General features: G+C 46.1%; 1 protein-coding gene across 3 annotated transcripts; it reads left to right on the top strand.

Annotated features, from left to right (window-relative positions):
- Positions 1–6,819: 6,819 nt before the first annotated feature.
- On the top strand, positions 6,820–102,829 carry SLC22A23 (solute carrier family 22 member 23; the record flags this gene model as incomplete). Of its 3 annotated transcripts, none has more annotated exons than XM_082015462.1 (9): positions 6,820–6,904; positions 68,861–69,029; positions 74,272–74,399; positions 81,492–81,581; positions 87,219–87,321; positions 91,434–91,666; positions 94,307–94,339; positions 96,145–96,268; positions 102,050–102,829. In XM_082015462.1, the coding sequence occupies 9 exons, from the start codon at positions 6,835–6,837 to the stop codon at positions 102,405–102,407; spliced, it is 1,308 nt and encodes a 435-aa protein (XP_081871588.1). In that variant the 3' UTR covers positions 102,408–102,829. The 3 variants fall into 3 exon arrangements, with proteins under 3 accessions (XP_081871588.1, XP_081871589.1, XP_081871587.1); XM_082015463.1 differs by having other exon boundaries at positions 74,272–74,403; positions 81,499–81,581; XM_082015461.1 differs by lacking the exon at positions 81,492–81,581 and having other exon boundaries at positions 6,835–6,904.
- Between the last annotated feature and the right edge of the window lie 4,343 nt (positions 102,830–107,172).

Below are 107,172 nucleotides of genomic sequence, written 5' to 3'. Positions count from 1 at the left end.
GAGATTAAGTTACATGTCTGAGGGCAGTGAGGATGTTGGGCTAAAGCTGGGAATGCAGCTTGGCTCTCCTGAGGCTCAGCCTAATGCCTCAGAGGAAAAGGTCCTGGAGTTTAGGGAAGCCTCACCAGAAACCTTGCTGTTCCCATCTTTCTCACGGGAATGAAGCAGTGTCCTAATGACGGGGGGGTGCCTGAAATGGTCCATTTTCCCTTCCCTTGGGCAGAAAGGGTAGTTTCAGTATCAGGGATAGCTTTAGAGCGAAAGTTCAGCCCCTGCCTGATCTCTGAACTGTGAAATGTCGCGGTGGGGGCCGCTGTCCCAAGGAGTCGTGCGGCTGCGCTGGGCTTTCCCGCTGCCCTCTCTGGTTCCGTGCCAGGATCTGGCTCTTCAGACTCGGCCTGATGAGCTGTGCTGTTTGTCTTCATCCCCTTCCACCGCCTGGGGAGCTGGGATGGTTTTCTGAAAGAAAGAAAGAAAGAATGTCTCGACGCTTTGTCTATGGGAGCCTGGAGCTAATGGCCATCAGGGGTCTGTGGCAAAGCAGCTGCTGTTCCCAAGCCCTGAGGAGGTCAGTGGGAGAACTCGCTCTTTAGTTGCCAGGTTTGCTGCCGGTGGCCTTCCTGGGGCTCTGGTAGCAGGTGTCTGGGGCTGCTACGGTGAGGTGCTCCGCTACAGCAGTACCGCCAAGGTCAGAGATATGCCTCTCAGTCTAAACTCGTGTGGCCTGGGGACGGGGAGACTTAAGAGTTGGATATTGTCATGTTTTAATTATGGGCCTGATAAAACTCACTGAAGTAAACAAGTCTTTAATTTGCTTCTTGGCATCTGGCTTTTGACTTGAGGGGGAAAGCTTTCCTCTGCCATTTCTGTGCACTCGTGCTAGGACTGAAACTTGGAAGAAGCTCTGTTCCAACATTAGTATGTTTAAACACATCTGAGAATGACTAATTTATTTCAATTTATCTTTCTTTTTTTTTTTTTTTCTTCCAGTGGGATCTTGTTTGTGATTCTGCCTGGAAAGTCCACATTGCTAAATTCTCCCTACTTGTAGGATTAATCTTCGGCCACTTAATAACAGGATGCATAGCAGATTGGTAAGTGAAAAATCTTTCAATGCAACGTAACTTCTGGGGAGACTTTACAGCAGCCTTCCAGCACCTGAAATGGGCCTACAAGCAAGCTGGAGAGGGACTTTTTATAGGGCATGTCATGGTAGCACAAGGGGTAATGTCTTTAAGCTGAAATAAACTGAAAGAGGGTAAATTTAGATTAGATGTAAGCAAGAAATTCTTCATTATGAGGGGGGTGAGGTGCTGGAACAGGTTGCCCAGAGAAGCTGGGGATGCCCCATCCCTGGAAGTGTTCAAGGCCAGGTTGGATGGGGCTGTGAGCAACCTGGTCTAGTGGAAGGTGCCCCTGCCCATGGCAGCAGGGTTGGAACTAGACGATCTTTAAGGTCCCTTCCGACCCAAACCATTCTATGATTCTAACTATAAATAAATAACAATATTAAATATTGTTTAGGTTTTCGCCTATGTTCATGAAGAACCTTTGCGTAATGATTTTGTCACATTCTGAAGAAGCATGATGAATAAACAGTTAAAAACTATTTGTTAATTGCTTGAACTGAGTAACTTATATCAAGGTAAATAACATAAAAATAAGCTATTCGATAGTTGACTTAGTTATTTCCCACTGATGCAATTTATTACAGCTGTAAAGCTCGTACAGAGCTTTCTAATTATGTAAGTGAAGCCTTTAGTTTAGGGTTTTCTTCTCTTTCAACCAAGAGACATGGCCAAAAGAAATTGGAAGGGGCATTGATTTGACTAAATACAGGACTAGCGTAATGTCAACCTTGTGCTTACGCAGTATTTTTCAGGGGGTAGAGGGCTGTTTTTTGCAAACCTTTCCATTGTTCTATTTTTAAAGTTCTTGTTAAGCAAACATTTTGATGTAGTGTTAAGGAATCGCTGACTTATGTGCTGTTGATATTGGGAGTATTAAATTTAAAAGCATAGAGTGCAATTCCTTAAATTGCAGTAGTGAAAACATTATTGGATACCCCAGTTATTCTGAGACTTCAGCTTTTATTTGAAGAAAGGTTCTTGTAGTGCAAAAGAGGAGGGGAAAAAAAAAAATTAAAGGCATGACTCAAGTGATTTCAATGGAAACTTGCAGCATCTGAAACAATAGCTCTGCAATGCTGTCCCAGTCATTTCAGTGGCTTCCAGCACAGTTGCCAATGCTGGTGCTTGAAATGGCCCCAAGTTAACTCTTTTGCCATTCATTAAAACAGGAAAGGAAGAAGAAGAGTTGCCTATTAGGGAAATCTTACAAAGCCTCAGCAACTCACCAGTCAGTTGGGAGAGAAAAGGCCCCCTGCAGCTATGCAGTAATTTGGCTCAAGCATTTATAGCAAAATTACATCTCAATTCTTGAATAGTAACTGAAAGTTTTTTAGGCAAGTGAGGAATCATGACTTTTCAGTGAAGTAGGGAACATGCATGATGAAATACAGTTGAATTTGATTAAAATACCAGTGTAAAACAGGGCTCTAACAGCACGTAGAAAGTATAGTGGGGAAGTGAATGAGGGATCTCGCTCAGTTGCCCTAAAAAGGGATCAATGTGGAGAAAGCAGACTTATTCCCAAGTTAGGAAAATGCTGCTATAATTGACAAATAAGTCACAAATAAGTGAACAACTTGTTGCCTAAGGCACTGGCTTCAAGAGAGAATCGCAGTAAGCAGATTTAATAGTTCTCTGTCACTAAAAGGAACATCCTGCTCTTCCATCCATTTCTGTCCCCAGTGTGTACTTTGTGCTGCCACATGTGCTTGTTGGACCCCTCTGCAAGCTGCTTAGCTGAGCTAATAGAGCATAAAATTACACTGATATAAAAATTAGGTATTTTTCTTTTTTTGCCTAGTGAGTTTGAGAGCTTAAGGAGAATCTGGTTTCTAGCTGTGGTGCAAAGGAGAAAACAGGTAACTTGGTGGCTGGGGGGATTGGTGACCCCCTTGCCTTTTTGTGAGTGACCAGAAAGGTTTGCTGCCGCCAAAGCTGGTCCTCGTGCTCTTCTTCAGCCCCCATCCTTGCCATGTAACTGAGCCAGCAGGGTCCTACACTGGGTAGTCTTTTTGTCATTTAGCAGTAGCGTTTAGGGCTGGTAAAAGATGACCTAAATGGGATTTACTTTGTTATTTAGTCACAGCTTGAGTTTCCACTAAGGCGTGGGGTTGTATGGGGAGAGAGAGAGAGAGATACAAAGTGGATTGTACCTGTAGAAAGAGAACAACAACAATGAAAGGATGTTGGTCCCAAGCTCTCCAAGGGGAGATTAAACAGGGTAATGTAGAAAAGTGTTACAAACTTTCAAAAAACTGTTTTCATTTCACTTATCTAAACTGGACAGGGGTATATAATTAGAAGATGCTTTGGGTTTTTTGTATCACTAGGATTTGGGGCTTTGCTTTTCCTTTTTGAAAGAAAGCTTTTAAAGCTGTACGTGGCAAAGGCGTAGAGTGTATTAAGGTCATTTGCTAAGTAAAATGCGTGGTCTACGTTCAAATGCAGTAGGTGTGCACGCTTGGGTAGCTCTACACTTGGAGAGCTCTGTGTGGAAAATCTGTAGGAAGGTCCGTAAACGTGTTCAGCTGTGTGGAGGCTGACTAAGTTACTTGTTCTGTGGGCAGAGCGTTGCTGGCAGTTTTGCCTGCTCCGAACAGAGGCTGTCAAGGTCTCTGTGGAAGACTTCCTTTTGGAGCAGGCGGGCTTGATGTTCACGTAGCATCAAGACAGCAGGTCTTTGCTTCTCATTGCCCAGTACTGCCCCTGCTTTGTACCTGCTCTGGTGCTTTATGGAGCCTTTGTGCCAGTTCCTGTCCCAAACCCCGCAAAGAACAGCACGGGAAGAGCAATTTGATAGGCAGCAAGAGCAAAGCATGCTCTTCTCAGGGTGGCAAGGTACATGCATAGGACCATGTCCTCAAACTCATTCACTTTCCCCCTGTGGTGCAATCCTGATGTTAGGAGCATCTCTTTGCATCCTCATATCACACTGTGCAGATTGCAGATTCTTCAAAAGCCTGAGGTTGCTTGTATCCCTAGTTATTTACCTGTGCAGGCAGCACTTAGCATTTGATCTAGGTAATAGTTATGCAGGATGAGACTTTTTGTGGCACAGAAATCTCTCTCTGGAATAGTTTGGATGGCAACAGACAGCATCCCGGGGCTGTTTTACCGGGAAGGTAGTGTGCGGTTTAACTTCTCACAAGCATTTCCATGTACTGTTAATCAGATAACTGTCTACACATAAAAGGCTGGCTTTGTATCTTAAGACACTATCCTGTCAAAACACTGCTGGATCGCCAAATATATGGTTGATAGCCGCCCTGGACTTTTGATTTTTGAGAAATGTGCTGCATGCCTTAGGAAGTTTTGTGTCTGGAAGGGAGTGCTGATGATGCCTCTTACCCAAGGGCTTATCTGGCTTCAGTTGGCTTTCACAGGGTCAGGAGGGTCTTGGATTTTCTGATTCTTCATTAGCAGCAACCATTAATTTGCTAACTTGTATAATGTTAGAAGAAATTCTGTGTCCTAATGATGGATAACCTCGGGTAAATGGGGTGGGAGGAGGGGAAGAAGGGAACTGATGTAAGCTAAGCGTGAGGCCTTTTTTTAATCAACATCGTGGAATGGCAGGTCAGGCTTGTGATGAGAATTAAGTTCCTAATTCTGAGTGTTTGCGTAATGCCTTTCATCTATAAAACACTTCCACAAATACTAATTAGTTTGAATTACAGCTTGGCGATTACGAAAATAGGACTGCAGAAGTCTGCGCAGATTGCTGATAACACAAATTTCATAGCTGGTGTTTTTTCTGTATTCAAGGTTTTGTATGAGCTACTTCCCCTCCCTGTCCAAGTGCTTTGTGTTCCATAAATATAAAATGTGAAGCGCACACAGCGGTAACTGCCCCAGTGTCCAGCACGTTCCCAGTGCATATCACCAAGGCAGGGATGTTGTGTTCCCACCCTGAGCTCAACAGCAGCTCATCTTCTGGTGGGCTGGGTTTGTATGTTGACTAAGAGCAGTCTGCTTTGACCTTGCTGTCTTCAGTTTGCACATTGGTACTTTCTGTTTTAAAAACATTGAATAGTTAATGCTGACAAATCTTTGTGGTGCCCCACAAGTGATGCTACAGCTGAAAGAAAAGAGTAAACCTGTCCTCATGCAAGGAGCCATGACATTGCCGCCTTAGATGTGAGTTTGAAAAAGCGTGAAGAGTGACATACGTACTGGTACACTCTTCTAGTTTCCAAAAATGTCAAAAAATATAACCAAGTCTCCTTTTTCAGCCCTTCACCCCGTATTTTATTGATCTTATTCCATTTTAAGTAAAGAAAAATCCAAAGTTTTAATTGTGAATGCATATATACAATATACTTTATAGCTGCTGGTAACAATCTGCTGAGATAATTGAATAGAAACACTTCAGTATGTGGAACTGGACTAAGCTGTGAGGTTTAAATGCTCTTCGTTGTGCTGACATTCAACCTGATGGCTGGCTTGCAGCTGACAGACTACTTTGAATGGGTCTGTGAAAGCTGCCTACGAAAAGCAAGTTCATATATTCTTTGTGGAAATGGCATATGGAGCTGACTAAAAGGGATCCTCAGCTCCACTGGAAAACTTGTGGGAGTCGACAAGTTGAAAAATTTTGCAATGATCCAATTCTTGCTTAAAAATAGCTGTGTGCTCTGGTGCTTCATATCATTCTCCTTGCACAGAAAGAGGGAGGAAAGGGGAATTATAAACACTAAGCATATGAGCAAGAGATGTAAAAGTCTCTTATTCCTTTGACATAAGAGCCAAACTCTGCAGCAAGTGCCCCCCATGGCAGCGTAGTTCTTCCTCCTCGTCGGCGCTGCAGCAGCACGTGCCGCTGCAGGTTGCAGCTGCAAAGCCTGCCTGCAAAGGAGGACTGCAAATCCTCACGCCCATGTTGCCAGTAATCATTTTTGGAGCGGTCTATTCCTAGTCCTCCAGTGGGGCTGGTTTTGCAGATCTCAGCCGCCGCTGTGGGGATGTGAGGTAGAGGGCCTTTGAAGTTCACTGTTCTCCTGTGAGCGTTACTATCAGCTCTCTAAGGCTCAGGGAAGCGACATGAGCCCTGTTTAATGCTTGGTCTGTGTGCGTTAGGCTTGCCCTCAACAACGAGGCCAAGAAAAGTAGTTTTTTCAGCCTGTTCCTCTCACAGATGAGGCCGAGAAGCTCATGTCTGTTGGGAAAAAGGGAGCTCTGCAGTAAGCTCTGTGGCCGTATACTATGGCGAAATAATAATACACCATGCTATGTATAACATGTAATACCGTGTACTCTACTGTGCTACTACAGAAAGCTTTGGGAAGTTGTTTTTAATCTCCAAGGTATTTAGCTTGTGGCCTTACTGTAGTTCCTAGACGTTCCCTTGTTCACCTTTGGTGTTTTGAAAATGATGTTTAAATCAAGCGGTGATACGTCATGTGCTGTCCCCGCTTAAGCCCATGGGAAATGAACTTGTCAATGCAAAGCTGATGAAGGAATCTGGGTTTTAGCAAGCAGAGAAAGATGAGAAGAATGAAGCAAGCATTAAAAATGGATGGTAATATTTGGAACAGATCACATGACTTGTTTCCCCTCTTTGCTAGTTTTTATGTCCATCCTGGCTTTTAACACTATTTCTCCCTACTTCCTTATTTTCAGGGTTGGTCGACGGCCTGTACTGCTCTTCTCCGTCATATTCATTTTGATATTTGGACTGACTGTGGCACTCTCAGTGAACGTGACCATGTTCAGCACACTCAGGTTTTTTGAGGGGTTTTGCCTGGCTGGAATAGTCCTCTCCCTGTATGCACTGCGTGAGTATGCCTTCATCACCCATCCAAACGTGTCTTTATTGAGTATGTGTTTTCCTGTTGTCCTGCTTCCCACTTTTGTCCAAACAGATCAAGTCAGACTCATATGGACTGAAAAATCTTTAGTGTGAGTTTTGGTAAGGAGGTAGGGATTTTGCAGTTGTGTCTTTAGGTTGCTACAGAGCAGTCTGTGAAATTGTTTGAAAGCTCATTTGGAAAGAGTTATAAGGTGTTCTCGGTTTTCTTGTTGTTATTTAAACCTATGTCATCTGTGTCATGGCCATAATGTGTAATGGATTTCATGCAAAGATTTCACCTTGCAGCATTGAGCTCAGTAGGACACTCCCTACTTTTTCTGTCTCCAGAAGCATGGATTCTAGCACTTTTTCAGAAATTCCTGTTACTTGCAGCAAGAGGGCCTGTGTCCCTGCCTCAGGATTGTAAAGTACAGCAAAAACGTGTGATGAGAAGAGCCTAAAGTCCTTTTATCAATAATTTTTGGGGGTTTTGTTATTTTTGTCTGTTTCGTGGGGGGGAGGGGGGAAAACAGAGAAACCTGGGGAAATTTTGTAAGAAATGTCTACATACTGGTGTGTGGGATGACTGGTAAACTTGCAGCCAAAACATCTGAAAACCCCTTTCCAAGGCCTTGCCTTTGGAGAGGACATGAGTGATGCCACCAGCCTAATCTGTGTCCCTTGGATATGCTCCAGAGAGCTCCATCTGTTTGTGCTTCCTTGGCTGTTTATAATTAACAGGTAGTATCACTCCAACCAAGGAAAACGCAAAATTTCCCCCTTTTTATTATGACTGTAGAAGAGTATTATCTAACTGTATTCTGGAAGTTGCTGTACAGATCTTCATAAATTTTTATTTACTTTCTATCATAGATGGTATCTAACCCATCAAGATTCAGCACAATGTCCTTACTCTGCATGGTGGCCTTTGTAGTATTAAGTTCCGCAGCATCTGTTTTGATTTTGGTGCGCACCAAGGGGAAAGGAGCCTGACTAGAGTCTACACGAGTTTATTCTGTATTGTAGTCTTATTATCTTATAGCTGATATGGTACCCAAGATACATACTTTTTTTTTTCCTTCTTTTACTTTTGGTCATATGATGTCTATTGAGAATTTTTCACCAAAAAACAAAGTTACTCCTGAAGACACTAGACTTCTATTGGGAAGCATTTTAACCTGTGTGGTTCCTGTGGGAGGGGGCTTCAGCCATTACCAGTATGACATTCAGCTGGAAACCAGTCGTCTTGGGATTTTTTGCAGCCCAATGCAGCATGTTAGTTTTTCTTGGTTGGTGGTTTGTTGGTTTTGTGGTTGTGGTGGGTTTTTTTGCTTTTAAGGGAGTCATTGCAACTGAAGATTTTCGTGGGGAGATGCCATCTGAGTAAAAGTTTCATTATGGACCTTCTGAGATCAGAGCGAGAGAGTGCATGTGTCACCGTAGATCAAAGAGTAGCTTTCCAGCCAAGGCTTTCATTCATCAAATGGGAGATGCTGGGTAGTTCATGCTCTGCTTGATCCAGAGCAAGGATGTGAGCCTGATTCCCCCCTATAATTCAAGTGTTTGCTATGGCCACTGCATGTCTGTGTCCACTGCAAATGGGTGGCTCTCTGGATAGACAAGGCATGAATAGAGCTAGTAGGTGTTAGGAGAGATCTGTGTGAAATTAACTGCAGCTTGCATGTCAGTGCACTTCTATGGAAGTGAGAAAATGTGAAAGACACAGCACCTGCACCTCTGGTAAGTCTTCTGACCTTCTGGCTGGGGTGGTGAGGGGAGTGGATTTTTCTGTATTAAATATTTTCATGTAAACAGGAAAAAAATAAAGTTGCCATCTTGGAGTAGAGTCGTGGGAGAGGATTAATCACTGAAGTCTTAAGAGAACGGGAGGAACAGGGCTTTTTTGTTTGTTTTGTTGGGTTTGATTTTAGTACCCATAATATGTTAGGCTTCTTCTCAGTTTAGGTTTACCGTCTCTCCCTTTCTGCTACAATCTGTAGCATGCCATTGCACTCCTCTGTGGAGTCATCTTGTGTTTCATAGCCCCTCTTCCCTTTCTCTTAATGGCCTTGATTTCTTCCCGTGGCAGTTTGTTGCCCCTGAATTCCCGGCTGGCTGCCCTGAGCGGAACAATGGAAAGTGGAAAGTTTGATCTGCTAGACGCAGTCATTAGCCGAAGTTTTCAAAGCTGCCGTGCAGAAGCAAACTGTATAGGCTTACGTAGCCTGCAAAGGTAATTAGCTTGCCACCGGGATCCTCTTACACTGCGGTGAGCTTGCTAGTTGTGCTTGGATTTATGGCCTGCCTGAGGGGAATTGTAAATAACAGTCCGGGATGCTTTGAGAGTGGAAAGAGCACCGAAGTGCTGCCTTTAAAACACAGAGCTGCCAAGGTTGAGCTGCCCTCGCCGTCCAAACCGCGCTCTTAATAGCCTGCCGCTGTTTTCCTACCTGTCTGCCCTGAGATGCAGCGTGAGCCCAGGGACAACCTTGCCTTCTGTGGAGAGACAGCACTGAGCCCGGGCCGCCTGCGCTCTGCTGTGGGCTCTCCTCAGTGTCGTAGTGAGCTTGCTTCTCGTGGCCTCCAGCCTCTTGCCTGGAGCTGAGCAGGACTTCACTAAAGAAACCGCTTTTGGGTGTTGATCTGTTAAACTGAAAAGTCTTACTGCAGCTGCTGTGAAGTTTTGTTGGAAAAGGTGTTTCAGGTGAAATTTCTAGTGAACCTGCAGGAAGGGACAGGCTTGGGGGAGGTGATGGTGCTTGCTGCAGAGGAGTGAACTGGGGGCTTTCTCCTCCTGGGTGCTGCAGGTCATTGCGTCATCTAGAAGAATGGAAGGCAGTTAATCTTCTACTGAACAAACACACACACAGCTTTTGAAAGGCTTTTGTTTCATGATGATGTGGAGGGGGGGAGCTTCTACCTTCTTCCAGAAGCAGTTTCCTGCCCGATACCCAACCTTCAATGGGTTCCAGTGCTCCTGAGCAGCTGGCACACGTCTTGTGTGGGGAGGCACCAGCAAGGTTCATGGGAAGCTCTCCCCGTGAGGGCAAAGTGGCTGCCGATATGCCACGCTCAGCAGTCATCTGATGCCAGAGCTGGAGCTGTTTGCTGTGATATGTTGGGTAGGTCCCGCTCTGTTTGCTGAGCAGATTTCTGCAGAAATGGGCTGCTCTTTGCTGGAGGAGGGTGCTGGGAGTGGAGGTAAACTCTCCCCGAGAGAGAAATGATGGAGGGCTGCTAAGGAACAGTCTGGCTACTGTTGCTGGAAGGGGATGTATGGCCTGCCCAGCACTTAAATGTAGAAAAGAGTGTAGACTGAGGGGCTGGAGGAAGACAGATTGTTTAAGAGGAAGTAGGGGAAAAGCTATTTTTTTTTTCCTGAGAGTGTCTTTTGTCCCAGTGTTTGTTGCTGCATGCACGTCCAGGGAGGAAGGACAGGCATCTTGCACCTGCTGGCTCAGCACGGTCGGGAGCACGGGTGCTGTAGCCTGCTGCCCAGCTGAAGACGAGGAAGTTCGAGTTTACCGACTGGGGTGGAAAGCCCCACAGCCAGTCCTGTAAGGAGTTTGGTTTGGCCGAGAGTGAGAGGAAGAGGTGTGGGAGCCCGGGGCGGGGACACATGTGCCTGCGTAATGCCTGGGCCGGCGTCTGTGGACTCGCACAGCAGGCCAGGTGTGCCACTCCTGCTGCAAAGAGCTCTGCTCGCGCCTCGTGGGACAAAGAGCGTTCGTCAAATGTGGGAGTCATGGGAGAAACCAAATCTGACTCTGTGGAGGGTGGGGAGGGTGTTGCTGCTGGGTCACTTTAAGTCCCACTGGGGCATTGCCTCAGCCGTGACCCCGGGCAGCCTTTTCCTGCATGCTTGTGCAGAAGGCCAGATGCTGCGGCTGACTCAGCACTGGTCTTCCTTAGGGCTGGCTCTCACGAGCGTGTGTGAGCTGATGCAAGAGGTCTCATGGCTGAGCGCAGGAGTTCCCTCTCCCCGTTCTTTCCTCTCTTCTCACGTGCTCTGCTGAAGCCATGCTGGCTTCTGCCCGAGCCTTCTGCAGGGGAAGCCATCTGCCTTCCCCCTGGAGAAGACCAAGTGTGCTCTTGTCACCAGTGGCCTCTGGTCTTGTCTTCTCTTCCTCTGGGAGATCTTCTGCTGGGCATCGCGCCCTTGTGCTGCCGGAGCCTGGGGGAGCAGGGCCGGTGAAGTGGGTAAAAGAGAAGCAAGGGTTCCCTTCCAGCTGACAGCTTCCTACGCTGCATCTGTCTCCTCCCCAGTGTCCCTGCTTTTGTCACCTTCTGGAGTCGAAGCTAGGATGGTGATATTAATTAAACTGTTTAAGGGAGAGGGGAGAGGGGGAAGAGTCAACTTTTTCTGGCAAATGCTCCTGATGGGTTTAATGAGCCTCCCGTTAGTGTGCTGTGTGCCATCGCTAAGGCCTACACCTGAGCTCAGGCAGCGCACGCCATGGCGCGCATTTGCACTCAATCGCAGGCTGTTCAAGCAGTCTCATGGGTGACTGAACTGCCCATTACACTGCGAAATTAGAAAGTCTAGACTCGAATGAACCGGTAAACAGGCTCTGGAAATAGCTTTGCTGGAAGGGAGACATCGTCTCATGTTGGAGCAAGGAAGCAGGGGTGCCCCTCCAATGCATAGCTGCAGGATGAGTAGAGCGTGTTTTCCCTTATGCTATTAAGAGAAAAAAAGGTAGAAACACGGTTGGAAAACATAGGTTGTGTTTCAAAAGCCTGGAGAAGCTTGGCAAAGGCTTCTGGACTGGTTAAGATGTCCAGCTGCGATGTATCTTTCTCATTTATAGCTAGGTCAATCTAACCTGCTACTCTTGTAAATCGCACAGGCACTGATCTGAGAGGGGCTAAATGTGGCTTAAGATTTTTATTTTTCTTTAACATGTATCCTGGAAAGCTAGAGGGGAGGGGTGTGAATGACAGCTTGCTCCAGGCTGAAGAATGAGCAAGTGCCAAAAGGGAGCATGGAAGCTTCTGGGTGTTGGGCTGCAGTGATGTCAGATTTGTAAAATAATGTTGCTTCCAGTCAGGTGTCAATATAAAGGGTGGGGTTCATATCTCTTCCCCTCCCCCCTCCTTCCCTTCCCTGCCAGAAGTGTATAGACTCTGATCCTGGAGAATCCCAAGTTTATAGTACCCACCTCTCTTGGAGTTTGTACGGTCTAAACAATATAATTGCTTGATTTATTCTCCATTTTCCTCTCCTGACTCTTCAGTAGCAAGCACAGCCTCAGCTAGGCAAGGCAGGTGAGGCACTGGGAACTGCAGGTGCTGAAGTTATTCTGTGTAATCTGAACCAGCTCAATAAATAACTCTGCAACGCATTCCCAAACCGGACGATGCGGAAAACGTCTGACCGCTTTCCAGTGCGTGGACATGTGCTTCGGCTCTGCAGTAACGTGGGGTTCTCTCCGCTGACTGGTTTGTGATAAGATCAAGGTTGTTAAGCCACTTACTTTCTGTTTACGCAACCAGCGTTCCCTTGCTCAGAGTCACTTGGTGCAGATCTAGTAGGAGTGATCAGAGGGGGACCGGCTGAAGGAAAACCATGCGGGGTCACCCGAGAGTGACCGCTGATTGTTAAATGACAAATCTGTGTGAAAAGAGCAGCCACAGGTTGTTCTAACATTGAGATGGGATGTGAGTTTCTAGGAACAGCATCTCTGTATTTTAACTAGCTTTGTGCGAGAACGGTTAAAAGATAGTATGAAGTAAGAGCTCTCCAGCTGCTCAAAAAAAGGAAAGGACCGTGCATGCCTTTCATCAAATGCCTGGGGGCTCAATTTATGCAAGAGTGGAAAAGGTTATTGGAATTACAGTAGTCTCCTTATAAGTATAAATCTTCCTTGCTCTACATTGCTTCCTTCAGTACAATCAGATTATGACTCCTCATGTAATCTGTTGGCCTCTTTCTCCTCAGTACTTCTTTGAATTTCCTTCCCTTTTCTGATGGTCAGAGTGGGTATGAGCTCTTCTAGGCACACGGTGTCTGCCATTAGAGCATGGGCTGTTGTCCTTATTTTAACTCCTAAAAACTGTATTCTAGAGCAGAGGTTCCCTTGAAGCCCATATGGTCCTTGCCCATATTGTCCCAAATCCTGGAAATACTGTACTGTTTGAGGCAGTCCATTTGAAATTAATTTATACAAACTCTTAAAGTATGCCAGAAGGGAATAAAAGGAGGATCTTCCTAAAGCTCCGTGGGAGGTTAGATGTTTGGTTAACACAGAAATTGCAGCAGGATCTAATTTTAATCAGTTTTTCCATTTCAGTTGCTGAAAATCTTGCGTGTTGTCAATGTGACCAAAAAGCTGATGGAGTTAATTTTATTTGAGGTACTCCTTGTATGACTGGTCAATTGGGAATGCAATTAAGATGCAACACTGCAGTTGTTATAGTTGTGATGATGACAATCAGATGAGTTTAGAGTACACTTGCAATTTCCCCAGGTCAAAACACAGCTTGCATTTATCATTTAAAGTGTCTGTCTTTTAATTGTTCCAAACCAGCTCCAGCAGTTTGGGTATGCTCAGTGTGCAAAAACTAACCTTCTTTCATGCAAATACTTGTAACTGTTCAGGACTGTGATGACACTTTAAGGGATTTTGTGGTTTTTTTTTTTTTACCTGAGCAATGGCAAATAGACTCACAGGTCTGCTCATTCCTGTTGTGCAGCTAAGAGCTCACTGCCCTGAAAGGAAATGGGGGTGGTTCTTCTCTTCCCCTTCCAAATTCCTTTGCATCATCTCAGCTGCTCATACAACCATAGCTTCAAACTACAAGGGGGTGTTTAAGATAGGTGTATAGTTAAATCCAGAAGGTAGCCTTTCAATTGCAGCTCTTTGACTCAGCTGAAGTGGTGTTAGAGCCTTACTGTAGGCATAAATTGTAAAGTGTCTCTTCCCCCTGCTTTTTTATCCTGTTTTTAGACAGCTGCTAAATGGCTCTTCCTTGCTCTGTAGATCCAAGCTAGTGTTCAGCCTTGTGGAGGGTTACTGGTAGCAAAAGCTTCACATAACTTGAGCGCATGCATCCGCGCAAGCCCCGTCCAAAGTGATGGATGCCGCTGTCGGGACGTGGGTCATCTGTATCTTGCAGAGCCCCTCGGCTGCTGTGCACCAGCACAGCACCCCTGCCAGCCTCCCTCCCGAGAGTGAGTCTCAGCGGTACTGCCAAGGAGCCCTCCCGGCAGGAGGGGAGCGCTCCGCCATGGCCATTGGGTCTGCTCCGTCTCACCAGCGGGTTGGGGTCCCCGCTAAGCCCTGCCCAGTGCCTGAGCTCCAACTACTCGGCTTCTTTTGGCTGGGGAGCGGTCATGTACTTCGCAGTTACAAGGGCTTGAGTGTGCAGCAATGTTGTATCGCTGGTGTATGCCTGATGCTGGTGAGGGTTTATGGTTAATCCTATACTTCCATGATCTGAGAGGTATGTTGTGGTTTTTATTCTGAGAAATGCAAGTGGTTTGGAGACAGGGGTGTGGAAGCTCTGCCAGTTGCAGTGACTTTTTTTTTTATAATTTTTTATTTTTTTTCTAGCAGGAGACTGAATTTGTTGCAGAGGGCATCAGAGAGTTGTACATATAAAGCCTGTTTACGAAGTCTGTTGCCTTACTGAGTTTTAGCTCTCCTGTTCCTTGGCTGTGTCCTTACACTTGGCAGAACTTGAAAACTGGTAGAGCAAGTGCTGGAAATGAGATAGGCAGCAAGGAGCTCAGGAGCTGCCCTTAAGGTAGTCAGCATACAAAGTTGGGGTTTTTTTTCCCCAGCTGCTTCTTCCAGTGAGGCACAGGCATATGCACATTTCCCTTGTGTGCACGTGTTAACTTTCTGCTGCAAAAGGAAGCGTGCATAGGTTCATAAATCACCTACAAATGAATAGTGCTTTACTTCCCTTTCCTGCCTGCCCCTACAGGTTTGCTCGTCAGGCAAGTGCAAGCCAAATTATTGTGGCAACAGGATGTGCATAGAGGAAAAACCGTGTGTACGAGGGAGGTGCATTTAGAAGTTTTCTGTAGTGATTTGAATATTCAAGTCCAGCAACAAATGTCAGCACACAAATTCACATAAATATTTATGTGCCTTTTCAAGAGGAACCGTAATTTAACAAGGCTAGCCAAATTTCCATCCCTAGTCATGCAGACGTGACTCCTATTTTCTTGCTTACAAATAACATAACCTCGTGGGATTTTTACTAGTTCAAGTTAATTAAATTTCACTCAAAGCATGAAATTTGCAGGCAGTGCGCGTTGCAGTATTTCTGCAAATGCATATTACTTAGTCAGATACAATAAAAAGTTCACTTTTGTTTTAATTCTTCGTTTTATTTTGTTGCCAGTCTAGAGAATTTAACCATACATGCTGTACCAGTGCTCATATCACTCACTTTTCTTCTTCAAAGAAAACGGTTCGATGTTGCATTGCAGATGAACTTGTTTATAAGCCCTATACATTGCTGTTACTGATGGGCCTAAAAGTATGAGCTATGTTTTGGTCTTTTGAGAACATCTGGTCCCTTCTTAAGTGAGTTGTACATAGACTTACGTAGTCTGTAGAGATAAGCTGAGGCAAAAGTGCTTGGTAGTATCTTGAAAACTTGTTTGCTCACATTCTTTGAATTCTGGTTATGGTATGAATTGTGAGAGAAGAAATCAGTTTACTGAAGGTCTAATGAATGATGTGCAAATCGTTGTGAGCACTACTCCAGTTTTGTATATGTGAACTGTATGTCTGCTTTGGTCACCCATATATTCAGTAAGGAATCTTTCAACTGTAGATAATCTTGAATTTAGTCTTGGTAATAAAACAATATCTTAGAGAAAAAGGATGTTTGAAGAAGGCTCTGTGGCTTGGAAGTGTATTTGTCCCTTGATGAACAGTGTGTGTGCTGAACTGTGGGAGGGAGCATGGTCCAGTATTTGCATCAGAAGTTCTGGATCCATGTTCCTGTGCCTCTGTGGGTGATTTCCCCAGCTCCTGGATGCCCCAGCATCTCTCTCTAACCAGCTTGTGTTTGGAGGAGTTCAGGGCAAACTAAGCATTCTTGTGGCTTCTCCTTCCAGCTTTCTGTCCTGTTCCTGTGGCAGAGGTCACTCTCTTGGAGACCAAGCTAGAGCCTGTAGAGGCTGGTACACTGATGCCTCAGTCCTCTCCCATTCAGTCAGGCATTTAAGTGCAAATACCTCTCCATCAGTGGCTTACCTCACATATTCAATATATGAGGTTAAGGACATGCATTTCATTCTGCTGCTGTTTTACACTTGGAGGAGAATGATCCCTGGCAGAAGCAGCAGCGGGGCACAATGTTTGTGCATGCCTCGGCCAGCCGGGGACGTGAGGAAGAGCCTGGGTGCGGTGGAAGAGGGAAAGCGCTGCTGGAGTGCTGTGTGCTGTAATTAATAATTCTGTTAAATAGGCAGACCAGAAGACCTGTGTGCCCTGGTGCTAAGGCACAGGTAAGTTACTTTATATACCATCTGTTATCCAAACACTTGAGCTAATTCTGTGGAGAAACGAGGAGGGCATTTTCTCCGTGAAGCGTTCAGTTCAATAGACATTTAAGCACATGGAGCAGGGATTGTTGTCTAAAATAAATTAATGAATCCCCAGAGTTTTCTGCTTGATGTGAAACTGCTGTCCAGACAGACCAATATGCCGCTCTGTCATGTCCTCTTTAAGGGCCTTCTTCAGTTCCACTGCTGCTTCCACCCTGATTTCTGCCCTGTACTGACAGGCAGTGTAGCTGCCTCCTGGGTATAGAGTTGTTGCTCCCTTGGAGCACTCGCTTTACAGCTTTATAAGATGTTAGAAGACAGAAAAGTAAGAAAAAACATACAGGAAGCAGAATCAATAATGTGGTGAGGCAAAAAGCAATATAAGGGAAGAAGTGTTTTTCTTATTATAGCAAACAAAAATGGATCGAAGGCAGGGAGGAAAAACAAGAGCAACTTAAAAAGATTGTGTAATAGTAGAAGTAGCTTATGTGGTGAAATTGCAACCAGCATTCCTAATAAAATCTCATTGTGGTTTCATTTATAGCTTTGACTTTGAAAAGGGGATTTTGTCTAGAACTTTACTGACTTGTTTTTCGAGGCACAAAACCAAATCTGTGTTTCTAGGAAGCTTGAAGAAAATTAATTAAAGACCTTTTGAATTATAGATCCATTAAAAATGACTGTGCTTTGAAAGTTAAATAAATAAAGCTGTCAGTGATCATCTATTGGGGGAAAAAATGGCTTCTCTTGTATCTGTACAGTAGAGAAACCCAATTACTGCACTCCAGGGCTTTGGAATTTGGGCAGGAGAAGCTTTGATTATATGAACCTTGACTCTACCCTTACAAGTCTCTGCAGATGTCATGTGTGAGTTTAGAGCTGTGAATCAGCCTGAAGTGTTGTTCTGTCCTTGCTTATTTTTTTTTTTTCTTCAGTGTCTGTGCTAAGTCTGGAAGAAAATATGTAAAGTTCAGTCTGCATCTTGTGAACTTTAAACCTGAAGGACTTGATGTTTTCAGGAGACAAGCTTAATCCTCCTTGACTGAGTGTTGCATTTTAATAAAATAAGTACTCATGCAGCTGCCTTTCCTCTGTTCCTGACTTTTCCTTAATGATGTTCTTTGGCTGAGGGTAGGTGCTTCACGCGGATCTGGGGTCAGTGTGTCAAAACAGAGAACAAGAATAGCCAATGCATGACCCAAAGAGTGAAAATAAAGAAAGTGGAATATATAATATGTACAACAGCTGCCTCTTCTCTCTTGCGTCTGCTGAGAGAACGTGGCAGGTATTTTTCTAAAAGAAAAAATCTGCTCCTATCCAATGAAGAATAATAGCAGCCATTAAAGGTTTTGTACCCAAGTTATTTTGGAAGCTAACCGATGGCCAGACAAAGCAGGCAGTGTGTCATGCTAACTTGTGTGAATCTGAGTACCACTGCTGTCTCGGTGCTGTACTTGCTGGGAACCTGGCTAGGAGTTTTAAGAGCCTGGTGGGACTTGCACTGGAGATACTAGTGCTTTGTCCTGCCAAGACAGCTTTGTGGCTGACTTCTGATTAGGAAATGTTTATTTACCCTCTGTCCCTCCTTCAGGCTACCAATGCATGCCATCATAGAATGGTTTGGGTTGGAAGGGACCTTAAAGATCGTCTAGTTCCAACCCTGCTGCCATGGGCAGGGGCACCTTCCGCTAGACCAGGTTGCTCACAGCCCCATCCAACCTGGCCTTGAACACTTCCAGGGATGGGGCATCCCCAGCTTCTCTGGGCAACCTGTTCCAGCACCTTACCCCCCTCATAGTGAAGAATTTCTTCCTTATATCTAATCTAAATAGACCTTCTTCCAGTTTATTTCATCTTAAAGCCATTACCCCTTGTGCTACCACGACATGCCCTATAAAAAGTCCCTCTCCAGCTTGCTTGTAGGCCCTCTTCAGGTGCTGGAAGGCTGAAATAACATCTCCCTGGAGCCTTCTCTTCTACAGGCTGAACAACCCTAACTCTCTCAGCCTGTCTTCATAGGAGGGGTGCTCCAGCCCTCTGATCATCTCTGTGGCCCTCCTCTGGACCTGCTCCAACAGGTCTATGCCCTTCTTATGGTGGGGACTGGATGCAGTACTCCAGATGGGGTCTTATGAGAGCAGAGTAGAGGGGGAAAATCGCCTCCCTTGGCCTGCCAGTCATGCTTCTTTTGATGCAGCCCAGGATGCAGTTGGCTTTCTGGGCTGTAAGCATGTATTGCCAGCTCGTGTTGAGCTTCTCATCAACCAACACCCCCAAGTCCTCCTTCTCAGGTCTGCTCTCAATTCATTCTCCACCAACCTGTATTTGTGCTTGGGATTGCCTCGACCTGGGTGCAGGACCTTGCACTTGACTTTGTTGAACTTCACGAGGTTCACACGGGCCCACCTCTCAAGCCTGTCAAGGTCCCTCTGCATGGCGTCCCTTACCTCTGGCACCTTGACCACACCATGCAGCTTGGTGTCGTCCTGCTTGCTCGGTGCCACTCAGCTGCAAGCCCACAGCTGCAGCGCGGCTCTGCTCACAGCAACGCAGATGAGAGACCTCGCAGAAGTAGACTGCTTGGAAGAAAGAGCCCGCCTGCCTATCCAAGTGGGAGAGGGCCTTGTATTTATGGGTATAGACAAAAAAGATCCTTTTTGCCCTGATTGCTGGGAGTAGTTAATACCTCAAACTGACAGTGCAGGAACTGGCTGAAGCTTTTTTCCTGCTCTCTGAGGGAAAAATCTGACAGCAGCTCGGGGACAACCTAAGCCAACCTGGTTCTGCCGGCTCCAGGTTCTGCCCATCCTTCCCTGGCTGGTGCTCCCACCTATTGCTGGCCCTACAGTGAACTGAATCAAGGGTGTAAACCAGCAGAAAGCTATTCATTTTGTTCTTTGGTTTGATTTTAAGTCAGTTTTCCCCTTATCTCTTTTCCCCTTAAAAGCTCACCGTAGGGTCGGATGAGCGTGGGCAGATGAAGGAGAGCAGGCATGGGTGACTGGGGAGTCAAAGAGAGAGGAGGGACTGCAGGAGCCACAATACAAATTCAACCTTCCATGGTGCCCTGCTGTAGATGCAGTTTAAAAGCCCTTGTGGCTTGCTAGCAGTGCAGATGAATCAATTCTTGCAAGCTTATTGCAGTAACTTTAGGTCAGGAGATTCTCCTGGTGAAAACAGATTAGGCTGTTAAAAGTCGCCGTGAAGCTTGCCTGTATTTGGTGTGGGTCATTCATGAACGTGGGATTTAAAACTTCTTTCTTACAGGCTTTTTAAAGGTTGGACAGCGTTTAATTGCATCTTGGGAGAGCCAACAGGTCTAATATGTTTAGAAACAAATGCCTTGCACAGGTTGATGTTTACTCCCAGGAGAGCTGTCTGTCTTTGAAACAGTAGCAGATGGAAGTCCTTCCACTTCTAGGCACTAACTTGTCTTGGAGAAGAGTAGATAAACTGACAGCAGAGAAAAGGATTCTTAAAAATAATTGCTAGGGTTCTGTATGGCTTTAACTTTATCTACTTCAGCTCATTGAGTGAGGAATCTGGCTTTGGATTTATTTAAAACTTTGAAACTCACTTGGAGAACCAAATATGATCAGACTATAATATCAGACTATGATACTATATCAGATATGATAAGACTTCCACTTTTCTGGCTGGTTTTTCTTAGCAACATTCAAATTAGCAAATAAATAGAAGCTTCCAGTCTGCTGATGACAACAAATAATCTGTGATTCAGAGTAAAACATCTTGATCATGGACTTGGCAGCCCTAAATCTTCAGGGGCAGAAATGCAGACCATCAATCTGATATTACAGTACTGAAAAGACCCAGTTTCTTTGAAAAGTCAATTTTGTGGCTCTTCCTTCAGTTTTGCTTCAGTAAATTTTACCCTTTAAGGAGACGAGATTTTACTTTTGGTTTTAGGAAAAAAAATAAATTAGGGCTAGAACTGAGGGGCAGAGATTATGTTGTTTGTGTCTAGGATAAAGATGCTGAAAGATACTCTGCACTGAATTGTCTGACCAGCTTGTATGACCTTGATCTTCTACTCGGAGCATTTGAAAAGTCATTGGGATTGTCGTAGTGGGGTTTTTTTAAATTTCTGCTTGCTTGCTTAATTTTTGATTACCACTTAGGTGGCTGCCACAGCATATATGTCTCTATTTTAAAATATTATACTGTGTAAGATAAGGAAAACACAAAGGGATGTTTCTGGATTTATGTGTTAAGACTTCAGCTGTATCTCCTATTTGTATTGTTATAAATGGCAATGCTGAAGAAAGTTTCACTTTCTCAGTGCTGGAAGGCAATAGTGCTTATTCTTTGGAAAAGACATCTATGAGAAAGGTACGCTAGGAATTTACTAAGATTTCTGTGAAAACTAATCTGTCCTGACACTTCTGAATTGGGAATACCGGTCTGCAAAATATTATGCACAATTCTAATTTCAAATAATAGAATTTTAGTGACTTAAATTCAAGATGTTACTGTTACAAGGTTAAATGCCAAACCAAACAATCTCTAAGGGTTTTTTTTCATACTGCATTGCAGTTATACTTGTGCAATGTGTAACAGGTATGAAATAGTGCTGTTGTGATGTAAATCATGAGACGATTTCAAGACAGGCGTTCAGCGTAAAACACATTACATTTAGTTTCAAGCATAAAATTATTACACAGTTGAGAAACCTAAACATACAAACAGTCAAAACTTCATTGCCTCCTTGTTCTGCACGCTGGTGTATCTCCAAAAACAACCTGTCTTCCTGCTGACTGAGGAGCTGTACAGGGCAGGGATGGGACGGGGCTGGCGAAGCCGTCCCGCGTTGTCTGTTCCCGGAGGGGCTGGCCGTGGCGCGTTCTCCGAAACCCTCTCATCCTGCCGCGGCGCGGGTGTGTGCCGAGAGGCGCTGTCGGAGCGGCGCGGGTCTGGGGGCCAGCGGAGCTGCTGCCTACGTGTCCAGTACCCTGTCCTCAGCGTCCCCGTGTTTTCCTGGTGGTCTTTAAGGAAATGTTTTACTGCGTGGGAATGGTGCTGCAGCTCTGATCCCAGTAAGATACTGACGTTTGGTAATGATTGGATCTAGTGTTGCCGTTGCTGTGGTCACCGTGTAGGCGCGCTGCATTCGCACTCTGTAACCGCGTATTAAGTCCCGCTGCCGGGAGGAGCAGCCCTGCTCACCCGCATCCCTCTTGGCAGCTGCTTGCTTTCTGCTGGCTTTGACATTTGTCTTGTCCTCTTCGGCCACTTAATCCAGCCAACAAAACAAACAAAAATTCACTTTTCTTTGCTGAGCTGATTTTCTGCTCTTCTGTTGAAATTTCCAATTAGGGAGCAAACAGCTGCAAATGTCAGAGGTAAATGTCAGGGGAGGCGAGAATGCGGGGAGGTGGACTTAGCTGGTGGAGTGGCAAACTGCATCCTGACCAGCGCCGTCTCCTGCAACTAAATCTGAAAAGAGAGCAGAGGTGTGGCTCCGTGTTACAGCCCTCGAACTGCGCAGCCGGTTTCAGAAGTTTCTGCCACGTTTTGCCGCCTCGTGAATTTTGCTGATTTAGCTGGTTTTGTAACTGCACTCAAAATCAACTGTGCAAGGCGATGTGGCTTAAACAAAAAAATTCAGAACTACCTCTTGAAATATTACTTCCACCCCACCACTGCCGATTGCTCTGCTCTGTTTTTTAACGGATCCACCTTAGGGTTGTTGTGTGATTGCATCAGCAGTGGAATTGGTGCAGGTGAGGGAACCATAACCTGTAGCGCGCTCTTTTCTTCTCACGCCATATCGTCTGTGTGCTTTCAGGATGAACTGTACGTAGATGAGTGTCTCATGTGCCGCAGAGTATACTTCAGATGGAGTAGAATCAAAAGGGAAGAAACCAGAGCATAATAGTGTGAGGAAAACTGAATTCTTGAAGTATAAAGTTTTCTAATGGGAGCATGCAGCCTTGTCTGACATGGCTATGATCTTTGGACCCAGTAAAGGAAGTTAAAGAAACGACGAGTGATGAATGGTGCGACCTTGGAAAGGTCAGGGAGGGGAAGAAACTCGCTTTCAGTCAACTGTGTTTAATGGAAAGTCACAGTCTTTTTTCATTTGGAGTTCTGAAATATTAGCAGCAGACCTAGCAAAGATGGATGTATGAGTGAATGGTGCCAAATGGGTAGAAGGCACATGGTGAAGCACTAAATGGAAAGCATAACATAGCAGGGCATGTGACTTAGAGGAGAGGAAGATTGCCTAAATATATAAAAATTTCTTCTTTGGAAACTATATTGTGTTGAAATAGAAACTTTCTACAGAAAATGCCTGATTTTTCTGGCATCTCCCTGTGCTGGGGAAACTGTAAATATTTTGTTCTGGGTCAAATTTAATTTCTGCGTTCTCTGGAGATAATGTGGTGCTTTCAAATGCTATATGTGTTTTATTCCTCATGCCTGGATTCCTGGGTTGTGTATTTTCACTGCAGTTTCTTTCCTTGTTAAACTAGTCTGTTGTATCATGGGAATCCTTAAGCAACAAGGACAGACTTACACAAAAGCAGGTGTTAAATGTTTTAATTATTAAAATTAAACATTAATTTATTAATATTTTATATATTTATAAATTTTAATATTAAAATTTCTCGTGGGATAGAAACTTCCCATCCCACGCTCACAACACATACAACCTACTGTTGGCATAGTCTCCCATGCGATACCTTAATTTCTCTTCCTCTGTATCAAGTTCTTAATGACCTGAGATTGGCTTACAGAAAATGGTGACTGAGCATAAGCCAGAACGGCCTGAAACATTTGGCGATACTTGTGTGCTGCGTGGGTATGCAGTGGGAGGGGCAGTTGCTCCCCTAATCCGCAGACATTAGTATCACAGTGTTTATTTGCACCTGGTAACCCCATAAGTATTCTTTCTCCTGTTGATTTCAACCGGGATAACTGAGCATGGCAGTCCAAAGTCTTCGGATGGGAAGTAAGAGCCTTTCTTTGGAAGCTCCTGGAAAGCCTGTGAGCTCCAGAGTCAAAGGCAAGAGCTGCCCCACTCCTGCTGTCATGGATACTGCTGGAATCCTCCATTCCAGAGGGAAACAAATTCCCACATGCTGGATTGTGGTTTTTTCTTAATTTCTTTTGTATGCTTTTTGTGGGGCTTGGAAATGTTTTGTCTTTCTGTGTACCTTATTCCAAAGATTGTATGTTGAAGAAGCACAGAAAGATTGGCAGATACAATTTGCAAACTTAGTTATCTGTGCGATGATATTGGTATTGGATCAGGTGCTAGATTTACACGGAGATAACACAGGCTTTTTAATTCTGGTATGCTTGAGTGCTTGACTCTTTGCAATGTTCATACGTTGCATGCGACGGAAGAGGAGACTTCATTTTTGTGTATGTGCGTGATCTCTTAGGGTGTCTTAAGGGCCAGACTCCTCACTGTGGCATTGGGTAGCTTCTCTGTGGACTTGGAGCTTTTGACTGAAACGACAGTAGGTGAGCATTAATGCGTTGGTAGGCTGTTGACTGTCATTTTCATCGCCTGGCTTCTGGTGGGACTAAGCACCCTGACACTGCTCGTGGTGCTGGGGTGAGGGGCAGGGAAGGAACAAACCATGCCTCTGGGAAGACTGGACTTCAAAATAACTGCGGAAAGTGGGCTGGTGCCCCAAAATCATGTGTAAAGCCATCATGAGAGAAAGTACCGCTGCCTCTGTAAGAGGCGATGCTCTGTGCAGTGGCCAGCTGGCAGCTGGTGGGGATGCAGACCTGCTGACGTGCATCTGTGTGACACGGGAGTGTTTCCCTGTAGGATGGACGCAAACTTTCGAAACATGGCTAGAAAGCACTGGGAGGGTGTGGGCAGGTTGTGGAGGTGGTGTTTTGACCCCTGGTCCAGGCTGTGGTCTGTGTTGTGCTTTCCTAAATTAGCATAAATTTTTGTCTTCTGGTTTGTTACGTTAGCAGAGGATCATGTAAAGTGTTTGTGTGTACAGACTTTCTGTCAAAAATTGTAATAAAAAACACAATAGCCAAAGCAAAATAAAAAATTCTGAATTCTTTGTTAATGCAGTTCTTTAATTCCCAAGTTGGAACATAAAATTGGATTACTACTTAACTTAGGAAGCTTCTTGTATTGAAAGAAGAGGAGGAAAAAAAGGTTAAATCCAAAATGGTGCTATTGCCTTTAGGTGTCTCAGTGTAGAAAATTATTACGGGATGCCGTGCAGTCAGCAAATGGCTCTGGATCCAGTGCGGATGCTCTTCACCAGAGCGCAGGCGTGTAACACTCTGTGTGTGCCGCTGCCTTACTATGGACCCTGATTTCCTGGCAGTGCCACTTAATGGCTTTGGTTCGTTTGGAGACAGGCCTGGGCTGGGTTCCCTGGCCACGCCAGTGTGATCTGTCCCTGAAACGTCCTCCGCCCCAGCAGTCCCTACTTTTCCCTGGAGCACCAAGGGTGCCGGTGGCAGCAGCTGCGTTAGCGTTGCTCGCTGCCTTTGGTTTCTTCCTTGACGCAGCTTCTTAATGAAATACCTGATGAGTCAGTGGTAACTAGTCACACTTGGGTGTGTGACTGTTGCCTCCCTGAAGACCAGGGTGAAGTTCTGTTCGTGTCTTGAGGATGCTGTAAACTAAAGAGGTGTCATTTGCATGCTGCTACGGCTTCTTTCTTCATGTAATTTTACAATTCGGTACCTGTAGGGATAGCGAATTGGAAATGAAACTGGCAGAACCAGAAGGAAATGTATGTGTCCCCCGTTCCCCCAGGCAGCACTTTTACATGAGGGACACTTTAGAGATGCATATTGAAATTGATTTCATCTTTCTGCCCCATTAAACAAGCAATTGGTTTTCAACAGCAGTTCACAGATGAATCTGAGTAAAAGCAGGCTGATTAACTGGAGGACAGCCAGCTTGGCAATTGTTTGTTATCTCCTGTTTAATACTCGCAGTGTATAATGATACACACATCAGAGACTTAAAACTTCTCCCCTCAAGAAACAATACAGTAAATTAATCTGTTGAGAAGTTGCTGAGATTCCAGCCTCCCTCCCAACTTTTTCGTTTAACCAAGTTAAATACTGCTAGCTGGAGTTGTTCAACTTAATGACACACAGCCAATGCCGGAAGATTTTTTTTTTTTGCTTTTTTGTATTTTGTATTTATAAATGAGTGGCTTGGAGTTCAGTTGGTGTCGTGGTTTAGCTGAAACCAGGGCAGTTGGGTTGAATCCCAACTTGGGTTTATCCTGGGAACTACAGGCCTGTCAGCCTGAGCTCCGTACCGGGGAAGCTCATGGAGCGGCTCATCTTGAGGGTGCTCATGGGGTATGTGAAGGGCAACCAAGGGATCAGGCCCAGCCAGTAGGGGTTCATGAAAGGCAGGTCCTGCTTGACCAACCTGATTTCCTTCTATGACCAAGTGGCCCACCTAGTGGATGAGGGAAAGGCTGTGGATGTTGTCTACCTGGACTTTTCTAAAGCCTTTGGCAGTGTCTCCCACAGCATTCTCCTGGAGAAACTGGTGGCTCAGGGCTTAGACAGGTGTACTCTTCACTGGCTAAAGAATGGGCTGAACAGCCGAGCCCAGAGAGTTGTAGTGAATGGCATTAAATCCAGCTGGTGGCCGGTCACAAGCGGTGCGCCCCAGGGCTCAGTTTTGGGGCCAGTCTTAAGTTTAGTATCTTTATCAATGATCTGGATGAGGGGATCTAAGTGCTCCCTCAGTAAGTTTGCAGTTGACACCAAGTTGGGTGGGAGTGTTGGTCTGCTGGAGGGTAGGAGGGCTCTGCAGAGGGATCTGGGCAGGCTGGATCGATGACCTGAGGTCAACTGTATGAGGTTTAATGTGACCCAAGTGCAGGACCCGGCACTTGGTCTTAACAACCCCATGCAATGCTACACGCTTGGGGAAGAGTGGCTGGAGAGCTGCCCGGCGGAAAGGGACCTGGGGATGCTGGTTGACAGCCAGCTGAATATGAGCCGGCAGTGTGCCCAGGTGGCCAAGAAGGCCAACAGCGTCCTGACCTGTATCAGAAATAGTGTGGCCAGCGGGACTAGGGAAGTGATTGTGCCCCTGTACTCGGCACTGTTGAGGCCACACCTCAAATCCTGTGTTTGGTTTTGGGCCCCTCACTACAAGAAGGACGTTGAGGTGCTGGAGCATGTCCAGAGAAGGGCAACGAAGCTGGTGAGGGGTCTGGAGCACAAGTCTTATGGGGAGCGGCTGAGGGAACTGGGGTTGTTCAGTCTGGAGAAGAAGAGGCTGAGGGGAGACCTTATCGCTCTCTACAACTACCTGAAAGGGGGTTGAAAGGGGGTTGTGGCAATGAGGGTGTTGGTCTCTTCTCCCAAGTAACTAGTGATAGGACAAGAGGAAATGGCCTCAAGTTGCACCAGGGGAGGTTAGACTGGATATTAGGAAAAATTTCTGTATGGAGAGAATGGTCAAGCATTGGAACAGGCTTCCCAGAAAGGTGGTGGAGTCACCATCTCTGGAAGTATTCAAAAAATATGTGGATGTGGTGCTTCAGGACATGGTTTAGGGGACATGGTGGCATTGGGTTAACAGTTGGACTTGATGATCTTGAAGGTCTTTTCCAACCTTAGTGATTCTGTGAATGCACTAAGGTGAAACTTAATTCCTGTCAGTTAATAACAATGATTCCTCATTCAAGCAGAATATGCTCTGCTTTTACGCACAAAACTAGGATGATCCTTGTGCATGCCTATCGGCAACGGATTTTTTTTTCCCCGAAGTTATGATGTCCTGAGGGCACATATGCCCTTCCCTATTCTGAACATCTGAGTTTGGGGTATTCTAGTGACTAACCTGACTTAGGAAAGGCAAGGGTGCTAAGGAGTGTCTGTTCAAACTCTGACAGTCTTATTTTTAATCTCCCAGTATTTGTCATCCTGATTATTTTAAAGCAAAAATAGATGTATTTAAAAGGTCTTAATCATTGTCATGAGCCCTCTTTGGGTTTGTTGGTGGGTGACACAAACATTCTTTAGTCTTTTGGGAGATGAGGGGTAAAGATGAAAGGAGGGAAGAAGCTGCTACTACTGTGTATAGGGTACCTCTTTAGTTATATTTTCTAATTCACCTCACTCCTACATAGGAAGGTTAATGAAAATGGTGGAGTTTAAATGGGTGTGTTGCTTCCTGCAGGGAGGGGGGAGTGAATCTACAAATTAAAGTACAAGGTTATTGGAACACTTATCTGCCTTTAATATAGCTATATGTCTCTGAACTACTGAATATTTTTATTGCTGCTGCTTTAATAATTAATCTACCCTTTGGAAGCTGCAGGCTTTTTGTCTAGGATTAATGTACTCTTAACACCCCTGTGTCTACCACCTCGTCCTGAAAGCGAGGTGGTAGCACAAGAATCTACTACAGGAGGCTTGTCCCATCTTTGACCGCATCTTTGTACGTCATCTTAGAAAAGCATTTTTAATCCCTCTCTGCTGCAGAGTTCAGACATAAAATTTCCAGTTCTGTTCTGCAAATCTCTTCCACGTTAGCTAGCTGGGCTGGTCTGTTAACAACTAGCGATAGTAAATGGCAGCTTTTTCTGAGCTAGGCTGTGAAAGAAGGCACATGCCTGACTGGAAGGGCTGTTGCATGCCTGTCTCTGGCTAGGAGTGGGGAAACTCTCGCCCTTAAAGGACAGATCTTGCTGCCTAGAGGATGAGCTCTTTCCCCCAAGTGAAAGGCTGAGTCAGGCTCTCTTCAGGGCCTTCCCATGTTTTCTTGAGAGGCCTCACGTAGTGAAGTGTTACTCAGATCTGTCAGCAGGCACTGGAGGTTGTTGGTACCTCTGTGTGTTGTGTTTTTCCTGTTCTGTCTTGTTGGTGTAGAGAGGTGATGAATCAGCACATAATGTCTGCCACAGTGAAAGTGGTGTGAAGCGGGATGCTTGGTTGCTCCCATTTGTTTCCTGAGATCCTGTTAGGTTTCCTGGTGATGTTCTCTGAAATGGGGAGCTCTTGCTTTTTTCAGGTGGGAGAATCAATATTGTGTGCTCTTTGCCCTTTTGGCTTTCCATTAAATACAACTGATGCCTGCCATGGACTGCACGTCGTACAATCTGGCTCCAAGGTGTGGTTGATGAGGAAGACTCTCCACGTTGCACGTCATGCTGGGCAAGATGGGGCGACGGCAAACATCTTTTATGCTTTAAGGCACATTTGGTTGGTGGCTTTCTGGTCCCTATGTTGAAGGGGAGAAGGGAAGCAAGACGGAGATTGGCTAACAGAAGGATGGTGCCAGAGGCAACACGCTCATCTCTCAAGGTAGCTTTTGTGCCTCCAAGGAGGAAGTGTCTTGCTGAAGACAATTACTTTGGGGCAGCCAATTAACGCAAGCCCTCCTAACTATGGATGGAGGGGTACCCCTAGGACAGGCTTTGTGGGAGAGTGGAAGAAGCAGAAGGAATGAAAATGGGATCTGGCAAAGCTGCATCTGTACATTGGGGAGAGGGAAGGACAAGGAGATTTAGGGTAGGAAGGAGTAATAGCAGGATTCTGACTCAATAACTTCTTTCTGAAACCCAAGGAATAGAAAAAGAGAGAGACAAAAAGGTGGAGAGCCCTGCTTTGTGACAAGATTTGTTTCCAACTAGTACATTGAGTGACTTAGTGGCCAATATAAGCTCTTTGAATTGATCCCCTCCCTGCTGTGTTTATATTTAATTTTTTCATATATGCAGAGCTTAAATTCTGAAGGTCACTTCAGTGCTGCCAATGACATCTAAATAGAGTCTTCCTTGGTGGGTGGTGGGTTTTTTCTGTTTGCAGCAGCCCATGTAGTTAAGACCACATGATGTTTGCCTTCATGGCTGAAACAGTGTTTTAACCCAGGTTTCCAGAGGCAAAAGGCCAGGGTAATATTTTTCTGCCTCATCAAATTGTTTTTAATTCAGTTGAGGCGTTCTTCAGGGTCTACAAACAAGGTCATACAGGTTGTCTGGAAGCAATAGAACAGCTTGGTTGTACGGCTGCTGCCCACCCTCGCTGGTGGGAGGGTGTATCTTTCTGAATCAGCAAAGAAAATTGGTTAAAACCAGGTCTGTGCTCCTTTGTTCCCTGTGGTGCTGCTGGTAACTGCACGCACGATGAGTACTGGCTAGAATTGGTGGCTGGTAGAAAAAACTATTATTTTTCAATTTGGTGCTTTTCTTGGTCACTTCTGTCAATTTGCAGCAAAACATCTAACATTAAGGCAAGAGTGCCCCATCAGAACAAAGTGTGCAGTTCCCACAGTGAGCCTAGAAATAGAAGGATCTTCATTTTGTTTTAACTGTGTTTGAACAGACATATTTCTAGGATTGCCGAGGTCTACAATTTAGCTTGTAACACCACTGTAGTGGTGACACTTTGAGTCATCAGAAATGCAGCCTGTTTCTTGTAAAGCCATATGGATTTTAATTTAGAAACAAAATAATTACTAATTTTGTTCTGTAAAATTTAGCTTCCTCTAAGAGATCTTTGTATAAAACCAAAACAAAACCCTAGCAGCTCGGAGTTTAGTTGTGTGAAAAACTGAATTGGATAGCACAGTCCACTGAATTGGATGGCACAAACTTGAGTACTTTTCCTTCCAGAACCTGAAGAGAATGACTTAGGGCCCGGGTTAGACGTAGCCTCTCTTAAGGAGCCATGCTACCATGCACAGATTCACAAGAAGTTTATTTTGACACACACTGTTTTCCCTTACACTGCCCCAGCTGTAGCCCGTCCGCATTGTAGGGGCAATAAGCTGCCTCTCTTGCTTCCCTTTGCGTTACAGAGAATCAGTTTATCCGCTCTCCGTGACCATTCCACATGCACCACCCAGCTGACTATTGTCTGTAATTACTATTTGAGCTGTTCTCAGCTTATAGCTATTTATTTGTCTTGGAAACTGGCCAGTGTTTTCCATGGGATTATTTCTCTTTGTTAAAGTTCTTACAGTCATGATGGTTTAGGTAAAGCAATGGAACTGTTGGTTCTGGGGCACCAAAGGCCAATTCAAGACTATGAGACCTTGATTTCCATCCCAGAAGTGTGGACTGCTCAATGCATGGGAGATAGTAAGTGCTATCTCTTGCTTATAGGTACTTAATGTTTTGCCTTCCTTGACAACATGAGGATTTTTGCTTGTGGAGATCAGCGCTAACAGATCTATCACAATAGATCAGATAACAGAGATGACCTTACTAGTTTTTGGTTAACTGCCAGCAGAACAGAACAAGTTTTTGCTGGGTGGAAGGGCAAAACTAGCATAGGAGGAGGACCCTCAGCAGTCTGGAAATGGCAAACTTGCAGATATGGGACAACATTTTGTCGGTAACGGTGTGGGCAGATCTAATTAAGCAGATCTCAGGGGACAATGTTTGTTTCTCAGCTCACTACAGTGGCTGTCTCAATTAGCTTTCTCAGTTGTATTGAAACTGTCCTAGAGCGCCATGGGTGCAGGTGGCAAACTTTGTTTCTCCTGAGGTAACGGTTTTGCTTCTTTGAGGCCAAAGGAGGCCAGGAAGCCGAGTTAATTTAGTGTAGGCTTCATCTGTGAGGTTTCTGGTGGGTTTTTTCCTTAGCGAAAGCTGGTAGAGTATGGAAAGTAGTCTTGGTGACCTCATAAATGAATAAAATGAGACTGTTAATTACGTTTAGGAGAGTTGCTTAGATTGTCATAAATATTTCTGCTTACATTTAAGCCCCCAGAGTTTCTTTTTTAAGAACAGAAGAATTCAGGGTGGATGTCGCTGCAGTCTATGGACTTTACTCCCTGCTTCTGCTTCTGTGACTTCTGTGTGGTTTGGTAAATCGCTGCTTTGCCTGCCTCGACAGTCGACGGTTCTGGGCAAATGGGGGGTTGTAACTGCCCTATCCCACAAATGAGACTTGAAGGGTTCACCTGATCTTGGTTTCCCTTGCCCCCTGGGCAGGGGTGGGAAGGGACGCTGCCCTTCGGGTGGTGCCTGCCTGTTCCCTGCCCCTGGAGGAGCAGGAGGCCCCAAGGGAGAAGCACCTCAGAGCAGGTGGGACCCTGGGAGCTCCCTTTGCTCTGTTCTGGCTCTGCAGCTTTCCCGTTCCAAAACACGGACGAGGCGAGGAAGATGCTGTGCGTCGTGTGTGCCCGGGTGTTTCACTCTAACCAAGCTGGGGGGAGGCAGCAGCGGGATCCAGGTTTCCTGTCACTTGCTCTCCCTCTTCCGACTCCATTCCTCTGCTTTCCTACCCCCTCATGCATCTCCCTGGCTTCCTGGCAGCCATATCCCAAGGCGTACTCTTTCCACCCCCTTTCACGCCATGCTGGAGCACAAGAGAGCCTTTGCTGTGGCTGGAGCGCCATACCTGCGTGCCGTGAAAAGCATCACGGCAGCCGCCTGTAGTTGAGTCCCTGGGGACACTGCGGACGGGAGCTGTGTGGCCGGCACCCTCTGGGCTGAGCAGCAGAGCTGCAGGGAGGCTTTGGGGGTACGGGAGCGTAACATGGGGTTACGGGAGGTGTGCGTGGAAGCACACTGGTGGTCCCTGCCGCAGGAGCGTTTCTGCAGAGCAACTGTTGCGTGTTGATGTAGCAACGAAGCGAGCCTTGGGATATCTGTAAAAGGGCAGAAACTTCTCTGACTTCAGGCTGGTGGCACGGAGGCCATAGGGAGCAGCCGTAGCGGCTGCAGCGTCGGCTTGGAGAAGGAATACCTCTTCTTGGGGGACCTCTCAGCTCCACGTGTGAGGTGCTCTCCTTCGCTGCGCAGCTCCCAGTCGGCGCTGCGCCCCGCAGCTGGCCCACGGCTCTGTTGCTGTGGCCCAGCGCTCTGTGGCACCAGAAGTCATGGAGGAGGGCTGTCCCGGGGAGGCCGCCGGCACCGCAAGAAGCCCTACCCTGAGTCAGCGTGTTGATGTTGTGCCGCAAGTGCATCTTGTTCAGAGGCTGTACTAATTATAAATCAGTCTTGGGAGATGAGGATAAAAATATCTTTAGTCGGCTCATCTCTGTAAACAACCTGTTTGGAAACACGGCACAGTTTTCGTGTTGCCAGGAGCGCACGTGCTGCGTGTGAAGGACTTTCGCAGCCATGGTGCAGAGCTTCTGTGTGGTCAGGCTGACAAACACAGCGGGGATGGCAAAGTGGGTATTGATGAGATTCTCTTCCATGCAGTTCTGGGAGAAATCAGAGTTTCCCTCCGTATTGGAGAAGGAAGGGTGTTTATTATACCATATTAGTACCTTCTTTTTTAAATAAGAAAACGCCCTTGAAGCACCTTCTCTGTCCTGGCTGTATGAATTTGAGTGGAACCTCTCCTGTGCCTTGCAGGAGAGGATTTGCTTCTGTGTGTGCAAGAAATGAGCTGTTTCGCTGCTAAATCAAATGACAGCATATGCTGTCGTCCGCCAGGTAACGTGCCCTACTGGGACTGGGTGCCAGAGGCAAGAGGAAGAGCTGGGCGCCAGCGACAGATGCTCAGGCAGCACCCATAGCTGGACCCCACAGAAACGACGCTGGGAAAGGCTGCCAGGAAGGCAGCCATCCCCACAGCGGGACTGGTCCGCACGGCTGGAAGCTGCCACAACGCATCAGCAAGAGGAAAGCAGCAGCGAGGCCCTGCAGCCTCTTTCGGCCGGCACAGGGCCCATCCCAGCAGATCTGCCCCTGTGCTCCCAGGAGCTGAGCCCCTGGCGAACCTCCCCAGCCCTCCTGCCCGTGCCTCACGCAAACCTTCCGACGTGTGCCTGGCACTTGGGAAGCTGAATAATGCCGGCGTGCTTTTTAATGAAGCAAAAGCACTTTGCCTTTCCCTTGTTCCTCGGCTCAACCGTGACTTAAGCTAATGTGGTACAATGCATCTTTCTGGTTTCCTTTGGGTAATGCATCTCGCTGCAGGTCACAGACTGACCTATGTTCTGAACTCTGCTTTTACGAAACAGGCAAAATATGAGGGGAGGAGGAGGGAGTGGTCAGTGGCCCCACTTAAGTGCCTTCCAGTTCAATACTTTGGGACTACATTGACAGTCTTGAGGAGAAAATGCCTGAAGTATGCAAAAGGATTTGTCATCCGAACTAAATTATTCATTGGGATATTAAAAGAAGAGTATGCAAAGACATAAACTGAGCACACCCCACTGAGGGTTCTAATGAGCTAAAATACAGGAAGGGCCTTGGTGAAAGACCACAGAGTCTCAATTAGCTCAGAGCTGTTGGCTGCCTGAGTGCGTATCGACACCTTCTGTACAAGGACGATGCCAGGCTTTTGTCACCTTTGTGCTTACTTTTCAGTAGCTTAAATAAAACAGGATTTAGTCTGTATTAGCAATAGATAGCAGCAGTGCCAGTTAATAGGGAGCACTGTAAATCTGGTGAATAAGTAACAGCAATTGGAACCTCTTTGCTCCTCACGTCTTGTAACTCGCCTAGGTTTTCTCATTTGTTTTTCTCATCCTGTAAATGCATATAGGTAGCTTTTCTGAGATGTCAGCGTCCTCTGTGTCCCCTTCTTGCATCAGCTCTGGTTTCAGCTCTTGAGTACATGTATGCTTGAATATGTCTCTATCAGCATTTTAAAAATTGGTGGCTTTCTCCTTTAGTTCACAGATTCTTTTTTTTTTTTTTTAACAATCTCAGGTTTAAACAGTCTTATTTTCTGACTCTGCTTTAAAGGAGGTGGGAGTCTTGCTTCTCTTTGCTAGAGTGTGATCACTTGTCTACATCCTCTCTGCATCTCAGAGCAAAGGTGAAGGATGTGTTGAGAACTTCAGAATAGGTGAATGATCAAGAGGTTTCTCTCCTCTTTCTTTTGGTCACTCTTAATGCTGTTGTGGAAAGGCTGGGTTGGAGAACCAAGTCTTGCAGGGTATTTTTAATGCTGTTAAGTCTGCGTTCTCTGTTTGTCACTAGTAGTGCCTTAGGCAATGTCTTTCCCTTCATGAACTTGAAGGTCTTGCCTTAACCTTGATGACAAGCTCAGATGTTACAGCAGTGTGATTTCACTCTGAAAAGTGCTAGGGCTTGAACAGAAGTCAGTCTGCATTCAGGGTATAGTTAATATGCTTGAAGTTGGTCAGCCTGTAAGGGGACTTCAGTGTTTCCTAGGATGAAGATGCTTTTCTGCGCGTTTCTCTCTCTCTCTTCCCCCACCTCCGCCCCGCTTCTCTCTCCCTCATATTTCAATTAATAATGATCGTGGTGTGGGTGGGGATTTGTAGAGCCAGAAATGGAATTAACTAGAAATGACCCAGGAAACTTCTGTCATTCTATATGTATATAGAGCTCCTCGACAGCCACAACAAAGAAGATACTGCTAATTATTTTCCAAGTAACTTTGGAGGCATGAATAGAAAAAAGTATGTGAATATTTTTGGAAGATCACCTGAGAAAAAGCTCTAAATTTAGAAGTTGCTTGATGTGTTTTTAAATAATGTTCAAGAAGTCTTTAATAGCAACTTGATGAAAAGTTCTCTCTCCTTTTTGTTTTGAAGAATCAAAATCAATTTCAGTCTTAAATGAAAACCTGAAAGATGTAGACAGGCATTTCTATTAGATATAGTCGGGAAGGTTGAGGGAGGTGTGGCAGAAGTCTCTTCCTGGGAAGTTGTTCTGTGTGCTCTTGGTGCTGATATCTCATATGGTGCAGAGCTCATTGGAAGCAATAACAGGAAAAGAAAGCTATACAGAAGGCTGCAAAGTATGCTGATTCAGGGATAAGAAACTTTTATTTGGAACATTCTGGTTGTGATAGTATTTTCAGCTTCCTTCATTTTTTTATGAATTAATTTATATTCAGTCATGCTTCTTGGCAGTATCTTAGAGATAAGAGAGAGTCTGATTCTCAACCTGAGAAATACCAGTGGAGGAAGGAGAACAGGGGCACGTAGGTAAGTATGCAAATAACAAGTGAATGGCTTTCTGCAAAGAGGAAGACTGTCATGCAGGGTCTACAGTGGAAGCCATGGGTGTTTCTCATTATTATATCCTGGGAGACATTGCAGAAACCTCATGTGAAATTGGGAAAGTAAGCACATACTTCTTTCCCCAAAATGCTTAGGGGTGGAGTTGTCCCTAACTACTTCACCTTGGAAAAAATTTAGTCCTGTGTGCCTGACTCTGTAAAGAACTAAATAGTTATGCCTGTATCTTCTGTTGCTGCAGATCTGGAATGCTCTGGTTTTGGTTGGATGACCTTCTGTTCCTGTCGCTTAAACATCTTTCTGGTCCCTCTGCATTTTCAGGTAGTCTTGTGTCCCGGGACAACGCTGTCGTTGGTCGGTCTAGCCTGGTCCATTGCTTGTAGTCTTTCAAATTGTAGGAGTCTCAATTTAGCTCCCTTGACCACCTTCTGAGTTCAGGTGCTTCCTTGTCTGATGTATTTTAGGCTTCTTGCTCTTAGTTAGTGTTCCAGCTAATTTGGCAAGGCTCTGGTTTTATGTCACTTTTAGGTCTGCGCAGGGGTCCGTTACTGTTCATGTGGCCCAAAGGAATGGAAGAAAGAGAAGTGTCTGAATCCTCAGCACTAGTAGCTGTATCCAGCAGGGTCAGAGCTCTCTTGTGTATGAGTGTAGGGCTGTGGCACAATGAGTCTGAAAAAGTGTGCTTTCTGTAAGGATCAAAATTCTTTATGTCCCCTTCTTGTTTTAGGAGGACAATGTTCTTGATTGCAGCATCATTCACATTTTTTAAAAGGTGAGAATTAGTGGGGTGTTGACCAAATTGTCATAGTTTTGCTTAATTTTTTACCTGCTCTTTGGGGCTGTTCACTCCCCCTTCATTAAAACTGGGAAGGGCTTCTGAGGGAAGAGTGTGTCATCTCAAACATGAAGCCTTTCCTTAAACTATGTTCTTGTCTTATGGGCTGCCATTCAGAAAATAAAGCTTTTTTTTTTTCCTTCCCTCAGTCCAAAGTGTAGCCCAAGTTGGTGCTGGCAGGTTGACTGTGGGAACAATTAAGAGTTTCTATTCTTGTCATTTTAAAATTTACAGTGTTACTACGCTACAGTTCTTATACTGGCCTGTGAGCGGTGGTCTAAATTGATAGAGGTAATGAACTCTGGCAAACGTGCGAGCCATCTGAAGTAGCTGGATGCAAACTGGCAGATTGCTTCCTATAGAGCTGAGGTGCACGAAAGCTGCAATTGCATCATGCTCGGGGTGAGATTCCCTGGCTGCTGGACATTTTCTATGTATTGGGAGAACAACCAGCTCTGGATCATGACTAAGAGGCATCAGCAAACCGGGATCCTCTTATCTATTTGATTGCAAATGAGGTGGAAAAAACCCTTTAAAAATAATTTTTAAAAAACCCACCAAAACCCCCCCAAACAAACCACTGCGTGTGGGTTGGCTATGCGTTTGTCAGAGTTTTGCTTGTAGCTGGGATATATTTATCTCTGTTTATGGCCACATAGTTGGCATTGTGAAAAACTGGCATCTTGCATATCGAGTTACACAAGCCACTTTATCCTGAGCCTCTTTAAGTTAATTTCCCATGCCTCTCTTATTAGTAATCATCATGTACCTGTGAGCAGAGCAGTGACATATTGTAACATGTGAAGTAAAAGCAACTCCAGTGAAATCAGATGATTGACAGTAGGGGGGAGTGTAGGGAAGACAGCTTGCTTGGCTGCCAACTTGACAAAGCATGTTTATTCACTGGGGTTTTTTTTTCCTTCTGTTTTACTTGGTTTTAATTTTTATCCCCTGGTTGGGTTCTGTCTCTATCTGAAGTGTCCATTATTTATGTAAGGCAGCACTCATTTCTTCAAGGTAAATGCTTATAGCCACTTGTATAAATAGGAGAGCTGACAGGTTTCATGCAGAAATACAGGTATCAGACTGGATTTGCCATGTGCCATATATTCTCCATACTCTTCCGGGCTTCATCGCACAGAACTGTTGTTGCAAGAGCGACGCTTCTTCAGGGTGCTCCTTTAAGGTGTCTAAGCTTCTTCTCAGGTGCTGACATGAAATTCAGTTTTCTAGTTGATCTGTACCGCTAAGCCTTTGGAAAGAATGGGGAGAATATTTTGATTAGCTTTCATTTTGCCCTGTGCCAGACTGGACTGATCGTCTGTGACAGTATTGAACGAGCCCTGCAGAAGTGGAGGGAAAAAAATTCTTCCTAGTGCTGTGTTTGCAGTGCTAAGAGTGTTGAGCAAATATGCTTGCAGGGATTCAGCAGAGTTTGTAAGTAGTAAGTAAAAAGGTTTTTTTTCCAGGCACTAAGTACTGCATAATTGAAACTTTGTTAAATTGTCGAACCCATTTATATATCCTTCTCAAAAGCAGGGGTCAAGCTTTCTTGGCACAGGCAAACATTTAACACTTCTTTTTATTTAATCCAAACAATCTTTCCTGCTGGCAGCCAAATTGCCCATGTCATTTCATGCTCTGTACTGCCAACACATTCTCCCTTCTCTGTAGTGCTTGTTATCTTGTATCGTACATACTAACTGCAGATTTTTTTCTGGAATATCAAACCAACTTGATCTGAAGGAAAAATGACTTTCTTTCTGAGTTATTGCAGCTTTCTGTACAGTTCCTATATTAACTGATTCTATACTCCTAAGACCAAATCTGACACTAGAAAACAAGTAGCTATCTTTGGAATGTGGGGGAAGAGTCATGAGCAGCTTATGGTAATGGCTGGACATCAGAGGAGAAGGTCCACCCTTGCTGCACCAAGGCTAAATTATGGATATTTTTAATGAGTTGGTAGCTAATTTTGGGAGTGCAGATCTAAACTGAACTTTTTGGATGTGGTTCTTTCAGGCAAGTTTTGTGGCTTACTCAAATCGGTTACAGTATAAATTACTGTTAATCGGAACAAGCCATTGTAAACACACCGGCAGGTCTCCTTTGTGTGCCAAGAAGGCCAGAGCACTTAGTCCTGAAGGTATGGCAGCTCCCACAAGAGTAGCAAGCATTTCCTTTAGGAGCATCCTTTCTCTGGCTTTGTAGTTTAAAAGCAGCTCTGTAGCCTGTCTCCTGCAGCTGCATCAGTGGAGACTTGTGGAGAAAATATCCCAAAAGAAGTTTTGCCACGTGGTTCTAGCACAGGCCACAGTCAGAAACAGAACACTGAATTTCCCAGCTTTGCCTTAAATTTTCTGTGTCTCCAGGCCAAGATGCTTGTTGTTCCGTGTAACTGATTTTTTTAAAGCTTGTTTTCCAAAGAAAATCAACTAATGTAGCTCATTCAGACACTGTGTTTCCTCCTCCTTGCCTCAGTGCTTTCTCCTTTTCCCTCTGCCCCCATCACTTTTGAGCCTGTTGACCAGTTTCAGTCACACAAGAGCAAGCCAAAATCCTCAAGGCACTTCTCAAGGTGGAGGAAGGACCTGGCATGGTTCAAGCTTTGTTAGTGGCTCTGCTTACAGGCAGCTTGTTCGCTCTGACAGGAGCCATCCAGAAAGAGGAGTAGTACTTGAGGACCAGCACAGCTGGGATGAAGATGATGCCTGCCTTCCTCTAACTCCTAACTTGCAGTGGAGGCTGAGCTTATGGGCAAAGGCAACGTGGGATATCCCAAGTACCACTTGCACTGTGGTGGATCATGGATCCCTTCGGGGGATTCGGTTTGGCCTCCTTTGCATGCAAGGCACTCTGCCAGCAACAGACCACAAACATGGCATGCAGCTCCTTGTCGTTACCTCAGCCCTCTCTCTGAAGCCAGCTCTCACCAGGCTTGAAACTTGGGAAGTCAGAAGGAGGAACCAAAGAGGAAGTGCGTCTGGAATGGGAGAGGTCAGCAGGCCTGCGGGGCAGGGCACGTTGGAGCGGCTGCCTGTGTAGTTTTGGAGCAGTACCATCCCAGCAGCTCCAGCACGCCTGGCATTCGGCACGTTCAGAGGGTGCTCAGCTGCAGCTGAAGGGCAGGAGGATGGGTTTGCACGGGTTTTAAGAGTAGCTAGCAAAATAGGTAAAAGCTCATACGGCGTCTAAGCTTTGCTAGCCACTGCCAAGTTTCCACATGTTTATAACACCGAGTGCTCCTGTAAACAAGATCTCAGCCCACACCCTCCTTCTGTGTAGGTGGCCACAGAGGTTTCACTTAAAACCCTGGACATGCCTACGTGCAGCCATGGTAATGACTGATCTAATGACTCTGCAGGCTGAACTCTTAACTCTCCAGGCTGACAGGGCTGGGAAATGCTTGCGTGTCTCAAAGCTTCCTGGACAAACTGCTGTGATGTGAAGTATTTCCCGTTCCTGGAGCGGAGTCATCCACTAAAGGCAGCTGAATAAAAGGAAAAGTAGCACAGCCTTGGAGATGAAAGGAAGTGGCGTCTCCTTTCAGGTTAAATAACTAGGTGTGAAGCTCTGAGGGTAGTTGTTGTTCTGACTTTGTTTACCAGAGCTTTACTGAAACCCGTGCTGGGCAGGGCTGGGGCGCTTAGCTCATTTGAGGTCTGATGGAGGTTTGGTCAGTGATGCAGGTGGACGTAACCTGCTGTCCAGGGGATGGTTGGTGCCTGTTGATAAAATACATCCCAGCGTGGTAGTAGACTTCAGCCAGGAGTGGCATGGCAGTCACAGCAGAGCGTCTCCATCCTCTGAGCAAAGCCCATGTTGTTCCCTTAGTCTCTCAGTGGGCTCCTTCCTGAGGGGAATGAGGGTCTCCTGTGAGTTATGTACTTTATACTTCATACATAACTCCTCTCAAACATAGGAGAGCCCTCCGTTTCCTGTTCTTGAAAAGAAGAGCTGAAATAAAGAAGGTGGTATGGTCCCATCAGATTTTGGAGCCCAGTCCTGTCTTTGGGCTCCCTTTAGATACTGTGCTGTGCCAGAGGAATGTCAAGATGATGCCCTTATCTATACAGTATTTCTGACGTACCACACCAGCAAATGGTGCCATAGGCTTTACACCTACACATTGTCATTGGCTTCTCATCTACTGCTTACAACATGCTTAGAGTGTCTCTTCACGAGGCTGCTTTGGGAGTGAAAGCAAGGCTGCAGCTTTTTTTCTGTCTTGCTAAGGGACTGAGGGTGATCATGTGAAGAATAAGTCAAAGTACGGTTTGGTAAAGCAGTTTCAGAGATTGCTGTTGGCGGAGCAGTGTCTGGAGTGGAGACTGCTGCTGCTCACACAGGTGTTTCTGTAGATCAAAAGTCTCCACATTTTGTAGACAAAGTCTTCATTGTGTCTTCAAAATGATGTGTAATATATCATAGAATCATAGAATACCAGGTTACAAGGGACCTCAAGGATCATCTGGTCCAACATTTCTTGGCAAAAGCACAGTCTAGACAAGATGGCCCAGCACCCTGTCCAGCTGAATCTTAGAAGTGTCCGATGCTGGGGAATCCACCACTCCCCTGGGGAGATTATTCCAGTGACTGACTGTTCTCACTGTGAAAAATTTTCCTCCTGTGTCCAGTTGGAATCTCCCCAGCAGTAACTTGTACCCATTACCCCTCATCTTATCCACGTGACTCCTTGTAAAAAGGGAGGCTCCATCTTCGTTGTAGCCACCCTTTAAATACTTGAACATGGCAATAAGGTCTCCCCTAAGCCTTCTTTTCTCAAGGCTGAACAAACCCAGTTCTCTCAGCCTTTCCTCGTATAGCAGGCTTCCCAGTCCTTTGATCATTTTTGTGGCCCTTCTCTGTACCCTCTCCAGCCTGTCCACGTCTTTTTTGCATAGCGGGGACCAAAACTGAACACAGTATTCCAGGTGTGGCCTGACAAGCACTGAGTAGAGTGGGATAATGATGACTTTATCTCTGCTGGTGATCCCCTCCCAGCATCGTGTTGACTTGCTTTGCCACAGCAGCACACTGTTCACTCATTGAGCTTGCTGTCCACCAGGACCCCCAGGTCCCTTTCCACAGAGCAGCTCCCCAGCCGGGTAGATCCCAGTGTGTTCTGCACTCCTGGATTATGTTTCCCCAGGTGCAAGACCTTACTCTTGTCCTTGTTGAACTTCATACGGTTCTTGTGAGGCCACTCTTCCAGCCTCTCCAGGTCTTCCTGCAGGGTGGCTCTCCCTTCCCAAGTGTCCACTTCCCCACTCAGTTTGGTATCATCAGCAAACTTCATCAGGGTACACTTGATCCCATCATCCAGACCACTTATGAAGCTATTAAAGAGCATTGGGCCCAATATCGATCCCTGGGGGACACCACTTGTGACAGGTTGCCAGTTTGAAAAGGAGCTATTTACCACCACCTCTGGGTGCGGCTTGTTGGCCAGTTCCCCACCCACTGCACAGACCACTTGTCTAGACTGTAATGCATCAGTTTCTCTAGGAGGAGGCTGTGGGAAACCATATTGAAAGCCTTGGAGAAATCCAGGTAGACCATGTCCACCGCTCACCCCACATAACTGAGCAGGCTACTTTGTCATAGAAGGCAATCAGGTTTGTCAGGTACAATTTGCCCTTGGTGAATCCGTGCTGGCTTTTCCCAATTACACGCTTCATTTGACTTGTGATAGCCCCCAGGAGGATTTGTTCCATAACTTTCCCAGGGACTGAAGTAAGACTCATGGGCCTGTAATTTCCTGGATCCTTTAAGCCCTTCTTGTAGACGGGGGTGACATTAGCCTTCTTCCAGTCTTCTGGGGTGCCCTCCAATCTCCACAACTTCCCAAAGATTATGGACATCAGCCAGTTCTCTTAACAGCCTCGGGTGGGTAGCGTCAGGGCCCATGGATTTGTAGGGGTCAAGCTCTGGCAATAGTTCAGATACCAACTCTTCCTTCACTGACGGTGGATCTGTGTTTGCATCAACCTGGATTTTTGTTCCCAAGACCTTGGGCCCAACAGTGCTGGTAAAGACAGAGGTGAAGAAAGTGTTGAGAACCTCTGCTTTTTCAGTGTTGTTGGTGATTAATTCAGCTTTCCTGTTTAACAGCGGGACAGTATTTTCCTTCTGTTTCTGCTTGGTGTTTACATACCCAAAGAACCTTTTATTGCAGTTTTTGACATCTCTGGCCAATTTCAGTTAGAGCTGAGCTTTTGCTTTTCTAACTGCATCTCTGCACACCCTGGAAATGCCCTTGTAGTTCTCCATGGGTATTCGCCCACTTTTCCATCTTTGGTATGTTTCTCTCTTGGTTTTGAGCAGACTCAGAAACTCGCAGCTAAGCCAAGAGGGTCTTTTGCTCCATCTACTTCCCTTACCTTTAAAGGTGATGAACTGTTTCTGTGCTTCCAGGAGAGCATTCTTGAATGAGAGCATTCCCAGCACTTGCTAGCTCCTTTATCCTTCATGGAAGCTTCCCATGGAATCCCTCACAACTGAGCTCTGAGCGAACTGGTTTGCTCTTCTAAAATCTATAGAAGTGTTTGTAATAGATGGTGGTGAGGAGGGCCCACTTCCAGCTGTCTGAGGGGGAAGGAGAGACAGGCAGAGAGGAAGGAGGGGGTAACAGAGTAAAACATCTTTCATCCAGTCACTAACAGGGAACTCTTGATCACAGAAAGACCTTGTGTGGGAGGACCAGGATTTCTTGAACTTGTTTCAGTTTTCTGAAGTTATTTGGAACAGAAATAATTAGAAAAGAGTGATGGACTTCATGTGTGCACTGAGACATTTTGTTGGATTGCACTGAAGAAGTCCAGACCAATGGCCTTCAGGTAAGTTTGGGCTATTGCTTTTCTGGTTTGTTGATTTGGACCGAGATGTATTTGCAGTTAGAGGAAGAGGTTTTTAGTTAAGTGTAATGCACAGACTAGCAGAACAAGGAAATCCTTGCACCTTCCATTGCTATTCTTAAGATTTCTGATGACTCTACTGGGATATCTCTCCTTCTGGATAGGAAACTGGGTAGTCTGTAGAAATCTCTGATTTTCAAATTTTTGCCGATATGCGTTTGGCTTATTCGTTTGTCTCAAACTATCATTTGTCAGAAGGTTAAGCCAAACCCACTTGAATTGAAACATATTGGTTCCCTTTTATTTGTTCTTTAGAATAGGCTGGAAAAAGGTTATTTGTGAGGATATTCAATTTCTTGCTTATCTTTGGACTTCCCCTTAAACATGAGGATGAGAAGAATGTGTGGTGATCATCAAACCCAGCTGCATTTACATACCTGGCAATAAGACTCTGTTCTGGGAAATGGAATGAATCTGCTTAGGGATACATGTAAAGAGAGGAACTGTAATGAACCCACATGCAAGTGAATTAAATGTAATTAAGTGAATTTAAATATATTTGTCTAATCTCCCTGACAAAAGTATCATTTGGTCTATAAATGCATTTTATGTGTTGGCTTAGTTTTGTGTGGTTTTGTTGCGTGCTGTAGATTTTTGCTTCTGAGATGTAAGAGCCTTTTTTTTCTTTAATCCAGGTTAAAAGCTTCCTACTGAGCTGTTGTTTTGCTGTCCTCCTTATATCTCCAAAGTTTAAATGTCAAAGCAGTAAAATAAACAGCCCTCCCACTCTCACCAGATTAATTGACGAAGAGCTTTTCTACTGTTAGAAAATTTGGGAAGTTATAGCAGTGGTCTGGCCTCCTCCCAGCACCCCATAGCCGCACAGCTCTTTGTCTCAACAAAAATGGCATTAGCAAAATATGGTTACAATGTGCCAGAATATTAAGATTGTGGGTTTATGATTCAGTAAATCTGGATTTAAGGTGGCTTTTGTGGGATCAGAGGCACTCTGCAACCATGTGGGTTGATAGATTTATTCAGTACAGTTTCACTCTGACAACTCTCTTTTGCATGTGCAAGAACATACGAAAGCTATTTTTTAAATTTGTTTCCCCCCTCTCTTGGCAGACCTTGATCAATTCTTGTCCCTCTGCCACTGTAACCATGCACGTCAGGTACTGATGCCCTGCATTGGGCAGTATTGTCCAAGTCCTGTCCAGCATTGGACTTGGCTGGCTCCTGTAAGAGAGCTGTGACTGTTTCCCCACACCTGACTGTGGTGTTGATGCTTTTTTTTTTTTTTTTTTTAAACTTAGCACCAAGTCTAAGGCTTTGCTGGCTGAATGAAGCAAGGTCTAAAGCCTCTCTTGATGTTTTTTAACATGGCTGGTGACAACCATCAACATCTTTGAGCTAGAAAACCTTCCTGTATCTGTAATGGAAGGACAGGCAGAGCAGTTTTAAAATGCAAAAGCCTTGAACATTTTGTCAGCCAGAAGGACCAGAAACGGTGGGAAAGGGGGAAGCTGAAGGAGCAGAGTGCTTCACATAATGCACGAAATTGCAGCGGGTCTGCTAGTCGGTGCACGAGGTGGTTTCTGCTGCTGACTCCAAATCTCAATTTTGGATCACATCTTAAAGTAAACAATATATTTGGTATGGAGAACATCAAGGATTTAGCTATAGATTTTACATTCTTGCTTTCAGACAGCAAGGCTGAAACCCTACCGTAAAGTCAGAACTTAATTACTTAAGATGCTTTTTGAAAGGCAAGTAGGTGATCGCTGGCTGGTAGTAATTCAAATGTGTTGACTTGTAATTAAATATAGTTTTCACGTTCATTTGGTGCTATTCCTGGAGAACTGAGTGGGTGCATGCTGTATGTGTACACATGCTCACTGAAGCAGTTGTAGGGCTCAGCGTACGCTTGCTCAGATCCCTGATTAATCGTTGTTTTTTCCTTGTGTTTTGTGCCAAGATGCACTTGGATAGAAAATGGAATTAAAATACACTAACTTTGTTTAAAGAGTAATTGTTAGTGAAATAAAAGCTTGTTCAAATGCTCTTCTGTTTGAGCAAAAAAGTATACCAAAACATGGTTTTGTTCTCTAAAGCTACCCAGTGTCATTAAACAAAGGAAGCATTGTGGCTTTTTGTTTCTGGTCACCATGTCCTTCAAGATTTTAGATACTGCAATAGATGACATAGTGGATACCGGAGGGAACAGAAGAATAAGCTTTCCACATCCTGCAACTTCCCCATTCCCACAGCTTGCTTTCAGTGGCAAGTTCAAAGCCCATAGTAATAGGTTAATTTAAGCAAACTTAAATTTACAAACTTTTTTTGCCCATTTGTTGTTGTCAAAAGCTGAGTTAGGCCTTCTGCAAACTCCTGTTTCAGAGCATTGGTCAATGGTTTCTGCACAGGCAGTGTGTGACTTTCTTTAAAGCTTTGACAGCAAATCATTGTTTGCTTAAATGCTGTTTTAAATTAATTTAGGTGGGGGTTTTTTTAGAATTAATTTAATTTATGGTGAACATATTGTGATTTCAAATGCAGAATTTAAAAGATTTCATTAAGAGATTCAAATAGGTCTGATTTAAGTCCAGCAGTAGAAGTGCAGAAAAGTGTGGTTTGGATTTGAAGGGTTCCTCCTCGCTCCCTAACATACCACCTACCCCAGCGGCTCTTGCTTTTGCTGTTAACCCTTTCTTAAAATAAAAATGGGGTAACTGGCATATCTGAGTTATCCCCAGATGAAAAGCATCACACCTGAATAGGTTTTCTGGAAAGGAAGGCTAGTCCTATGTATTGCAATGCAGTATTGGAAATAAAAACCAAGTAACAAGGGGTATGTCTGAAAATATGGCAAGGTTTTCTTGGGCTGACTGGCAGCTCTGCAATGCACCTGACCTGTCAGCAGGTTAAAACTGAAGCCTTTCAGAAGCTGCTGGTCATGTAAGAAGGAGTGTCCCTCAACCCCTCTCAGGAATGCCTGAGTCGCTCCGGGGTGGGGGTGAGCAACAGCAAAAACGTTTGTTAATGTATTTGACTTTCTGAATTCATCTTTGCTCCCTATCTGATTCCTGTGGTCTGCGGTAGTTCTCGTATCAGGGGAAGCTGTGTATTTAAGTGGTGTTTGCAGGGAGGCTGGTGTAATTCCTCTGTCAGGAGTTTGGGAACAGCAAAGATCAGTGTATATCTGGGTGGGTGGGTGTGTGCCCAGTGAGGGAAGGAGAAACAGTGATTTAGAAAGAAAGAATAAAGATTTAAAAAATTTTTTTTTTAGTTGAATTTCTCGGGGGAAAAAATGAAGTGGTCTCAGTGTTAAGTGTATTTCCCATTTCTTCTTTAACAGTTCCTTGATTTTTTTCTTCTTTTTTTCTTTTTTGTGATGTTTGAATGAAATTGCAAAGTCAAAGCTTACCATAGGAGTATCGGCTTACTTAAAGGGCGCTTTAAGATTTTGGTAGGCTTTAGCCATCATTTAAAAGCAGCTCTCTCATCAGAGTGTAGGTCTACCTTACAGACACACCAGAGACCCAAGTTCCCTCAGGTTCTGGAAACAACCTAAGCCATAGCTATAAAAATAGTGCATAGGATGGTAGATGAGTCTGTGTGGAGCTCCACTCTATTTAAATGTAACAGAAGAAAGAAATGTCTGGGGTGGATGGAGTTTGGCCTTGGGAAGGAGCTGGGTCCCAGGCTGCTTGGGATGTGGCACCTTTGGAAGGGAAAACTGTGATCTCCATATGAGGATGCTTCCACTTGCTCACTTCCTGGCTCTGCTCGGCGCAGAGACCTGGCATGCTGCGTGGTTTTGTAAATAAGCAGAACTGCACCAATGAAACAGGCAAACAATGTATTTTTGGGTAGCATCTCCAAGGATGCCCCATAGGAAAAGAAATGTCTTAATACCTTCATGGCACCACGTGTTTTCCTTGATTTCCCATGCAGAAGGCATCCTCCATCTGGTTCCTGAAGAAGCAATTATTCTTCTCCAAATCCTTACTACTTCAGTGGCTTGCCTCTCTGTGCTTATGCGACTTAAGAGCAAAAGATCTTGCCCTCTGAAAGAGCTAGCCCAATGCAAAGGCAACACTGTGGCCTCTCTCAAAGAAGCCTCTGATGGTGCCCACCAAAACGTTTCCACAGGGTGTTCACGTAACAGCTAACACTGAAGAAGGTGGGAAGAGGGAAGGAGGGGAGGTCAGGCTGCTTATTATGGGGGATTATTTATTAAGATTCAGATCTGTACTTTTGGATTAGGAGCAGATTTGGCCCACAGTACTAAGTACGTAACACTACAGGTTGGTACGTGTTTGTTTTCTAATATAAGGTATGGAAATCTGCTTTGTGGCCAGCATTGTAAACGTACTAAGAAATTATTTTTCTATTGCCTCTCCTTGTTTCACTCCAAAGACGTCAAGCCCTTAGTATCTCAGGGTGTTATGTTCACTCCAACATAGACGTCCACATTAGGAGCTCGTACAGCACTTTCTAGTGAGCTTCTGTGGGGAATGAGCTGCAGTCACAGCACTTAGTTTTTTAGCCACAGTTTTGCTTATTCTAATCCTATATAAAGTGCATTAGGTCTTGGGCTTTGGGTCTTCATACGCTTCAGTGTATGCCTTATTACAGGGATCAATTTTAATTCAAGCAATAATATGCGTGGAAAATACTGATATAGTAATATAAGACCGTCCCCTGATCCTGTGGATTTTTCTTTTTATTAAATGCTTCACCTGAAAGTCTCCTATAACACTTGCAGATATCATTAGTTATCTTAGAGAGTTATAAAAACTAGACCTACCTGTCCCATCTCATCTACTTTTGCACACGTACTTGGAAATCCAGTGCTTTGGTTACTCGCCTGCCAAGGAGGATCATTTGGTATTTCACAAACAGGAGCATCTCACCTGCTATGCCGGTGGTGCGCTGGTGACAAACGTCATTCTCCAGGGCTGTGTGGCCAACCAACACCGAATCCCCAGTTCCTTGGTGCTGGGGAATATGCCAGTCAGGGCTCAGATACATGCTGCCTGTTACAGAAAGTTTGGTGCTTTGGATCTTGCTCGCACTCCTTAAGAGCTCACTGTTGATACTGGCTGTGATTTGTGGCATGATAGCGTTAGTCCTGATCTCTGGCGTTTGTTTTGCACTTTTTAATTAGCAAAGGTGCCTCTGATTGCCGCCAACATCTTCCCATCCCTGCTCTCCCTGCTTTACCCCCTGCTCCCACTCAGCTGCACACTCTGTTCCTCGCATAACCCGTGCTGCCTGCTTGGAGTTGCTGCAGCCCCAAGCCCTGGGGAAGGGATGAGGGCACTAAGTGGGCTGGTGTCAGTGCAAACACCCTACAAACCGCCCTGCTAGAGGCATGCTGTGCATTGCACCGCCAGCGTGCAAGGCTTTTCCAAGCGTCCCGTGGTCAGACCCAGTGTGCACAAGGTTCTCTCAAACGTGTGTGCTTGCTGGCAGGACCACAACCCCCTTGTTGGACAGGACCACAACCCCCTTGTTGGATCCTGCCAAATCCTGCTCTTACTTTCGATTGCCTAAAGCATGCAGTAGTTTTGTGTGTGTTTTTATTAAAACAAAACAAAACAAAAAAAACCCCAAAAAAACAAAAAAAACCCAACCAAAAAAACACCCAACCCTCTGTAATGCCAAAATAATTTTCTCTTCTCCCTGCAAAAAGAAAATTTGGATGAGGGGTTGTTCACTTAAGTTGAAGAAATGGACTCCAGTCTTCAGAAAAAGAGATCAAATAGTGTGGGTGTCCCAGCAGCAAATAGCACTGGTGAGCGCAAGGTGTTTGGCACACCCCAGAGAAATTTGCAGTTAGCTGTTTTCAGCCATGTTTTTAATTAATATGATATTTTAGTTCTGTCAAATTCAGCATGAAATAATGTCTCAAACATTCCTTATTGCTATCAACTGTTAACCATCCAAACTTTAGAAAACTTGCTTCAGGTGTTGCAGGTCCCAACTCATGAGTCTTTCAGAGACTGGATTTTTTTTATTAACCTGGTTTTTTGAGTGTGATTGCAGTGGATGTCAGTTGTGTTATGATACGTACTGGGTACCGAAGCAAACGTGGTTCCCCTTATGCTGTAGCACATAATTTCCAAAATCCACGGGCTAGTTGCAGTTGCCCTGCCTGAGACAGAAAAGTCAGGAGATGAGGTACTCTTCCCCCCAGCCCACCACCTTTCTGGAAAGATGTGGAAAAGTGTTACAGGTCACATTCCTACCTAGGTAAATTCCCCATCTCATTTCAGAGCAAGGATTGTTTTTTTGGTTTTTTTGGTGGTCTTTTTTGGTTTTGTTTTTTTGTTTTTTTGGTTTTTTTTTATTGGCTGCTTTCTTGAGGTGGAGTAAAGATTTGCTGTGGATTTCTACAAAGCTGCTCTACCCTGTCCCAGGAGCTGACAGCACCTAAGCAGATGTGAAGCAACTGCTACGTATTTTGAGAGACAGTACTTTTTGTTAGGATCCTTTGGTGATAAGAGCTAGGTAGTGTAAATATGGATAAATATTAACCGACCACATATACAGCAGCACACAGTTATTTGGTGGTTTGTGTGTGAAACCATGGAAGGAAGAGGCTGGAACAGAGCTTCTACTGCTTGGTGTGAAATATCTGTTTGTACAAGGTGTAATCAGGAGAAACACATTCTTAGTGTGGTTATCTATATATTTACACTCTTGTTTTAACTAAGCCTTGTCAGTTAAACTTGGCGATGTTTGCAGTGGTACAAATGTTGATTTGGGTACTTTAAAATTCAGCGTGTCTTGTTGAAGTGGAAATAGTGTGGTCAGTCGCTAAGTGAAAACGTAACTGAAGCATCGGACCTCAAAGAACTTGTTTCACAGACTGCAGGAGTGTTCTTAATGTAAGGCCCTCTTTCTGCTGGAAATACGTTTGTTAGCTGAAAATGCTGATTTGCAGATGCTGTGATCACATGGCTCTTTCAATATCAAAAATAGTGTCCAAAATGATTCTTCTTCTGATTCTTCTGATGTTGGCCAGTTAAGTGTCCCCTTACCTACGGTTCTGTTTCTGTCATAAAGAAATATTAAATTCAGATGTCTTTATAATTACAATTTCCTATTCTTTCCTGAAATAAATTGTGCCTTCTATGAATGTTTCTAGGAGGTTAATGAATAATTGACTACTGAGAAAAAGGGAAGATCTTTTTAATAGGCAATTGAATCTGGTGTGATGTATGAAAACCAATAGTTAGGCCTAAAGCTTTAAATGTGATGCAAATAGCTTGGTGTAGATACACAATACTTAGAAACAAAGATGTCCTTATTAGCATCAATTCCAAACACTGTTATTTATTTTACATGCATCTCCAAAGAACTTTAATTCATTTTCCCAAACAATGAAGCTTAGAGTTTATGTGCTTAGGACCTGTACTTGAACGCAGTGACCCCTGTTGCGTTATTCGTGTTTAGTTGAGGCGTAGGATACCAAAAAGCAGGTGTGGGTGGTGTTTTTTTTTTTTTCCTTCTTAACATCTTTTTCCTTTTTGTTATGCCTGTGCAAGCATTTGTTCAGATTGAAAAATCAACTTTGAATCTTTGTATCTTCTAGGAAGGAATAGTATGCAATGATTGTTAAAATGGAAAATATTTTACAGCTGTTGCTTTTATAGCTGGGTTTATATGTTAGCTACTGATGAGCCAGTACTAAATCAGTGCAAGCCTGACACGCCTACGCTTTTCCTTCTTTGCACAGAACTTGGATATTTTTTGCTCCCTGCTCTCCTCTGTGCAGTCAACTGCACAGGGAGTTTTCCTGATTTGAAGAAGGATTTGGAAATGAAGTTGCTACCGCACTTCAGATCTTCATCTTCTTTGTCGTTTGCAGATGCTTCTTCGCCAGTCAGCTGGGTCAATATAAAACCAAGCTGTGCTGCCTAAAACCCAGAGACTGCGTCTCTGTCAGCATTTCCAATTTCTCATATCTGGAGTTCAGAAATTGGCTATAAATTGAGTTCCCTGAAACGGAGGAAGGCCACGAGTTACAAAGCTTAGCCATCTCCTCACCAGCCCACTAGTGAACCACACTGCCTGCCCAGGGCTGAGCGAGGCAGGGGCTGGTGCTTTGCCTCGTCTCATTTCTGTGCTACCTGTATTTGTCACGTCCTTTTAGGAGCTTGCATATCACTTTCTGTCAGTCATAAGTGAATGTAGTAATGTGATTAGGCTTGTACCTGGGGGGGTGTGGTGGTTGTTGTTGTTGTTGTTGTTGTTGTTATTGTTATTAAATTTCCGTATTGTTCTCAGTCTCTCCCTCAATTCCACACACACCCTAAAAAAAAAAAAAGTAATAATTTTTTTTTGCTTTGAGTTTTGTTTACATGATCATACAGAAACGTTGCAGGTGATACCAGCTATGCGATGGAGGTGGCAGCCTGGCAGTAACGAGCTCAGCAATTCTCAGGCTTTTAAATCCTTCAGCCTTCCTGTATCCATTTGTTCCCATTTCAAAGCTGGTTTCCCTCTTAAATTAGTTTATTTTAATCATATGCATGTGAGTACGTGGCTGTGTTGTGGATGTGCTATTTATAGACCTACAGTGTCAGATACAAAGTGATCTGAGTGACAGCTTCTGGCCAAGTTAAAAGAAAAACCACCGCAAGGTGAAGGTCATACCTGTGGTTTAACTCCATGTAGGCAAAGTTGCAGGTATGTGTTGTCTGGATTTTGGGGTGAGGGAAACCCCTTACTGGTAGGGAAAGAGTTGCCAGGTCTTGGTTGGAGTACCGTCCTCTGATTTACTGGCAATTCGCCCTCAGGCAGTGAATGCTGGAAAACGCAGCTAGAGGGATGAGGGCGGGGGAGTGAGTTTCGGCATATGACCGAGCACATCTCCATGGACTGGGGACCTTGAGGCTCTCGCTGGGGAGTGAAATGGCGGGCAAAAGCTAGCTAGCTGCTTTGCATTATTTTTCTTCATGAACAGATCATTTTCTATTTCACCACCAGTGCACTTGTTCTGTGCAACAGATGCAGGAGGCAGAGCAGGCAAAATAAGAGGAGGCTTCACCTCTTACTGCTCTGAGGCTTCCTGGTATCCGCACTCTCCCGTACCGCTGTGCGGCAGACGTGTACAAAGTTGGGTGATTGCTGTGTGGCTTGGGCTGCTCCTGCAGCTGTGATTTCCAGGGAGAGAGCGATGAGCCGAACTTTTGGGGGCTGCGCGCACTGCAGGTTCAGCAGACCCTGGCCTCCAGCATCGGCGGTGGACCCCGCAGGACGTGGTGGCTGGGCAGTGGGAGCAACGCTGCGAGAGCCGCACCAAGGCAGCTGCGGGGCAGAACGAGTACCGGGGAGAGGCAGTCAGTCCTGCTCGACGCAGAAGCTCCCTGCCTTTCAAAGCTGTTTCCAAGGACCTGCAAACAGACCTTCAACCACCGCCAAGAGAAGACCACTTTTCTTCAGGCATTCCCTCCCATTGCTAATTTAGCTGAATGTATAATCTAGGACGAGATCAATTTCCTAAGATTATTTACGTAAATAACAACAAAAAAATCTGTTGCTGGTAGCAGGGCAGTTAACGTCAACTCAAATTAAACCATGAGAAATTTCAGGGCAAGAGAAGCCTGCGGTGCTGGTCCTTCACTCACAGATATAACCTGTGTACCTGACTGATGGGCATTTGTGCTGCTTTTGGCTGGGAGAGAGTTAATCTTCTTCACAGTGCTACTAGCATGGGGCTGTGTTTTGGATTTGTGCTGGAAACAGTGCTGATAATACAGGGATGTTTTCATTACTGCTGAGCAGTGCTCACACACAGTCAAGGCCTTTTCTGCTTCTCACTCCACCCCACCAGCGAGGAGGCTGGGGGTGCACAAGGAGCTGGGAGGGGACACAGCCAGGACAGCTGACCCCAGCTGACCAGAGGGATATTCCATGACATATGATGTCATGCTCAGCATGGAAAGATGGGGAAGAAGAAGGAAAGGGGGGACGTTTGGAGTGATGGCGTTTGTCTTCCCAAGAAACCATTAACACGCGACGGAGCCCTGCTTCCCTGGAGATGGCTGAACACCTGCCTGCCCATGGGGAGTGGTGAATGAATTCCTTCGTTTTGCTTTGATTGCGTGTGTGGCTTTTGCTTTACCTGTTAAACTGTCTTTATCTCGACCCACAAGTTTTCTCACTTTTACTCTTCTGATTCTCTCCCCTGTCCCACCCAGTGGGAGCGAGCGAGTGGCTGCCTGGTGCTTAGCTGCTGGCTGGGGTTAAACCACAGCAACATCTTTTTATGCATTAAAATGAGGACTGCGGAGTCCCACGTTTCTTTCACAGGCAAATTCTGACTTATTCAGGCATGCCTGAAGATATCCCAAGCAACATAAAAACTCATGACAAATAAGAGATAAAAATAACGTTGTGAGTTTTTACATGCTAAAAAAATTAATGGTCCATTATGACGGTACAGGGATGCAGCGGCAAGTTGCGGTGATGGTGATTTTGTGTGTGACAGAGGAACACAGTACATAACTAGCCTAGCCCTAGGACGGAGGTTTTTCCACTGAAATGGTGACTGTAGGGGCTGGGTTTTTTGATGTTTAGAGTTATTGCAGCCTCGTAGGACAATGCAGCACCAGATAACTTTTGGCAAGCACCTTCCCTCTGAGGCTCTGGCAGGCTGGATGCTGAGCAGCAGATGTCCAGCACCTTGCTCGCCTGCGAATGAGTCAGGGTGTTGGGTTTTGCCGGCATTTCCTCTGCTTTGGGCGAGAGATGGAAAGGAAGCTGTTTTATTTAGAAAAGGGGTTTTTTTTGTTTACTTCTGTCTATTCTTACTCATGGTAGAAATGGCATTCCTCCTTCCATATGAAACATCTTGCTAAATTATAAATGTGAGGAAGTAGCTGAAGAAATGGCTTAACTGAATTGTTGTTTATCAGGTGATTTTGTAGAATTTTGATATTTTATCGTGGCTTAGCCGTATAGCCGCATATTCCAATTAAAATAAGGAAACGGTGACAATAATGGAAGCTCCTGTTCTTAGAAACCTGTGCTTAAACTTGTCCCGGGGCGAGGCGGGTGTTTTGCGGTGAGGCCGGCAGTGCTGCGGGAGGGCACCCGTCAGTGCAAGCCCCTTCCTCCCCCAGGGCAAGCGCGTCCACCCGTCGCTCAGGAGCTGCCCGGAGCAGCCCCAGCACCCGGTGGCTCCAGCCTGAATTCTGAGTTTTCCAGGATTTCCAGCTCTGGCCCTTTTTTCAGATGAGAAAACAGTGATTAAACCTTCCTTGTGTCTGGAAGCATCGTGCAAACGGGCAGGGGTGTGTAAAGGGACCTGCTTGCTGTTGGGTCCTTGACAGCCTCATGCAGGGGCTGTCCCCGGGGGTCCAGCAGCTCCCAGGTGGGGGGCGTGGGCAGGGCTCAGCAGAGCTGTGGTCACCCCTGGGGCAGGCTCTCCAGGTGGGAGCCGTGGGCATCGTTTCTTTTGCTCAAACCTGCAATCCTCAAATCTCATCATTTGGAAGTTCCTCCAATCCCTCAGTCGAACCTGGAGCAGACAAAAGGCTTTTCCCTTGATGAGTGCACTTTGAATAGTGAAAACTAAAAGAAAAATGAGGAGGCTATTTTTCTTACTCTAGTTCCTGAATGGCATAATATGCCTGTTCCTCTTAGATACATGGTGGAAGCTTTTTGGTTTGTAACTTGCAATTTATTTTATTTTATTCTTTAGGACCTGTTGTTCTGAACAATTTTGCTCTTTATTTATTTTTATCACTGTTTCGTGTTAGTCCTCCTGATTTACTTATTTAGTTTTGCCCTTGGCTCGGCATTCCACATGCATCCCAATTATATAGCCCTCTGAGCTTTATCCTTCGTTGAGCGAACATCAGAGTGCAGTATAATAAATATGACTGCTCTTTGGCAGCACTCTCTGCATGTCTTTCATAGCTGAAAGGTTTACAGCACTTCCAAATGTCTTTAATTTTTTTTTTCTTCAAATTTTGATTAGAAACCTCAGTCACCAAGACGGAGAGCAGTTTGCGTTTCCTCTGCTTCCGTAAACATACATAAACGTAAGTGGACGTTAACTTTATTTTTCCAAATTACGTCTCCACTCTTTTTTTTTCAGCAAGAACCGATCTTACAGATTTAGTTATGTTTAGTTCCCATGCAAACCAGTCCAGTGCCTAAGACGTGTCTGCGGTGTTCGCGCCAGAGGGGACGTGTACCTGCGGTGCGTGCAGGTTTGCTGCGTGCAGCGGGTACGGGGACTGGCCCTGGGGAGGTGCTGGTGTCCGAGCCCTGCGTGGGGGTGCTGAGGACCCCTTATCGCACCGGGCACAGCAGGGTCGGCCACAGAGCCTTTTTTTCTTCCATCACCCAACATTTTTCTCATGGATGGAAATCGTTGTCTAGTTTACCACTTTCCTTTAAGTGGTCGAATACAGTTACGAAGCAAATCTGTGTTTGAGCTGAAAACTGAGCTCGGCTCTTCCGCCTTCCCAGTTCAGCCCTTTCTTCCTTATCTCTTTACTGGCTCTGCAAGAAGGTCTAGAGGAAAATTTGGAAACCGTAACTGAATTACTTCTGCTATGTTCAGCAACGGAGTGATTTGTTCACAGTTCAGTGTGGGAAGGAAATCTGATATGATGAGCTGGGAACAATCAGTCTATAGTTCGGTCCTCCCCCACCCCCCGACTATGGCCACCATCTCCTTTCTGCCACACTTCCTCCCTCTCCCACCCGCTACACATTTCTCTATCGCTACGAAAGGGAGGTAAATATGAGAGGTTTTTCTGATGTACCTGAAGCTGCCGCCTGAGCAGGGGAGATCTAACACCATGTGCCTCGCTCCTCTGGCATTGCACACGTAGGAAGCGGCACGTAAAAGTCATGGTGTCATTTACGTACTGTAAGCAATGTAAAAGGTATTGCTGCACAAACAAAAATACGATTATCTTAATGGAGAAGCTTTGTCTTCAAAGTAAGTAGCAGAACTTGCTGGAGAGACAAACTCCCCCAAAAACCTCTGACCTTAAGAGCACGGCTTGGCTATACCTAGGCAAGATGGGGTCTATACCAGGTTCTGCCAGCTGGTCTCCTAGGCAGTATCGCCTTTACCCCCAGGTCTTGGCTTTGACTTTGCACCATCACAGGTACAGTGAAGCACTACTCAATAGGAACCGCCCCTTGAAATGTAGAGAATGACACAGAAAAATACGTAGAAATTGTTAAGAAAAGGTTAGCAGGCATTCATCTCCCAGGGGCATGTATATGTCTTCACAATTTTAGCTGTAGTTGTGATGTGTACAAAGTTTACTAATGTTGTACTCGGAACAAGTGAAATCCCCTTCTATGAGCTGCAGCTGGATTCTTTCCAAGGAGCTCGGGTTCCTTTTAATGTTGTGTTATTAATTAGCTCAGCAATTCGTTCTGCTTTTATTTGGAACAAATCGGCGAGTGTTGCCATCTTTGAACTCTTCTGTAAGTGTCAGGAGATTTCTTGAAAGAGGTCTTTCACTGGAGAAAAGCGAGTGTCCTCCATGGGAGGATGGCTTCTGCTCGGGAAGATCCGTGTATTCCCAGCGTACTTGCCAGCCACGGAAGGGGGATATTAAGAAATGTGAGCTTCCTCTTGGTTTTCCATCCATTCAGCAAAAATATTTAGCTCTTACTGCAGTTTTATCAGGATATATTAGTATTTTACCCTTGTAAAGCTACATGTTCTTCTTGGCTGTGAGCTACTCTTGAACAAACTCACCATTTTTCAGGGATGGTCCTGGGAACGCTTTGAATCCCAGTGGATGTTTCTGGGTGGTCTGGTTTGGTATTGCACGGACATCCTTAGCTCAGCAACTTACATGGAAATACAAGATGCTGGAGGCATTATAACGCCAGTTGCCCTTTTATTGTTCTTCTGGTACTTCAGGGGAAAAACTTCACAGATGGTGTTTGCAAAGATAGCATGGAAGAAATTTAAGGAATGTTTAAGCTCTGTCAATTATGAGATCATTTGAATTGTCTATGTGACAGCAGCATGTGAGGGACATTCCGCTGCACCCACCTCTATGTGTGCAACTATAGGTGCTGCCCTCCCGAGTTAATCTTGGCTTGAAATAAGAGATGTGCTTGAAGAGGGCTGGAAAGGGAACGTCCTTTCCCCAACAAGTGTTCTGCACTCTCATTGACCTCACTGAATTACGCCGTTTGCTGCAGAACTAGCCACGAGCAGAGCCCACCGTACAGAGCACTCCTCGTGCGCAGGGTGCTGGAGGGTGTCCTGTGCAGCATATAGTTCATGTATTTAATATAAAGAATAAAAGCCTGTAATTAAAAACTTAAGACTTCATTTTGAATTAAAATTATGACAACTTCAATAGCTTCAGGAAGCAGGTTTTTCCCAAGGTTGGATGTCGTAACTTTTTCACTTTAAAATTAGTTGACTGAAAGGACATCTTCACCAGTCTTTCCTTTTTTCCCTAGAATGTATTTTTTTTCCTCCCTTATGGGAATGTTACTTGGGGAAAAAAAAAAAGCTCATTGGGAAATGGAAGAGGAAAAACAATACCTGCACTACTTCTAACTGTGCATTGGCTGCTTTTGTATCAAAAGGAGTTTTCTCACCACCTATATACTACTACAGCCTCGTTTTTCGCTTTGTATTGTCACGATGGTTTAAAATCAGAGGAGACCCGACCAGGGGCCGTCCTGTTTGTGCCGATTCTGGAGCGGTGGTTGCATGCAGCGTTCGGCACGGTCCTCACTCGTCGCGTGGGTGTTCCCTTTCTGCCTGCCTGCCTTTGCCTTCCCCAGACCTGCGCCAGGTTTGACGCTGCATCCCAGAGACAGAGGACTACTAATGCGAAAGTCACCCCATTAGTTTGAGCAGTGCTTCCTTCTGCAGTGAAAGAACCTAAAATATAACAGCTTACTGGGTCTGAATCTCCCAAGCTCCGTTTTCACAGCGTCCATGAAACACCAGTGTACACGAAACGCCTGGCATAAATCTTTAAAACCAAGGATGCCCCAGGGGCCAAACGTGTGACAGTCCTTCACAAGGATGCTTGCTAATTGCTTTTAATGACATCGCCCACGTATCTGCCAGCCCTCGGTACGCGCTTCCAGCCGGCGCTGTGGTGTTGCGGGCTCTCCCCGACGCCGGTGATGCCAGCTGAGCAATTCAGGTCCTCTGAAACGGCACAGGGTTCTTCAGGGCATCCCCCAAATTTCTACTGATGGCTTTTGACATCAGAGGGGAGTCAGGCAAGGAAAAGGGGCTAGGGACTTGCCTTTACAATCATATATATACATATCCATACGTGTGTGTTTATACATACGCGTGTGTGGATTTACAGCTGGATTTATGAGAGTTTAATAGCCAACCATCCAAAAGTTTGCTTAGGCTCCCTGTGTGTAAGCATTTGGAAGGCTTGTTGTTAAGTTTACACAAGCTAAAGGAGCAAGCTGCTTTCCCAGGGTTGTGCCTCTGGTGCGCGGTGCTTCAGCCAAGCCGTCTTCCTTCGGTCCAGGAGGGTGTGCAGGGCGGGTGGTGCTTTATTAAGACCTAGGGAGCACCAAGGACAATTCTTGACCCTCTGTCCAAAGGTTTCCTCCGTGCTTGTCTTTTCTGCTTGGTGACCTAGGCTGTGACCGGCTCGAGGCTCCCGTGTCAAATTCTTCTTAGCAGTGTGCAGTTCTGCTGGGAATATGCTCAAATCCATGGTTCAGTTTATTCACTCATCCAGCAGGACTACGGTAATGGTGAAAAGCTCTCGCTTGCGGGAGCGTCTCGTGTGGGATCGGTGCTCGGGGAGAGGGGGGCTGCTCCTCGCTGCCTTGCTGCCTCGGGGAGCTGGGAAACGTTTAATAAACCTGAAACAAGATGTTAGGCTGTTGTTTCTTTGTTCTCACCTTTTCGAGGACCATCATCTGTCTGGAGGTTGCAAACTAAGGTTTAGAAATAGCTGCTGTTGGGATATTATTTGCCACTTGGTTGATTAAGAGACCGCAGATTTGCGGCTATTGAGTTTCTTCTCTGTTCGTATTGTAAGTGGCTACAATATTATTAAAAATTTGCTAACAAATACAGATGCAGAACCCTTTCATCTGAAGCATCAAAGAAAATTAGCTCCTCTGACACCTCTTACACTGGTTTTTGTTTCAGCTGCTCTCATTCATTCCTGTCAAAAACATGCCAGTTGTGATTTAGATCCTGCCAAAAGAAAAGGGGCCAGCTGTTGTGAACAGCAGAGGTGTTCAGTTCGCAAAATATTCTTGCGATCAGCTCTGCATTTCCTCTAGAGCAAGCCACCTTTTTGGAACAAGGAAGAATCCGATAGATTTCTATGCAATCTTACTTTTTTGCAAAAATAACCAAATATTGACATAGGTTTGGAGAATCTGTTAATGGGGAGGTGGGAAGCTACAGGCTGGAGATGGAAAAAAATTTTTTTATACATAGCAGTTAAGATATATGAGGACGTATGTCATGGCAAAGCTTTTTAATCACTTTTTAATTGCATTTAAATTGTCATCTTTATTCTGAAATTAGTGTGTTCTGTATCTACCAGTTTCTTACGCTCTTTGTCACTGCTGTTTAGGTTTCCAGGGGCATCCTCCTGGTTTTGTTTCGTAACGCCGTTACTCACATACAGGAACTGTCATCAAAAATCAGTGTTGGCTGGGAGCTGCTGCGTGGCAGCGGCAGAGACGCTGCTGCTTTCTTCTGGAAGCAAGATAGATGGCAACTGCAGCACCACAAATGTGATTTAGCATTTCTTTGGCTTTATTACTCCGTAAATGGCAGGCGGCGCGGTGTGTTACAGGTTTCTTACACAGTCAGCCGCCTGTTTTGTAAGATGTTGTTTGTTTCGTGCCACGTAAAACGCAGCAAGTAACAGGTACTACGACGTGAGCAGAGGAACGGCGCGTGCTCCCTTCTCTGCCGCTGCTGCTCCCTGGGAGCCAGCTTGGATCCAGAGCGTGATTGCCGGCAGCGCCGCATCCCACAGAGCCGTCGGGCAGCGCGGAGTCTCCCGTGCCCGGAGAAGCCGTGCTCGCCCTTGCCCTGCCCGGCTCCCTGCTGCGAGCGAGCCCGGCCCCGGGCAGGGGCTCCGCTGCAGGAGCATGGTGCCCAGGCGGTGCCCAGCTCCTGCGGCCGATTCACGGCGGGTGAGCGAACGCCCTGCGTCGAACCTGAGCTGGCTCCACGTCTCTGGTCCCAACCCTCCGCCTGTGGGTAGCTGCAGGCTGATGGCAGCTGGGAGGAGAGCTTCTCCCGAAATGTCCCGACACAGCTGAGCAGTACCACGGCTGAAACCGGGTTGGTGCGTTACTCATTTGTGCCTTACAGGAGGGAGTCGGGCGTGGGGAAAGTAGAGAGAGGGAGGGTTGCACCTTGTGTTTGGGTTGGATTTTGGATGAGGGATGTAGCCATGATTACTTTTTTTCATGCTACGCCTCTCTGTGCGCGTTGTAGTGTTCGCAGCAGCAGAGGCTAAGTAGCGTATGCAAAGGCTGTTTTTCCTGGCATCACTTATAGCGCTATCCCGGTATTTGCATACAAAATGAATGTCTGATCTAGTTTTGGTGAGGAAGATACCTATTCTGATCAGATACCCACCTATCCGATGGCTCCATCCAGTAGATGGGGGATATCTATCCAGGCCAGAAGTGAAGAGTGCCGCTGCACATCTGGTGAGGGGCCATGCTGGCTGCCTGCCCTGGAGCCAGCCCGACGGCTCCGTCAGCTCGGGTTTTGTCAGTTCACGGATGACTGATTTGACATACATTAAAAGTGCTAATTAGATATAAATTAGATAGAAAAAGTGTGTGTTTAAAAGAGACCCTCACCAAACCTATGATATGTATGATATATGATAGGTACCTTTGCAGGAGCACCAGTGTCACCTCAGAGGTGTATTTTTGAGTAACTTTTGTCCTGCTGTGCTGTTGGGGGAAAATAATCCCATTTTTCTTACTCGTCCACTGGAGGTTCAGTCTATTACTGCTTTCTGCTTGGCAGTGGATTGGATTTCTCCAGAGAGGAAATTAGATTTTTCCTTCCCTTCCACTCTGTCTCTGTCCTGCGTTTACATCAGCTGGCGGTTGTCTGTGCACTGCGGCGCGCGTGATAACCTTTCCTTCCGCGCGCCGCTTCATTTGCTGTTCTCTCATAAGCTGCGTTTACACCTGGTGCTTCCTCCCTTACTGCTGGTGACAGCAAAGACAATCAAGAAAGGGTGCTCCGTGTCGAAAACTCAGCCAGGAGCAAGCGCAGGCTTAGCCCGGGCCATTTCAGCCGGCGCGGAATCCGAAGTGCTCTAATTGAGGTGAGAAGTGTACGTAGCCCGCAGGAAGGGCTCGCAGCTCTTAGAAGTTTGTGTCTAGTAACCACCTGGAAATTTAGGTATATAAGTAGATATGTTGGTTTTTATTTATTTGCTTCTCCCCCCAGCAGCCAGCTGCAATGGTGAAGGCTTGTCTGGGAGTTATTAATAGTTTCTGCCGCAGTTGTATCTGGTGGCTAGCCACAAGCCGTCTGGGGGGCTGTGTTATTCTAGGAATATCCAGCAAGATGATCTGTTTACAGCGGAGGGCAAATCCCACGGAGAGTGTTGGAGGAGGAAAGGGTCCCTGAGGTTCGAGGGAGCTTGGGAGAATTGAGAAATACAGCAGCAGCAGGGAGGGGGTCACCTCCCAGAAGTCTTCGGGATCGCCGTGACGGAGGTGCCGGAGCTCTTCATGCCACGAGGCTGAGCTCGGGGAGCACGGCCGTGATGGGACATGCTGGAAGTGCGGAGCAGCTTGGGGAAAACTAAATGCACTAGTATTTTTTGTTTCTTTCCTTTTGTACTTTGCTGAAAAGCAGAGTCCAAATGCAAAATCCTACCTTAGGGCCCCAGCCTGCACTTTACTTACAGCTGAGCGGCTGCCGGGGCTGCGAGGTAAGCACAGCCCTGGTGCTTTAGGATGTTACCACCACTGGGAATTTCTGGTGTCACGCATTTTACACCTAAAACCGTGTTGCCTGAGCTTTCCTCTGCTGAACTGATAACGTGGGTCTTGTTCATCTGAGTCTGATTGTTTGCCTCTCTTTTGGGATAGGGGAAGATCTTGAGGGGTCCTTGGAGGGAGGGAGTTAAGAGTGTTGGGTGTATAGTAATATGAGGGAAACAGTCAGAAGTCGTGATTTTTTAATTTTTTTAATGTGAAACTGTGAATGTGAATCTAGAATCAGACTGTCTCCTTGGGGATTTTTTTCAGTAGGAATGCTGTTGCCCAGACTTCAGGTACTTTGTCCTGGCCATTTTCTCCAAGGGATAGTCCCACATAATTACAGTCTTGGTGGCTCATAGGCAGAAACTGGGTGGAGAGAGAAAACTGCAAAGGCAGAAAAAGCAGTCAGCTTGTGGTTTCTGATGTAGCTAACACTTGGGCTGCGGTGCAAGAATTGCTTTGTGTTTTGGGACTGGAGATGGGTGAGTGAATGCTAGTTCAGGCAGTGTGATTTAACCTCTTTTTCTTCTCAATATATTATTTGCAAATGACTTACAATGTTTTTTTTCTTTAAATAAAAGTATTTGCTGTTCATCCTTGTGCAAATATTCTATGAGAATAAATGTCAGCCTTTGAAGACAAAAGAGAGGGTTTCTGAAATCTGAAACAGATTATTTGTTACCAGTGCGCAAGTGTAAGACCATGTGAGAAGGGATAGGATGTGGCCCTTAAGCCCTTCACGGCGATGACAGCTCATCTGGTGGGGTTGGAGGAGGTGAGACATGCAGGGACATGCTTTGTGGCAACATGAGCTGATGTTAACCCGGTGTTACTGTAGTCCTCCCCAGTCTCCTGTCCATATGTCCACTTCCTCTGGACAGACTGCTCCTTCCACAGCTGCAGGCAGGGAGGGTGGGAGAGAAGAGCCAGCTGGAAAGGGGAGAGGGCAGCATTGCAGATGTCAGGCCATGGCATACTTGGATAATTTTAACTCAATTTCCTGTCTCCTTTTCAGAAGAGGTTGCCTGAAAAATTGTTGTCAAGGATATCAGCCAAGGGGTTTGTCCATCCCAGTGCCCAGGGAGAGGAATCATAGAATCATAGAATCTTTGGGTTGGAAGGGTCATCTAGTGCAATCTCCCTGCAAGGAGCAGGGACATCTTCAACTAGACCAGGTTGCTCAGAGCCCCGTCCAACCTGACCTGGAATGTTCCCAGGGATGGGGCATCTACCACCTCTCTGGGCAACCTATGCCAGTGTGTCACCACCCTCACTGTGAAAAATTTCTTCCTTAGATCTGGTCTAAATCTGCCTTCTTTTAGTTTCAAACCGTTACCCCTTGTTCTGTCACTACAGGCACTGCTAAAAAGTCTGTCCCCTATAAGAAAAAGGCTTTCTTATTAGCCCCCTGTAAGTACTGGAAGGCTGCAGTAAGGTCTCCCCAAAACCTTCTCTTCTCCAGGCTGAACAACCCCAACCCTCTCAGCCTGTCCTCACAGGAGAGGTGCTCCATCCCTCTGATCATTTTTGTGGCCCTCCTCTGGACTGTCTCCAGCAGGTCCATGTCCTTCCAGTGCTGAGGGCTGCAGAGCTGGACAGAGGAGCTGTTAGCAAAAGCAACTTTCCCTTTCTGATCTAAAATTGATGTGCCCCTTGTCGCCAGTGCCAGTTGCATTTGCAGGGGGTAACCCATTGTCTGACCTGTGGTTTTATCGTGCCTTTCTCTACTGATGCCCAGGGGCAGCGACCTCCTGCACAAGGGAGCAGCTCTGCACGCAGTAGGGCTGAGCCCCCATGGCGTTGCAGAGGCTCTTTGTTAGCTCCTTCCTTGCCCACGTCCCAGCAAGTCTGAGGGCTCACAGTCATACGGTTGGTATGGCCAAGCCACGAGACCTCCTGGCCCGTCTGTGTGTCCTGTGCAGCTCGTGGGGTATGCTGGTGGGAAGAGTGACCTGGTCCCACTCGGAGTGGGCACTCTAACTCGCCCCGCCATCCTATCTGAGCTGTCTGTGGTGTTGGGATCTTCCTAAATTTTGCCAGGCACACCAAGATACATGATGGAGCCCTGTCTTTTTCCATAAATCCCAGCCATTTTGCTCAGCTGTTGGGGACAGTTGATTTTGGTGTGGAACAACCTAGAGCCCTGTTGTCTTTTGCAAGCTATTTCTAGGTTTGCGAAAACTACTTAAAAAAGCAAAACCTTTCTGGACTAATGGCCGTCTGCAGACACTCCAAAGATGTATGTGGGTCTGAGATATGCCACACTTCATCTACCTACAGCCTGACTCCAGAAACATCTTCCTTTCTGCTCCGCTCCCTGGGTTCTTCCAGGCACATCTATTTCCAGATGAGGCGACATAAATGGCATGAACCAGTTCAAGTACCGTAGTGAATTAATTTGCTGATGTTTATGTGCAGCTCCTTTTTGGCAAAACCACAGATGTGCCTGCAGAAGGACCTCCCAGTGCTTCATGAGCTCTGTGGATGGGTCTGCTTTTCTCTGTGAAGATTTGCTTAGGTTTTCCCTTATTTCTAACGAGAGTCCCAAAGGACTGCATCACAGGGGGAACACGGGGGAAGTGAGGGAGAAAAAATGAATCTTGTTTAAAGAAAAGTAATTTCAGTATTCCAGAACCTACTCAGGAGATCTCATTCGATCTGACTCTGGTGGTGTACTGTGGTATTGCAGTGTCCTCTTGGTATACCGAAAGCGTTGGTTTGAAAGTCCTTTTCTTGAGCTTGGCCTTTGTCAGTATGAACAGCCAATATAGCTGCTATGGTTACTATTCCCTTCATTAATATCTGAAAAAATTTCTCATGGGATTTCTAAATAACAAAGTGAGAGATCTTATAGAAGGACAAAGTGATTTTTTTTTTTCCCCCGAGGCCTCTAAGTAGGCAGATTTTGCGCAACCACACTCATCCTCATTCGTGCATGCTCTCACACCCATGCACTCTCAAGTACCGAGGTGTGTGTCCACGTGGTCTGGCCAGGATGACTTGTGTGACAGAGAGGACAAGAGGCAGTGTCCTCATGACATCCCTGAGGTTGTTCTTGACAGGCAACAACAAACAAGTTTGGGGCTGCTTTTCATAACCCTTAGGAGTTGATGATGTTTACAATTTTTTGCTTCATTCTTTTTTCTCATCCCTCATAATTCCCAGGCAAACTTAATGAATTTCAGTTCTCCTTTTTTTTTTTTTAACCCCATAGTCTTGATATTTTATGACTCCAATCCTGTTCTTCATCTTCTTGGTACCTTATCTGTAGGTCAGGTTGTTCCTCCTCCTCTTGCTATTTGAATGAAATCACGGGTAGGTAGGGTGCAATTGGCACAATGGGCATGTGCTATTCCTTTAACCCACGCTCTGCCCATCCTTCTGGTGCCTGCTTGTTTGCTCGCTTGCTCTCACACACGCATACACTCATACATACACACAGACTTTTACTCTGCCTGTGTTCGTCGCTAGTTTTAGTACTTCGGATACAAATAACTGCATGCAGACTCATGGAGTAGCGTGTCTGGCCCCAGACCAGAAGGAACCCAGTCTGGCTCCTTCCGTGGCAGAACGTGTCTCTGCGCATCCTGCACGTTAGTGCTGGGGTTACTCCGAGTGCATCAAACAGCCCCCAGAAATGCTTGAATCCCTTGTAAGAAGAGACATAGTTCACGCCAGCTCTCCCTGGGGCAGGTCTGCGGGCTGTGAGGCTGATGAACATTGATTTGGTCGTTGCTGTAGATGAAGGACGTACAAGACAGGGTCCCAAAGGAGGATTTCTGCGCTTTTTTTTACACCTTTCCCAGCCAGAGGTATATGCTGTGCAATGAGCCTCGTGTGTTCAGTGTCTCGTGTCTGTGATGCCCATGCGGCCCAGGCCTGCATCACACGTGTGGTAAGACAGTTGCCTTCAGGCTGGGTCCTACTGACAGCATGTGGAGCCGTTCTGCCACGGGGGTTGGCTGGGTCCGGCTTCTGCGCTTGTGATGTCCACCATTACTGGGTGTCTCTTGAACGGTGAGAAAGTCTGTCCCACGTGTCCTGGGCACGTCTGATTTTGCTGCCCAAGTACTGCAGGACTGCTTTGCCTACAGGTTTCAACTTGCCCATACAACTGCTTGCCTGGAACTTACGGAAATTAGGCATCTTGAGTTGGATCTGCTGCTCTGACCGTGCTGCGTAGAGTAGGAATGCTGGGCAAGGAAGCAGAACCCTTTCCATGCCTTTCTCCGTGCCTACACAAAGTTTTCCAAGCGGAGCAAACTGATATATCTGGGAGTTTTTGTTGTTGAGGGTAATTTCCATGGTTTGTGTGTACGACAAGGGTTTGCTCCGTGCTCCACAAAGTAGTCGAGGTGGAAACCTTTTCGGTGAGTGGGAGAGCTGGAGCTTTCTTTCTGGATTTGCCACGGGGGGATAAAGCTGATCTCTGCCTTGTAGTGATTTTGTCCAAGTCGGGAATTTATCACGTGAACTGGATGGAAGTTGTTGCAGCCGCAGAGGCCTCGTGCCCAGGTGCATCGTGGTGCGGGTGTGAGCATCGGCAGGGTGCAGGGTGCCTTTCCGAGTGCTGGGGCACAGGTGCTGGGGGGCTTGGCTTTGCTGGCAGAGGTGGGAAAAGGTTGACTGATAGATGCTTGCTAAAAACTGCAGTGCTGAGTCTTTTGTTGTATAAAATTGATGCCATAGATGTTGGAAAGTCAGTAGGCTGTCCTGATATGTAGAACATTTCAACAGAGATGTGATATCTCATATACACGGAGTGCCTGCTGATGTCACTTGAAAGTCATGCTCACTCAGCTACAGCAGGGATTTTTTTTTTTCTGTTCTCCAGCTTTTTTAGAGGAAAGGGCAAAAATAGATCATGTGCGGGTGATAACCCAGAGAAGACAATGGGTGCTAAATAATCTCTAAAGGTATTTCCTTTCTATACAATGAATAACTGCTGCATATGGAGTTACGTACTATGCACCAGTGACTTAATAGAATATAATTTTATTGCTTGGACACCTCTTTCTGACTTCATATAAAAGTTGTTCTCCTCTTGGTTGATTTTTTTTTTTTTATCTGATACTAACCTAAGCGGTGGAATGGAGATGCCAAAGCCTTACCTATCTAATGCAGACTTCCTGTTTCTATAGCAACAAAACTCGTCCTTGTACTTAATGAAGGAATATTGGAGTGTGAGTGACTGCGACTTTAAGGTTTAGAAAAACAAACAGAACTGCTTTATATTTGGAGATTAGGGAAATAAAACGGAATTGACCCCTTTGCATAGAATAAAAAACATAGCCTAGACTTGGGATACTTCATTAGTAAGAATGAAACCGTATTAATGTAATAAGGATCTCTGCATTTTAATCTTGTTTTTCTAATTAAAATGTAAAAAGCTTTTATAGTGAGTGAGAGTCTTTGGGGGGGAGGTTCCCCCCCCTTCCTTTTCCAAAGCTGCTGTGTTTGTGGTTAAGCTAATGAAAATTTGGGCTGCCTCACAACAGATACATTTTCCTTCTGTATTGGCAAAAATCCATTGATAGTTTTTTGTCACTGGCTGAAAAGAAAGGGGGGGAAAAAAAGCATGTGGTGTTTAATCCTAGGTTTGATCTACAAGCTAGTTCCTGGTCAGCTAGTTTAAATCTGTGTTACGGTGATAAATGCTGAACAAGCTACAGATGAGGGAGTGAATGAAGGAGCAGCTGTCATCTCTTCCTATTTTCTTATAGCTTTTCAATTACAATTTTAAGAATCATTAAATTCTCATTTAAAACAACCATAGGAAACATCCCAAGGAAAAGCAACAATGCTGATAGCAACATATCATGAATGTTTACGAGCCTATGTTTCTGTACCAGCGATAAGTACTACACAACATTTGTGGCAGGTTTATTGTGCTTAATTATTAATCTTTTGAAGTCAATGTGGGCAAATGGGAAATATGAAATAGGGGCTTCTATCGCACTCTTGCTGGCAAAAAAAGTGCTTGAGTGTGTTTCCACTTGGCAGTCCAATTTTTCTGCTATTTCTTCTGTGATTTTTTTGTTTGTTTCGTTTGTTGTTTTCTTTAAAGCTGTGATTCTGATGAATTCATCTTCATTTCTGAGAACTAAATAAAAGGTAGCCAGGGTTTAAGGAAGCTTTTATGTACTGAGCGCACTTGTCACAAGGCAACTGAGACAACCGATGATAACAGTGATGGTAGTAAATTGCCCCACAGCAAAAGGAAGGATGGAGGACAGGATAAGACAGATGGGAAGCTGGCTTGTTTGAAAGTTGATTGAGATCAGCTATTGCAAAACCAAAAAGCAAACCCAGAAACAACCCACTCAGCAAAATCCAGCTTGAAACTGGCTGAATCGTAGCATATTAAGCTGTGGGCAGGTGGCACCCCGTATGAGCTGGGAGCCGGTGTCCTGCCGAGAGCGGTGCCCTTCTGCCTCCCAGCAAAGTGACTGCAAAGGCACGCGGCGTCTCCGAGAGCTGTGAAAATGCTCGAAACAAAATCTCTGGGTTGCACTCACCCTTTGAAAATCAAGTACCTTACGATTTGGTAAAATGCTTCTCTAGGCAGAGACTGAAGGAAAGCTGGCAATGAGGATAGAGCAGGTCTGCAGGAGGTGCAGTAGGTGTATGGAAGTTGCGACGTTCAGGCCACGGCCAGCTGTTCATGAGCTCCTCTATTGCTGCTGGGGTATCTGAAGCCTAAATGCACGAGGAGACAAGATTTATGCGATCGTGCGTAACTTTGGCCAAAGGTCTTGAACGACATTAACTCCCTGGAAGTTTCGTAAAGAGGTGCTCTGTGGGTGCCTTTGCTGGTGGGGGGCTAATGCGTTCACATGTGCTCTGTGTTTCAGGGATAGAGCTCTGCCCTCCTGGGCACCGGTTCATGATCACCATGGTGGCGAGCTTCATCGAAATGGCGGGGCAGTTCCTCATGCCGGGGCTGGCTGCCCTCTGCAGGGACTGGCAGGTCCTCCAGGCAGTCATCATCTGTCCTTTCCTGCTGATGCTGCTTTACTGGGTGTAAGTATTTCTTCTTCCTGTCGGGTCAAAGACAACATGAGCTCCTGATGCTGGACTTGGGAGGTGCTTTGCTGCCTGGAAGCATATCTGCTTCGCTACACATATGAGCTTTTCCCTTTGTTGTTTGTTGCATTTGCTTTTTGAAAAGATTTGACTTGGAAATAAGAAATAATAACTTTATAATTTGGTGTAGCACAAACATAGGTTGCATGCTGCTGCATGGTGGGAACCTGGGAGATGGTCCTCTTTCGTTAAGCTTTGCAGTACTTTGTATTCTGGCTGTCACTTGCCCTTTAAAGATGAAAACAATTCTTGAGAGGGTGCCCCTCGGCCTAGCTGTTGTCACATCGTGGCTGCGTAGCTAAATTTTCCCTGAAAACCTGTATTGTGGGTCTGGGCTGTCACTGTCGGTTTCTTTGGTCAGGTTTAGCCAAGCTAGGAAAAAAATAACATGTGTCAGCTCTTGAACAAGCGCCCTTGGATGTCTGGTGTGTGTGAGGAAGCCAGCCCTGAACTAGACTGCCTGCTCAATTTTTGCCCTGCTTAGCACACGTGATGTCGAAGCCTGGGTGGCCGGTCTGTGCCGGGCAGTGGCTTGGGATCATTCCCGCAAGGAATCCTCCCCTCCCGGCTCCTCCTGCTCCTCTCTGCCCGCCACGCTGGCGGCACTGGGGCATCGCTACGCCTGTCCCGAGAGAAGTAGGGTGGCTTTCACCTTGGGGATGGTTCCAGGTCCATCCCCACCAGGACTTTATAAACCTCCCAAAAAATCTTTCTTTGATGTTCTGTCTTAATAGTGACACGCAGTGGCGGCATAACACAACAGAGGCTTATGAGAGCGCTGCTGTACAAAACCGTAACACTAAGAACACGCTAGATTGTTCATTTTAAAGATAACACTAACAAGATTAAAATATTTCGTTGCTGTACACTGAGAAAAATGAGGAAAAAAGGCCACCGTACTGTGCAGGACCAAGTTGTTTACGTACCGTGAGGGGCCGGGCTGCTAGCTCTAATGCCTGACAAGTTGCAGCCTGTAAAAACTTCTTACAGTATGTAAGCATTTTTAAGTTATATATTTTTCTATTAATGCATGAAGGCCTTACAGAGTTCTCCTGTATTCATGTCTGCAACCCTCAGTGGGGATTTCTTTGCTTATCCCTGAGGTAGATGTGCCGCAGCTTGGGCTGAGGGCAAAACACAGCACACAGGAGAAAGTTACAAGTTCTTTGAAAGATAACGGCTTTTTTTTCCTCCCTGTTTTCCAACATATAACGTCTAAATAGTCTAATCTTGTCAGTGTTAATCTTGGTGATGAATAACCAAGAGTGTTCTTGTTAACGTGCGATACTGTTCTCCCAAACCTGCCATATGTTATAGATGGCCAAACACGTTGCAGGCCTACTCCAAAACCTCCTGTTGGGATGCCCACCAGCTGAAATGCCTTATATCCACCACTGGATAGAACCCAATGTCAAGCATAATGTTTGCAGATATTTGTGTCCAAAAGGACAGTACAACACATGAAGATGCCTAACGAACGCGGTAGACAACATGGACAGCAGTAACCCCTCAGCACTCTTCTGGAGGTAGCATGTTTTCCAGGTGTCTGAGTCAGGGTCTCGTATGTTCCTGTTGGGAGGTCGTCCTTGGATGACATTGAAACCAATAAGAAATGCTGATATTTATTTCCTAATCTTCAAGAGCTTTGTGGCTTTTTGGCTGGACGGGACAGGCAGACCATGCAAGCAGATCCCCCTTATATAATGTGTGATGTGACAGCTTGATAAATAGTGGTAATAGCCAAAGTAACAGGATTTGCATTGCTCAGGGTTTTTGCATTTGCAGAAATGGACTCTGGTAAGGATGCCCGTTTAATTATACTGTCAGTACAGCACGCACTTTTCTCTTAGGCTTTTCTCTTGCATCTGTTGCATATTCTCTGGAAAGTGCTACTGTTTTATTGCCTCTTTCTTTTCCTCCCTCTCTTTCCCCAGCATTGTGTTGGGGAACAGAGCGTGAACCCTCAGCGTATGTTACAGATGAAGGAAGAAAACTACCTGATTGTAATAAAAGAACTGGAAAACTGCACTGCTTGTTAATTCCCCATCATGTACCCAAAGCAGTGAGTTCAACAACAGGCGCTGTGATAGCCCCTGCGCTGCCTCTCCTCCTTCCTCCTTAGTCTCTTTACTTCCAGCTCCTGCTGCGAGCGCACTGTCTGCCCCTCGGGCTGGGGCTGAGCTCTCTCCCACCTACAGATTTGCTCTGCTTCCAGCCATGTGCACATGGCAGGCTATACTGTCCCCGGGAGGTGGGCAGCTGAGTGCATTGGGATGCTGGGCATGGACGAGGGGAAAGGGGGAAGCAGCAACTTTGTCTAGGAGGGATGGGCTGGTGGGCTGGGACACCTGCAAATCAGGCAGATGCCTTTGCTGAGCTCTCAGGTCATTCTGGAAGGGCAGAGGGGCACCCACGTAAGCCAGGCGTGAGCACAGGGCTTGGTGACAAGCGTATAGAAATAAGCTAATAGAAGTTAGGCTCCTTTCAAAGTGTATGTGTTAGAGCCATGAAGGAACGGGAGCTCCACTTACACAGAGGCATTAAAAAATGTGTTCAAAAAACGTGTGGACGTGACACTTCAGGACATGGTTTAGTGGGCACAGTGGTGTTGGGTTGATGGTTGGACTTGATGATCTTAAAGGTCTTTTCCAACCTTAATGATTCCATGATACTATGATTATTTCCTGTACCTTGGATACAGGAAACTTCTGGCAGGACCAATGCCACGAAGGTCAACAAAGGTATCAATAATCTGCAATAAACTCCTGCTTCACTCTAACCAAAACTGAAGAACTGGGAAGAGGAAGCCAGTTCTTTTCTGATGCTGTTAGATAGGATTTACCCTTACCAAGACACAGAGTTTTAATAACTGGGCTTGTTGCCCTGGGGCAGACCCCTGATTGACACGCTACACCCTTTCCACAGGCATGGGTTTGCTCTGCAGTTGGACAGGATCATGGTTCTCCTTCCAGCTATGTGTGGTACTTGCCTGGCCTTTTTCTGTCTGTCAAGGCTTCTTCTCTGCTCCTAGGATTTCTCAGGCTTAGGATCTTTTTTCCCCACGTCCCTCCCACTCTTCCCCCTCTCCTCTCCCAGGCAGCAGCTGTGTAACGGGAGGTGAACATTTCTCCCTGCTCACCCCCCGTTCTTTTCTTCAGCTGCTGGAGGCTGGTCCTTTCCTTGCTGATGGAGGAGGTAGAAGACTATCAACTAGGTGTCCACAGTCAGCTCAGCCTGGTGATCTGGGCGACTGCCCACCCTCAGCAGAAAGCTGTCTCAGCTTCATTTTTATATATATATGTATATATGTATAGTATTTAATGCCAGGTGATGAAGCACGAGGTTGTGACCAAATTTCTGTGCAGAAGTCCACAGGGGCCAAGGGATTGGGGTTTTTTTGGTTTTTTGGGTTTTTTTGGTTTTACTTTTGAGTGATGGTGTTTGGCTTGGCAACAGAAGGTGCAACAGTAGGTGCGTACAAATGACCCTTGACAGCAGGGTCCGTGCTCCACAAGTGAGCACGTCCCCCTGCTGTGCCCCATAACCTGGGCTCAAAGCAGCCCAGGGGTTTTTAAAGGTCCTTAAATGAGCCTCCAGCTGCTCGCGCTGTATAACGGAGCAGGCGAAAGACCTGAGGCTTAAGCACGTTCAGCCTGAGAAACCCACAGGAGCTGGAAGGTAGAGACAGCGTTCGTCCCCGCGGTGCCCACCCCTGCCAGCTCTCTTCCTTCCCCTGGGAGCGGGTGCTCGCCCTACGGCTCGTTGTTCGGGACCTGTAAGCAGGCCGTTCAAAAAGTGCAGCTTTTAGGCTAGTGGCTGAGACTGTCCCCTCTCCGGAGCCAAGCCGGGGGGCAGGTTTGCATTCAAAGAATTCTTAATTTTTCAAAACACGCTTTTGCAGTACAGGACTTTCTGCAGGAGGATATGCCCAAAGCATCTGTGCAGCACAAGGGGTAGTAAATAAGCTGTCAAGCTGAATGGCTGTCATCACGGCTGTTAGATATTTTTATTGCCTGATATCATTTGGATTGCAGTCTGCCTGACTTCTCTCCTTTTTATTTCTTCTTCTTCAAAAAAGAAAAACCTTTCTCTATCCGAGATGGAGGTTTCGCTAAGCTGTCTTCCACATTGCATCAGCCTTAAAAGATAGTACCAAAATGGTGCAAGTGCCTGGTCCACTGCGTAGAAGTATAAGAACTGAGGCAGCATCCACAGCAAAGATGACTGCTTTGTAAAGGAATTTTGAGGTTTATTATATATTTGGACCTAAAATTAGTTGTTAAATTTGTTCTTAGAAAGGTCGTTTGGAAGATTAATCAAAATGAGGCCTAAACAAGGAAGAAGAATATGCTTGGAGTAAGATCTGAAAGTTTTCATATCTATAGATGCATGGGAGGTTTTGTTTCTTTGTTTTAAGATCTAGATACTTATTTTGGTTTTGTATTAAAATAAACTCATCTGAAAAAAAAAGAATAATGATCAGTTAAGCTAATGACTCAGGTGAATACTCAGCACTTGAAGGAAACAATTGAATGGAGAATAAACTTTTTTATTTTGTAACTCTGTGTGCATGTGTATATTTTTAAGGCAACTCAACTCATATAATATTGTCTTTGCTAGGGGAGACTTTTAGAGCAACAACTGAATGTCATTTGGAGGATACGCTATACTGACCTGTGTAACAGAATGGTTTGAAGTCTATATTTGTGGGAGAAGATTTCTGACATTAAATTAAAAATTTAAAAAATATGTTCCATTATAATCCTAAAAAGTAATTCTTCTCTTTCTGCTCTCTGTCTTTACAAGAGAATCCAAATCACTTCTGTCAGCTATTTTCCTTCTTTGGTCTGAATTACCACATGTTAACTGCACATCTCATTCATTCCCTGCTTGGCAGCAAATGTCTATTGCAGACAGTGCTGCCTCCTTCTCCCACTCCTTTCAAAATTGTATTAACAGGCAGAACGCCTCTAATGTGTTAGAAAATTCTAGTATGTCGTATTTCTAGGTGATAGGTTAGTTCCTATATTATTTGTGAATAAGTGTAAAAGAAAGTGTCATTAATTTGCACATTCTGAATTACGTAGCTCATGAATGGTTAAATGAGCAGCTAAACACTAGCAGTTCTTCCTCTGACAGAAACTTGGAAGTGACCTTAACGTGTTTTCCATCTTTGAAGTATTTTCCCAGAGTCCCTTCGGTGGCTGATGGCCACACAGCAGTTTGAGGCGTCCAAGGAGCTGATCCTTCAGTTCACGCACAAGAACAGGATGAACACGGAAAGCGACATCAAAGGCGTGGTGCCTGGTGAGTAGGACAGACAGACAACCATGAACCCCTCCGCTCTTCTCTAAAGGCTGCACGTGGCATTGCTGCCCAGAATGAAACAATCTATTTACTGTCTGTAAAATCATCCCGTTCATTCATTCATTTTGCTTTTCTTGAAAAACCGTTGCAAAGTCCAGCACTGTGTTTAAAATCACTCGGGCTGTTGAAGAGTCCTGGTAATTATAGTCTCATCTTGCAGTGCCATATGTCTTTAGAGACATCTCTTGAAGAATTTTACCACGGCTACAGAGTGCACCTTCAGCCCTGTGTGCCTCTGGAAACTGTGTTTTAAGGAAGCTGCTGGCTGGGATCCTGCCCACCACACAGCACTTATTTTGCTGGTTTGGAGAAGCGTCAGCACTCGAACCCCAGATGCTGAAGTGCCAGCCCCGTGGCAGACCGAGACCACGTTACAGTTTCTCTTTAAAGCCTTGCTCCAAGAGCTGTTTTGCTTTCCTCTCCTGCATCGTCTGCAAGGAGATGCTGCTCTGGGGGCCGAGGGGCTGCAAGCAGCAGTGGGAGGGTGCGGTTTTTGCTTGAGAGTCCAAACGATCAGTTCCTTCGTTTACTGGTACTTTTTAGAAAGAGCTGACAATTCTTATCACCAGGATTACTGCCGAAATAGCTCCCATTTCGCAGGGTGCTTTGCAGAGGAGACTCTGCGGCTCTGATTACAGCAAAGGTGAGGAGTTTCTGGTCCTCATCTCGCCGGTCCACCTGTCAGAGTCGGTTCGGGCTCCCCTCTTCCCTCTCACAGGCCTGATGGTGCCCGTAAACGCCCTTTTTACGCTCTCGCTTGCGATCTGAATTAGACTGCCCACTAGTCAGAAAACAGTGGAAGTGTTTTGGGTTCGTGGGTTTTTTGTTGTTTGTGTGTTTTTGTTTCGGCTTTTTTTTCCCTTTTTTCCCTCACTTTTTCCAACCCTACCTGCTCTGACCCTGGGGGCTGGCAGGGAGACCTCACCCAGTAGCTCTGCCCATGGGCAGGGGTGATGCTTCCTGCGCTGGGCCGATGCGCGCTGCCGAAGCCTCTGGGGTAACGGTAGCTTCAGTCCGTCGGTGCTAAAGGCATCAGTCAGCACGGGGACAGACTTCATCCAGACTAGAACAACGTCACCGTTAACGTCAGTGCCTAATGAAGGAAGCGATCTTCATCAGCGCGGGGTGAAAAAGTCTGATTTGGGTCTGTGGTATTCATTCCCTGCCCGGTCACTGCTGTCATTTCTGGTGCCGTTGGGAGACTGGCGTTAATTAGCTTGTTTGCACCTGAATTGGGTGTCTGGGGTTACAGTTCCCGGATCTGCATCGCATGCAACATGGGCTTTGCAAGGTAAATGCAACCTTTTTTAAATACCACTTTTTGTGGTAAAGTTCTGAAAAGCTCCATGGGTATGTGTGCAGCCTGGTGATCTCCATTCCCCTCACCTCCCTTTTGCAGATCTTTCCCAGTAAATGATGGATCTTGGAGAAAACCTATCTCTGGGGCAACAACATGTTTCACAATTGGACTTGGAGTTTCCCAACCAACTCTAAATTTGGCTTTTCTCAGCTAGTCAGCTTCTTGAATTTGCAGATGAAATAAAATTTATTTTAGGGGAAAGAAAAAATAAATTACTTGAGTTTCCTTTAAGGAATGTGATGAAGACCCAACTGTGTGCTAGTGGGATTTATTTAAGCCATGTATAATGATATTATCCATGGAGGAATGCTAACTATCAAAATAGTTTTATAGCTATTATTCATGACTGATTACTTTTTCCAGCAGTTTCGTGGTAGGAGTACACTCCTGTTTAAGGAGGGACTCCCTTTCATGTGGAAACCAGAGCATTATTACACGTCTTGGTGTTACGGATTCTCTGCCTGCAAGTTGTCAGTACATTACCCTTTGAAAACTTTAAGAGATACAGAACATGGTCACTTCTGCCTCCTTGCTGATGCTGGATTTGTTTGGGACATTGTTGGGGTTTTTTCACTATATCTTCCCTTGCTTTTTCTCTTTAAACTCTCCCTGTAGCCCCACACGTTAAGGCTTTCCTGACCCAGCTCTGGAGGGATGCTGCATTTCTGTAGGGAGACTAAGAGAGGAGCAGTATCAAAAGGACAACACGAGCGTAACTAAAAACTTTGGAAGGACCTTCTCTCTCATTCTGGGTGCATGGGAGCGTTGACGGTCTGAGTGAGGACAGGAGAAAAGTACAAACCCTGAAGGAAGAATGTGATCCAGCCTCAGGCCATGTGTCTCCCAGTGGGTCAGTAAGGAGAAGAAAGCATTTCTCTGCTTTTGTGTGTTACAATCACATACCAGTAGCTGCTGTAGCAGGAAACGGGTAAAAAACTGGTACTTGCCTGGGAGAAAGGATGCCGTTGAGCCTGATGCAGATACCCCTGTTTCCCCTTGACTCCACTGTTGAGCTTTGCTATCTGTGTGGAGGGACTTTTGTTTGTGATTTGTTTTATTCTTTGTTTTCCACCTGAAAGGGCTGGAAACAGTTTTGCTCTAGTTAGCAGGCACTGTGTTGCCGTTGTGTTTATTATTCTTCACTGCATTGTCATAACAGCCTCCTGTGATTGAATTACTCCCAATACATTTAAATGATAAACTGCATACTTGCAGTACCTTCCAGCTGGAAACACTTCTGTAATCTTACTCGTAAGTACCAGTCAAATTAGTGTGTCCTATATAACAGATCATTACAGGAGTTACAGTAGTTTCATATGTACCCATTTTGGCAGCTGATATGAGTGCCATAATAAAAAGAAGCACCGTTCAAGTGGGTGAATTATTTCTGGAGTGGAAGAAAATGCGATTTTGAATTGCTGTCCAAGCAATGAACAGGCTTATTTTCCTTTCTGAAGAATCAAACGGTTCCCATTGCCTGTTGAAAGCTTTTACTGATCCATTTGGCTACACTGCCCATCGTGGAAAGTGCCACTAATATTTTGTAAGGCCTGTTTGCTCCGCAGGGAGGTGGCTCACGTGTTGGGTGGAAAAAAAGGAAGGAAAATTTATTTGCTGGTTTTGAATGAATCCATAGGATGTGAGCGGTTTGCCAGTGCTCTTCTGGGAGATGTCTCTAAAGAGAAAAAATGTCTGGACAGTGGTCCAACTGCAGTTGAAAGGTCCGGCAGCTGTGGTCTGGAGAAAATAAGCATGGGCAGCTGATGGGCAATGCTCAGCCAGCAAGAAAGTATGCATGGCAAACAAATTAAAGTGAGCAAAGCGATGTCGATAGGAGTCCAGAGTGTTGTAAATTAACATTGCCCTTATCTCCTCAGTAACCTGCCCCAGGGGTGTAGTGTCTGTTGCTGGTTGCAAAACCAAAGGAGAGAGAGTTGCCCCCTTGACTGACGGCTTTATGTTTGATTGGTGCACCTTGTGATTTTTGGCAGGAATAATTAGCCTCCATAAAGAGATTTTTGCGTTTATGTGGTCATATTTTCTTCTTTAATGTTTAAGAAATCTAGGTATGCTAATTAGACCTGGTTAAATCATCCCTAATGTTTTGCATCTCAACATTGCACCAGTTGGCTCAACACTTTGCCCTCTTTTAGAAATAAAAGTTTAAATTCATTTTTGCATCAAGGGAATGATTTTCAGCCAACTGCATATTGAAATGTCATTTGTAAAACAGGCTCGGTGGGTTTTGTTGACAAATGTTTCGAAACATTATCCAAAAAAGTCATCTTCATTCATGAACAAATGAAATATTTAAATAACATTAATTCAGTACAGGTTTTTCACTGCCAGTTTCTCCAAAAACTTCCCCATCTCTTCTTTATTCCCCTGCGAAACAAGAAACAAACATACTGCACTTGGGTCACAATAACCCAATGCAACAGCCTTGGGGAGGAGTGGCTGGAGAGCTGCCTGGTGGAAGAGGACCTGGGGGTGCTGGCTGACAGCCAGCTGAACATGAGCCACCAGTGTGCCCAGGTGGCCAAGAAGGCCAACAGCATCCTGGCCTGGATCAGAATTAGTGTGGCCAGCAGGAGCAGGGAAGTGATCGTGCCCCTGTACTCGGCGCTGGTGAGGCCGCACCTTGAATACTGTGTTCAGTTTTGGGTCCCTCGCTACAAGAAGGACGTTGAGGTGCTGGAGTGTGTCCAAAGAAGGGCAACGAAGCTGGTGAGGGATCTGGAGCACGAGTCTTATGAGGAACAGCTGAGGGAACTGGGGTTGTTCAGTCTGGAGGAGAGGAGGCTGAGGGGAGACCTAAGACCTTATCGCTCTCTACAACCGCCTGAAGGGGTGTTGTGGTGAGGTGGGTGTTGGTCTCTTCTCCCAAGTTACAAGCGATAGGACAAGAGAAAACAGGCTTAAGTTGTGCCAGGGGAGGTTTAGATTGGATATTAGGAAAATTTTTTTCACCAAAAGGGTTGTCAAGCACTGGAACAGACTGCCCAGGAAGGTGGTGGAGTCACCATCCCTGGAGGTATTTAAAAGATATGTAGGTGCGGTGCTTAGGGACATGGTTTAGTGGTGGACTTGGCAGTGCTAGGTTAACAGTTGGACTTGATGATCTTAAAGGTCTTTTCCAACCTAAACAATTCTACAATTCCGTGATTCTGTTTCAGTGCAGCTGCAGGACAGTCATTTTGACCTCAGTGAAATAAATGCTAAGGAAGGTAATGCTAATGGAGGTCTGTTTAGTGAACAGGAGAAAAGAGTGTCTAGGGGAATTGGAAATCCCAAAGCACCAACTGTCCTTACACCTTTTAAAGACATGTTGTTTAGATGGCTTTCATTATTTTGGTAGAATGCACATTTTTTTCCTGCGCGTGGGGCGAAGGGTCTGCTTGTTGGCTGGAACAGATCAACTGCTGCAAGCTGATCTCCGCTGCACCAGCTCCTAGCCCTGCACCACTTGAGGTGGTTACCTGAGTGTCAGACTTGATGCTTCCATGGAAACCCACCCTTGTGCGGTTCTCCTTCCCCTTCCCCGTGGTGGAAAATATTTCAGATGTTCCTTAACAGAAAAATAACTTCTTGACCAGGCTGAATAACAAAACCCCCTTTTTGCTCATCTCTGGATGAAAATTGGAGTGCTCCTGTGGACAGACAGGTTATAGCTGTTCCTTTCTAAGGTTCCTTTCTGTGCTTAGAGAAATAATTATTCATGTAATTACAAAAGTGGCAGCAAAGATCAAGCATCCAAATAGATGCAAAGACTTCAAGCGTGCAGGACACGTTGTGGAGAAGAAGAAGGACTACAGTGGAGACAAGTGCTCTGTGTGTGTACATGTGTGGATTGCAGTTAGAAAAGCTGTGGTTTTTCAGGGTCTTTCCTTTTAATGAAAAAAAAAAATTATCATTCACCTTTCTTGCTGTTGAGCAACATGCTGCCATGACTTTTCTTTTATACTTAAGCTAGTTTCCCGTTTTGTTTTGCTGTATTTTTTTTTTTTCCCGAAGCCTGAGATTTGGATCTACGTACTTGCATGCTCTTTTTTTTTTCCATTGGGTAAACAGCAGAGGGAAGGGTGAAAAAGCCTTATGTCTGAAAGTCGGTCTCTTTCCCTAATAGAAGAGATTAACTCTGCCTACAAAGCTTTACTCATATGCTACAACTACACTACAGTTTTAAAGCTTGTGGTGGATGAAGAGCCAGGTGTATTAGCTAGAGAAAGCAAGCAAGTTCCTTGACCTCATAATACAGGTAACTCGGTGTGATGCTACTATGTACCAACCTGCCCGATGTGTTCCTTTACTAGATCCTGTTTCTTGGTTGTTTAATGCCGCCAAAGTTAAATATCCCATGCAAGTCCCAGGGACCGGTCAGGTAAATGTGGGAAATTTAGTTAAAACAGTTCAAGATGCTACTTGAAGGCAGCCTTTAAGTCTTACAAAGACTGTGTGTCAGCCACAGAGATTTCCATCTCACACAAAACCAGCCAGTGATTGCTGCTGCCCTCTTGTATGTTAAATCAGCTTTCAGGAGGGGCTGGCGTTCTCCTGGTGGTGTCCTGTTGTCCAGGAGCAGGAACGGATGGCGTTTGTGCAACTCTTTCAGGACGTGCAGTACTTGATAAATAACGAGTAACAAGGATAAAACTGACCGGTGTATGTCCTCTTCTGCTGGCTAGGTCTCCAGGGAGGGCAGAGGAGAGCCCGTGTGTGCCCTGACTGTCAGCCTCCATTTAAGCCTGAATGACTCTTTCTCACCAGTTGAGTCCTCCACAAACTCTCGCTGGCCGCGCTCCAGCCTGACGCCGCTGCTTGGTACCCGGCTGGCGCGCCGGCTCTTTGCCCGCAGCGCTGCCCTTCCTCCCGGAGGAGCCAGCTCCGCAGAGCAGGAAGCGCGGGCAGAGGGCTGGCGGCACGCCCTGGCGCTGCCCGTGCCCCCCGGGCACCGAGCGGAGAGGAGGGATGAGTCTGGACGCAGATGTGGGGGGCTAGCAGGGGAGACCTTGGGAGCCAAGTGGAGGCAGAGAGCGGTAAGAGGGGACCGGTGGGCGGAGAAGGAGGAAGTAAGAGAGTGAAAAGAGTTGTGGGAGCAAAGAATAAAGATGGTTGGAGGGGACTTAGAGGGATGAAGGCGACAAGGGACTGGGGGGAATTAACAGCTGTACAGGAAGAGGAGAGGAGAGCTAGAGCCCCCAAAGGGGCTGGCTGTGACCATTTGCTTCCCCCTCCCTCCAGAACAAGCTGTCTAGCCTAAGGATTCAGTCTCAGCACTCTTCTCTTGCGAAATCCACTCCTAAAATATATGCTTCACCCCTCCGCGCTGCCCAGCTCACCTCCTCTGCCTGCTGAGGTTTCCTCAATAGCTCCAGCAGTAGATAGAAGCAATGCACGTGTAGGTGTCTGAAACCTCCTGATGGCCCAGACATGGCTCCACGTAGTGACATCTGAGGTATTCTTTGTGTTGTGTTTTTTTGTTGTTGATTTTTTATTTGGTTTTGGTTTATTTTTTTAATGTTGGTAATGTTAGAGGAATGTAAAGGTTGACAAGTCACGCTCTGGGAAATGCAAGAAGTCAGGTTGCCTGGGCAACCCTGGCTTGGCCTCCTGGCATGAAGGCATGATGATACAGCCTTTAATAACATGATTACGACCTATTTTTTCCACAGGGCATAGGATGGACGAATCAGTGCATAGGATGGACGATGCTGTGGGGATGAAGCTGTTGTCTGTTCCTCATTTGTTGCAGAATTTGGAAGGTGTGTAGTGAATGAGGCAGAGGCTTGCAGAAGGAAAGAGGACAGTCTTGGGGAAATGATGCTGAATGCCTCCTGAAGAGCTGTACTCGTTCCCTGCATCTTCAGGGATGTTCTTGTATGATGATGGAAACTTCCCTGGAATCAGGCTCTTTCAGCGGGGTCACTGATCACAATTTCTTCAGTGTCTGTCTCTAGCATGTAATTCTGGGGCTTGATTTGCAGAAAGCTGGAAGCGTTTATATCTGCACCTAAAAGGGATATTGCTGCATGATTTTTCTTATTCTGGACATGATTCCTCTGTATTTTGTCTCCCTGCCTGCAAAACAGGAAAAATCTTTCTCCTTACTCTTACAAGAAGGTAGTGGAGATGATTTAATTGGTATTTATGAAGTACATTAATATTCTGACAGCACTGTAGGAATGTCTCTGAGGAAACCTATGATTTTGTACTCACTGGGAGGTTTGGATAATAAGGCTGAGGGGCATATGTTGAATGGGGAAGGTAGAGACATCATTAATAGCTGCTCATTTGCTGACTGCAGTGAGCATTCTGGGGAAAAACTAATGTGTGATCATCTAATTAGGTGCTGTATCATAATGCATATGAGCAATTGAAGATTGCAATGGCAACCTTATGTCTGGCTTTTCCTGTCTTTTTTTGAATGTAATTAGAAATACAGGATTGAAACAAATTATTGCAATCAATCCTTTGCTATTATAGTCATTGACTTACACAGTTGCTCTCGTGAAATGAGCTTCATTTTAAATTCTGTTATGTCCCGTGCTGTTGTTGGAAGGCCGTTCCAGACTCCACATTGCTCTTGTACTGGGGTACATTTTAGCATTCAATTCAAATGCACTATAGCTGTCCAGGTTCTTTGTCTTTTTTCACCTTCCCATTTGCTCCTGTCTGTGACTATCTCAAAGCCCTTTTTCTCTTTTCCCATGCTATGTGAGCAGACAGCAGCCCCGTTCCTTTGGTGAGCTAAGTTCTCCTCTGTCTCCTCTCCTTTTATAAATAGGCTTGCCAAAGCTTTAGTTTCTCAGATGTTGATGACCAGAATTGTAAAAGAGCACCAATATTTAGTTGTCTGAATTGCAAATACCTCACGGACACAATATACTGGTGCCTTATAGTCACTTGTGCTCAAGTAGTATATGAGAGAGTCCAACTCAGTATTTGCTAAAAGCTTCTCTTCCAGCAGAAGCATTTCGCATTAGTCCCTGAGTATCTCACCTTGTATTTTGCATTTTTGCTTGCTTTTGCCACACAGGGTCTCAAGCTCACCCAGTTCCCTCTAATGTCACACTTCTGTGCTGTACTGCTGGCAGTCCCTCGCTTTGTCACCAGCAGACTTCATTGGCACATTCCGAAGGTTTGTGCCAAGCTCCCTAGTGAAGTTATTAAACAAGATTTCTTTTTTTTTTTTTTGAGTCACCCCACCACTAACCTCCTACCATCCACTTACAATTTCCATTTTTCTGCCCTTTATTGCTGTCTGCCCATCAGTCAGCTCCTTACCTACCTCATAATTTCTGTCTGTGACTTGATAGCCTTCAATACTCCTTTACTATTAGGCTTTTCAAAAATGCAATGTATCAGGCTGCTAGTCCTCCACAATAAAAATTTAAAAAAAAATAAATAAGCACAAAGGGAGTTTGTGGAGACAGAAATCTTGGAAGGCGTAAATAACCCTGTGTACCAGTAACTCAGTATAGCTGCGAGTGGGTTGCTTCAGCTCTGCATTTTGGACTGATCTACCTCCTGCTGCAGAGCTGTTGTGCTCCAGGGATTGATTGAGCCTCTGTGCTGGGCTTCCATAGCTCTTTTTATGTTCAAAGAGCTACTGACAGTATCGTTTAGCAGCCAGAAAAATCCAGCACAAGTCCATCACCCCAGGACACTTGTCATTTTGGACAATCCTTTTTCAGCGGCTTGATTCGAGCTTTGTCTGTTTTGTCTTTGCCAAGTGATGCGGAGATGGGTGGCTTCATTTGAAGGCTTTAAAGATACTTTCTGATTTTGAAAGCCATGCTCCTGAAACGCAGAGGATCCCACGAGAATTCAGCAGCGTTGGGAGCTGGAAGCTGGTAGGGTTCCCGTCCCCATGAGACTTTTAAAATCTCCCAATGAATAGTTTTAAGTTCCACTGAGATATAAAGAGTTAGCTTGTTGTTGACAGTTTTCCTACCGAGTCCCTGAATAGGAAGCCTAGAGTGTGTGGGCTCCAGAGTATGGGAAAACTCATAATGGGCCTCTGAGTAAATGGATAAAAATATTTTTTTTTATTTTCCACACTCACCCTTCTGGTAAATCAGTCAGAACTGAAACGTTTAATGCGGATTCCTTCTGAACTGGTGACTTCAGTGCAAAGTCAAAGAATAAGCTGGGGGGAGGGGGAGTTTTCCTGGTGTTATTCCAATAACTGAGAGCGCAATAGTTTGCTTCCATGGGGTTTTAACAGGCATCGGCTTGACTTCTCTTTTAAGATCTTAACATGGACCTATGCAGTCCGGACAGTCTTAAGAGCTGCTGCCCTCCTGATGTCCATCGCAGTCAGTCAGGGCAGGTCCTTCTGTGCAAGGAGGCTACCTCCAAGGACAGCACGCCGCTTAAACGAGAGCCGGTTCGTGGCTTTCTTGCAAGTCACGTAGCTCATTTGTTGCTATCTGAATTATATTTTTTATTATTGTAAATGAATGATTTTGCGATAGGGTGGGGGGTTTTTGTGAACATCTGACAGGTGTATATAGAAATAAAGGATGGAGAAAGTCATCAGAAAGATAGATGGTGTTGGAGACTTGGGGAGAGTCATTCATCTGGACTAGGTGACTTAGATTTGGAGTTTTAACATACTGTAGAGGGATGGAGGAGTAAATAGCTGTTAGAGCCAGAAGGCTTTCAGTAAAAAGTTAGGTGCTGTTTGCATTCTGTGGTGTAAGGTTTGAGGCAGCACTCTTTCTTTTTTTTTCTTTTCTTTCTTTTTTCTTTTTTTTTCTTCCTCTTTCCTCTCTCTTTCCTCTCTCTTTCCTCTCTCTTTCCTCTCTCTTTCCTCTCTCTTTCCTCTCTCTTTCCTCTCTCTTTCCTCTCTCTTTCCTCTCTCTTTCCTCTCTCTTTCCTCTCTCTTTCCTCTCTCTTTCCTCTCTCTTTCCTCTCTCTTTCCTCTTTTCCTTTTTTCTTTCTTTATTCCTTCTAATGCAGCTACATCTGGAATCTCTTTTGGAATGTTTTCATATAATGACATTGTGCATTCATGGAGTATAACCCCTATCAGAGCAGAAGCAAGGGTCCACTGAAGGGAGACTGCTGCATGAGGCAGGGTAGAGAAGGGCTGAGATCTCCCTCGCGTGTGATCCTCACTGCAGCTTAAGCAGAGGAGGTGTTCATCAGGTTGCATAACCCACGGGCTGTCTGTTACTTGAGGGTAGAACAGCAGTTCAGTGAAAAAACGCTAAGGGGAGTTAGTTTGGAAGGACTGATGTATAAGAAAGGTTAAAGGGTGGCCTGAGTGCACGTGAGAAGGTTGTGTGACGATAAATAAAGAACATATGGATTGTAGCAACCCCTAATGTAGGAACAATGCAGGAGGGGAGGGCAAAATAATGTTCAGCTCTGAAGAGAACACCAACCAAGTCAAGTGTTGCTGCTCTTAATTTTATTAAGTTGTGGCACAATAAAGCACATATTGACAATAAAATCTACTTTCTCTTCCCAAAGAAAAAAGTAAAAATTACTTTGGGAAACAAAAAACCCAAATTAAGAAAATCCGAAGAATATGGCATCAGGGACTGTCTTCTGCTGACAGAGGAGGAGATGTTTTACTTGGAGTCTTTTGCTGTAGGAGGTTTGGCTTGGGCTCAATTATAGGCTTTATAACTATGTTTTATCTAACTGCTTCAGTTGTTCTGAATTATTTTATTCCCACTTGCTCCTTTCCAGAATCTTGCTACAAAAATCATTTTGACCTTGCTCTTTGAGATTAGGTACCGTCTTTTTTTATTGCTTATTTTTTTAATATAGCCCTGATCCATTGCTGAGCCTGCTGAGTGCTCCTGTAGTACAATTATTAATTTGACCAATTTCCTCTTTTGCTCCACCTCTGTTTTTATGCTTTTGTGAGCTTCATGCTGCATAGATTCTGGGGAGAAATGGATATTATCAGACAGTGAGGAAAGTATTGGTATACTTTATACGGCAATACTCTGCTTAAGTACAATCATTAATGTAAAATACCCTTTGCTGCTTTTCTCAGAAGCATTCCCTGTAGATACTCTAGGTAGAAGACTGGGAGAGACCAGTGGGCAGTGAATAGCTCAACTATTTGCATATAAATAGTGTTTCTTTGACTTATTATTTTTATGATACAATTTTCAAGTAACAGCAGACAAACGTGTCTTTTATTTTATTTGTAAATTAGGGTGATTTATCTCATTTCTTTCCCGGGGGCTCGCTTCTTCCCCCCCCATCTTGCATCTCTTATTGCGATTACTATTCAGTGGAGTACGGCGGAGGGCAGGCCAGGCCGGTGCGGACGACTGAGGACACCCAGGCTAATTACGCACGCACGAAGGGAGCGGGTGCGCCGTCCGGAACAGGGCCGCGCGGCCGCCTTTAGGGACAGTCCGCCTAGGAAGCAGCGGCACACATCTTTGCCCTAAAAACCAGCCCTAGCCTGTACTCTCGGAGCGCATCGTTTTCATGATGCTTCTTTATAGCCACAGCCGCCTCTGTTTTTACCAGACTTTATGCCCTTGCAGCTCTCTTGCCGATCCTCTAGTGGGGAAAGAGCGGTTTTGTTGGCGTGCTTAGGTGGGTGCTCAAGCTCCAAGCTAATATTTGGGAAGCAAGCAGCGCCCTTCATTTTTGTCCCGTGCCAACAAGAATATCAGATGCAGTATTTGCGAGGCTTGTGTGCTACTACAGCATTGCAAAGGAAAGTTAGCTGGCAGCTGCCCGGCACTTCAAGGACATGGTGAGGCTTTGGTTCTGAAACGCAAAGACGTCACGGCTGATGATGCCCAAGGATTTTTCTTTAAGGAAATGTCTTCTGTTTAGGAGACCCATCAGAACAATTTTAAATATTTGAAAAGTGGGGTGGGAAGAGGAAGAGCTGACATAGTCTGCTAGCCACTTCTTTCTGAAACCTGGATTTAAACAAACCTCAAAAGATTCCCACAGAAAATGAGTTTGAGCTCCAGACCTTTCCATGGCTTTTCAGCTGTGCGCTGCAGAATGGCAGCAGGTCTTGTAGCTGCACAAGCACAGTCCTGCCTGTGGGGGGGTTAAAAATTAGCAGAATCCTGAAGTTCTTCAGGAGATTTTCTATCAAGCTTGGTATGACCAGGCTCTGTACTACCCCCATTTTACATATACGTTTTAAGCTGGGAGAAGGTTTGGAGTGTGAAGGAGTTCTTGGGCGGTTCTTCAGACCCAAGAAGGTTATGGGAAGCCTGGAAGAATAGGAGGAACCTGAGGTGGACTTCAGGCAGGTTGTTCAGTGTTTTTATAGCTCCTGTAGTGTAACTGATAGTGTCCTGCTCTCCAGAACATCCCTCAGAATATCTGTACTTCACGAGCAAAACTTCTCCTTCTCATTCTCCTCAGTGAAAGAATAATTTTGATTTGGTTTGTTTCAGAGCTGGAAAAGGAGATCACCAGGAGACCGAAGAAAGTCTGCATTGTTAAAGTGGTGGGAACAAGGAACCTGTGGAAAAACATCGTAGTATTGTGTGTGAACTCGTAAGTCCTATCTCCTGTTTGAAGAGTTGTGTGGATGGTGAACTGGAAGCAGTAGTGGGAAATGATGGGGGAGCTCCTCTGTTTCCTAGTGTGGGACCCTTCACTGGTGTCTCTGATAAATTATCCTGGAAAGACACCACCTGTTGCAGGGAATTATTTTTTTATGGCAAACGTGGAGGAACTCCTGGGCTGTTTCAGGGAGCAGAACCACGTGTTTTTTCAGGTGTCGTGCTGCAAGTGCATTGCTAGCACCAGAGGCCTCGCATGGCCACATGCTGGTACACGCTTACGCGTGCAGTCATCTGCTGCTGGCATCCTGGGTGGGATTTTTGAAATCATTAATGCGAGTACAAGTTGTTTGCATACGATATAGCTGTGTTGCAGAGGAAGACGTTGCTTTGCCAGTAAATACAAGCCTGCTCCCTTGTGTAACAGCTATCCTTGATAGGTCTTCAACAGCAGGTTATAAAGTGCTTCAGCACTCCCAAATCATGTATGGGGCACACAGGGAGAATGTGCTGTCTCCTTGTGGTGGGTTGACCCTGGCTGGTTGCCAGCTGTCCACCAAAGCCACTCTATCATTGCCCTCCTCAGCTGGGCAGGGGAGAGAAAATATAACGAAAAGCTCATGGGTCAAGATACAGGCAGGGAGAGATTAGTCAGCAATTACTGTCACAGGCAAAACAGACTTGACTTAGGGAAATTAGTTTATTACCAATCAAATCTGAGTAGGATAATGAGAAATAAAACCAAATATTAAAAAGACCTTCCCCCCACCCCTCCCTTCTTCCTGGGCTCAACTTCACTCCCAATTTCTCTACCTCCTCCACCCCAAGTGGCACAGGGGAACAGGGAATGGGGGTTGTGGTCAGTTCATCACACACTGTCTCTGCCATTCCTTCCTCCTCAGGGGAAGGACTCCTCACACTCTTCCCCTGCTCCAGCCTGGGGTCCCTCCCACAGGAGACAGTCCTCCATGAACTTCTGCAACGTGAGTCCTTCCCACAGGCTGCAGTTCTTCACAAACTGCTCCAGCCTGGGTCCCTCCCACGGGGTGCCGTCCTTCAGGAACAGGCTGCTCCAGCCTGGGTCCCCCGCGGGGTCACAAGTCCTGACAGCAAACCTGCTCCAGCCTGGGCTCCTCTCCCCACGGGGCCACAGGTCCTGCCAGGAGCCTGTTCCAGCGTGGGCTTCCCACAGGGTCACAGCCTCCTTTGGGCATCCACCTGCTCTGGTCTGGGGTCCTCCAGGCTGCAGGTGGAGATCTGCTCCAGCGTGGAGCTCCATGGGCTGCAGGGGGACAGCCGGCCTCACCGTGGTCTTCACTGACCTTGGTGTCTGCAGGGTTGTTTCTTACACATATTCTCACTCCTCTCTCCAGCTGCAATTGCTGTTGCCATTTTTTTTCCCTCTTCTTAAATCTGTTACCCCATAGGCACTACCACCATCACTGATGGACTTGGCCTTGGCCAGCAGCGGGTCCATCTTGGAGCCGGCTGGCACTGGCCCTGTCGGACACAGGGGAAGCTTCCAGCAGCTTCTCACAGAAGCCACCCCTGCAGCGCCCCGTGTTGCCAAAACCCTGCCACCCAAACCCAGTACACCCGCACAGAGCCATGTGATACCTGCGTCCTAAGGCTTCGACTTGGACATGCTTACATGGGCAAAACCAGGCATCTGCCTGGGGGTTTTGCAGGTTACAGGCTCTGAGACATTCTGTCCAAACTGACCACCTTGTAAAGAGGAGATAGATGTGCTGAAAATTTAGTCTCTAACCAAACTCAATTTCTGGGGCGTGTCAAAGGGTGGATTTTCCAATTTTTCAGTCTTATAAAATGCCTATTTTAATTCCTTTTGTGAATGTTTTTCCACCAAATGGGAGGTGAGGAGAAGACTGGAAATCCCCCATCCTCTGCTCTGTTTAGAAGTACACAGCCCTCTTGTGGCTTTTTCTTCATCGCTTCAGGGCCCTCCTCTGCCGCCTTCACTGCTGTGAACAGGCACGTGGATCCGTCGTAACCCAGAGTCATAACCCCCTTCAGGGGTCTGTCTCCGCCACTGTTGGTTGCAGAACCAGCTCTGGTTTCATGATTTTGTGTCTCTCTCCCACCGACCGGTGTGCGACTCGCTCTCTTCTGAAACGGCGTTCTCCTCTTGGGCTGAGCTGGTAGATTTAATAGCCAGTGTTAACTGTATTTGTGAAAAGCCTTTACGTGGGGAATTCTCCCCTTCTCCCTCACCCTTTTTAATTACGCACATTTGGAAATACCCTAAACCAGAGCTAAGCAGCCCAAACAATAACTTCTGGCAATAGCGCACGGAGACTCTTTGCCGTCCAAGTAGAGCGCGAAGCAGATGTGTGTGTGAGGAAATAGCTCTCGTGTTTGTTTTTAAGGGGTGGAAAAAAGCTATTTAACTTTAATTCTGTTGTTCCTGTTAGATGGGGCTGTGCTAAATTTTCGTAGCGTGGAACAGGGAGAAAGAACCTTTAGCAGGGAATTGTGAGACATCAAGAGGAGATAAATGTATTTAGTTTTAAAAACAACGGTTCTGAGGTGGTCAAGTTGAGATAATACAGTAACTCCTGGGGAAGCAGGCTGGAAAGCAAAGTGCAAATGATACATTAATTTCGTTTATAGCTCATGACCTAAATAATAACTTCAACAAGTGTGTTGGCTTGCACAGAAGAGAGAGGGAGAAGATACACACTCTGCCTTGTTATTAAATACCGTTTTGCTGATTAATATTTCACTTATGGGAGGAGTCAATTGTAATCTAGATATCCGAAGCAAATTACATTCCTGTGTAACAGCAAGTACTTGTGCTAGTTTTTACTGGGGGGAAGGTGTTTGGTATGGGGGGTTTTTTTGTACTATAGCATTGATTCACAAGAGAAATTCCCCAGGCCCTGGGCTGTCATGCACTTGGCAACTGTGTATTCCCCCAACTTCTTCTATGCTTACATTAATATCCAGTTTACACTGACAGAGCTTCAAATTCCTGACGTCCAGGAGGACACAGGTGTATATCAGTGTAATGTAACTGCCATTCATTTTGTGGACACCTGGGTCTGTGCCTGCCACTCTGTCAGGCACAATTAATTTGTGACATGAGGTTTGTCTGGTCTGAATGCCAGGGGCAGGAGGCCCTTCCCAGCAGGGGTATTTGTGCTGTGATGGGGGCAGCTGGGAGCATTGACCTCCCGTAGCAGCGCTGGTGCAGTTTTGTACCACATCAGAGGTGATCTTGGGGCTTCTCATCTGCCTTCTGTACCTCCAGCCTCCCTCCTCTTTCCTCTTTCCCCTTCTTTCCTCTTTCCTCTTTCCCCTTCTTTCCTCTTTCCTCTTCTTTCCTCCTTCCATTTTCTTTTTTCCTTTCCTTTTTTTGGGGAGAAGCAGGGGGAGACAGGAGAAAGAGGAGTGAAATGTTGATCACTGGCATTACGAAGAAACTTTTAAAAGAAGAGGAGACGCATTGCTATGAAGGGTGGTATAAACGTGTAGATTGAATTAGGGCTTAGTGTTTCATAATTGTAATAATCATTGCAGTGCAATGTGTGACTTCAAATACTCATTTCTAAGGGGGTTTCAGTTGTAACAAGCTAACTTGCGAAGTGAGATCCAATCTTTAGTACAACCAAATGCCACAGGCAGGTGGGTCTTCCTGGAAGACACATTTGTATTGCACAGTGTTTTGCTGTCCAAGCACACAGGCTGCTTCACTGCAGCAGTGCTGGCTCTGTGGCCGTCAGCGGATGCACTGGGAACAGAGAGATGTTCTTGAGGTAGGGGAGTTCTGAAATACGTTGGGAAAACCAGTCGTGCACTAGGAGTCCTTATAAAGTTGCTCGTACACCAATCTTGGGCAACATACGAAGCCAGTAGATCGGGAATATCTGGTTGAATAGGGATTTTCTTTGGTTTCTTTTGATCACTGCTTATTTTTATGGTAGCACCTAGAAGTCTGAGTTGGTTCTTTTTGCACCAGGTGTTGTATTCCTGCAGCAGAAGAAATGCTTCCTGCATTAACATGTTCCTGCATTGAATTACGGTTGCAGCACGTGTCTGCCCTTTCAACAATGATCTCCTCTTGCCCTCTCCCGTTTCCCCTAGGCTGACTGGTTATGGCATACACCACTGTTTTGCGAAAAGCATGATGGGGCACGAAGCGAAGATGGCGATTACCCACAACTTCTATGCGGACTACTATACCATGGCTGGGATTGCGCTGGCATCCTGCCTGGCCATGTGCCCGGTGGTCGGGTTTCTGGGGAGGAGAGGAGGACTTCTGCTTTTCATGATCCTTACAGCTCTGGCATCGCTTCTGCAGCTGGGCCTTCTTAACTGTAAGTTGGAGACAGGAGCTTTTCGGGACCACATGAGTTTGACATGCGAATAAGGGACCAGGAAATACTAGCATTTCCTTTGCCTTTCTCAGATTTGACATGCTGTACACCTGCTTAGTTTAAGAAGATGAATTCGTCTGGAGGATTCCCCAAGCACTTGTTGTCTTAGGTTCATTAACAAAAGGCATTGTGTTCTGGATGAGTCCCCGTGGTGAAGCTTGTTGAGCATTGGAGCTGCTTCTAGGACTGTTGCATAAAAACAAACAAACACTTTTAATTTTATTTCAGTGAAATACTCTCTGGGGAAAGATCTGGGTAGGGGTTGGGAAGGGAAAACTTTCCTACCTGAGTGTGCCTCTCGAATGGCCTCTAGACAAACAGAAGTTAAAGCAATAGGTATATGTCCTCTGCCTGCTCTCAGCATCTTGTTACATGTGAGTAATACAGAGGTAGCATGGAAATACGCACTTGGAAGACCCTACTTTTAACATGGTGTGTATGCATGGTCCATGTGAACTTATACACATGATTTTGTGAGGTGATACAGCTTTTTGGATGGGTTGTTCCCACCAAAAGCAAGAGTGTCCCACCTCCTCCTTTGTGTGAAGGTGGTGAACTTTCTCTGGCCCTTTTGAGCTTCTTCAGCTATTAAAACTGCTACAGAAATATTCCCTTTCCTTTTTTTAATTTATTTCCTTGTCTTAATTTTCTGTTGGTTGAGGAAGTTGAGCGTGATAGATGAGAGAGGTGTTGAAGCAGTGGAAAGGTGGGATGTGCTTTGCCACTCTCACAGTTGCCAACCATTAGACCCCTGTCCCATGAAACCTCACCCCAAGAAAGGGGGAAGAGGGTTGAGACTTACTTTGGACAAACTGGATGGGAGATGAACACCAGAACACTGGTTGTTGCTGGTTTTAGTTTCTAAGTTTGGAAATAATAAAGGGCTTTAATGAGAAAGTTTTTTTGCATTGAGGATGGAAAGATTTCACATTCTACGTGCTGAAGGCAGCCCCAAGCCAGAAAGAACTGTCCATATTTACAGACTGTGTTTCCTGAAAGCGTTTACTAAGTCAACCTTTAGCTAACATGCTATTTGTGGGAGTGTAGGAGGGAAACAGGGAATCTCTTTCATGACATGGAGGAAACTCCAAAATAACATGTGTTTGCTCCCAGCTTGGCATAGATGTTTACATTCCCTTTGAGCACACATTTACCATGTCCAGCAGTCCCAGCTGAGAGTGGGAGAAGACCCCTGGCCCCATCTCATCCCCAGCCCGTTGACAGATGCGAGCATTGACATGCAGATGCACGCTGTGTGTGTGTGCAGTCCCCCAAAACTCCATGTTCTTGTGGTGGTGCCGCCCATCTCTACACTAGATTAGTCTAATTTTTTTTTTTAAGGACATCAGATGTTTGTTGAGGCTGTTGAGGTAATAAACATGCAATTGCTTAGAGGAGAGAAAGTGTGCCAGAGCCATTAGTCTGCTCCAGAGCCATGAAAATCTGGTTGCAGTTTTTCAACAACAAAAAAGGGGTGAGGTAGGTGGGGAGGAACACCCTGTAGGAATCATTACAACCTTTTCCATAACTGGTTTAGGTGCTTTTGTGAGAAAAGTTGCTAAAACTAAAAGCAACCATGGGCTCTAGGTGCTTTCTGCTACGTTGGCACCTAGACTTCTCTCAATGCCATGCACCCGTCAGCCTTCCCCACTTTGCCCTCGCCCCTTTCTTTGTGAGGAGGGAAAGGCAGCTTGGAAGTTCGGAGCAGTTCATATCCTCCTGCTCTAGACCATGCCCCGCTTCTTCCTCAGAAGAGCTAGACAATGTTTGGAGAGAAGCAGTGACCCTGCTGATCATGAAATCTGTTACAGCCTCCTGTGTGTTTTAGTTTAGCATGATTTGGGTGTAATCAGCAGATGAAATCAGAATTTGAGAAGGAGGGTGAGAGAGGGAGAGGGGTATTCTCCATCAAAAGCAAACCCATGGCAGACCTTGCGGCTCGCCGTGTTCAGTCCTTCCTCTGGACCCTGGGGTGTTGCCTGGGGTGCCGCAGGAGCCTAGTGGGAGACCAGCAGCAGGGCTGTGCCCAGCTCGTGCCGCTGCCCTTCCCCTTGCTGCCCAGTTCTGCTGTGCGCTCCTTTGCGGGTGGGACGCGTGGCAGCTGGTGGCTAGTGTGACATGTGGACCACCAGCTCTGGGTTTTGGTGAAGGAGAGGTCTCCCACCACTGCTCTCTAACTAAGGCTCCGTTGGCCATTTCCTCAGGGCTGCAGCAGGAGGGCAGTTTCTCTTCTCCCCCTTTGTTAACAACAAAGAAACCTTTGTGTTCATCCAGTGGTAATTCGGGGACTCTTAAAAATGCTTTACCACTGTGTTTGTTATCACTGTCTCATTAGCATGCTGTCCTCCAGCTGAAAGGGGCCTGGAAACGGCATATATCCTATCTGGTGGCTGTGAGAAGATGTGCCAGTTATGGCATGGGAAAGGAGAGTATGGGGGCTGGGGGGAGTACATGGGACTTACTTTTGGTTTGTTTTTTGTTTGGTGGTGATTGCATATGTAACAAGAGTATATTTCTTTTTTCCTCTCCCTTCCTCTCTTATTTTTATCTTATTCTTAACTCCTGTCATCTTGGATCCAGTGATTGGAAAATACAGTCAACTTCCAGACTCAGGTATGGTTTACGGGCGCATCTGCATCACACAGGAAGCGCTCCCCTGGGAGCGTGTGGATCCGAAAGGCCGGGACCGAAGCACCCAGAGCGGAGCTGCTGCCGCAGAGGGGTGCAGGGAGAAAGCCCACTTCTATGCAAAGCCTTGGGACCCCACTCGTAGGCAGGCCCGTTTGTTTATACGCAGTCTCCCGGTGTAGCATCCCCTCCACATAGTCTGACTTGCCTCTGCATGTCCAGAGAGGATGCAGAGGTCCCCCAAGGTTTATTTTTAGATAGGGGTAATGCTTTCTCAGAAAGTCTCCTTCTCAGAAGCAACGTTCCCACTTTGGTCTTTTCTATAAAGGTCTGAGATGCCAAAGTCCCTTCTGATAAGGGGACTTAAGCACCTTAGAAAATACTTCCCCAGGCACCTTATCCCAACCTGGAGTACTGTAGTAGCAATGCGGTGACAGGCTGCAGGGGAACAAGTTTTACCCTTCTGTATTTGCTATAACAGACCTGTACTGGCCCAGCTTTTCCAAGGTCTGTTCTGCTGAGCAGTCACGACTCCCGGCACGACTCCCTATGCAGGCGTAGCCAGGGAGCCTCAGACAACCTCAGTCTGCATGCTCAGATCCCCGTCTGCTGGCAGCGTTTGCTCTCTCCCCTAGACTTGGGGTGCACTGCAGAAAGGACTTAGCCCTGAGCTGGCTGTAGCACATTTTGGAAGTTGTAACCCAAGAGCTCCCGAATACCTTTTGCTCTCCTGAGAGCTGATGTGTTCAGCAAGAACAAAAGCAGGTGTTGCTTTTTGTTGGATCCAACGCAGAGAGTGCCCCTGCTTGGGACTGCACGCTGATGAGCAGCCCTTTCTCTGGGCAGATCTTAGGACTTGGCTGTAGGAAGATGGGAGATGTTGCTTGCAAAGCTCCAGTCCTTTCCCCAGCGCTCCCATCAGGCACGATGTGTTCCCCTCGTATGGCGGAACAGTCTCTTGCAAACAACATGGTCTCCTCTCTGGCCAGGATGGACCACATGAGCTTGTACAACCCTGGATCCGATATCCTGCTCCTGCCCACAGAAGGTGGGGAGCGGGGATCAAGGGATGTAACATCATCGGGGCCAGGACACGGTTTCCTTTAGGTTTTTTTAGATTTACTGGGGTTTCTCCCTATGCTTGATGGACACTGTTCGTTCCTAGAAACCTTGCTGCCATCCAGCCATGAAATGATTGAGCAAACAGCCTTGCTGGACACAGTGACTTAGGGGAGTGCTTCACCAGCCACGGCACCGGCTTTTCTCGCCCAGGGTTGTCCGGCGAAGACTGTCAAGCTGGGGGTTACGACAGAGTTTGCAGACTGATCACCTGCAGGAGCTTAGCACAGAAATGGGAGCACTTTTATTTCTTTCCCCTCTTGTCCTGCGAGCCTCTCCAGTGCCTAAGCCACTGAGCTGTACCAGATGCTTGGCAACTTAATGAACGCTGCCTGCCTCCGCTTGTCTGTCAAACGTGGGAGGGAAGTGGCTGGTGCCTAAAAGACTGCCCAAAGATGTGTTTTTTTTCTTGGGTTTTACCTTTTTGTGGTGGCTGGGCATAAATAATTCAGAGATCGCTGCCATTTTTGGCATGACATTATGATTTTTTTCATGTATGTTTGTGTCCCGGCTGCTGGGGGAATGGATTTTATAAATACCAGTTTTAAATTAGTATTACAAAAATGACTCAAATTCTTGTCTAGGGAGAATGAGTAACATAAACCTATTATCTTGTTTTCTTCCTCACAAGTTTGTCCTCATTCTCACTTTTTATGAACCTGTCTTGACAGGTATGAGTGACAGCGTCAAAGACAAATTCTCTACCGCGTTTTCCATCGTGGGTATGTTTTCTTCGCATGCCGTTGGAAGCCTCAGCGTGTTCTTCTGTGCTGAAATCACACCCACAGTAATCAGGTGAGGCACTGGAGCCCCCTCAACAAAGGATGGGCATGAAATTATCCTCATCCGATTGATATCTGTCTGTGTAACTGAACACATTGTATGGGAGGGGAAATCCCCCATAACTGGAGACCTCGCAGCAGTTTTTGGGACGCTCTTTAATTTAATGTCACTGCAGTCAGGCTGCCGAAGCGAACGCCAGTCTGGAGAGCGAGAGGCTTGGTTTCCGATGGCTCCACCTTGTGTCCCAGCCTGGTGATCATCAGCGGGGCAGGCATCGTATGAACTGCCTTTGCTCTGCCGTGCGGTACGGTCTTAGCTACTTAGCCAAACCAGATTGTGCGGTTGAACCGTGTTACGGCTTCGCTTACTCTGCTAGATTTGTGCAAGCCGTGACCATGTGAGCCTGCAGCTTGATATCAAAAGAGGAATTCCATGGGTGTGCAGAGGACGTGGGTGCAGGCAAGCCCTGCCTCTGCAGGGCAGGTTAATCGGGCCAGCTATAGGGGTGCTTCGGTGGAAAGGTGTTGCAAGATGTGGCGTTACGTACTTTTGGTGTATATAGGTGCTCCGAGAGTCTGCAGTCCTGCCCCTCCTACAGCACCAGGGTGAGGGGTCTGCTTTTATTGCAGATAAAGTCATCTTTCTCTTTGCACCCAGATCTATCTGAGCAGACGCTCAAAGTTTTTCTGAAGAGGAGCGCTTTCATCCTGGGTGATAGTAGAAATTAGGCAAATGATCTTCGCTGCAGAGCTTCCCATAAAATGTCTGTGTATAGTCAGGCTCTTGTACCATTTTATGTATTCGCTCTTATCAAAGGCTGTGCTCATATGTTCTGGATTATGCTTTCAGCAATGCCACAGCGATTCAGGAGTCTGCCCTGACTCCACTGAATTTCCCAGGAATGTAGGTCATATGGGTGGGAGGGAGAGAGGGTGGAGGGAAGAGGATGCTCTTTTTTTTCTTTTTTTTTTTTTTCCTCCAAATTACATGCCTTTTCAATAACTTTGCAAAAGTATTATAGCAAAACTGTCAGTTGGGTAGCCAGAGTCTCCTTGATCCATGGCCTTTTCTTCCCAGCTGTCTGACTTTGTGAATGCATTTTGCAGATAACACTATTTCCACAGGGAAAGGCAGTGTGAGCGGTGAGGAGATTACACAGCTAACAGCTATTTACTTATGTGCATGTCAGTCAGTTTGGTGCTTTTATGCCTCTTTAATTTTCTCCTTGTCTCTGTTTGAAAGACGTACAGATAAGGAATTGGCCACGTCAACCAGAAGAGAATCTGCCAAGCAGGGTCAGATGTGCAGTGTGAACTTAGCAAGCTTTTTTCCTTAAATCACTTGTTTCTACAAGGAAGGGGACAAAATCCTGGCTTAGAGCCAAAATTCTGCTTCCCCTGACTCTGCTGGGTGACAGCACGCGAGTGACAATAGCTGGATATGCCTCAGAGTCCCTGTTTATTAATAGGGATGGTGACACTCTGCAGTACTTTGCAGTCCTACCACCGTGAAGCTCTTGATAAGATGCACTCAGGGCTCTAATTAGTAGGTGGAGCTCAGGACGGTACCTAAACCTGTCTCAGGAAGAGGTGTGGTTAAGCTTCCTTGTGTCTTCCCTTCCGTCTTGTGTTCCCTCAGAACCTGTTCCCCAAAATACTGTCTCTGATGCTCTTTAGTGTTTCCAACCATCTTAATAAGCTTTTGGTTGAATCTTGAGGAACTTTGAAGGAAAAGGGAGGCAGAGAGAGAGCTGGGCCATCTCGGGGGTTTCCCTGATCAAATCCTTTACCTGTAATCCCCCATCCCGGAGGTGACATGATGTCCAACGCGTAGTGCCCGTCCAGCTCTACTGCTGTGGTGTTGAGATGAACAGTAACAGCAGTGTAGGAGAAAAACAGCCATCTTCATTACCAAGAGATGCCACCAGCTCCAGAGGCATAAAGGTCCCACACTGTCGTGTGGCACAGAGGGGTCCTTCCTACCCTTGCACTGCACCCCTGTCTCTCAGTGCTAGGTAGGAGGGATTCACCAGCAGCTCCCGCTCCTTGGACAGTTTCAGTATGGAGCTCCTCCCAAACACTGAATTTAGAGCACAAAGTGGCACCAATAATCCATCTCTAATAATCTTGACGGGAACACCACTGCGGGTTGCATGGCTACTAAATAGAAATAGGCTGAGGAATCTGCAGTGTGTCCTATTCCCTGTCCTCTGCATGCTCAGTTACTAACAAGTGGAAAAGCGATCTGGTTTTCTCTCTCCGTGTCCTCTTTTGCCCCTACCCAGCCAAAGAAATTAAGAGTGGGCAGTGATGGCTGAATTAGGAGCTTTACCCACCAATAACTGTCTCAAGCCAAATTTCCAGTGGGGTACAGTGCTGTTTACTGGGACCTGAACCAGGCCTGGCTTTTCAAAGGTGGTGACTTGCCACATGAGGCCAAGGGCATCCTGGTGTCTCACTGAAGCTCTGGCCTAGGACTGAGCACACAACAGGGTCACTTTTGCACAGGAAAGGCAGGGAAAACCATGGAGGTTTTCAGGGATGACTTCAAGAAGTGGCTGAGCTGACTGGACAAAGCCCTAAAAAACCTGGTCTGAATTCAGTGTTGGCCCCATTTTGTGCAAGAGGCTGGAGTAGGTGCTCTCCCAAAGTCTCCTCCAACCTGAGCAGTCCTCTGGCTCTTCTGTGCTCCGAGCCATGCCGCGCGTCAACACGTTTCCTCAAGACAGACAAATAGCCCCCAAAGATAGGATTAGCATTCCTCTGTTCTCCTGAGCAGCACTGAGAAGGGCAAGTCCCCCTTCTTAGGTTTAGCCTGGTTCGAGCAAAGAATATCAGCGAGGATGTTTTGCTGTTGTCTGAAAAATCACTGCAGTAGCGAGCAAGGAAATTCTCCCCCACGATCAGGGACGCCCTTTCTGGGGAAAAAATTTCGGACCAAGGTCCCTTTGCGATTTGCCCATGTCAGGACCGTAAGCCTCGCATAAAGTATCCTGCCTCGCTGCCGCTGGGCGAGCAGGGGTCGGGGAAGGGGCTCTGATCACCCGTGGGGCAATGCCACAGGAAAGCCCCCCGCAGCAGCCGCTGCTGGGCGCGGAGGTGCGAGGCGAGAAGCTGGGGCTCACCATGGGTGCCGGCAGCCCTCGCACCCCCTCCCTCAGCCCGATCTGCACCTCGGAGCATGTTTGAAATACAGACGCCAGGCCCCTGCCACGGGAAGGCCCATACTGAGGAGGAGCGGTGTCCCAAAACACCTTGGACGTTTTTGTTTTCCACCTGCTGCCCCACAGCGCCTGCGCAAACAGTATGAATTATGAGGGTGCTTTGCCCTGTACCTATTTTCCTGATGTGCATGTGAACAGCAAAAAAAATTCCTGATGGTATTTTCAGTTTTCTTTTTTTGTTTCCTTTTCATATTTGAGTATAGTCAAATGTTAAAAAAAAAAAAACAAAAAAACCTTCTAGGATGTGTACCAAAATGCATTTTCAAGCCTTCTTCTGCCAGGTTCTCATGGCGCTGGTTAAAGTAACGCCTGCTCTAATTACTGATGTCATATGGAAAAACGTTTTTTCCCCCCTCCAAATCTGAAGCCGCTTGACCCGTAACGACAGAGCCGTCTTTGTTGTTGCCTTTTCCTGTTTTCCTTTCAGCTTGCTTGATGCCCTTCTACAGCAGCTTTTAAAACTCACCTTGGGTCCTCCTCAGTGGTTGAGATAAGTTTTGCCATAGCAAACACTGAATGAGCCGGGCTTTTGTTGCTCCGCAGCCAGCTTGCAGAGTGATTTGCCATGCGTTTGGGGCTGGTCCTGTCAATTAATCGTGTGAGCGTAGTAATGAAGTTGCAGGGAGGCGAGCTGCACAATGGCCGCATTCAGCTGGGTTTCTAAATTGCCTTTGGAAAGCTGGCAAGTTTTTAATAAGGGCTTTTTGCTGTATTTGGGGAAATCACTCTTGTCTGTGAAAGATGCTCTGCTGAGTCTGGAGAATTAGAGGGTACATATGTGAATTTTTGATCCTGTCAGCATCCCAAGAGCATCTTTTGAAACCTGCGCTTGCTGCCTGGTAACCGTCAAGTAGGAAGCAGTGGATTTTGGAAAGGATTGGGTGAAGATCAGCTTCAACATGGTGGTTGGCTGAGATAATTTGGCATTTGTAGGTTTATAGTGCTGTGATTTCTAGTATGCTCAATAGTTGATGAAACTTTTTTTCCCCCAAGTAGTTGGTGTGAAGCAGTCCGTTTGCCTTCTGCAGTTGTCTTCTGTAAGATGCGGTCATGGCGAATCAGTACGTCTCTGCTGTTGGGCCAGGAACCGCAGCTCCTGAGCCCGTCTGATCACCAGAGGGTTTGGGAAGAGGTGGCATCTCCCGGAGAGGCTGCAGGAAGCGTGCTGCCCGGGCGTGCTCGGTGGGAGAGCGGGGACCCAGCAATTAAGCTCACCGGGAGACCTCCCTCTGGAGGCGGCAGGGCCCTTGGAAAATCAAGGACAAGCTGCTGCTCCTAGAGGTGTTGCTAAAATGAGTCACTTGAGGGTGATGCTCTGCCGACCGGAGGCCTCAGTTGCGCCGTGGCGGGAGGAGGGAATGGTCTGCCCCGGAGAAACGCCCGCGGTGCTGCTTCTGTGCGGGGTCACCCGGTGGGGACAGGCCATGGGAGCGCGAGCCGTGCCTCAAAACGAGGTGGGCGTGCGGCCGGCGGCACGCCGGGCACAGCTGCTCCGCGACCTGGCGAGGCGTTGGTGAGCAAGGCGAGGAGTTGCAAGAGGGGTTGCTCGCACAGCTGAGCATCAGGAGAGAACGCTGAATTTGGCTGGCACAAATGACTTCCATGCTTGTGACTGGGGGGAGATGAGATTATTTTCACACTTTTTTTTTTTTTAAAGCTTTAATGTGTTTTCACTTTTTTTTTGGAGTGCGTGCATGTATGATACCAATATACGAGCACGCTGCATTTAATAAATAAGCATTTGTGCCCTAAAGAATATTTTGTAAAGTTACCTATTTACAATTTAAGTATTTCACCAATGTTAACCTTTTCGTAATCCCTTTCTGTGATACGAGAAGAGCAAGAGAGAGTGAAGCGAGGGACCTACCTCAACTTGTACAGTGAGTTAAGAGGAGGTATCGGAAATTATCCCAAGCTCTTGTTCTTCTATTCTGATGACTAGCTATTTTATCTTTTTTTTTTCCTGAAAATGATGCATGTAGCTACAACGTCAGTGTGTTGAGAGGTTGCAGCCACAACACGTTTTTATGGAGATAGTATTTCAGCACTCGGCGTTTGGTATAATGGATTGAGGCAGTGGCCTGGAAAGCCTAAGCTCCTGTCTCCACTGCTGATTGATACCAGGTACTTTAGAGGAAGCCAAAATTGACTTCTGCACTTACTGCTTCTTGGTGTACCTGGTATAAGCTGGAGAAGGCTCACATGCTAAGGAAAATCTGGTTTTCCATCACTGAATATGGGAATATTTGGAAATGGGAATACTTTAGGGGGCTGCCTACACGCTCACGGGCTAAAAGCTTCTCCTTCTGTGGGGGCAGTTATATGGGGGTGAAAAGATGCTTAAGTTATTTCCCTGCGCTGAGGCAAACCTGCCGGAGTGACTCTGCCGTGTGAAAGCTGTGAGCAAACCAGGTTTGCCTCAGAGATTTCGGATGCCTGGGTGCGTGCCAGACAAGGGGGGTAATCTGGGGGACCCGTCAGGGCTGTGGGCTCCTCGCCCCGGTGCCAACGGGGCTGCGCTGGCAGGAGCGGGCTGCGGGGCCGGGCTCTCACCTCTGCTGTGTTCGCAGGGGAGGAGGGCTGGGGCTGGTCCTGGCCAGCGCTGGCTTCGGCCGCCTGACCGCCCCCATCATGGAGCTCCACAACCAGAAAGGCTACTTCCTCCACCACGTCATCTTCGCCTGCTGTACGCTCATCTGCATCATCTGCATCCTGCTGCTGCCGGAGAGCAAGAACCAGAACCTGCCCGAGAACATCCCGGACGGGGAACATTACACCCGGCAGCCCCTCCTGCCGCACAAGAAGGGGGAGCAGCCCCTGCTCCTGACAAACTCTGAACTCAAGGATTACTCCGGCCTCCACGACTCAGCAGCTGTGAGCGACGGGATCTCCGAGAATGCCACTGCCAATGGGATGAAGTCAATGTAACTGGGTGGATTTTTTTTTTCCTTCTCTTTTTGGTTGGGGGTTTTTTTTGTTTGTTTGTTTTCTTTCCCTTCTACTCTTTCTTTTTATTTTATTTGATGCTGTTGTGCAGGAGGAGCAGCACTTTGGGCAAAGGTGTTTTGCACAGGTTTTACAAACCAGTGACGGAGCAGACACAGACTTGGGGGAACGCAACTCTGCTGCTAAAGCAACTTTTGGCATCTTCAACTGTTGTGCAGATTGCTCTTGAAAAAGTTATGGGGGAAAAGACTCATCTGAGAAAAGACCTGGCTGGAGGTAGCCCTTCAGAACTCTTTTTTTCCTGCCATTAAATATGTATATTTATTTTGATTTATTCTCAAGAAGCACTTTATTTCCTTTTCCTTTCATAGATCACAAAAATGAAGCCATCTTCTTATAAGAGGTGCAGCCATTCCAAGAAAGAAACCATGGGGGGGGGGGGTGTTTTCTGTTTTGTTTTTTTGTTTCTTTAAAGGAAAGAGGGATCCATTGCAAAGTTGAATTGACTGAAATTTAGACTTGTGCAACATTCTTCTGCCTGTCTAGAAAGTCTAAGCGCCCAGGTTGCCTGCTGTGTTTGTATACACCAAAACAAAAAAAAAGAAACAAAAGAAAAACCTGTTGTGACTCAACCTCTGACTGCATTTTAGGCAGCTTATGTTTGTTTTTATAGCCTATACGCACTTAAAAGTTACTTTCTAAATTAGTACTTTTTCTTTTCACCTAATGCAGTGAAGAAAATCCTGCCCAAACAAGCTGATTTTTCAGTGAGAATCAGCCTTCTGCATTCTAAGAGTTCATTAATCTATTTTAGATAGTTCTCGCAGGTGTTTAATAGTAACATAGATGATGTAAATTATTTGACCTATCATGCAAAAATTAGTTTTGCCGAGAATGGCTTTAATTACCAGGAGGTCCAGAATCTCTGAGGGACTGCTCCAGGAGAAGAGCATAGACCAGCAGGGACAAAAAGTAAGGAGCATGGGCTATGATCTGTACTTTTATTCCAAATGGCAGCGCAGTGGGGATTCCCGCTCCTGGGAAATGAGTGTCCCGGCATTGCCTTACCTGTTTTTAGAACCAGGGTTTGGGCTTTCAAGTGGACAAAACACTTACGTGACTGTTGGAAAAGAATGAATTGATAGTCTGTGAATAATGACTTACAGTCTGCCGTTGGCCACCTTGGGGCTTTTAGAGATGTTTTCTGGTTCTAACCCAAGAATATACCATGAACTCACACAGATTTCCCCCCTTCCCCAACTGCTCTCGTAGGATTTCCATTCAGAAAAAAAAAGTTTACTTAAATTGGATTGCTCCTACTCTAGGCTAAGCAAAGCGAACATCCAGTTTGCCTCCTTACTGTGCAGATGGCCACTTCAATCACGGCCGCTTGACTCCTCTCCTCCAGCCCCCAAACCAACTATTCCCTTTGGCCATCGGCTTTTGGTTCTCACGGTGTGAATATCATGAGGATCTATTCAATGCAAGGATTTGGCAAACAAAGAGCTTTCTTGCATTGTAGTTAACCTCCCTCCTCTCCCTCCCTCTTCCCCTTTCTCACTCAGGCCATCCATTTGTGATTGCTCGGTAGTGCAGACATTCAAACAGAGCAGCAGGATGTCGATGTTGTATGGAGTGTCCGTATGATTGCCACTTTGTTTGATGTACATCGTGCGTTCGTACGCGTGGAAAGCGCTCACTCGCACTTTCCTCCTCTACCTTCCCTCCCCCTTCCTCCTTTGCTGTATATATTGTCGATTAACTACTGTACCTAACAATTTCCATCCTCTATTAGGCTGCCGATGTCCCTGTACAGGCCCCAATAAATCAGAGATCCGTGCTCCCCAGCGGGCGACGCAGTAGGAAGCGCAGCCTCAGACGCTGACGAGTGCGAGGGGACAGGTAGACCTGCAGAAGCAACAGAGATTGTTGTGTTCAGAGTAACAATGTTGTCCTAAAGCTGCTAATTTTTGTACAGAGGATGTGGACATTCAGGTTCTCGAGCCTGGTAAGAAACACTGGACCAGCTGAGTTACGCTGCTGGGTTTTTTTCACTTTTGCTAGACTTGCTGTGATGGCGAGAGCCCGATCTTCCATCCACTCAAGTTTTACTGCCTAGCTTGGCCGCGGCGGCTTCTCTCTTTGTTCTGCACTGAGGGTTGTGCAGTCTGCGTTCACCTGAGGGAGGTACGCAGGCCTCCCCCGTTCATGCGGTATTCACGTGCCAGATTCGTGTGACACCTTTTGCCTTGGATACGAGATGCTTGTTGCAAGCCACACACATTGAGGGGGGTGGGCAGGGAAGGTGGGTTCACAACAAAAAAAAATTGAAGGAGCAAAACAAGTCTTAAGGGAAGAGGAAAAGGGCCTGAAAGCGGAGCAGGGGCGAGCGCAGAGGCCGCGAGTGCTTGCGCGGTGTCCTGCCGTCCATCGTGCCGTGGAGCCAGCGGCTCCTTCCGTTGGTGGTCTCTGCGCGCGCGCAAGCTACGGTACGGCTCTCGCAGACCGTCCGCAAGCCCCTTCAACCGGCTGCTGCCGGCACTGCCAGCGGTGCCGGCGTGCTCACCGCCGTCGTCCACGGCGCTTTATCGTTTCCTACTCTGGTGGTCGCTCTCTGGTGACGGAGGGGCCCAGGGAAGAGAACGGGTGTTCAAACACGTCAACATTTATGTAACAAACTAGGTGACAGGAACGAGCGGCAATATTTTTTTTTTTTTCGGTATTCTTATGAGGTTGACTTGATTTGCTGCTTTTTGGGGTTTTTTTCCCCGAACCCAGGTAGTCGGTACTGATCTTCTGCCACGTGGGGGGCCCCAGCTTCTCCAGCTGGTCTGGCCTTCTGCCTCTGTCGTGACGCTAAAACACAAACTAACCTCCTGCCTTGGCAGCTCCAGTTTTACTCTTTTTTCCCCCAAAAAGGCGAACAATTCTGCGATTTCCCCACACACGCGCGTGCGCAGCAAGAGGTGGCAAGCTTTTTCCAAGTGCATCTGGTGGGGAGCAGTCGGGTGCCAGGCGATGCAGCAGGACAGAAGGGACAGGCGGAGGTGCTGACCGACCTCTGCCTAGGCCCGTGGCGGGGCGAGGCTCTCCCTCGGCCGCGTCCCCTCCGCGGCCATCCCCGGGAAAGGCTTTTCTCGGGCCCCTCCTCCCGGCCGCCACAGCAGGGGAAGCGGTCAAAGCTGTCCTGCCCATTTCGGCCTTTTTTTCTGTGAACCTTCAGTAACCTCTAAGGCCCATCAGTGGATTTTTCTTTGGTTTTGCTATTTAAGGGCTTTCTTCCATCTTTGTAAGTTTGAACAAAAATGTGACGTTATGCTTGACCTTGTTTTTTTTCCCCCCTCCCTTTAAGGTTCCAGTACTGCTTTTGTTGCCAGAGACACCGCAAACGGCTGACAGTCGCCTGTTCGCAAGTGGTTTTTGGCCACTCAGAAAGGGGGTTGTGTGGTTTACTTTTTGGTTTCGTTGAGCAGGCACTTTTTTTTTTTTTTTTTTTTTTTAATGGAAGTATTTTACTTAACTGTTGCCACTTCCTGGAGCCAAACACTAAAGGCCACCAAATTGGAAGCAGAAGTGCCATTAACTGAACTCTGTGAATGTCAAGTCAAGTTGCGCCTGTAGCTGGCACATAAGACAACACTATTAAGTGGGGGACGATCTCCCCTTGCTGTAACTATTTTTTTTTTTTTTTTAAGAAAAATAAAATTACAAACCTCATTTTAAATGTATTGTGTAAAATGTTTTGGGAAAGGAGTATGGTATGTTATGTCTAGTGGGTGAGACCTCCCTCCCCATTTCAGTTTCTGATGAAGTTTTAAAGAATCGTGTTACTGTACGTTTTTATCATGAATAGTCTGGTGGTGCTTCCTCATAGCACAAGCTTAAATCAAGTACTGAAAACAGTCTTACAAGCTAAATGTCTGCATGATGTTACATTTGTTGTACCTACTGAAAAGAACTTTGTATGTAAATGTACAGAATAAAATGACGTTGTCCCATCAGTTTGCTCTCCGTGGTCTGGCTCCCTCGCAGTGACTCTGAAAGAGCCTGGCAGCAGCTAATGTGACACCTCGGCAAGCAGCCCTGCCCTCCTCTACCAACAGAACGAGCTGATTTTAAATCAGGCTAATTAAATCAGCACCTTGAGTGGCAACTAATTACCTTTTACATCCGGTCACAGAAGAAGAGTTGACACTGTTTCCTGGGTGGTGTAAATTAAAGAGAAAATACTCTCCAACAGTTGCTTTTTGCTATTCTGGCCTTGAACTGCGGCCAAGGACCAATGGCTGTTCCCACCAGGTAAGGAAGGGCCCTCTGCACCCACGTCAGACCTGCAGCGTCGAAGCCACTGGGTGCTCGGACCCCTTCGGACAAGAGACTCATCAGGGGTTACACCTTCTACATCAGCAGCCTCTCGGCTACACTTTTTAATTGCCGGTCGTGCCACCGCAGCCAGGTAAGGTCATCGGTTTCCTGTAGGTTATTGGGAGAGTTGTCTAGCAGCAGCACTAGTATTTTTTATCTGTATCAGAAGCTTATGTCTGAGTCAGGGTTCAACTTACAATGCAAAAGAAAGAACCTGGACTCGCTCAGAAGGTTGGTACGCCCAGCGTTGCTCCAAATTGCTGTGAATAATAGGTGGTGGGCCGCAGCACAGCACGTGTCGACAGCTGCCCACGGTCACCCTGCCATTGGCTCTGTGGTGGGTTTGGGGTTTTTTGTATAGTTACCTTTTAGCTGCCTGTCT

The sequence above is a fragment of the Phaethon aethereus genome (assembly GCF_964289735.1).
Source record: "Phaethon aethereus genome assembly, chromosome: 2".
Taxonomy (NCBI): domain Eukaryota; kingdom Metazoa; phylum Chordata; class Aves; order Phaethontiformes; family Phaethontidae; genus Phaethon; species Phaethon aethereus.
This window is presented reverse-complemented; position numbering and strand designations above follow the sequence as displayed.